Consider the following 141,715-nt stretch of genomic DNA (forward strand, 5'->3'; position numbering starts at 1 on the left):
AGGGGTGCAGGGAAGGAGGGAAAGAAATGTCCTTCCAGTTCTGAAAGTCAGATTGTTTGGGACTATATTTTGAAATCTCTTTTCAATGCTGTAGCACGCAGCATCATTCTGCCAGTTTCCAAGCTATTTGTGTGTGCTAACCTTTGTGATAGCATTTCTATCACATTTGGCTTTTGGAAGTAATCCCTAGCCCCCAAAATAATATTCTTTTCCATGTTTGGCATCTCTACCCAAAAGCCAAGCATCCATACATCTGAAAGGAAGGAAGGCTCTGTGCCAGGCTCACAGATGGGCATAAATGTTGACTGCTCAAGGACGCTGTGGGAGATCAGAGGGGGAAATGTGCAGACTAAACGTCCCTTGAGAATCACTGTGAGCCCATAGCTTGGGGGAACTCTGTCATCCGCAACCAGAGTAAGTTTTGGAAGAAAATAAAAGACCCCTACCATTTCACAGGGTATATGACTGGCCAGCTCATATAAAGCAGAAGGCAATCAAAATATGTTTAAAAATTTTATTCTTGCCACTTGCCTCTGAGGGGGAAAGAAGTATTTAAATATCTCATTTAGTGACTATATAGTCACACACAACTTATGATGTGTCACTATCATAGGCACAGTAAATATAAACAAGGAAACAAAGTAAAGCTCCTTTACTTGACAGTGGAGAAGACAAATAATAGGCTAACAAGTGGGTAGCTGTGTGCATACACGAATCCATATGTACATATGTATATGCATATGTGTACATGTATATGCATCTTCTTACTTGAGTGTGTGTGTGTCAGATGGTAAGGCTTTGATAACAGAGAAAGTAACATGAAGAGTGTGGGGAAGGGTTTCAAGTTGTTTTGTAAAAAGGGAGGTCAGAGTGGACTTCAGTGATTATGTGACATATAAAAACAGAACTGAAAGATGAGAAAGTGAAACATTTGGAGAAAGACCATTCTAAGCAGAAAGAATAATGTGTGCCAAGGTCTTGAGGTGAGAATACTTGCTTTGTATATGAGGAATAATGAGGAGACCAGCGTGGCCGACTCAGAGAAATCAAGGTGGAGAGCTGCAAGAGGTGTGTATCATGGGATGAGAGGAGGGTACAACATGCAGGACCTGGAGGACATTATAAGGACTTTGGCTTTTATTCTGAGCAACATGGGAATCCACTGAATGATTCTTAGCAAAAAAAGAGATATGATCTGACTTTGTTTTGAAACCATCCCTCAAGCTGCTAAAAATATACTGCAGAGGTGGTAGCAGGGACACCAATCAGGAGTTTATTGCAATTATCCTGACAAGAGGTGATGGGGGGCCGGGTGCCATGGCACAGACCTATAATCCCAGTAACTCGGGAGGATGGGGCAGGGAGATTGCTTGCATTTGAGGCCAGCCTCCGCAACTTGGCAAGGCCCTAAGCAACTTAGTGAGACCCTGTTTCAAAATAAAAAGTAAAAAGGACTGGGGATATGGCTCAGTGGTAAGTACCCTGCATTAAATCCCTAGTACAAAAAAAAAAAAAGTGATGGGGGCTTCAACAGGGGTAGCAACTGGGAAGGTAATTAGATGGAGCTGGAGTCTGGACAGATTCTGAAGGAAGGGCCCTAGAATGTGCTGATACTTGCAATGTGGGGGCAGAGATGAAGAAAATAGAGGAGTCAAGCATGACTACAAAGTTCTGGGGCTGACCAACTAGAAGGAAGGCTCTGGGAAGAGCAAATGGGAGGGCAGGAGGGTATGGTGAGTTAGGAATTCAATTTTGGGCATGTTGATTTTGCAGTGCATATTGGGCATCCAAGAGGAAATAGATATCTCTGGAATTCAGAGGGAAAGTCCTTTTTGGGGACATAAATTTAGTAGTTGATGGCATATGTATGGGATTTAAATCCATGAGACTAGGTAAGGACCTCTGGGAGTATGAAGAAGAGATATCTCAGTCTGGGGGCTCACCAGCGTTAAGATAACAGGAAGAAAAGGAGGAAGAATGGAAGAAGACTGAGAAAGGTAGCCAATGATTTAGAAGGAGCATAAAAGAGAGGATGCTCCAGATGAAGAAAGAAGTGGGATCACATCAGATCATGTCAAATGCTCCTCATTAGTAAAGTGAGGACTTGAGATTCAAACATATATTGTAAGATTCCATTTACCTAAATGTGCAGAAAAGGCAAATCCATAGAGATGGGAAGTAGGTTAGTGGCTATCAGGCACTGGGGGTAGGGAGTATTGGGGAGGAACTGCTTAGGGGTATGGGATTTCTTTGGGGGGTTATGAGAATTATGAGGATTAGAAAGTGATGATAACTGTAATTTTGTGAAAAAAACAAACACCAAACTTTATACTTTAGAAGTGTGAATATTATGGTATATGAATTATCTCAATTTTTAATTAAAAAAAAGTAAGGACTCAGACTTGACTATTGGATTTAGCAATATAGAGGCCAAAGATCAATTTGACAAGGATAGTGGGGAATACTGGAGTGAACTTAAGAAACAATGAGAATGTCGGCTAGGCATGGTGGCACACATCTGTAATCTCAGCTACCTGGGAGGCTGCGGCAGGAGGCTTGCCAGTTTGAGGCCACGTTGGGCAATTTAACAAGATTCCGTCCAAAAATAATAGTTTTTAACAAGGGGCTAAGGATGTGTATCAGTAGTAGAGAACTTACACACAAAGCTCTGGATCCAAACCTCAGTACTGATTAAAGAAGAAAGAAAGAAAGAGAATGGTAAAATTTGAGCATTAATATGGACAACTGTAATGGATTTAAACATACCTAATATGCTTAAATACATCATGACACTTGGAAAGAAATCAGAAAAAGAACCCCAAATCAAATTAGCAGATGCTAGGGAAATAACCAATTATTTTGAGACTAGTAAATAAAGGAAAAATTTGTATCCTGCCTTTCCTGTACAAACTGCACCACTGAAGACCAAAATAGTAGAAGAGAGTAAATTTCTCCCTTAAAAGATATTCCAGCCTGTCGTGGTGGTGCACACCCTGTAATGCCAGAGCTTGGGAGGCTGAGGCAGGCGGATCAAAAGTTCAAAGCCAACCTCAGCAAAATTGAAGCACTAAGCAATTCAGTGAGACTATCTCTAAATAAAATACAAATTAGAGCTGGGGATGTGGCTCAGCGGTTGAGTGCCCCTGTGTTCAATCCCCAGTATCAATGAAAAGGGAATGATAAAATTAGAACACTGCCCTTTTGTAACTTGTAATGAATTAAAGTATCTAAACGTTGATCATCAATACCCACTAGCACCTCAAAGACTTTATGAGCCTCCTGATGTAAGAGCGTGCCACCACCTCCGAGTAGTCCTGCCCCCACACCTCCCAAAACCACACCAATCAAGCCTCTAGATTTAGCTACCAATTTTTGGAAAATTTAGAGGACACAGAAAATTTTTAATCTTCACAGGTATGCAAAGCAACAAATTCCAGAATCTGAAAAACTCTAAAGGATTGAGTTTCCTTCAAAGTTTCTTCAACAAACAAATTACAAGTTAGGGAAAGAGAGGAGGCGGAAGAGAGGAAACAATTGCAATAAATGAACCATATTTGAATCCTGTCTTAAACAAACTGGAAAAAAAAGTTACAACATGTATGAGACAAATAGAAATTTCAACACTGACTGGATATTTAATGATACTAAGAAATCATTATTTTTACGGTATTGGTTACAGTCAAATGGCCCTTGTCTTTTTTTTCCCCAGTACTGGGGAGTGAACCCAAGATCTTCTGCATGCTAGGCAAGTGATGGAGCTACACATCCACCCTTTTTATTGATTTTATTTTGAGACAGATTCTCATTAAGTCGCCTAGGTTGGCCTCAAAATTATAATCCTCCTGCCTCAGGCTCCCAAGAAGCTGTGTTCCATTGCACCCAGCATAAAGGTCCTTATCTTTTAGTTATACACCCTGAAATATTTACAGATGAAAGAATGTGATATATGAAATTTGTTTCAATGTACGGGAAAGGAGAAGTGAACAATATATAGATGAAACAAAATTGGCCACAACTGACAATTGTTAAAGACAGGCAAGGATTATCTGGGAGTTCATTATGCTATTCCCTCTACTTTTACGAGTTTAAAACTCACCATTAAAAACATACTGAAGTATGGAGATTCCTCAGAAAACTTGGAATGGAATCACCATTTGACCCAGTTATCCCACTCCTAGGTTTATAACCAAAGGACTTAAAATCAGCATAATACAATGACACAGCCACATCAATGTTTATAGCAGCTCAATTCACAATAACTAAACTACAGAACAACCTAGGTGCCCTTCAACAGATGAAAGGATAAAGAAATTGTGGTACATATACAGAATGGAATATTACTCAACCTTAAAGAGGAATGAAATTATGGCATTTGCAGGTAAATGGATGGAACTAGAGAATATTATGCTAAGCAAAATAAGCCAATCGCAAAGAACGAAAGGCCAAATGTTTTCTCTGATATGCAGATGCTAACTCACAATAAGCGTTGAGGTGGGGGGAGAATAAAGGTATTTTGGATTAGACAGAGGGGAGTGAAGGGAGGAGAGAGGATATGGGGGTAGTAATGATAGTAGAATGAATCAGAAATTATTACCCTATATGCGTATATGATTACATGACCTATGTAACTCTACATCATGTACAACCAGAAGAATGATAAGTTACACTCCATTTTTGTATGATGTGTCAAAATATATTCTAGTGTCATGTATAACTAATTAGAACAATTTTAAGAAATTAAAAAAAAAAAAAAAAGCTGAAAGAGAGATAGAAGGAGAGGCCCTGACCAGACCAAGCACAGGTGAGGAACCAGTAAAAGGACGCCAAGAAATGAGGCAGTAGTTAGAAAAGAATGTGGGAAAAACACGATTTTCTGAAAAGTGGCAGAAATTAGAGGTTTATATCTGATGAGAGAAGGATCCAGTACAAAAGGGAACTACTAGAAGACAGACATCAGACATCTCCCTGCAAGCCAGGGACACAGGTTTTTTTAATATAAATTTTAGTGTGTGTGTGTGTGTGTGTGTGTGTGTGTGTGTGTGTGTGTGTTTGGTGCTGGGGATCAAACCTAGGGCCTGGCACATGCTGTGCAAGTGCTCTACCATGGAACTACACTCCAGGCCCAGAGACACAGACTTCATAAAACAGGAAAACTGCCCCTGACTTTGTTTCATTTAAGAGACCCACAGACAGGAATCTGGGATATTTCTCATTCCTGGGAAGCATTTTCCTGAAATCACTCTCCTTTCTATGGTCAGGCTTAAACCAGCCTTGATTATTCTTAATTAATAATAATTCTACCTAGTAGCTACCCAATACTCTTAGGATCTTTCACTGTAATTTTAAAAATATTTTTTAGTTTTTTTAAAGAGGAAATCACAGAGAAAACAGTCCATAATCCCACTGCCCTGCTATCTCATTAATATTTTTTTTAATATTTGTTAGATGTTGATAGACCTTTATTTTATTCATTTATTTATATGCGGTGCTGAGAATTGAACCCAGTGCTTCACACATGCTAGGCAAGTGCTCTGCCACGGAGCCACAGCCCCAGCCCTCATTAATATTTTTAATAGAAGTAATAAAATGAAAACTAGAAACCTCCTTCCCCACACTGAGTTCTATTCTCTAAAGATAACCACAGTTCTTTTTCTTTCTAGTAAAAAAATGTAAATATCACATAGTTGTTTAAATAAAAATCCATACATAAAACCCAGCATACTACAACTACAACACTGTACCTTACTGACCCTTTATACTTAATACTACCCGTAGGCAGTCTTATCAACACATTTATTCTGATGGCCACAGTGCATTTGTAAGTGTTTTGCTGTTTATCATATCCTAGTCTCGTCAAAATTCAATGAGAAAAGAATATCTCTATTTTGCAGATAAGAAAACTGACCCAGACTGAGGCTAAGTGACCTGTCCAAGGTCTCCAGAAGATGGAAGCTGAAGCAACAGGAGGCGCTGGTTTCCTCTTACTCCCTCTACCACTGCGCCTCCCAGTGGCACTCAGGTGTCATTTCCTGCCCACAGCAACCTGGTTGCCATCCAACATAGCCTCTTCCTTCTTACAGTACACCAATTCTTCAGAAATTTTCATTTAAAATTAACACCATTCTATACTCTAAAATAAGGTCTTTCTTTTTATTAAACTTTTCCTTATAAAAAATGTTTATAACCATTGCATTGGGATTTAAAATTCTAAATGGAATATTAAATTGTATCTCTTAGAATATCTCACATTCTAAGCCTTTTATTATGGAAAGAAAAGACATGAATGCCCAAGGAAATTACCAAATATATGTTTTTAAAGATTTAGTCCAAAGTACGGATCATTTTCAAATGTTATGGTTGTTAACCTTTCAGTGGGACAGGAACCCTTTTGAGTATCTGATCAAAGCTACCAATCCTCTCCTAGGAAAAGCACAAAACATGAAATCTTGCTTTCAATACTGGGGTGCTCACAGAATTTCTAAAGGTCATCTACAGGCCCCAGGTTAAGGCATGGAACTTTTGATTTCACCTTTTGCTACACTCAGGTATATCTACAACATTTCCAGCAGAGTCACAGCATGCTTTAAATTCACTCTCATTTTAAACATTTATGCCAAAACTTCTTGGCCTGGCTGGTTATTTAGGAATATCTCATCATAAGCTCAATCTTCATAGACAATGTGAAAATTCTGAAATATTTGGCTACAGATTTTTTAAAAAACAAATTTCCCACTGAAAATGTTATTCAACAAGAAAGATATTCAAGTTAGGATTTGACATAGATTATGCAATGATAACTTGATGCTCAATCTTTACCTACTCTTAAAACCAAACAAAACCAAACAAAAAGGCAGGCTTTAGATATGGTGGAGAGGGGTCAAAGCGATATGGGATTTATCAGTTAATCACTGCCTTCAGAAACATAATAAGCGTTAAGGGTAAATTTTAAAGTTTATTCTGTGGTTTTGGGGTAGGCAGAAAACATTCCCTAAAGAAAACCATCTTTTCTACCACCTTTTAGTTCCTCTACTCTAAGGGTATTCTTTTCTGAGGGGTCACAGGAAACCATCTGGGCTCAGGTCCCCATAGAAATGGAGTCTGCATATAGCACCATCATTAAGTAACAGTAAAGTACTATATCAATTTTTTTCTTTATATAGTTAAAACTACCTTTAACTTCCCTTTTTTCCAGGTGACTATCCCACTTCCCAATTCAAAGTTACAGGTATTTAGTCAGTTGCCCAAAACATTAAAGGTCTATGTTCAAACATTTCAGAATGATGACCCCTTTTTTCACTTTTAAATGACAAGGTAAGAAAAAGAGGGAGCAAGGGTAGTGATAAGAATGTCATTTTCTCAACTCTAAGACCTTCTCTTCCATGTCCCCAACACCAACCCTAAATGCATCCCTCCATGAATAAACAAATACCTTCTCCAGCATGAATCCTCCTCTCTACTGAGTCACTGAGTGTTAGAGTAAGAACTACAGCAGAAACCCCTTGAATTTGGAAGATGATGACGCTGCTGTGTAGGCTGCCCAGTTAAAGCAAATTCTCAGAGTCACAAAAGTTCCTTTCTTCCCTTCCAGTGTTCACAGCACTCATTAAAACAGGTGGTTTCATGGAGGTAGGGACGGTTGTTTTTTGCCTCTAATTTGTTTCTCTGACTAGAAATGTTTGTCATATGTTTTACTGTTCTTATTCAATAGAAACCCCAGAGCATAAGGTCACAGGACCTATAGGTATAGGTATGTACCTGATTCAGTCTGAAATTACATTTAACTTTCAAAGGGATGTTATTTACCTGGCAAGGGGGCCTCTGGTAATGCAACTTTTCTTTTTCTTTTTCTTTTTTTTTTTTTTTTTTTTTTTTTTTTTGTGGTGCTGGGTATCAGACCCAGGCCTTACACATGTCAGGCAAGTGCTCTAACACTGAGCCACATCCCCAGCCTCTTCCACCTTTCTTTGATTTCCATGCTTAAAACAATCTCCAAATTAGATTCAGATTCTCCCCCTCGTTGTGGCCATTTCCTTGGTAAATTGTTTTAAGGAATTAAATAGAGCATGTAAAACCAGTTCTCCCACTCATCTGCTAACAGAGAGCAGGTTTAACCGGCCTGTCTGCCAATCTATCTCACTTATACAGGTTTTTAGATGGCCACCCAGGAAAACATATGTACAAAAAAAAATTTCCCAGCTCACTGGGAAATTTCTGATTACCTAGCAATATGCACTTGTCCTTGGCTAACAAATGTTCTCACTTTTTAACATGTACGCCTGGACTCAGCACTTTTCAGTTCTAAACCCCACTGTCCTTTCATTCTCTTGACAGCTAGATGCGTTCAAGGGCTCTCAAAGGTTGTGAATGGCAATGTTCCGGGAAGTGTGAACTGTGGTGCCACCATCCATTTCCCAGACAGAGATGAGGGTCTTTGGGCAGTTAGCAAGAGGTCAGATTTGGGTTTCCAAGTGAGGTGACCCAAATTCTAGAAGCAAGCACTTCAGTAGAGTTGCCACATGCTTCATATGCTGCCTGCTAGGAGCTGTACTGATTGCCCCCTTCTCACAACACAAATCTATCATTTATAACCTATGAGTGGGGAGGAGGACTCATTATCGATTGATTCCTTAGCTAATTTGCCCACATTTTCTTTCTTTCCTGATTCTTTTCCTTTTTTTTTTTTTTTTTTTTTTTTTTTTGTCCTAGGAAGTGGACCCAGGGGTTCTCTACTACTGAGCTCTGTCCCAAGCCTTTTTTATTTTGAGATGGGGTCTCACTAAGTGCTAACACTATCCCCAAACTTACAACTCTCCTGCATCCGTCTCCCAAGTCACTGGGATGTTAGGCATGAGCCAGCTTGCCCACATTTTCTTAATATGGGCATATTTCTATAAACTTAGGAGAGAGGTATTATTAATCCTATTTTTTAACCATGACTTCTCTTTGATGGCTTCTCTGAGTGCTTGCTGTTCACCTGGATACCCATCCCCCTGAGGGTCAGTATCATTTGTTTGGACCTATCATAGACTGCTTTACTTGGCTAGTTTCCCCTCTTCTGACTTCCATTCCCAACTCTTAATTATCTGATGAAAACTTTAATGAGTAAAGAAATAGTCGGAAAGGAAAAAAATGGGAAATATTCCAGACAGTCACAGATTAGATCATCAATCTCTAAGATATTCAGAGTTGACTATTTCAGCAGAAGTATTGTGACCCCATAAAACCCCACCAGCAGGGACTGGAAAACCAGAAACAGATCTTCCAACATCCAATGCTGTGAGAGTCAATGTACTGAGCTGCTTAGCAGTGAAGGAGCAAGACAAGAAAGCCAATAGTCACTCCAAGGCAAGGCAAGCTTTAGCCACAAAATTGAGCGAGGTCAATCATGAGTATCTTCTAAAAATAATTCCCAAAGTTCTTTTCCACCTCATAAAATTTTATGGACAACAGAATCTTTTTTCATTTTTCCTCTCTTGTTTCACAACTCAGTTTCATTATATGGCTGGCACAAAACTTTCATACTTTGGTGAAACAACCATTATGAATGCTGCTAGTGGGGTGGCTCAGGTAAAATGCACATTCCTGGGAATGGTCCTCTGGAGAACCACGAGTATATATTAGCATTCGTTTATGGGTTTTGCTAAGTGATTCCTTGGAAGCCAAAGGGGTGAGATCCCAGATGAGTCCATGGATAGTGAGGCAAAATAGTCTTGTGGGATGGGCACTGTGATAGTAGAACTGGCTCTACCTCTATGAGGATAGGCTCTGTCATTTCGGGGTGCCCATTTTCCCCTAAAAAAAGAAATCAGTGATACACATCCTTGCCCTGCTCTGCATTGGGTATTAGGAGATAATACATATGGATATTCCACGTGCAGGATTACTATTCTGACAGCAGGGAGGATGGTAAAGTTCAAAGTACCAAAAGCATAATGTCTTGGCCATCATGGCAGAGCTCTGATGTAGTTTATCAATGTTCTTATCCTGGAACTGTAGGCCCAACATTGTTTCATCCATACAAAACTAAACTGCCAAACTTTTAATATTGTAAATTTTGACCTCCTAATTATTATCATACTTTTCTAAATACTTTTCAGAGAATCACAATGATTTCTAGTAAACCTGTCATGGAAAAAAATTAAACTGCCTAAATATTTACTGAGCAAAATACTACTGAATCCTCAAAAGTTTGTGGCTTATTGCTATGGTTTAAGTATATGCCCCCAAATCTCACATGTGGAACCTTAATTCTTCAATGTGGCAGTGTTAGGAGGTAGGCCCTAGTGAGAGGTGTTTGGGTTATAAAAGTTGAGACCTCGTGAATAGATTTCTTACAGGAACAAGTTATCAGAGGCTCAGGAGTTGGGCCCATTTTCTTTCCTTTGCATGTGTCCAATTTCCCTTTCATTTATCTATCATGAGGTAAAGCAGCATGAGGCCCTTACCACATGTGGCCACCCTATCTTGGACTTCCAGGCCCCAGAACCATGAGCCAAAATAAGTTTATTTTTGTTCATTTTGTTTTGGTGGTAGGGATTGAACCCACTGATGCTTTGCCACTAACCTACATCCCAGATCTTTTTATTTTTTATTTTGAGGCCAAGGTCTCACTAAGTTGCATAGGGTTTTACTAAGCTGCTGAAGCTGGTCTCAAACTTTGATCCTCTTGCCTCAGCCTCCTGAGTTGCTAGGATTACAGGCATGTGCCACAGCACCTAGCCAAGCCCCTTTTCTTTACAGATTTCCCAGTCTTTGGTATTCTAAGAACAGAAAATGCTCTAAGACGGAATGGTTTTGGTTTAAAGTTAGTAAAACATTTCAGTGCACCATATATCCAATGGTCATGGTTTTAAATAAAACTAGATTCAAAAACTGGGTAGAAGACAGACACAGTGGTACGTGCCTGTAATCCTAGTGACTCAGGAGGCTGAGGCAGGAACATCTCAAGTTCAAAGCCAGTCTCAGCAACTTAGCGAGGTCCTAAGCAATTTAATGAGACCCTGTCTCAAAATAAAAAATAAAAAGGGGTAGGAATGTGGTTCAGTGGTTAAGTGCCCCTGGATTCAATCCTCAGTTCCAAAAACAAAAACAAAAACTGGGTAGAAGATAAAAAGAAATTAGGTCTATTTTTCCCTCAACTTTCAAAACGCTAATTTTTCCTCTTCTGTGTCTTTGGTAATAGAGATGAAGAGGCCACTGTCATAGACATACCATGAGAACGCACAGTTGACAGTTTGCTTGGCCCACTCAGTACTTCAGAGTTGGTAGGTCTAGTGATGGGCCTGCTATGGTCTGAAAGTTTGTGTTCCTCCAAATTTATACGTTGAACCTTAACCCCCAGTGTAGAGGTATTTGGAGATGGAGCATCGGGAAGGTGAGAAGACCATGGAGACAGAATTCTCATGAATGGAATTAATGCCCTTATAAAGAGATTTGAGGGAGCCTGTTTGTTCCTCCTGCCATTTAAGGACCCAGTAAGAAGGCATCATTGATGAAGCAGAGAGCCCTTACCAGACACTGAATCTACTGGCACCATGATCTTGGTGTCATTCTCCGTAACTGTGAGCAATAAATGCTCTTTATAAATTGCCCAGTTTAAAGTATTTTGTTGTAGTATCACAAATGAATTAAGATAGAGCCTAACCCATATTTTCATAAAAGATCAGTTTTCTTTAGTTTTATTCTGTAATAGGTTGATCCTCCAATGGACTTAAGAAGAATGATGTCAACTCATCAGCTTTGCCTCTGAGAACTATTTTGCAAAACCAGTCTTCAGTTTGAGAGGACAAAACCCAAAGACTGCACATCTTTCATGGTCAAGTATTTTTTAAAGTCTTTTTAAAAGACTTTTCTGTAACTGGGCACAATGGTATGCACTTGTAGTCCCAGCACTCAGGGATGAGAAGAGAGAATCACTTGAACCCATAGTAAGATCCTGTCTCAAAAATAAATGAATAAATAAATTTTTAAAAATTAAAAGAACTTTCTACTTACAAAAGGAAAAGAGACTATTCAAACTTTAAGATAGTCAAACTTTAAGATGGAAAGAAGAAAAGACTCGTTGCTCATTCTGAGAAGGCATAGCAAAATACATTACCTGTCAGTTTGATTCAGTTGACATATTTCCAACAATTAGAAGCTACAAGGCTCTGCTTCCTTGGCGTGATGTGCCTTTCAACAGATCTCTCAGCTGCTTTTTATAGATGTTGTACTTCAATCCTCAGGGATTCCCTGACTAAAGAGTTTAAGAATTTTGTTCACATATATTCTACTAGTACAAACTGGATGGGCATTTTTTCCTCCCAAGCCTCAGTTCTGAGTAGGTTGGTTTAAATACAGGAATCTCTAGAAGGCAGAAAATGCCTGAACAGTAAGGTTTCACCTGAGTAATGGTTTTTCCATTACCTTTACTAAACGAGAAGACAATTTAGCTCAAAAACAGATAAGTGGAAAGTTTGAAACTATATGTTCTCATGTGTTTCATTATTGAACAATGAAAAGTCATCAATGGAAAAAAACAGGAAAGGCAGGGTTCACTGAATAAGAAAGCAAAAGCCTTTCTATATAAAAGCATTCATTTAAACCATCAATACTTAGGAAATATATGATTTCTAGATATTTACAAATAAGAAATCCCTATTTCCCCAACTATCCCTTAAAATTAGGTTGTATGTATAGCCAAACAGTTCACTAGATTATTTTCCAGCATTAAACATTACAGAAATACACGTTTTAAAATATCCTTTAGGTAAAAAAAGTGAAGACTTAGAAATATCTCAAAGGTCAAAAATTACTAATAAGTAACTTTTTCAATCCATATAGAGCCCTTCTAAGAAGTAATTTTAGCAATTTTTACTGATGGAAGATTTCAAATAAAAATAATCATTCCATATTTTTCATATAATTCCACCCAGAAATACATTAATATATTATATGATATTTTAATGTTTTTGTTTTCTATAGGCTAAGGATTGAACTCAGGGTCTCTCACACATGCTAAGTAAGCACTTTCCACTAAGCTAAAACCTCAGCCTATAATGCTCTTTTATTTCACTTTTTAAAGTTTTGCTTATACTTATCAGTGAACTAAATAAAACAAAATTATAAATATATAGAACATAAAAAATGAAATTCTATTTGATTCACATTTTAACATTACCTTTCTACACCATCTGCCTCTGGATTTTCAATAAAACACCTTTTGGTTTGTAAATCTTCATCTCTGCCAACAGACAATTTCCAGAGCTTCAGAAAGTTGTCATGCTAATACAATCACAAAATGAAATGGCACGGAACAGCTTAGGAAGACACAGGAGAATGGGTATTTTATTACATTTCTGTACCAGATCATTGTTTCTAGGAGGTAATTCATAAATTTTTAATCCTTCTACTGTTCTTAAGCAGTATAGAAAGGACCACTCCTGACCTAGTTCAACCTCTTTTATCACAGTAACAGCAATAATTTTATTGTACAAGAGAAATTGGTTATTTTATTATCTTTTAGGTTAATGTTTATTGAATGGCAAAGCATAATTTATGCCCTTCTCTTTAGATAATGAATATCGAGATCTCCTTTAAGGCTCAGAGCAGGTAATATTCCTTAAATTCAAGGCTGCAGGCAACATACAGATGAGCGAATGATTATTCATATTGTGACAGTTAATCTCCACTAAATTACAGCATTGCAGGAATTCAGAGTGATTTTTAATGTACCCTGTTTAACATTAATTTCTATAAGTGCAATTGAATGAGAAAAGACACGATTTTCTAATACTTGAGCCCTCAGGATAAGTGAATTCAAACATAACAAAGTAACATAAATGTAGCCCAGATACTGGACTATATTTATTATTCCACAAATCATATAATGAATGGTTTACAAGAAAGACTTCCAGTGAATCCTATGTCAATTTTGCCACAAGTAGACCCACGTTAGAGAACCAAATTAACCCATCAAAAAAAAAAAAATAGAAAGCAATTGAACCCTTTAAGTGTATAATACTGTAGTTTTGCCTCAAAGTAGAAGGGTACATTGAAGATAAATAATTCATCTTTATAGGTGTTTCTGTGCAAATTCAATTCACAGGTATTTAACAGCTTAATATGCGCTATTTACTGAACAAACAAATTTCAGATCCAAAGGAGGTAAAATTCATTAGATGAATTAATGCATATATAAGAATGATTATGATGTTAATTTTGCCAGAAAAATAAATATTAGTAAATAAGTGATGGTAATACAAGACTAGAAATATCCTAGAACTAAAACTGGGAAGTTGCAGAAAAGAATACTTGAACAGAGCCTATAGGTTCTGTTACTAGAACTTCTATAAAGTCAACAAAGAAGCTTGCAGTTTACAGAATTGACACAGCAGACAGATGTCTTTAATCAAATTCTTCCCATTGTGTTCACTTAAGAAATATTTGTATTTTAATATGTCTGAAGAGAAAAGAAGGACCAAATTAGAGGAACTCTGAGAGTAACTGTAGAACTCACATGAAAGAGTGAATTTTAAATGACAATCTCCCATTTTGGCTTAGCAGATTACTTCATGATGTAATTGCAAAATCAATTGCTTAATGGTATAGACAAAAACATTTTTTGGTCTTTAGCCACTTTGTGACTCTGCAAATTTGTGACTGTAACTGATTGTAAATGCAGAGCTATAACTGGAGTTCTTTTAAAATCTTGACTTATTGTCAAGCACTAAGCAGTGTGTTCTGGTAAATCATATACTTAAATTTATTCTACTTCAGGAGACAGGTTTTATTGCTGACTTTCTAAACCATGTGGAGCAGTACAATTCCTTGAGATAGGTTACACTAAAGTAACAAAGAGACCCTAAAAATACATAATCCCTCAAACTTAACAGGGTTTATTTTTCGTTCAATTAACAGTCTGAGAAGGACAACCCTATGCTCCAAGCAGGCAACTCTCCTCCAGGTGGTGATTCAGGGTCCATGTTCTTTCCTTCCCATGTTCTGCCATTTCTTTCAGCCTCACCATTACCTGCACACAGTCAATGGTAGGATAAGAAATTGTGAAGGGGAAAATGCGCTCCTTGTAGTCTGAGATTAGAGATGGTGCATAGTCACTTTCTCTAACATTCCACCGACCAAAATTTGATCATAGGACCATTCTTAACCTAAAAAAGCTTGGGTATTGAAGCCAATACCCAATTGGGTATGCCCAATATAGTGGGAAGGGATGAAAGATGTTGGTGAACTGAAAACAATCTCTGCCACAGTCAACCAATCTCAAGCCTCTGAGCTCCTTCATTTACAACTGTTAACCAATTAGGTAAACCCAATACCAATCTTGATAATTTGTTAATATGTATACCTATGAAGCAGTTTGAGTTCATGGATATTGTATCTGTTGACTGTATTGCTATTATTTAGGCCATTGCTGTACTACCACTATTTGAAATATTACACTGGGTTAAGTAACAGTGAAAAATATAATGTTCTTCTACCTAAGAACATTAGCAAAAACACCATGTTAAAGGTTATTTTATGTGATAATAAAAGAATGAACTAAATGATGTTCTACTGTTGTCCTATGTTTTTTTATTCTAGTTATATTACTCCCAAAGGAACAGCTTTTTTTTTTTTTTGAGTACTAGAGATTGAACCCAGGAGCAATTTACCACTGAGTTACATCCCAAGTCCTTTTTATTTTTTTGAGATAGGGGCTCACTAAATTATTTAGGGCCTTGCTAAATTGCCAAGGCTGGCCTTTAACTTGCCTTCCTCCTGTCTCGAGCCTTCCAAGCTGTAGGGATTACAGGCATGCACCACCAGGCCCAGTTGGAACAGATATTTCTTTATTCCTGGTTGAAATGTGTTTTTCTGCTTTAGAAAAGATAGGCTAGACTAGTTTAGATATCAGAAATGTAGTTTTAGATAACATCTAGCACCTTTAAAAATACTTTTATAGGGGCTGCAGCTGTAGTCAGTGGTAGAGCACTTGCCTAGCATGTGTGAGGCACTGGGTTCAATCCTCAGTATCACATAAAAATTTTAAAATAAAATAAAAATATTGTGTCCATCTGCAACTAAAAATTTTTTTAAAAATATTTTTATAAGCTAGATATGGTGGTACATGCCTGTAGTCCCAGCTACTTGAGAGGTTGAGGTGTGAGGATCACCTGAGACCCTGAGTTGGAGATTAGTGTGGACAACATAGTAAGACCCCATCTCAAAAAAAAAAAATTTATAAAGTATCATTTTAAAATACAAAGGTCTGAGGCTTTATGAAGAAATGAAAAGAAGGAATTACTATTCTAAGTATCTTCTAAGTCCCAGATAATGAATTTTATAGTAAGTCCACAACCTTTTGAATATCATGTGAAAGAAATATCAGTGGTGAAACAGCAGCACAGGGATAACGAGTTTCACTCACGTGTAGCCAGTGTAATTTAAGAGTGTGCCAGGCAGAGTGGTAGCAAGACACATGATCTACCTGGATGCCAAGGCTAGAAGATGCTAATCCCAACTCAGCAATGAATCATTATATGGCCTTGGGAAAATTAGTTAGCTTTAGTTTCTCTGCCTAATAAAGGCAAACAGTAATAAGCAGATACTTCTAAAATAAATCTTTAAAAGCCAAGCACGGGGAAGTGGAGAGGATAGGAAAATAAAAGGGGTTAGAGGAGAAGGAAGAGAGAAAAAAATGGGGAAAATTGTAAGACTGAAAAGGTGCTGAAGGATTATTCTGGAATACACTAAAAACAATGCGTCCATTTTAGGAAACAGAGTCAAAGACTCAAAATACATCAATACAACTAATCAGGTATCACTCTTAAAATAAACAAGTGCTTTGTTTAAGATAGAATTGAAACTATCATCCCTTCTCTCAGATTTATGCAACTGATAAATGCAGAACATCCATATTTAGAGGCAGGGTCTTTCTGAGTTGCTTAGGACCCTGCTAAATTGCTGAGGCTGTCTTTGAACTCACGATCCTCCTGCTTCAGCCTCCCAAACTGCTGGGATTATAGGCATGCACCACCACACCCAGTATTGTTGTGCAATTTATGGAAGGATGCTATTTTGGACTAGACTCCTACATTAGACCCCAGGAGACCAGACCAAATCAGAATGGAATCACTTGTCCTAAGTGACTTAAACTGAACTCTAAAATGGGTCAGTTTTCCAAAGATGGGAGATTCACAGTAACCAATCAGAAGGGTCTTGTTTACCTGGGCCAGCATGACAAGTGGATTCCACTGCTTTAGTCCTATAAGGAAAATAATTTCAAAACTACCACTCTGCATTTTTATTTCCTTTTTCTGTTTTATTTAACCCTTTTCTACCTATAAAACAATCTCCTCAGCTCAGCTCATCAGAACATTCATTCTACATAAACTTTAGTTTTGCTTTTGCACTTTTAAGAACCGCCCATCTCAGAAGAAGACAGATAACGTCTCATACCAGCTTCTGTATTATAGCAAGTGTTGTTGTTTGCTAGAGATGCAATAACATTCTATATATTCTTTAATTAAACAAGTGTTGCCTGATTCGAGAACCACAAATAAAAGTCAGATGTTTAAAGCAAAGTTAGATGTTTAAAGATTTTGCCTTTTGATAGCACTGTACAGGAATAGGAAGGTCAGTGGGCTGGGGTATAAAAAATGAGACAGGAATTTAAAGAAGATTGAGATGGAAAAGTAAGGGGACAGACCAAGCAGTGTCTCCCAGACTATGGCATGGCCTTTGGATTTTACACTGGAGAAATGGGAAGTTTGTAACTAATTGACAAAGTTATACAACTGGTAGAATTGTATTCCAGTGTCCTTTACCTCCAACTCCATAGTCGAATTGCATTTATTTATTTATTTATTTATTTATTTATTTATATTGGAGATGGGATTTCCCTACGTTACCCAGGTTGGTCTGGAACTCCTGGGCTCAAGTGATCCTCCCGTTTCAACTTCCTGACTAGCTAAGACTACCTGCACACCCCACCATGCCAATCGAGATCCTATTTTATTTTATTTTACTTTATTTATTTGCAGTGCTGGTCTTGAACCCAGGGTTGCACTACCACTAAGGTACATTCTCAACGCTTTTTATTTTTTATTTTGAGACAGGATCTCATGAAATTGCCTAAACTGGCCTTGAACTTACGACCCTTCTGCCTCAACTTCCTAAGTTGCTGGGATTACAGGCTTGTGTCACCACACACAGCTTGATCCCATAATCTTAAATGGCAAACTTTATTTTTACCACAAAGTTGCTCAGATTGCAGGAAAGGACTGATTGAGTTGCTACATTTTCATTTTTTAAATTATGTTTATTTTTTAAAAGATAATTGATACACCATATCAATGTTTACAGTAGCTCAATTCACAATATCTAAGCTATGGAACCAACCTATAAGCCCTTCAACAGATGAATGAATAAAGAAAATGTGGTATATATACACAATGTAATGTTACTCAGTCATTAAGAAGAATGAAATAATGGAATTTACTGGTAAATGGATAAAGCTGGAGGCTATCATGCTAAGTAAAATAAACCAATCTCAAAGAACAAAGGCTGAATGTTTTCCCTGATATGTGGATGCTAATTCACAATAGGGTGGGGGATTAGTGAAGAATAGAGGTACTTTGGATTAGAGAGAGAGGAGTGAAGGGAGGGGAGGCAAGGGGATCTGGGGGTAGAAAGGATAGTAGAATGAATCAGACATTATTACCCTAGATGCATATATGATTACAAGACCAGTGTAACTACACCATGTACAACCAGAAGAATGAGAAGTTATACTCCATTTATGTATGTGTCTAAATGCATTCTAGTGTCATGTGTAGGTAATTAGAACAAATAAAAAATTTTTGAATGTTAAAAAAATAATAATTGATACAACAGAAAAGTGCATGAAGGTTTCTCAGTATAGTATAAGCCTCCTTCCTAACTGAACCCAGTCGCACAGCTCCCTTCCCCTCACACTCATCCTCTGTGTGGGCTTCAAGGAGTTAGCTTTTGAGATGGCATGCATTCACAAACATTTATTGAAAAACCTAGAGACTGGGGATGTGGCTCATTGGTAGTGCACTTGCCTGGCATGCATAAGGCCCTAGGTTCACTCCACTACTGTTGAGAGAGAGAGGAGGATAGAAAAGGAGAGAGAGACAGTCTGCTCTATGCCAGGGCCTGTGCTAGGTACTGGGGACCTATTAGACCAGATGTCATCTCTCCCCATCTGTGTAAAGACACAAGAAAGATCTTGAGATTTAATTTACAAATATAAGAAAAACTAGATCTCAAGAAAAGAAGACTGACTTTCAATTCCAAACATTCACACTGTCTTTAATGTAACTTGAGCTGTATAGGGCAGGAGAGTCAATATTAACATATACAGGGGCACTGCAAAATGCATTTCGAAGGGATCTATCTTCCTATTATAAGTATGAAAAGTCTCTAGAATAGTTTGGTGTTCTTCACTAGTCTAGTCCTGCTCAATCAAAATGAAAGGAAATGATTTAGGTAGGTGTGGTGGAACATGCCTGTAATAACAGCAACTCAGGAGGCTGAGGCAGGAGGATTGCAAGTCCAAGGCAAGCCTCAGCAATTTAGATGAGGCTCTACAAAACCTAGCAAGACCCTATCTCAGATAAAAAAAAAAAAAAAAAGGCTTGGGGGTGTTGGGGTGTTGCTCAGTAGTTAAGTGCCCCTGGGTTCAATCGCTGGTACCAAAGAAAAGGAAAAGAAAAGAAATAAAAAGAAAACAAGAAAGAAAGAAAATGCCTTATTTTAGGAAATCTATGTAAGAAAAAAAATTAAATGTAGTTTAAGCTGTGCTTTTTGAATTTTGAAACAAGTAAATGTATTACCTTTAAAATAATACAAACACATATTTTTAAATTAGGGCACAAATTTTTAAAAATGGATTGAAAATAGGTGGGAGGAAATAGGGCTCCTGCCTCCATCCACTGGGAGAAAGAAAGGCAACCCAGTTGTGAAGGAAAGGATCTCAGGGTAGAAGCCAGGAGTCCTTGGATTCTAAAACTAGAATTCCCCTAACTAGCATGGAACTTTGAGAAACTGATTTCTTACCCCTTAGTCTGAATTAAATCCTCTATCAAATGAGGATGATTACATCTTCCCTAACTCTCTACTGGGCTGTAAAATAGCCAGAGCCCTTACCTTATTTTCCCGAGAAACACCTACTCATCCCAGGAGCACCATTCAAACACCACCACCTCCCTGAAACCTTCCTAGGCATTCCTGGCCTGAAGGAGTTAGTGGCTTCCTCTCTGGGTTTCAGAAAGAGATGTCTTTAGCATCTTCCTTGTTTGCTTGCATAATCCTACTTCTTTCAGTTTCTCCCAGAGCCAGGAAGATGTTTTAAAGAGTTGGAAGGGCTCAAGGGGTTACCAGTTACTAATCAGGAGTTCCACAAATATTTGTGTGATGAAGAGTAAATGAATGATGCATTTTTCTTTACCCGCATTTGTACTTGCTTCATACGTGATTCTGTAAATATGATTTCTTTTTCCAGTAACAAACAGTCCTGGGAATAAACTCACAAACAATACAAATATGTTGTGTTATTTTGATGAAAATGCTTTTTTTCTTTCAAAAACTTTCAATTCCGTTGAGGAGTCTTTTTCAAAAAAAGAAAATGTTATTTTTTAAGATGTCTGAGGAGACAGCCCTTACTATAGTCTCCACACCTTATTTTACTCTTTAGCTAAGTATCTGACTCTTTAAAAATGACTTAAGATACTCAACGGAGGTTTGCTATAAGAATGAACAGTGTCATACTTTAAATGATACAAAACAAGTTCAAGCTTTCATGGGCTCTTCCTAGGACTGGAAACGTTTATGTCAAATCCAGATGAGGAAAATGAGTAAAAGTGGATGGAGAAAGACTGCTGTTGTGGTTCCAGGCAGGTTAGTTTGGCTGTTTTGAAATTTTCTTTCAGATATCACCAAATTATTAACGGTGGTAATGCAGTAAGATCTGATATCAGGGCTTAGTTTTCAGAATTGCCCCTTTTCCACGCTCTTCTTGCTTTCTCAATGGTCCATGAAGCCCAGCATTTCCACAGCGGTGGTTTGATTCTGTGGCCCCCTGCCCTTGCCGCGAGACCCCTACGCAGACACCCGTTGGTGTCCAGCCTCTCCTGGCAGGAACTTGGAAACATGAAGACAGCCCTCAGCACCCAGATGTTTTAGCTCTAGAAGAGCAAGCACGGTGACTCCCGCCCACCCGCTCTGCCGCGCAGCCGTGGTCGCGGTTCCTGACTGTAGGGTTTCTGGAACCTAACGACACCGGAACTCGGAACTGGAGTTGTGCACGCGGCGGAAGAGAATAACTGACGTACCACCCGACCGCGAGGCACAGCTGAGAGGCGGAAGTTGAGAGTACTGACGCAGCTGGGGGAACTTTGACTGCGTGGCACTTTCCTGTTCGCTACTCCGCCCCCGCTAGAGGGGCTCAGCTCTGGGATTCAAGATGGAGTCGCTGAGTCGAGCTGGGCAGGAGATGAGCCTGGCGGCCCTGAAGCAGCACGACCCCTACATCACCAGCATAGCAGACCTCACGGGCCAGGTCGCTCTGTACACGTTCTGCCCCAAGGCCAACCAGTGGGTGAGTGAGGCTCGTACATAGAGGACGCCAGACCGACCGCTGCCGCCTCTTAAAGGGACAGCGCAAGCTGCTTGGGGTGGAGGGGTGGGCAAAGCAGGAGGCCAGGGCGTCGGAGGCGAGGCCAGAAACTGGCCAAGAGCGGGACCAAGGCCTCAGGGGTGTCGGCAGCGCGCGGGGTGGGCGATAAGAGCGAGAAAAGTAGGCCCGAGACATCTCAGGGAAAAAAATGATGGAGGGGGGATTGGAGCAGGATCAGTCCCTTGGGGTCAGGTTTGAGGACGTGGGCGACATGCCTTCTTTACAGATGCATTAGGGGATATGAGACCGGTAGGACAGGAAGGTGCCTGAAGGCTTATGTTTGAAGCTTCAAGGATTATTAGATAAAGTCCATACTCATAATCTGAAAGAACACCCCCTTCCCTCCCCCCTCCCAACTGACATAAACGAGAGCCCCCTTCGCAGAGGTCATTAGGATTTGAAACTTGAAATCCAATTAGAGTGAATGAGTTCGGCTTTGATTGAACTACAGTATATTTCCAGAATTTTGGAAAAGATTTCAAACAACTTAGAAGCCCCTTGGCTTCTGTGTTAATTGGATTCCCTGGAGGCCTTTTACAGGGAAAGGAGACCGGTGATGTCACCTCTGAATAATACCTTCAGACTAAGTACTTACTGGCTTTTTGTGCACCGGAGAAGGTCCGAAAAGTTGTATTAAATCTCTTCACTGACTTTTGTTAACTCCTGTTTGAAGCCTCATTAGTTGTTTACATAACATAATTTTTTCCGTTTTCTTGTAATTGACCCTTCCTAATTAATTAATTCTTACAGCTATAGGCTTTACACTTATAACTCATAAATGTTGGTTGGATTGAATTCATCAGTGGCATTCACATTTGAAGATTCTCTTGATACATTTTTTACAATATACAGATGCATTAGAATTTCAAACTGGAGTTTTAAATATGAAATACAAGCTGTAATGGTCTGAATTGAAAATTAAGCTCTTTGCTTATTTGCATCATGGCACATAGTGGATAACCAAAATTTTTTCTCTATTTTTTTATAGTGAGTTGTAACTTTGCACAATGTTTTTGGGGACAGTTTTTCTTTTACTGTGAGACAATTATCAGGGGATTTTTTTCTTAATTTTTTTTTTTTTTTTAAGTTGTAGGTGGACACAATTCCTTTATTTATTTATTTTTATTAGTACTGAGGATCAAACCCAGTGCCTCACATGTGCTAGGCGTGTGCTCTACCACTGAGCCACAACCCCAGCCCAATTTTCAGTTTCTTATACTAACTTTTTAACTTTTTTTTTCTTTTCCTTGTACTAGGGATTGAACCCAGGGGCACTTAACCACTGAGCCAAATCCCTGGTCCTTTTTATTTTTAATTTTGAGACAGGGTCTAGCTAAGTTGCTGAGACTGACTGAACTTGTGATCCTCCTGCCTGGGTATCCCAGGTCACTGGGTTTATAGGTGACCACCATCACACCCAGCTACTAAAAACATCTTTAAAGGCAAGAAAAAGCCTCAATGCTTAGGAAGGAAAAGTTTCACTATGATATTTAACCTAAGGCAATACTCCTGGAAAAAAAATCAAGACAATAATTTAATTTTGTATTCTAACAAATTCAGTTTGATAGCACTGACATTAAAGTTTTAAAAGTTTGTTGGTTACATTAAAATTCTTATATCCAATCTAGGCTATGAATTGCAGGCCAGTAGGATTATTTATTTTTGAAAAAGAAACAGTGTAACTGTTTAAAAAATGTAAATATGTTCTGTTGCAGCAAAAGATGGTAATCAGTTGCTTTCTTAATCAGTTTTCACTTGTTTAAATTCTTTGTAAGAACTACAATAAGTACTTAATGCAGAGTAGTTTCAATATTCATATTCTTCAACAAAGTTCTAAAAATAACAAACTGTTTGATAGTGATTCTTAACTAACCACAAAATTTGTTACTCTTAAAAATATACCAAAAATCCCTCAGTGATGAAACAAAGTATCCTGTAAGAAAAATTTCTTTTCTGTTAATTTTAATAAACTTTAAAATAAAAGTTAAAAGTTAATTCTACAATTTTCTCTTTTACTAGTTAAAAAGGAAAAATGTTGGAAGTACAAACATGTTCCTGGTTTAAACACTGCATATACTTATCAGTAACATTGAATAGATACATGAGAAACTGGTAATAGCAATTTGTAGAGTGAGAAGGAGTCTTTGCCTGGTCAAAAGTACAGTAAATAAAACATGTTGATATTAAACATAAAGCATTTCTTCTCCATTGGGACTATTTGGGGTTGGATTTTGAGAAACTAATCAACTCATTGTCTATTACAGGAGAAGACTGATATAGAAGGGACCTTATTTGTATATCGAAGGTAAGCTTTTTTCAAAAAATCTTAACAATGAGGGACTAGGAAGATAGCTCAGTGGTAGAGTACTTGCCCGGTATGCATGAAGCCCTGGGTCCAGTTCTCATTACTGCAAATAAGTAAATAAAATATAGTAGTGAGCAGTGTCATGTGAAATGGTTTGTTTCTGTTTGTCTTTGGAACTCTTCTGCTTATTCCCTTCAATTTTTCATCCACTCCTAGCTGTGAAATCCTTACCTAGCTATTTCCTCTCATCCTTCCTGTGATTCAGAATAAAAAGAACTAGAATTTATTTAGAAGCCTAGCATAATCATTACAAAATAGAAAGCATTTTTCAGTGATGAATGAATCTGAAACATGCTTGCTTTCATCTCATAAAAAGGACATATAATATGCCCAAATACACACACACACACACACACACACACACACACAGGGAGGGAAGGAGAAAGGGGTGGGGGAGGGAGGGAGGAAAGGAGAGAGAGAAAGAGATATGATATATAAATTAGTTCTATAAAGTAATATACTTGAGAGGTTGATCTCTGTTGCGTAGTTTTTTTGTTTTGTTTTGTTTTACCAAAGATTGAACCCAGGGATGCTTTTTTAACACATTTTGTGTACTTTGGACAAAATTGTATCAGATATCATTTTACAGGAATCACCTAGTATAGAAGAAACCTGCATTTAAAGTCCAAAAAACTAAAATCCCATTTACATTACTTGTGTGACTGGGCATAGATGTTATTCACACTAAGCTTGTTTCCTAATGTGTAGAATAGAGTTCTGTTATTACCCCATGTATGTCACAGAGATATAAATGAGAAACAGTTGAAATATTAAATACATGTGAGGAGGGTCCAAAGGATTGTGTACTAAATCACCCATTATGGGAACTAAGACATTTCTTATTGTAGGATTCGGGTCATTTCCATCTAACTCAGAAAAACTATGTAAAGACCTATTTGGTGTTAAGAAAAATTATTATTGTAGTGGTGGATAGTCAGTATAGCCAATTCTGTACCATATTTAATATAAGCGATACTTTTTCCAGCAAATATTTATCAAACTTATTATGTGTCTATCTTTGGGAAACATCTGCGAAAAAAATAATAAAACAGAAATCCCCATTTGCATGGATTACATTCTGGTTGGAGGAGGAAACCTATAAAAAATAAGTAGTATGGATGAAGAGGGAAGAGTAAGAGATATTGGGATTGGTAGCACTGAAAATGGTAGTGCAGGTAAGCTTCATTGAGAAGGTAATATTTGAGCAAATGCTTTCTAGAGATGAGATAGCTGTGATTTGGTGGCAGTGGTCCAGACAAAGGTAGAAGCACACCTGCAAAGAAAGGAGCATGGAGCGCCTAGTGAGAGTGGAGCAAGGGAATCAAGGAAAGAGAACAGGAGATTGAAATGGGGTGGGGAGTTGGGGGCATCAGGTAGGGCCTTGTTGACCTTAGTAGGGACTTTAGCCTATATTCTGAGAAACTAAATCCTAAAACTGAGCAGAGGTGGGATATAAAATGACTTAAATTTTTTGTTAATGGTTATAAGTGCTGATATTATCTAATGTCCTAAGGTATTCATCTTTTTTTGAAATGAAAATAAAGAGTAGATAACATTTCTGCAATTTAAAAGGTAACTATGGATTTTCTTCTATTAAATCTCAGATCAGCTTCACCTTACCATGGTTTTACCATTGTAAATCGACTGAATATGCATAATCTAGTTGAACCAGTGAATAAAGATTTGGAATTTCAGCTTCATGAACCATTTCTTCTGTATAGAAATGCAAGCTGTGAGTACATCTGTTTTTATTTAATTCAGTGACTTTAATTTTGAGTATATTATTTTGGGAGTTTGAAATTATAATATAAAATGTGGACTACACTGTTTTATGACTATAAATGAGTCTCTAGCCGTCATGTATAACTTATTAGAACAAATAAAACTAAAATAAATGAGTCTTTTGGTAAGATCAGATCTTTTACACTTGACTCTGAAATTGTAAACACTTTTTTTGTATATAATAGCACGTTATTTTAGTTAGCTATACTATTATTAACCTTCTGTTTTGTTTGTCTTTTGAAAATAAGTTTAAGTCCTTTGTTTTTGTTAGCACTGAACTCTTAGCTGCCCATGCTCCTGAGCAACAACAGAACTCAGTTGGGGAAGACAAGATGGGAATAGATACTAACACTTCTTTCCACAAAGAAAGTATGGGCTTCATGGGGCTGGGGTTGTAGCTCATTGGTAGAGTGCTTGCCTAGCACATGTGAAGCACTGGGTTTGATCCTCATAAGCACATAAAAATAAATAAATAAAATAAAGGTATTGTGTCCTTCTGCAACTTAAAAAAAAAAAACAGTAAAAAACAGTAATCTGTGTAGGGTAGGCAGGTCAACTGAAACTCATAAATGCATGAGAGATATTCAGCTGGAGAATGAAAATTATCACCCTTTTTCTGGTTCCTATTCCATGGTCTTCAGGCATTTTACAGACTCTAATAATGATTAATGTGGTCAGCAAAGTTAGAGTGGCCTTTTCCTTTTCAAGAAAGAAAAGCGTGGGGGATGGGGATATAGCTCAGTTGGTAGATGCTTGCCTCGCATGCACAAGGCCCTGGGTTCAATCCCCAGCACCATAAAAAAAGAAAGAAAGAAAAGTGCAGAAATCTAGACTGTAATCTAGGATCAACAAAAATGTCAATATTCTATACTAACCCTATTATGATATCAGAGGTCAATGTGCTGTAATGAGACTTTAAATCATTAGAAGTATTTATTATTATGTTAATTAGAATAATCTTGGGGTGAAAATTGAACTGATTTATTTTATTTTTTTATGTGGTGCTGAGGATTGAACCCAGGGCCTCATGTGTGCTAGGTGAGCACTTTACCACTGAGCCACAACCCCAGCCCCCTGATATATTTTATGTTAGAAATATTTTTAACAAGGGATAGGAACAAAGGGCTGCTTAGTTAACCAAGTGCAGTGGTGCACGCCAGTAATCCCAGCAACTCAGAAGCCTGAGGCAGGCAGATTGCAAGTTTGAGGCCAGCCTCAGCAACTTAGTGAGACCCTAAGCAATTTGGCAAGACCTTGTCTAAATATAAAAAGGACTGGACATGATGGCTTACACCTGCAATCCCAGCAGCTCAGGAGACTGAGGCAGGAGGATCACGAGTTCAAAGTCAACCTCAGCAGTGTAGCAAGTCCCTAGTAACTTAAGCAAGACCGTGTCTCAAAATTAAAAATTTTTAAAACGGGCTGGGGATGCCACTGGACTGCTGGGTTCAATCCCTGGTACCAAAAAATAGAAATGAAAATAAAAAGGACCGGGGGTATAGCTCAGTGGTAAAACACTTCAGGGTTCACTCCCAGTAACAGGGGGGAAAAAAAAATTTTTTTTTAGTTGAATGAAAACCACTTAACCAGGTCATTCGATTAGGGAAAGTATTTAAAGGAATAGCCACATTCAGGAAATGCGACAAGACAGCAAGCAATGATTTGGAGAGTTGTAAGGCCTCTCTTAAGTGTGTGTTTTGTCTACCTCATCTTTAAAGTGGAAAATAGACTTATGTCAGCTAGCTGTTGAGTTGTTTAGGGATTTGTTCTTTAAATAAAAAGTTAGTTAATATCTGGTTGTGTATATGGGTAATTATACCTGATTCTGTAGCTATTCTTTTGTCATTCTCCTATGGGAAATACCACCAAGACACCTGACCCATTTAATTCAAATTACACTTTCATATCCAGCTTTTTTTCATTCCAGTTTTAGAGTCAATGGAATAGAACAAAGAACTATAACTTTTTCTAGTTCTAATTGTTAGTCCTCCTTTGTTTAATTTAGTTTTTCTTTATTTATAAAAAAAATAACCTACCCACTCCACTCCCAAGAAAAAGGTAAAATCTTACAGAGAGAATGCTTTCATTAACCAAGGGTTTAGGTTTGGTGATGTCTCTCAAATCTTTCAGGAACACTATATTCTCATTATTTAACAAGGGCCTTTTGACAGCCACAAAAGGCTTCATTGGGACTTCAGTGAATAATGGGGAGGTTGGAGATTCTCTAGGACAGAGCAATGTTCTCATCTCTTTCTTTCTGATTCCCAGCTTACAGACAGAGGAAACAGAGAACTTAGAGACATTTAGAAACTTGCTCTAGAGTTAGAGGTAATAAATGAGAGATACAGAACTCAAATCTAGGACTGTTTGTCTTCAAAGTCAGTGTTCTTTCTACTCTACTGCAGCAGTGAAATTACATCATCAGTACACCTTCTACAGCAGTCCTGTCCTGCAGTGATAGAAAATTTCTATATCAGCACTGTTCAATGTAGTAATCACCAGCCACATGTGTCAGAGCACTAAGTGCCTGAAATGTGGCTACTAATATAAATGAGAGAAGATCTTTTTTAGTTTATTTAATCCACTTGAATTTATACAATTTACATGCACTAGCAGCTACCACATTGGACAGTGGAAGTCTAAAGCATGAATCTGTTCTCTAACATACCCTTTGTTGTGAATTGAACAACCATTTGGAAAGCTTTTGGTTAGTTTTTGTTGTTGTTATTTTGGTTTGGGCGGTTGTTTTGGTTTTTTCTTTTTTTTTTTTCTTTTTTTTTTTTTTTGTAGTTGTTCTTGTTTTTTGTGCCAGAGATCAAACCCAGGGGCACTTTATCACTGAACTACATCCCCAGCCATTTTTTATTTTGAGACAAAGTCTCGCTAAGTTGCTGAGGCTGGCTTTGAACTTGGGATCCTCCTGCCTCAGTCTCCCACGTTACTGGGATTACAGGTATGTGCTACTGTGCCCAGCTTAGGATTAGTTCTTATGCCTCTCATTTAAGTCATTCCTTTTTGAAATTTATAAATGATTTCTAAATAGAAAAGCTGCAGAATGTATTCCTGAGGGTGGTTTTTCCATGGTAACACTTCTTTGGCATGGATTAGTTTGCAGACAAGAATTCTATTCTAGGCTTTGCCATTTTGCTGGCTGTAACCTAGAATAAATCACTTAAGCCAGTGCTCTGACCTGCTTATCCTAAAAGGGCATCATGAATATAAAATATTCTTTCAGCCAAATAACTTATAAATGCAGAATATCAAAGTCTGTCTCCATCCTAAACTCAAGCCAGATGATCTTATTAGTGAAATAGTCATAATCATACAAACTTAATATTATCAAGGTTGTCTTATAACCCAGGCCTCTAGTATGCTTCTGACTAGTACCGTGGACAAGCTAGGGACTCTTTATGTATCTCTCTCTCTCTCTCTCTCTCTCTCTCTCTCTCTCTCTCTTTCTCTTTCTCTCTCACTTTCTGTCTCTTTCCAGTGCCGAGAATCAAATGTAGGACCTCATACGTGGTCAGGAAGTGTTCTACAACTGAGCTACCTCCCTAGCCCACTCTCTTTAGAAATATTTCAAATGTCTTAGGGTTTACTACCAGGCAGCCTGAAGAATGCATGATAAGTTGAAAAAGTTTGTTAAACATGAAAAATCTTTCAGAAGACTTTTTTTGTGGGTGGGGCTTACTGGAAATCCAACCCAGGCCTTCTTGCATGCTAGGCAAGAGTTCTACCACAGAGCTACATCTCTAGCCCCCAATATGTTTTTTTTTTTGTTGTTGTTGTTTTAAAAAAAAAAAAAAAAAAAAAAAACCAAGTTGGTCTCAGGAGCACACATTTGTATTAGCAGTCATTTGTGAGTTTGTAGCCAGCCTGGGGCAACATAGTGAGAACCTGTCTCAACAACAACAAAACAGAACAGAAGCAGTTCTGCCTAATGGGTCGTGGTGCTACAAAGTTCTTTTGATGTGCAAATCTGCATACTTCCACCAATCTACTGATCTTCTGTTTTCACTTGCAGTTACAATCCATCTTACTAACTAACTGGATTATAAAACCACTCCACAGAGTGTAGGAGTTCTGTGACAGGCACATCAAAAAAAATACTCAGTCCTTATCCAGCAATATCTTCCCCCTACAGACATTTAGAAAGGCAATCTAGAATATTAAATGCATAGCATAGTTGAAAAGAGTAGGGGCCGGCATGAAAGTGAAAATGTGAAACTAAAATCATAGACATAAAAGCTGACAATAGTTGCCCCCTATTATGGGCTTCTTGGGGATGAAAGCACTCTGTAACATAAGGACACCATTGTGCAATAAGGTAGAGAGAGAACTAAGACCTACAAACCAGCATATAGCCAAATCTCCCAATGAGCTACTTAGCAATTAATTGGGAAGTATCCGTCCCACAATCTAGGGAGATGGCAGCCAAGTTTATCTCAGTCTGAATTATGGGTAAGAAGGAAAATGTCTTCCCTGAAAATTGTAACCGTGAGTTTTTTCTCATACAAATTAGAGATTCAAGTTATACTGTTCACTTGGTATAATTTCTTACTTAGGGCAAGAAATTAATATATAAAATTAATCATAAGTTGATAAGTACTGTAGGATACCCAAAGAAGCAAAGTAAAACCTTTTTAAAAGACACAGTTCTTAACCCAGGTTTTTCAGGAATCACAAGATATACTTGATGATTCTGAATTACTAAATGTACAAGGAAATAATTCCCAGTGAATGAAAGGCAGTATATTAAAAAACACCAGGATTAGACAACCCTTTACAAAAATGTTAGTTAATGGAATGATCAGCTACAGACTTTAGTGAATGTAACTCAAATATAGATTATAAAAACAAGCACAAGGAAATAAAAAATACAAGGATCAAATGCTACTTTAAAATAACATATGAGAAATGGCTAAGTAGAACTTATAGAAATTACAAAATTTTTTTTTTTTTTTTGGGTGCTGGGAATCAAACCCAGGGCCTTGTGCTTGCAAGGCAAGCACTCTACTGACTGAGCTATCTCCCCAGCCCCTAGAAATTAAAATTTTAATTACTGAAATAAACTCTACTTGAAGTCAACAGTTAATTAGTAACAGCTAAAGAAAACTGGTAAACTAGAAGAAAAATCTCGAAATACACAGTATATCCCCAAGGGTGGCAAGGGAGAGAATGGAAGTAAGACAGAGAGGATAAAATTAAAATCTAACATATAATGGCTATGAATTTTTTTTTTTAAATTGTAGTTTTAGATGGACAGAATGCCTTTATTTTTATGTGGTGCTGAGGACCTAGTGCCTCACACATGCCAGGTAAGTGCTCTGTCACTGAGCTACAGCCCCAGCCCTAATGGCTATGAATTTTAAAATGATAAAGTAGAATTGAAAGAGGCAGTATTTGAAGAGCTAATGACTTAATTTTTCATAATCCGTAAAAATAATAAACCTCAGATTTAGGCAGTGGAATACCCAAAGCATGGTAATACACACCTTGTCACATTATGGTGAACAATATTAAAGGCAAAGAGACAGAATCAACCAAAGTCTACTTGAGATAGTGTATTTATAAAGGAGCACCAGTCAGACTAACAGCATACTCCTAGAGGACTGAGGAGAAAACAACCAACAAATCAAAAATTTGAGAAAATATAGACATTTTTCAACAGAACAGAGCATTTGTTTCCAGCTGATCTGGCTATAAGAGCTTCTAAAGCAACACTGTCTGCAGCAGTGGGCACTAGCCATGTGTGACTATTGAGCTCTTGGAATAGTGCTAGTGCAGCAGTAGCTCAGTTTTAAATTGCATTTCCTTTTGTGCATCTATTTAGCTTCAATTAATTTAATCTTAATAGTGTAGTACCAAGGGTTATAGTCCAGAAAGAAAATGGAACACAGAAGGAATGAGATATAAGAAACAATAATAAGCAAACGTGGCAAATAAATATAAGTATTGACTATAAAACAATAAAATGACTAGTTTTGGTAGAGGTATTAAAAAACAATGTGCAACTGGATTGGGGGTGTAGTTCAGTGATGGAATACGTGCTTATCATCTGCAAGAACCTGGGTTTGATCCTCAGTACCCCCAAATATAATAAAATTAAAATATTGCTGTTAACGACTACAGAACAAAGGTAGGATATCTGAACTTTTACCCCGTATGCCAGAAAAATGAATTCCAAATTACTACATTCACTCTGGGAAGTGTCCAGAGAAGTAGCAATCAAATGACACCTGACATTGGTCTTGGGGAAAAGCGCCTTCTAGGAGAAACATAGTGAAGCCCCAAAATAAAATGGCAGAAATAAGAAAATCAGCACTTAGAATAGACGTAAAGTGAACTGAATTTGCCAACTGAAAGAACGAGATTGGATAAACATAGAATTTGCCTATGTGCGGTTTGTTTTAAGTATCAGGTAGAATGAGATATATCAGGCAAATGTTAACCAAAAAAGGCTGATGTAATCATTACTGACAAAAAGCATCAATAGAGATAAATATTAAACACATGAAGATGAAAAGAATAAATAATCTAGAAGATAAAAAAATTTTTTTGAACTTGTACATATCACAATTATAAATTGAATGTTGACAATCCCTAATTAGAGCGGGAAATTTTAGCAGACCACCTTAGTAATTGACAGATAAAGGAGAGAATTTAATGTTATGGAATGGTATACTTAAGCCATCCAACCCAAGAATTTAAGAAGTTAAAAAAAAATCTGAGTAGAGATAAAGAAAATAAATATGAGTAGAAATTAATCGCAGAAAGTAGAAATTACAAAAGAACAATAGAGCAGGTTGACAAAAACTCATGTATAGTATGATTGACACATCAACAGTATAAAGCTAAAGGAAAAGCCAGGTGCAGCTTGTAATTCCAGCTACTCAGGAGACTGTGACCAGAGGATCAGAAGTTTGAGGTCAGCCTCAGCATTTTAGAGAGATCCTGTCCCAAAATTAAAAGATAAAAAGGACTGGGGATGTATCTCAGAGATAAAGTACATTCCTAGCATGAACTCATGAGCTTGATCCCTAATACTGTAACAAAACAAAGGCAAAAGGAGGCACGATAGGCAATATTTGGGAATAAAAAATTTACTTATATTGCAATTAAAGATAAAATGTATGCATTTTTTAAAAAACAAGAAACCAGTAGGGAGCACTTTTTGTTTATACATTTAAAACTCAAATGATAAGAAGTTTCGTAGAAAAGCACAATTTAACAAAAACATCCTCAGGCATAAATACATCTGGATGGGCTCATAAACAATAAAATAATTGGTTTTTGATAGTTTAAAATCTCTCTCATCACATCTAAAGAAAATGCTGAGAGGCATATTCTATTCAATAAATAGTACTAGGACAGTTCTTTATATAGAGAATGGCCTCTAAAAAGGCAGATGCAGCATCTATATATTTCTCATCCTGTCTTCACAGGAAACTAGTCTTTTGGGCATTCTTTGGTGAGAGAATTATGTTTGTATTTACTGTTTCTTCAGCAAGGTGGTGAGCACCTGCTATAGGCAACATTCCTCACTAAGTTTCTCCTAGAAGGTGCTTTTCCCCAAGACCAGTATCAGGCGTCCTTTGATTGCTACATCTTTGGACACCTCTCAGAGTAAAAGTGGTGACCTGGAATTCACTTTTTTTGGTATATGACTTACTTCTCAATTATGAAAAGCCCCCAAGAATATTCTGTAAGGTAAATTTTGAGCAATTTTTTAAAAATCTAAAACTTAGTATGTGAAACAAAAAATAAAAGCAAACACAACTGGGTTTTTTTGTTGTTTTGTTTTTCGTTCTCACAGTTAGACAATCTATAGTATAACCTGTTTAACTGAAAATGTTAAGGTACGGGTTTGTGGTACCATCAAGCTCTGTAATAATAGCTATATTGTAATTTTCTTAGAAAACCATAAATAGAAGTCATTAAAGTGTATTGGAGCTCTCAGTGTTAGAACTCTGCTCACAACTCTTTATTGAAATATGCTACTACATTAAGCACAGACCTATACATTCTTAACCACCATGGATTAACTGTGAAATTTAATAATTAAAGATCTGCGTTTTGAGTGTTATCAGTTGTTCATCAGAACAATTAGCCTGGTAATAGTGAAAATCAGATCTGCCTTAGAGATGTAAATATATTAATATTTTTTTCTTTTGTCATTTTTAGCAGCAAAGCTTACTCGTAAGTTAGAAAAAATATAAAGTCTAGATTTTTCTCTTCTCAGTCCTAGGTTTATTCTGTCCATAGGAAAGTGTGTGATGGTAATTTTAGCCAAGAGAAAAGCAATTATTTTATTTTATGTACGTTAGACTTGGTGTCTTTTTACCAGAAGGTAATAATTTTAACACACTTTTCAGGTTTCCTCTACCCAGCACTTGAAGACAGGTTATCTCCCACCAAATGCCTCTTTTCTCACTTTAAAATGTTTTATATAATCCCAAAGTACTTTGGGAAAATTTAACAAAGTTCTTTTCGGTTTTCCAAAAGAACGCAAATATTTCCTGAATTTTACTTCACCTTGACACTTATAAACTGTAACAGATTTTTAGTTTGTATAAAACACTTTGAAAATAATCATTTATAGGTAAAACAATCTGAAATTTCTTAAAGAAAGAATTAACATATAGCAACTAGTCTAGTATGTTACTTTTTAGTCTGCTTAACAAAATAAAATTTTTAAAGTTACCTAACAAGTAAAATTGAAAATAAAATTCTGTTGCTCTTCAATATTTTAAAAACTTACCTGCAAAAGCCTGGGAGAAGTACCCCTTTGTTTGCACTTCACTTATAACTTTTCCTTTATATTGGGCACCAGTCTCTTGATGGAGAGCATTTTTAATTAAAATTAGATCACTAGAAAAAGTAGGGAAGTTCATTTCCATAGTGTTGAAAACACAGCTGCCAAATGGAAAGTTTTAGTAGAAGAAATGCTGTAGTGTGTGCTTTTCCGTCTCTCTGCTTGTCCTTTCTCAGTTCAAGGGCAAGACTCAGAACAGTAGAGATGGTAGGTGGTTGTTGGCATTTGGAACAAATCTTCAGACTTAAAGCACAGAGCAAGAAATTTCCTTGCAAGATTAGTTTATAATTTGTCAAGTCAAAAAATGTGAGTTCTACCTCCAAACTGAAAGAGGAATTTATAAACACTAAGAAAAGTTCTGGGGTTCATCCTTTGTGATCTTTCAGTTCAGCACAGTGCTGTTTTTGTAGCCTAAAGAAAGGCAGTCTTCTACCATCAGCTGCAACACTGCTGTCATTGGTATGGTCCTGTAATCAGTAAAGGAGAAAGGATCTGTGGCAGCTGGGTTAGTGCAGCCTCCTGGACCAAGATAAGAAAAAAGCCTTGATATTGCCACATGTGTAGTTTGAAGGGGTAAAAACACCATGAGAACATACAGTGACTTATATTGAAAGTGTTGACTCTATGATGCTCTGATGTCAGACATTTAAAAAATAAGTATTACTTTCTGTCTCTTTGTAGTCCACTACTTAATATTCTCGCAGAGCCTCTACCAAGTACCTTCTTGGTATCTTTTTGAATCCATGTGTATTTCAAAATTTCCAAAGTAGCTCCTTTTCTTTATGTTCACTAATCTCTAGCTTCTTCCCCTTAGGCAGTGTTATCAGATAAAAGCAATTTTTATCTTTTATTTTATTTACTATCTTAATTGTAAATATTTTATAAGCTAATCATACATGCATATTTAATCCCTTTTAGATAATTATCATTTTAAATATTTAATACTTGGTACTGGGATTGTGGCTCAGTGGTAGAGTGCTTACCTTGCATTCGTGGGGCACTGGTTTCAATCCTCAGCACCACATAAATAAGCAAAATAAATAAATAAAGGTATTGTGACCATCTACAGCTAAAAATTAAAAAATGATTTAATATATATACATATTTAATACTTTTAATTTTTTTTTGGAGAATTCACAAAGGAAACCACATATGTATATGTGACAGAAATGTGTTAACATGTATATAATTTTTCACTTTGATTTTATACTGTGAAGTTCACTGTGAGTGGAAAAATTGAAATACAAAATAACCACTAATTCTGGAGTGGACAGAATAAACTTCAACCCTTCAGGTTCTGAGAAATCCACATAGATCCAAATTACTCATAAAGTCAGTATGTCCAGGCATCCAGCTTTTTAAGTAGAAAGAAAATGTAAGCATTTGCTCCCAACATTTAAAAATTAGGGGAGATATCTCTCGCTCGCTCTCTCTCTCCCCACCCTCCCACCCTCCCACCCTCCCACACACACACACCGCCACACACACCCCTGGGTTTTTGACCACACAGCACTTGTTTTCTGCAAATAATAGTAGAGCCAGGATTCTGGAGAGTACAGACTTTTCTCTAGTCCTACCACAGCCCAAGATCTTTTATACCCTTGTAGGCATTCGTGCTTACAACTCTGATTTAGATGATCTCTTAGTAAATTGGTGGGAAAATGTGTAGGATGGTAGAAGTTAGGGAACGAAGCCCCCCCCATACACACACACATATATACACACACAACTTTTCATATTCCATATGCCAGTCTCATTTCCCAAAGCTTAAGAAACTGGAATTCAACTCCATGGAGGCCAAAAGTCATGATTTTTACCCTTTATCGCTCCCTTTTGATATATAAAATGTGGTGGTTGATGTTTCCAGCATTATGTCACACCTACAATCATTTATAGCATATGCTTCTGAAGCCCTGCCTGAAGGAGCAGTGAGTACCTGTAATGATTGTGACTATAAATCCTAACAGTTGGGGCAAAACCATAGTGTTATTTACAGTTCTATTTGGGGTTATCCATTATTTAAGAATAAAATTTGATAAGTAGGAATGATCAACCATAATGTTGTTGGATTTACTTCCCTAATACTCAAGACATTTTTGGTGGTCATTCCTATTACTGAGATTATAATGTTGAAAAAAAAAAAAAAAAACTGTGAAAGTATTTCTGGTAAATATCTTCTGACTTGATTTGATTTAGAGAGGGGTTACCAAATTTTAATATAAACTAAAGAACTTGCAGAACAGCATATTAAAATTATCCAACTCTCTTAACTATTGTTAAATAAATAAGATACTACCATTTAAATTTTAGAAATTGAGCTCTCTCCACCACATTAGTGTTCAGTGGTGTTCTAAGATGAGGGGTTTTTTGTTTTTTTTTTTTTTTTTTGGCTAAAAAGGGTAAGCTGCTAAGGTAACAGAACTGTGTTTACAACCTTATTTGTAGATCCATAGCATCTCCTTGCCCAAGTGTTTGCATTGTACCAAAATCTGCTGTTGGGATTGTAAGACTGTAGGTCTTTGGCTCCATATCCTTTCTTCTGGGTGTGGGTATGGGTATATGTTTGTTCTACCCCCTACCCCAGATCCTCTCTCCCTTTCTTGCTTTTTTTCCAGCCTTTTGGTGTTCATGGGGGTGCCACCAGGCTTATTGTTGTCTTAAAGAAAACAATCTATCAAGGTAGAAGCATTTGCTTTGTAATTGATCTGATAAGCTATGTTTATATAGCTGTAGCATTCCGATTTTAATTAGAAGGAAAGGCCCTTCTGATTATAAAAGTAATATAAAAGTGTATTTGACTATATTCAAAGCCAGTTCTCTTGTTTTTTGTTTTCTGGTGAAGATCTTTTTCAGTATCTTTAGAAGTATTATAACTTTTATCACCACCACCAAAAGGCTTTATTAGACCCCCTTTTCTGTTTGGCACCATACTGAGAAAATCTTCAGCCTCCCCAAATCCTTTTAGAAAGTAGGTCAGATCTAAATAATAAGTGAATCAAAAGACAACATATGCATGAGAATGATTCCCAGCTCTGTTTTGTGACATTTCACTGCATCTCTGGAAGTCTACAGGGATTTGACAAAGTCTTCAAATGAATTTGAATTCTCTTGATCTTGTATGTGCCTTACACCACTCAAGATGAAAAACTAAGTATAACATTCAATCATAATAAATTGCTGGTTCTTCAAACGTGACTCTGTAGGAAATAGAAAATTCTTCCCTCAGCTTTAACTTTGTCGATATCAAGTAATCTGAGTACTATAACTCTTGTCATTATTATTTATCACATTTTCCAAAGGGAAGAACCTTTGTTTGAAAAGCATAGGAAACATTTGATTTTGGATATTATTATCTGCAACTTGATCTTAGTTCAACCTAAAGACAATCAAATGTTCTGTCACACTACCCCCAACTTCTCAATAACTTGCCTATACACATAACTGCTTTAGAACTAATGGTTACTGGGTATCCATTAACTAAATAGTTCACTTTCATCTTAAGAAAAGCCATTTGTATAACAGGGTGCCATCATTATTTGCTGTAGCAAAATAATACTTTATTGCCAGAGCCTAAATCTTCTGTGGTATAATTAGGGGAAACAGTTTGAGAATGTCTCAGCAAGTAAATTGTTGGTAGATTATGTTGGGCCTTTGAGTGTAAGTTCTCTTAAGGTAAGAATTGTTAGCTTTGGTTTAGAAACAGTCTCTGCAGTTTTAGCTATCTGGTGAACTTATCTGTCTTTCCTCACTAGTGGCAGTGACAGGCTTAGTGGCAGCTCCCTGGGCTTTCTTGCCAGTTGCATGCATTGAGCATTTGATATGTTGGCAGACAGAGCTGATTCTTGGATGCGTGTCTGAACCTCTACAGGTCTGCTTCTGGCAGAATTGAGTGTGACTCTTATCCTTTCCTTTACCCATTAAGCTATCGTTATGGCTTCCTTATCTGTATTTCTTCTGCAGACATGCCTTTGAAAGTGTTTGGCTCTCTTTTGGCAGTTTATTTGATAATGTATAAGTGTAGAAGCATTTCTAAATTATATTGGATTTCTTTGAGGGAAAAAGAGAGAAAATAAGTGAAGATTTGTCTTAATTTGACAGCTCCAATGGATTTGTTTTGATTTTCAATATGGGAATTATTTCCTAAGAGTTCAATTTAATATGTGAAAACGTACTTAATTGCCTCTGTTTTACCCAGAAAAAGTTGTATGTTCGTCTCTGAGCCTGATATATTATATAACCTAAACTTTTTCTTACCACTATAAATCTCATGGATATGTTCAGATATATATGTGTGTTAGGGGAAAATGAATCTCTCATATTTGGAGTTGGTGTTTTGGGTATTCCTTAGCTGAGGTTGGAAGGGGCACATTTAAAGAAAGGTGATTGCATGGAATTGCCATATATGGAGTCTTTTCAAAGCGTTGCTGTGTTTTATTCTGTGTTGGAGTAAGCTTTAACTGCTAAGAGCATAACAAAGACCCTGCAGTAGATAATGCTTAATAATTAACTCCAAATAGCAATGCTATTTCTGTGCTCTTTCCATTGAGATGTCAAAGTTGAGTCAGTTTGTTGATTTATATACGTAAAATGCTCCAAAATGACTTGTTACTCATTTGTGTTTTTATTCTGTTTGAAACACTTGTAGTACTTTGAAAGTCTGTAAACAGGAGAGTCAATGTAAAAATAAGAAGTCACAGTAGTCTGAAGTCTGAGGCTGATCATCCTAGGCTGCCTTCAGGTAGTGCTGTCACCTGCCGAACCCATAACCAGACATAGGTCCCTAAGGTTTAGGACAGATATAGTGTGATTGGAGGTTTTCTCTCCAACCCCCTTTGTAAACAAGGTAGGGTAAAAGTCCCATTTATGATTTTCATCCATTAAAGTAAAGCCATTTGCTCACTCTCTATATTAGTGTTTTAATTCACTCTGCAATAACAATAGAAAAATCCAATTAAACTTTTATGTCTATTTAGGAAGGGAATTTTTAAAGTTGTAATTTGCCATGAAGTCTTTTGTGAAATAATGGCCTTAATTCAGGATGAAACAAATAATTTGCCATTAAACAACCTTTATTAACAGTTATTTTCTAAATTGATGTGCATTAATAATATCTTTATAGAGTTCAATTGATAGTTGAGATTTTAATTTATTTAAAATTTCTTGTGCTCACATTTATATGTTCTATATCCTATGCTATCCTTTTAATGTGCAATTTTTAACTCAGTTATTCATAGACTTTCATCTTTTATGTTTTGCTTTATTCTTCAAGCATAATTGAAGCCCACTGTCTCTTTATTTCTGTAAAATAATTTTAATGCTACTGAACCTGGGTGCAGCAGCACCTGCCTGTAATCCCAGCTGCTCATAGGGCATTAAAAAATTTTTAAATGCTTATGTAAAGTGTAATGTATTAAGATTTAGGCAAAGAGTGTGTACTGGCAAGATAATCCACAAATGAGGAGATCTGAATTCCAGTTATGGTTCTAGGACTAAATTTTCCTTTTGCTATATTAATAAGTCAATTAGTCTCTCCATTAGACTCTTTTTTCCAACCATAAAAATGCAAAGCGAGACTTATAATCAAACAAAATCACATAGATTTGTCTGTTCCTACTTCTCCCTGCTAAGTACATCTATAGAATCTGGAAATGACACAAAAGATAATGAGGAGAACTCTAAAAGGTGGAAAGAGGAAAATGCTCTGGTGAGGGACACAGAAGTGACAGAACAACATAGCAGAGAAGGTCTTGCAACCTTCAGAACAAAAGAGAACCTGGTGTTTCTTGACTCTCAACCTACAAATTCAGGTAGACTCATTTTTCCCCTCATTTGAGTGGAACTCCTGCCAGTATTAGGTGAGCCAGTCAAAACTGACAGGAAGGATTAGAAGCCCTGCCAAAAATGAGTGGGCACCAGGGAAGTGTTCTTCCCTTTCATGAAGGGGACAGAGTGGGACTGACAAAGGGGATCATGTCACAACCAGCCTGATCTGGGAAATGATCTTCATCTATGAAGACTAGAGACTCCCTTCCACTCCTAGAGGCCTTAGGCAGCCTGACCATGAGAAACTTCTCTCACCCCTTCAAGTAGCACTGGCTAAGGACCTCCTGAATTCCCACTTCAAGAAATAAGAAAAGAAGAGCAAAATTAACTCAGAGCAAATGGAAGGAAGGAATTAACAGGGTTGGGTGTAAATCAGGTAAAATAAGAGAACAGAGAAAAAAGACAATGAAATTAACAAACCTTTAGCAAAACTAAAGAGAAAACACAGATTGCCAGAATCAGGAATGAAACAGGAGATATTATAGGTCCTTCAAGTATCATAAGGCTAATAAGGAAATGTTACAAACTGTGCTCTCATAAAATTGGTGACTTAGAAGAAATAGAACAATTCCTCAAAAACCACAAACTATGTAATTCAAACAAGATAAAATAGATAATGGGATTAGTGCTGGAAACATTAAAGAAATTGAATTTTTAAATGTATTAAAAGCTCCTGAAAAAGAAATTCCCAGACTTAGGTGGTTTTATCAGAGAATTAAAAAGAAAAATTAACATAAATTTTACAGTCTCTACTAGAAAATAGAAAAGGAATGAACACTTGTCAACTGTTTTTATTACCCTGATACCAAAACAAGGCAAAGATGGTACAAGAAAAGAAAACTACAGATCATTTCTTTTATGAACTTAGACATAAGAAATCTTTGCCAAATATTCATGTCAAATTCAGCAATACATAAAAAATAAGCATATATGATGCCCAAAGGGTCTTTATTCTAGATGTAGTCCAGTGTTGAAAACCAACTAATGTAATCTACCACATCAATAAGTTAAGAAATAAAATAAATATCATTTTTATGCAAAAAAAATTATTTGACAAAATATAATGCACACTTATGATTAAAACTTTTTTTTTTAAAGTATAGGGGATTGAACCCAGGGTGCACTTTACCACTAAGCCACATCCCCAGCCCTTTTTATATTTTATTTTGAGATAGGGTCTTGCTAAGTTGCTTAAGACCTCAGTAAGTTGCTGAGACTGGCCTTGAATTTGTGATCCTCCTGTCTCGGTCTTCTGAGTTGCTGGGATTACAAGTGTATGCCACCACACCCAGCATGATAAAATCTCTTGAGTTAGGAGAACTGAATGGTCTCATCTTGATAAAGAGCACCTACAAAAATGTAGAGCTAACATCCTAAACCATGAGCTTTTCCTTTAAGATCAAGAATAAGACCAAGACCCATTCTTAGCACTACTGTTCAGCACATTACTGGGCGTTTCAGCCACTGCCATGATCTAAGAAAGAAAATGCCTTCTGATTTGTGAAGAAGTCATTCAGATGACATAACTATATGTGTACACACTCATAGAGCTAATAATTGAGTTTGTAAGGCCTCAGGATATGAGATAAACACAGAAAAACCAATTGCGTATCTATATACTAATAAATGTAGAAAAAAGTTAAAAATCAGTATCTATAATCACTCCAAAGCAAAGTAAATTTAGATATCAGCTTAACATATACAGGATTGACCTGTGTGCTGAAAATTGCAAACTGCCAACAAAAAACATCACAGCATATGTAAATGCAATACTGCATTTGTGTTTTGAAGGACTCAGCATAGTAAAAATGTTAATTGTCCCTAAATTGACCTGTAGATTTTATACATTTCTTATCAAAACTCATGCAGCTTTTTTTGTTGACATAGAAAAGGTTGTTCTAAATTTTATGAAGCATAATGTGGAAGGAATTGGTCTAAGCAATTTTAGTGGGAATTGGGGGGTATTAAGGATTGAATCCAGGTATGCTTTGCCACTGAACTACGTCCCCAGCCCTTTTTATTTTTATTTTGAGACAGGATCTCACTAAGTTGCTTAGGGCCTTGTTAAGTTGCTGAGGCTGACCTCAAACTTGCAATCCTGCTTCAACCTCCCAAGTTCTGGGGATTATAGGCACGTGCCACGGCACCCAGCTGCTCTACCCAGTTTTAAGGTCTTCTTATATAACTACAGTAACCAGAACAGTGTGGTAATAGCAGAGAAACAGACAAATAAATGGTACTGAATAAAAATTCCAGAAACAGACCCACACAAATATGCCCACTTGATACTTGAAAAAATGTGAGATCCCTCAACAGAGGAAAGTTATCATTTTCAACAAATAATGCTGGTGTATTAGACCAAAAGAAAAATTAACCTAAGTTTCTGAGGTAATGCTAAGCAAAGAGTTCATGGACTTGACCCCAAAAGCATGGATGACTAAAAAGAAAAACCGATGTATTAGAACTGGTGAAAATTTAAAGCTCTTGCCTTGAGTGGACATTACTAAGAGGATAAAAGAACAAGCTGCAGACTGGGAGAAAATATTTTCAAACCCTATTTCCAACGAAGTTCTAGTATCTCAAATATGTAGAGAACTCTCAAAGCCCAACAGTTTAAAAAAAAATCTAATTAGAAGAGGCAAAAGACCTGACGGGGCATTTCACTAAAGAAGATATAAAGATGGCAAAATTGCACATGAAAATATATTCAACATTATAAGCTATTAGGGAAATGTAAATTCCAACCACAGTGAACCAGATGCAGTGACACACAACTGTAATTCCAGCAATTCAGGAGGCAGAGGCAGGAGGATTGCACATTCCAGACCAGTCTCAACAACTTAGCAAGTCCTTAAGCAACTTAGATCCTGTCTGAAAGTAAAAAATAAAACAGGCTAGGGATGTAACCCACTGGCAAAGTACCCCTGGGTTCAATCCCCAGTATCCCCACCAACAACAAAAACACACAATAAAATGTCACCAAACACCTATCGGAATAGCTAAAATTAAAAGTAGTGGTAGCAACAAATGCAAGAATGTGGAGAAACTAGATCACCTCTTGCAATGCTTATAGGAATGTAAAGTCGCACCGTCACTCTGGGAAACAGTTTGCCAGTTTCTTATTAAACTAAACGTGGGACGGGGTGGGGGTGTGACTCAGGGGTAGAGTACTTGCCTTGCATGTTGGAGGCCCTGGGTTTGATCCCCAGTATCACACACAAAAAATAAATAAATAAACTAAACTTGCGGCTATCATAATGACCCAATAACTACTCCTGGGCATTTAACCCAGAGAAATGAATGCTATGTTAACACAAAAACTTGTACACAAATATTCATAGCAGCTTTATTGTAATAAACAAAAACTGGTTTCTTAGACATGTGAATAAATACAATAGAACATTCATACCATGGAATCTTACTGGGGGTGGGGGCTGCTATTGAGACAGGCAACAACTTGGATGACTCTAGGGAATTACACTGAGTCAGAAAAGTCAACCTCATACATATTGTATGATTCCATCTATATACACTCTTGAAATGATAACACTATAGAAATGGAGAACATATTAACTTGGTGCTATTCCCAGCACTTGCAGAGACTTACGCAGTGGGATCACAAGTTCAAGGCCAGACTCGGCACTTCATGAGACCCTTTCTCAAAATAAAAAGGCTTGGGGATGTAGCTCTGTGGTAGAGCACCCCTGGGTTCAATCCACAGTACCAGGAAGCAAGGAAATGGAAAACAGATTAGTGATTGACAGGGGTCAGAATTGGGAGGGGACCAAGGGAGCTGGATTTGGCTATAAAAGGACACCAGTGATGCTTGTGGCAATGGGGTGTTCCGTATCTTCATTGATCAATGTCAGTATCTTAGTTGTAATTTTATACTATAGTTTGGTAAAATGTTACAAAAAATTGGCAGAAACCACTTAAAGGGGACCTAGATGTTTTTTATAATTGTATGTTAAAGTACAGTTATTTCAAAATGTTTGTTTAAAAAAGAAAGCATAATGATACCCACCCTTCCTGTGCCAGAGAATCATTTTAAGCATCGTAGGAGGAGTAAGCTAGGGCAAACGTGTCATGATGGATGCACATGGTAGCCGTAAGCCCTACCCATCTGCATGTTTATTTTGACTTGACTCTTTAATATTTCTACCTACCATATCCAGAAACTACTTACAGCTAATTTTATACATTGTCATCTTTAATAATAAGGGTCATTTATCTTTCAGCTAATTCTTTTGAAGACTCTTTGTGCTGGTCACCACACCAGGAATAATAAAAGTTATTGAACTCAGTCCATGTTAGGTGCAACAGTTGATCTGAGTTTGGATGTAAAGCTGTTATTTTTTATTAAAGCTTCATTTTTACTGTAACATAGTTTTTATTCTGTACTTTAGGATTTAAGAGACTCATAAAGATTCTGAGCCAGGCATGGTGGTGCATACCTATAATCCCAGAGGCTCAGGAGGCTGAGGCAGGGGGATCACAGGTTCAAAGCCAGCCTCAGCAACTTAGTGAGGCTGTAAGCAATCTAGTGAGACTGTATTTCAAAATAAAAAATAAAAAGGGCTGGAAATGTGGGGATGTGGCTCAGTGGTTAAGCACCCTTGGATTTATTTAATCCCTGATTTAAAAAAAAAAAAAAAAAGATTTTGGTCTTTGGTTAGCCACAGAACTTCATTTTTATTAAGACTTGTTTTCATATTTTACTGTCAATTTGGAATACATCTTATAGTCAATATTGATCTGGTATTAGTTTCATTGGCAGTCTTCTTTCTTGATAATACATAAATAATCTCAAACTTAGTGTCCTTTCTAGGTTTAATGATATCTGATAATAATGTCTAAAACCAACTACTCTTTACAGTTTTTATCTAAATATTTTACCTATCCTTAATTGTTAAACAGAGTTTAGGAGGGAGGAGTTTGGGGTTTTTTGTTTCTTTTGTTTTTTTTCTTTAGAGGGATTGCTAATGATTTGAGGGTATGATGATAAATTCAGTGATATTCTTTGGTGATAATATATTATTTTTGTATATACAAATGTTAAAACCTCATTTCCCCTTACCACTTTTTCTCCTTTGTTTTTCAAGTGTCAATATACAGTATCTGGTTTTATGATAAGAATGACTGTCACCGCATAGCAAAACTCATGGCCGAGTAAGTATATTAATTTCCTTTTTATTGCCAAAAATTTGTAAAAGGCAGAAAAACCTAACCCTGGAATTGTCTATAATCCTGCTTCTTCCAATGTTTACAGACATCTGTTTCCTTCCAGTCTTTTTCTTCATGAATACATCAGGTTGTTATGTGGATTGTTTTTTTACAATAGCTTTATGCTGTATATTCTACTTTTAATGTCAAGGCATTAAATTTTCCTCAGTAGTGTTTATAATGACTGCATCGTATCCAGTCCTACAGTTCATAGTTTGACCAAAACCTTACTGTAGATTAGGGCCACCAAATTGCCCAGCTCCCAGGGCTGTCAGCTAATCCAGTGCACAACCTGCCGGCCATATGCAGTAGCTATCCAAATTACCACTGTAACAGATGGTCCTGTATTCAGTGGCCTGAGAGAGAACTCCTGCACACATCCATGTTGAACTCCTTTAAGCAAACTTGCTTTTAACACAGATTAGGTTTAGCAGTCCCCAGTCCACTAACAGATTATCTTCCAGAAAATTTCTTTGTAACCCAGAATCTTAAAATTTGGAAAATTATTTTCATTGAATTAATGTTCTGAAGGGTGACTTGTGTCCTTTCTCATGAAAGGACATAGAAAATACCCCATATGGCCTATCCATATTACTGGACTGCCAGTCTGGATTCAGGGAGCCCAAGACACTGGTTATGAAGCTTTAAGGGCTACAGATCTTGGACACAGTGCTGCAAGTGTGTTCTGGTGTACCTCTGCCTCCTCCTCAGTTTTTGCTTAAATCTCAAAAATGTAGATCTGTCTTCCCTGTCTGTTAAATCAAACTTCCCTTTGCTCTCCTACAAGGTTTATGTCTGCATGTTTGAAAGAAAACAGTCTTAATTTTTTTTTTTTTTTAACAGTCTAATTTTTAGCTAAGTCTCCTAAAAGTTTAGATAAGTAGTTAAACTACCCGAAAACCTCAGTTCTCAGTTTACATTTTACCTTTTTAGGAATGGGACACATATATAAAACCAAATTATTATCAGGAATGTCCTGGCATGTCCTGATTGGATGCATATCAGCCTTCTACTCTGTCATCTGCTCTGGCTATAAGCTCAGAAAGCAGACCCATGTTTATTATTACTAGGTGCACCCTGGAGAGCATCGCTCCCTGTAAACTTGTTATTTATTAGAAAAAGGGCTGGCTCTCTAGAACCTCTTTAGAACACCTCACCTCTAAAAAAGATAAAACTTTTTAAGAAAAAAATTAATTTCTTTCTTTAATTTATAAAATAGAGGGTTGTGATTCTTAATAGTCCTGGAGCATGAAGCCAATATCTGGGGTAGGATCTCCTTCTTGCATCATAACATGAAGGAGGGCATCATGAGAGATAAGACATGTTAGTGCACGTCTGTCTTTGTTTCTTATAAAGCAAACTGATGCCATTGTGAGGGCTTCATCTCATGACCTTAACAAAGGCATTGCTTTGATGATCACTTTTCTGTAAGCTGGGAATTGCACGCAGGGTCTTAAGACTACTAAGTAAACACTGTACCACTGAGCTGCGTACGTGGCCTTTGATCGCTTTTTTTTTGTTTTTTTCCTCCAGGGCCTTGAACATGCCAGACAAGCACTGTGTCACTGAGCTACATCCCCAGCCCTTTTCATTTTAAATTTGAATCAGGGTCTTGGAAAGTTTCAACCTTTTGATCCTGAAACTTCAGATCCTCCTGCCTCAGCCTCCCCAGTAGCTAGGATTACAGGTGTGCATCACCACATGCAACTTGGTTTTTAGTTTTGAAAGTAACAGTGAAGGCAGCTGACAGTTCTGGTTATTTAGAACACACATGTCATTTGTTGATTCACCCAGAATATTTGTCTTAAATACCTAAACTTCGGAGTTTACTAACATATTCACATATTCCCCTGCAACATGAAAGCATTTGGACCCTAAATTAGAGAATCTGGTTCCTTGAGCCCTAGCAAGTACAGAGGAAATCATTTTCAACTTTTTTCTCTTTAAAGGCAAGTTGTACCCCCTAATGCCAGACTTCAGATGGCAAATGAAGCTGAAAACTGAGACCAATTGAAAATACTGTATTGAACTCTAACATAAAATGAAGAAGTAGAAACAGGAAGCAGGGAGGGAAAAGAACATCTGAGGTTCTTTCATATTGTCAGCTTGTTTGACTGGAAACAAAATTAAAGTTTTGTTTTATTTTTTCTAAGTGTCGGCCTGTTTGTGGAGGAAGATAATACCTTACAAAGTTTACCATTTTTTTGGAATAAATGACTTTATAATCACCAAAGATAAAAAGGACTTTTTTATTGTTCTTCAACTGCCAGCAACTGGGCACAGTGGCACACACCTGTAATCCCAGCACCTCAGGAAGCTGAGACAGGAGTATCTCAAGTTCAAGGTCAGCTTTAACAACCTAGCAAGACCCTAAGCAACTTCTGAGACCCTGTCACAAATTAAAAATAAATAAATAAATAAATAAAAGACTGGGAATGTAGCTCAGTAGAGTGCCTCTGAGTTAAAACTCCAGAGCCCCCCAAAATAAAATAAAAATGCCTCCATATGCCTCTATGCTCTACATAATTCAGAATGTTGCCTTTGATAACCAAAATTACTGGTACAATTTTTTGGCATATTGTGCATCTAAATAAGTGTACTCTAGACTGGGGATGTCACTTAGTGGTAGAGCACTTGTATAGCATGTTCAAGGCCCTGGGTTTGATCTTCAGCACCACAGTAAATAAACATGTCTTTCAGTGCTCATTCTTTTAATGCAGTTCTTCTCATGATAGCCACATGATAGCCACAATATAATAAACATTCTCTAAGGAAAAAATTGATTTATTCTGAAAGATGCTTATACAAACTGAGGGACTAGGGGCATAGTTCAGTGGTAAAGTGCTTGCCTAACATGCACAAGGCCCTGAGTTCAACTCCTAACACTGCAAAAATAAATAAAAAAATAAACTCAGGTAGGAAAAAAGTCAAATAAAATTTTTAAAACTGAGAAACTATGTAGGAAATTGAATGAACTTTTAGGTCTATTTGGATATTCTCTTTGATTGCAAAGTCGAAAACCCACTACATTTAGAAAATGATGACTCTCCTGAAGAGGGAATCTAGTCTGTCAGAAACTTTTTTTTTTTTTTTTGCTCGTTTTTTTGTTTTGTTTTGTTTTTAACTTATTTTTATTGTAAACAAATGGGATACATGTTGTTTCTGTTTGTACACGGAGTAACAGCATACCATTTGCGTAATTATACATTTACATAGGGTAATGATATTTGATTCATTCTGTTATTTTTTCCTCCCCCCCCCACCCCTCCACCCCTCTTTTCTCTCTATACAGTCCCTCCTTCCTCCATTCTTGCCCCTCTCAGAAACTTTTTTTAATAATAAAAACTTTATAGAATGTTTGCTCAGATAAATGGTATAAAATTTGGCAAACTCGGGCTGGGATTGTAGCTCAGTGGTGGAATGCTTACCTCATATGTGTGAGGCACTGGTTCAATCCTCAGCAGCACATAAAAATAAGTAAAATAAAGGTATTGTGTCCATCTACAACTAAATAAATATAATATTTTTGGAGAATTCATGAAAGTGAGTTTTATTCCTGGTCGTAGAGTCCTAAGGGTATGTTTTGATGTTTGAAAAGAATGGAGAGATGCAAGGGCATTTCTTGTTAAGTTTGAACTGAAAGAGGCTTGTAGAGTCCAAGCATCACTCATATAAGAGTCCTGCCACACCAACCCTGGCAGCTTCTGCTTTTAGCAATAGTGAACTTCCTGAGATGGTCTGTTCACAGGTGAAAAGAGGTGATTATTAGAAATGTTCTTTTGAACCAAAATAATGTTGCTCAGCGGTAGAGTGCTTTCCTGGCATGTGAGAGGATCTGGGTTTGATCCCCAGCAACACAAAAAAAATTTTTTTTATTGTTTAACCTACTGCTTTTAAATAAAAGAGACATCATTGTCCCTCCCCACCACATAGTATCAATTGGGAGTTCCTCAATAGGCTGTTTTGAAGCCATAAACTGACAGTGAGTAGCCTATTCTTGTCCTTATCCTAGTCCATTAAAACAAACCTTTCATTACTGAATTGATTTATTGCCTGTCATCATTGTCTGTCAAGTTTTCAGTTAATATAATTACCAAGTCATAGCTATTCCCATAAAATCCCATGGCAGGCAGGGTTTATTCATTCAAGTTGAGACTGAAACCTGAATGAGTTTTTAAAAAAAAAGATTATTTGCCTTATTAAAATTTATTATTCTGCCTTCAAGGAAAATATAGGAAATAAACTACCTCATGTGCTTGTCACCAACCTATAGTTGCTAGCATTTTTCTATAATTTCTTCAGTTATAGGGAAGAAAGAATGTTCTTTAAAAATGAAAGTCTTTGCAGATAGAATTGAAGTCCTTACCTCTATCAATGTCATTCTTTTTTTTTCTCATTTGTGAATTATTTTATTATCTATTTTTATGGTATGCATTTATTTTCTTGATTGAAATAATTTTTACTTTAAATGGCATGTGACATTTGCAAGGGTTTTTTTTATTGTAAACAAATGGGATACATGTTTTTTTCTGTTTGTACATGGAGTAACAGCATACCATTTGTGTAATCATACATTTACATAGGGTAATGATGTTTGATTCATTCTGTTATTTTTTCCTTCCCCCCCACCCCTCCCACCCCTCTTTTCCCTCTATACAGTCCCTTCTTCCTCCATTCTTGCCCCCCTTCTACCCCCCTTTATGTATCATCATCCACTTATCAGTGAGATCATTCACCCTTTGGATTTTTGAGATTGGCTTATCTCACTTAGCATAATATTCTCCAATTTCATCCATTTGCCTGCAAATGCCATAATTTTATCATTCTTCATGGTGGAGTAATATTCCATTGTGTATATATACCACAGTTTCTTTATCCATTCATCAATTGAAGGACATCTAGGTTGGTTCCATAGTCTGGCTACTGTGAATTGAGCAGTTATGAACATTGATGTGGCTGTATCTGTAGTATGCTGATTTTAAGTCCTTTGGGTATAGGCCGAGGAGTGGGATAGCTGGGTCAAATGGTGGACCCATTCCAAGCTTTCTGAGGAATCTTCACACTGCTTTGCATGCACTAATTTGCATCCCCACCAGCAATGTATGAGTGTTCCTTTTTCCCCACATCCTCGCCAACACCTGTTGTTGCTTGTATTCTTGATAATCGCCATTCTAATTGGGGTGAGATGGAATCTTAGGGTAGTTTTGATTTGCATTTCTCTTATTACTAAAGATGGTGAACATTTTTTCATATGTTTGTTGATTGCTTGTAGACGCTTCTGTGAAGCGTCTGTTCATATCCTTATCCCATTTGTTGATTGGGTTATTTGTATTCTTCGTGTAGAGTTTTTTGAGTTCTTTATATATTCTGGAAATTAGTGCTCTATCTGAAGTATGAGTGGCAAAGATATTCTCCCACTCTGTAGGCTGTCTCTTCGCATTGCTGATAGTTTCCTTTGCTGAGAGAAAGCTATTTAGTTTGAATCTATCCCAGTTGTTGATTCTTGCTTTTTTTTCTTGTGCTATGGGAGTCCTGTTAAGGAAGTCTGATCCTAAGCCAACAAGTTTAAGATTTGGACCTACTTTTTCTTCTATAAGATGCAGAGTCTCTGGTCTGATTTCAAGGTCCTTGATCCACTGTGAGTTGATTTTTGTGCAGGGTGAGAGATAGGGGTTTAGTTTCATTCTCTTGCATATGGATTTCCAGTTTTCCCAGCACCATTTGTTGAAGAGGCTATCTTTTCTCCATTGCATATTTTTGGCCCCTTTGTCTAGTATGAGAAAATTGTATTTATTTGGGTTTATGTCCGTGTCCTCTATTCTGTACCATTGATCTACCTGTCTATTTTGGTGCAAATACCATGCCGTTTTTGTTACTATTGCTTTGTAGTATAGTTGAAGTTCTGGTATTGTGATACCCCCTGTTTCATTCTTCCTGCTGAGGATTGCTTTAGCTATTCTGGGTTTCTTATTCTTCCAGATGAATTTCATGATTGCTTGCTCTATTTCTGTAAGGTACATCAATGGGATTTTAATTGGAATTCCATTGAATCTGTATAGCACTTTTGGTAGTATGGCCATTTTGACAATATTAATTCTTCCTATCCAAGAACATGGGAGATCTTTCCATCTTCTAAGGTCTTCCTCAATTTCTTTCTTCAGTGTTTTGTAGTTTTCATTGTAGAGATCTTTTACCTCTTTGGTTAGATTGATTCCCAAGTTTTGTTTTTTTTTTGTTTTTGTTTTTGTTTTTGTTTTTGTTTTTGAGGCTATTGCAAATGGAGTTGTTTTCCTCATTTCCCTTTCAGCTGTTTCGTCACTTGCGTATAAAAATGCTTTAGTTTTATGCGTGTTGATTTTATAGCCTGCTATTTTGCTGAATTCATTGATGAGGTCTAGAAGTTTTCTGGAGGAGGTTTTTGGATCCTCTAAATATAGCATCATGTCATCCGCAAATAGTGACAGCTTAAGTTCCTCTTTTCCTATTTGTATCCCTTTAATGTCTTTGGTCTGCCTAATTGCTCTGGCTAGAGTTTCGAGGACAATGTTGAATAGAAGTGGTGAAAGAGGACATCCCTGTCTTGTTCCCATTTTTAAAGAGAATGGTTTTAGTTTTTCTCCATTAAGAATGATGTTGGCCATGGGCTTACCATAAATAGCCTTTACAATGTTCAGGTATGTTTCTACTATCCCTATTTTTTCTAGTGTTTTGAGCATGAAGGGGTGTTGTATTTTATCGAATGCTTTTTCTGCGTCAGTTGAAATAACCATATGATTGTTATCCTTAAGTCTATTGACATGATGGTTTACGTTTATTGATTTACGGATGTTAAACCATCCTTGCATTTCAGGGATGAACCCCACTTGATCATGGTGCATGATTTTCTGAATATGTTTTTGGATATGGTTTACCAATATTTTGTTAAGGATCTATGCATCATTATTCATCAAGGATATTGGTCTAAAATTTTCTTTCCTTGATGTGTCTTTTCCTGGTTTGGGTATGAGGGTGATATTAGCTTCATAGAATGAGTTTGGTAGGGTACCCTCTTTTTCTATTTCCTGGAATACTTTGAGAAGTATTGGAATGAGTTCTTTGACGGTCTTGTAGAACTCAGCTGAGTATCCGTCTGGTCCTGGGCTTTTCTTGGATGGTAGGTTTTTAATGGCTTCTTCTATTTCATTGCTTGATGTTGATCTGCTTAAATTGTGTATGTCCTCCTGGTTCAGTTTGGGAGGAGCATATGTCTCTAGAAATTTGTCAACGTCTTCAGTAGATTCTATTTTGTTGGAATACAGATTTTCAAAGTAGCTTCTCATTATGTTATGTATCAGTGGTGAGTGGTGTCTGTCGTGATATTTCCTGTTTCATCACGAATTTTAGTAATTTGAGTTTTCTCTCTCCTCTTTGTTAGTGTGGCTAAGGGTTTGTCTATTTTGTTTACTTTCTCAAAGAACCAACTTTTAGTTTTGTCAATTTTTTGAATTGTTTTTGTTTCAATTTCATTGATTTCAGCTCTGATTTTAATTATTTCCTGTCTTCTACTACTTTTGCTGTTATTCTGTTCTTCTTTTTCTAGGGCTTTGAGCTGTAATGTTAGGTCATTTAGTTGTTGACTTTTCATGCTTTTCTGGAATGCGCTCCATGCAATGAATTTTCCTCTTAGTACCGCTTTCATAGTGTCCCAGAGATTTTGATATGTTGTATCGTCATTCTCATTGACCTCTAAGAATTTTTTTATCTCCTCCCTGATGTTTTTTGTTATCCGTGTTTCATTCAGTAACATATTATTTAGTCTCCAGGTGTTGGAGTAATTTCTGTTTTTTATTGTGTCATTGATTTCTATTCTCAGTCCATTATGATCTGACAGAACACAAGGCAGTATCTTTAATTTTTTGCATTTCCTAAGGGCTGCTTTGTGGCATAACATATGATCTGTTTTCGAGAAGGTTCCGTGTGCTGCTGAGAAGAAAGTGAATCTGCTTGTTGATGGATGGAATATTCTATATATGTCTATTAAGTCCAGGTTATTGATTGTGTTATTGAGTTCTATGGTTCCTTTGGTTGGTTTTTGTTTGGAAGATCTATCTAGTGGTGAAAGTGGTGCATTAAAGTCACCCAGAATTATTGTGTTGTGGTCTATGTGATTCTTGAAATTGAGAAGGATTTGTTTGATGTACAGGGATGCACCATTGTTTGGGGCATAAATATTTATTATCATTGTGTCTTCCTGATTTATGGTTCCCTTAAGCAGTATGAAATGTCCTTCTTTATCCCTTCTGACTAACTTTGGCTTGAAGTCCACTTTATCTGATATAAGGATGGAAACACCCGCTTTTTTACTGAGTCCATGTGCGTGGTAGGTTTTTCCCCATCCTTTCACCTTTAGTCTGTGGATGTCTTTTTCTATGAGATGAGTCTCTTGCAGGCAGCATATTGTTGCGTCTTTCTTTTTAATCCATTCTGCCAGTCTGTGTCTTTTGATTGATGAATTTAGGCCATTAACGTTCAGGGTTATTATTGAGTTATGATTTGTATTCTCAGTCATTTGACTTATTTTTGGTTTTTATTTGGCTTGGTTTCTCCTTTGAGTGGTTTTTCTCTAAGGTAGTTCCTCCTTTGCTGACCTCCATTGTTGTTTTTCATTTCCTCCTCATGGAATATTTTGTTGAGAACATTCTGTAGTGCAGGCTTTCTATTTGTAAATTCTTTTAACTTTTGTTTATCATGGAAGGATTTTATTTCATCTTCAAATCTGAAGGTTAGTTTTGCTGGGTATAGGATTCTTGGTTGGCAACCATGTTCTTTCAGAGCTTGAAATATGTTGTTCCAGGCCCTTCTAGCTTTTAGAGTCTGAGTTGAGAAGTTGCCTGCTATCCATATTGGTCTCCCCCAATATGTAATCTGATGCTTTTCCCTCGCAGCCTTCAAAATTCTATCTTTATTTTGAATGTTAGGCATTTTCATTATAATGTGCCTTGGTGTGGATCTGTTGTGATTTTGTGCATTTGGTGTTCTGTAAGCCTCTTGTATTTGATTTTCCATTTCATTCTTCAGGTTTGGGAAATTTTCTGATATTATTTCATTGACTAGGTTGTTCATTCCTTTGGTTTGTATCTCTGTGCCTTCCTCAATCCCAATAATTCTTAAATTTGGTCTTTTCATGATGTCCCATAGTTCTTAGAGATTCTGTTCATGATTTCTTACCATCTTCTCTGTTTGGGCAACTTTATTTTCAAGATTAAATATTTTGTCTTCATTGTCTGAGGTTCTGTCTTCCAAGTGGTCTAGTCTTTTGGTGATGCTTTCCATTGAGATTTTTATTTGGTTTATTGTTTCCTTCATTTCAAGGATTTCCATTTGGTTTTTTTGTTTTTTTTTTTTTTTTTTTTTTTTTTGAGAATCTCTATCTCTCTGTTGAAATGATCTTTTGCTTCCTGCAGGTGCTCTTTCAGCTTATTGGTATTATCATTCATTGCCTGCATTTACTCTCTTATCTCATCCTTTGCTTCGCGAATCATCTTAATCATGTATAATCTGAAGTCCTTTTCTGACATTTCTTCTAACATACTGTCATTGGATTCTATTAATGTAGAATCTAGATTTGTTTGGATCATTTTCTTCCCTTGTTTTTTCATGTTGTTCATGTATCTTCCCCTCTAGCAGTGCAGATCTGGGGTATTGCAGATTCCCCCCTATAGGCTTATAGTGGCCCTATAGGTTTCCAAAACCCTTTCTTTAAGGGGAGATCAATATTAGCAGTGCCCAATTCAGACACTATGCAGTCCTAGACCAAATAGCCCCTATGAGGACGATAACAAAATTGTCATAATAAACAGAATGAGTTAAAATATTATCTTCAGTAAAACAAACAGATTTGCAATAAGGTCTGCAGTTTCTAATGGAGGACAAAGAGGATGCAGAGGGATGTAGAATGTGGCTGTTAATGGGATAAAAGAATATACAGAAGTTCTAGATAATAGAAAGGGTGAGAGTGTAATCAAAAGAAATTGGATGTTAGCATGCAAAAATGGAAGAAAGAGACTCTGAGGGAACAGGTAAACAAAGGAAAAGAGAGCAAGAAAAGTAAAGAAATAAAAACTTAAACTTTTCAATAAGGAGAAAAAAGAAAATCTACAGTATAACAGTCATATAGTAATGAAACCTCCCAGAGTTCAGTAGCCTGATGCATGAGAGGTACCTGACAATGAGCTTCAAGCCTCCAGCAGGCGTCTCAAGATGGGATTTGCCTCACCTAAAGATCGGAGCTCTGGCTTCCAGGATTATCCGGGATGGCCGCTCTGGCTTCCAAATGTGTTGGCAAATGGGGAGCTGCAGCTCAGGGTGTGGACGTGGTCAGTTGGAGGTCCTGGAGGCGGGATGTGGTTGGTCAGGCAGGGGTCCTGGAGGTTGGGTGTGTTTGGTGTGGTTGTGGGATCCTGGAGGCCGGGTGCAATCAGTTGGTCTGGGGTCCTGGTGATAGGACGCAGTCAGTTGGTCTGAGGGTCCTGGTGGCAGGGAGCAGTCAGTCGATGTGAGGGCCCTAGAGGCAGGGAGTGATGGGTCAGGCTGAAGGATTCTGGAGACGGGGCTCAGTCAGTCCAGCCAGGGGTCCTACGTGGCCTGGCTGTTGTCTCAAAATGGCGGCAGCCACGTGTAATCAAACCTGCAGGTACTGTAACAGTCAACTTCCAGGCAGCAGCAGGCAGCTGGTGCTCCGCTGGCGGTCAGCGATCAGTTTGCTGACTGTTGTCCGACGATTGGGAGGTGAACCTTGTGTGTTGGGTGATGGATAGGTGTAAGGCAGGCGATGGACAGGTGAGAGGCAGGCAAATGGCGGATGATAGATGCCTGACAGTGAGCAATGTGCACTCAAAAAAGGCATCGATATGCTGGCAGACTGCAGGTCATCACAGCAGACAAATGGGGTAACACCAGGGGATTGATAAGCAGCAAAAACTGCCTCACCAAGAAACAGATATCCTCTGCTTGAAACCGGAGTTACAGAACGACAAGGAATGCAGCCTCCCTCTAGTCCACCATCTTGTGAGGCAATGTCATTCTTTTTTTATACTGAGGATTGAATGCAGGGACACTTTACCAGCAAGCTACATCCCCAGTCCTTTTATTTTTTTATTTTGAGACAGGGTCTTGCTAAATTGCTAAGTCTGGACTCAAACTTGTAATCCTCCTGCCTTTGCCTCCCAAGTGACTGGAATTACAGGTGTGTTATCAGTGGCATTCTTAAAACCTAAGGCTTTACTTGCTTTATGGATTTTCAGGTGAAAAATTAGCTTAAATAGTACCAGTCAAAATAAAGAGCATTCCCAGAACTGCACTAATCTTAGTCACCCACTTAGTGATTTTGAAGAGAGAAAATGAGGGAATTCTTTTGTTTGTTTGTAGTGCTATCATTAACTTCAGAAGACTTGCCACAATCCTTTTTCAAGACTAGCCTAGTGTCAGTACAAGCTTTTCACAGTGTTATTCAACTGTGCAGTCTTCCTGTGTCTTGATAAAGTGGTTATTTTCACGTTTACCATTTAGTTTGTCTGCTTTTGAGTTGCTTAAAAAAGAGATCCTTCAGTGGAGTTTTTAATGTACCTACTTCCACCAAATTCTGGGTTTTTTTTGATTTTTGTTTTTTGGGGGTTTTTTTTGGTCTTTCTAAAGGTGAAGTGTATTGGTTGGCACTATCATTAATGAGGTGATGAAACTGTAAATTATTTCTGAAATGAGGTAACCAGAGCTCAATGTTATATATTACAAAGACAGTATCATCATGTGACACTGTTAGTGTGTACTTTGAAGATGAACTTCAAATTTTCTCTCTAAAACCTGGTTTTTCTTTAGTGTGGTCGAAGAAGAGACCCGTCGATCCCAGCAAGCTGCTCGAGATAAACAGAGTCCCAGCCAGGCCAATGGCTGCAGTGACCACAGGCCCATCGACATCCTAGAGATGCTGAGCAGAGCCAAGGATGAGTATGAGAGGGTGAGATGCTCTGGTTGCTGACCAGGGAAGACCAGAAGAGGTTGGGGGGGAAAGGCCTGCAGAAGGCTTTATGGACTGAAGAAGTCATCTCCAGGGCCAGCAATAATACATCTCCAGGGCCAGCAATAATAATTGGTTCAAAAAGAAAGCATGTCTATAATTTCAACCTAAAGGGTAAGAAATCTATTACCTGAGAGTACTTGTTTGGACAGGAAATTTTAGAATGCTCTTTTTCTATGCTTATAATCAGCAAAATTAGGGCTATAACTCAGTGGCAAAGCACTTGCCTAGCATGTATGAGGCCACTGGGTTCAATCCTTAGCACCACATAAAAGTAAAGAAATAAATAAAGGCATTCTGTCTATCTACAACTACAAAAAAAATTTGTTTAAATAATAATCATAGCAAAATTGCCATGGAATAAAATGGCAATGAAGGCTGGAAGTTGGCCCACATCATGTAATTCTGGAAAAATTTCATGTTTCTTCTTCATACCTGCAACCTCTGTTAGGATGCTGTATGGCCTTAGGGATTTACTCAGGTTTTGAGAAGTACTCAATATTTCATTTGCACTCCATATTACTAACATGTACATTCATGATCTATAATTGGTAGTAGGTAGACAACTTCATGAATAAATTTAAAATTTGGAATTTTACTTGAATGTGAGACTTTTCTCAAAAGCATCATTGTCTTTCTCTTCTGTTTTACATTTTGCTTATAAGTTAACTGTTAAAATTTTCCAAAAGTTAAATAATATGGCAGTTATGGTACATTAGTTAATTTATTCAGTTCATGCTTATGAATTTACTGTGGACACTTCCTGACAGTGTATCAAGCCTTATGTCTGAGGAACTGTCCTGACTTTTCATTTCACATCAGCACCTCAGTGCCCCACGCTTCATTGGAGTGAGACTGAATCCTTCTATGGCTGCTGTTCATTTCAACAGAATTAAAATTGTCACCTTAGTTTCATCTTCACCTTACCAAAACCTCAAGAAACAAAGTGTAGAAAAACACCATGGAAAAGCACCATCTAGGTCTGGAGATATAGCTCAGTTGGTAGAATGCTTGCCTTGCAAGCACGAGACCCTGGGTTCAATCCCCAGCACCACAAAAAAAAAAAAAAAAAAAGGCACCATCTAAGCCCTAACAGTTTTGCTGCAGCACTAGCTTCTATGTTAGTAACAGGTGATCTTTGAAAAAAAAAGGTTCAAATTGGTGAAGAGTTGGGGAAATATTGTCAGTGAGTCTCTTCCTTGAATCCCCTTGGCTTTGTAGTACTCAGGACTGAGCAGTACCATTACCAGGACCATTTCTCACTACCCTTTAATATTTCAAGAATCTGGAATTTAGGGAACAAAGCTTTTTTGTGTTCTGGAAGATAGTTTTCTTTAGAAAGGAAGAGTCATATTCACTATAAACTAAGATAAACTTTCTGTATTCAACCACCAAAGGCAGTCTCTTTTCCTGAATAGAGCTCTTTTCCTGTACATGAGAGCCCATGAAGTCTCTGCGTGTCCCAAATTTGTCAGTGTCTAAAAGAGAAGTTTAAACATTGGAAAAGCTCTCATCTTTAATAAATTCATTGAGAATATATTTTAAGAGTTTTTTTTTTTTTTTTTTTAATTTACAGATTACCATAGGGCTGCAGGTATAGTTCAGTGGTGGAGTGCTTGCCAAGCATGCATGAAGCCCTGGGTTCAATCCCCAGTACCACCATAAAAAGAAAGGAGAGAAAAAAGCTTACCTTATATTTTAAAAAAGAGAGGGAGTTCCTCCCTTCCATTTCTATTTCATCTTTTTTTTTTTTTTTTTTCTTTTTTCATGCCGGGGATAGAACCCAGGACCTTGCACATCTTGAGCAGCACCCCCAGCCCCAAAGCAATATTTTTTTTTTACACAAATCTTTTAAAGAAGTCTAGTATTAAGTAGGCAATCTAAATATCTGGCCTGATTTCTAGTTATGTAAATATTACAAAAGTAAAGGATTTGAAAAGTATAGGGAATCATTTTTTTGTTTTGTTTGGATTTAATTTTTTTTATTAAAATCTTTATTTTTACAGACACATTTTGATTCATTGTACACAAATGGGGTACAGCTTTTCATTTCTATGGTTGTACACAATGTAGATTCACACCATAATAATCTGTTTTTAAGAAAAATTCTTCCACAGTATGGAATGAATGTTGTCCAAGGTTAGATTAAAACAGAACTTTTGAAAGTTTAGTTGACTCTGACATTTCCTTTAATGGGTTCTGTTTTTAAAAAATTGTAGATAGGTAGAATCCTTAAGAGTTTTTGTTCTTTGTCTGTATTTGCCTATCATCTAACCAAATGGAGCTAATATTAGCAGTGACCCGTGGATCCGTGTCTTAGTTTTGGATGAACTCTCCCCAGCTGCGCCTGGTTCCAGATGGCCTCTGTTTATCTTTGGTAGAGACTCGGGGGATTGGCAGAGTAGAGGTGGGGGCTGGGATTGTGACTCACTGGCAGAGCACTTGCCTAGCATGTGTGAGACACTGGGTTCGATCCTTAGCACCACATAAAAATAAACAAATAAAATAAAGACATGCTGTCCATCTACAAATAAAAAAATAAAAGAGTAAGCAAGGCCTTAGTGATAGGATTTAATCCCAGCTTTGTACAATGTATATAATATAATGGACTGAAATCCAGACTTTTGAGTGGGGCATTTATAATAGATTGTTTTAAAATTAAAACTCTATAAGAACTTTATCTATAAGTCTTACAGTTTCTTTTAGCCAACTTCCCTATTTTTAATGTAGTAAAAGATAGTTGAAACCACAGTCCTTTACAATTGGCCCATTTGAGTTGTTTCTAGCCTTAGGATATACTGAATGGATGGATGGATGGATTGATCGATTGGTTGATTGGTTGGTTGGTTTTGGTCCTGGAGCCTAGAATCTTGCATGTGCCAGGCAAGTACTCTACCACTGTGCTACATCCCCAGCCCCTAATCCGGGATTTTGTTCAGGTTTTTGTTTGTTTGGCTGTAGTTTCACTGCCAAAAAAACAAAAAACAAAATTTAAGGCCAGCAGTTTTATTCTTCTTTTTATTCTTTGTTCTTTAAAGAACACCATTATTTTTCTTATTATGTAAATTCTGCATATTACTAAAGAAATTTTCATACTTAAAAATTATAGTAGACAAAAAGAAAATACTGTAATTCCACCACCTAGAAATAATCACTGCTAATACTTCATTATGTATCCTTCCAAAAGTATGTCCAAGTATTTGTGGTATGTTTGTATACATTAGTTTTATTAAATATTCTTTTGTAATGTTTTTTTTTTCTCCAAAGAACTACCTTTTTATTGACAATAACTATTCTTCTCATACAGAGTCCCAGTTAGATTTTGTTAGATAGGATGAAAAGTTCTTTTTAAAAAGAACTATGATGATAATAGCCTTTATTTTCCCTTCTGTGTATTCTATAAACAGTGCCCTAGATCTAATTCTGTTAAGATTTCAGTGAGTCGAGCACAATGGCGCATGCCTGTAATGCCGGCAACTCAGGAGGTCGAGGCAGGGGGAGCACAAAGCCAACCTCAGCAACTGAACAAGGCCCTAAGCAACTTAGTGAGACCTTATCACTAAATAAAACAAAAGGGCTGGGGGATGTGGCTCAGTGGTTACATGCCCCTGAGTTCAATCCCCAGTACCCAAAAAAAAAAAAAAAAAACCAGAAAGAAAAACTGAGCAATATGACTTTGGAGCTAAGTCTAGAATGTAGAATTAATTTTTTACCAAATATTGTAAAATTATCCTCTCTCAAGTTTGTCTGTGAGTATGCATTTCCCCTAAGTCTTTTAAACCCTGAATGCCATCATTAACACGCATAAAATAAACCATCCACAAAGGCCCTACACAAGTATCAAAAATACATAAAATCCATAAGAACTTTTATTAGAATACAACATAACAAGTATTGGAAAAGCAAATGCCTCAAGAGGCAGGTTAGCCATGGTAGGGAATAAAGTGGCCCAGACCAGAGTGGAACTGAGGCAGACTGAGAGCCTGTTCCTGGGTGAAGGTTCAGTTGGAGCTCAGCGCCAACCAGTGATTATACATGACCTATCATGCAGCCTCTCTGAAAATGACAAAACCTGGGTTTTTATACGGTAATTCCCAACTCTTTTTCATGTTTCTGAACATTGCACCCTCTTTTGTAAGAACTTGTTATGTGAGCTGGGAGTGTTGTTTATTGGTAGAGATCTTGCTTAGACCCTGGGTTTGATCCCTAGCAAACACGGAACATTAAAACATTAAAAAAAAAAAAAAAGAAAGAAAGAAAAAAAAAAAGAACTTGTAATGAACCATTTTTGGGCGAAGGTGGGATACCAGGGATGGAACCCAGCGGCACTCCATAACTGAACTACATCCCCACCCACTTGACCAATTCCTAAGCGAAGTATCATGTATCTTTGTAGTATGGTATCAGGAAAATTAATCATTCTCAGAACTGAAGTTTTGACAGCTGCCGTTTTTTTTTTTTTTTTCTCAATCATGTGTTGTTTTTGTTTTTTTTTTTTTTCACATAAGGGAATTTATTAAGTAAACAGTGCCTCCCTGCAAGGTAAGAGAGAAAATGAGAGGAAAAGAGAAAGGAAAAGAAAGGGCATGCACTAGAAAGAGTGGAAAGCCAGGAGGATAAAGAAAAGTGTGTAGGACAGACAAAAGAATGGGAAAAGATCTCAGTCATGTGTTTTGACATGGATAGTTCTGGATCATATAACTCAAATATGACTTAAGTTTCCAAAAATTCATAATTTTATGTGTATCTAATCATTAGTTTTTGGGGTTTTTTTGGGAGGGTTTTGCTTTTTTGTTTTTGTTTGGGAGGGTACTGGCAATTGAACCCAGCGGTACTTTGCCATTACACCACATCCCCAGTTCTTTTTATTTTTTTATTTTGAGGCAGGGTCTCACCAAGTTGCTGAGGCTAGCCTCAAACTTTCGATCTTCCCATCCTGGCCTCCTGAGTCACTGGGATTACAAGCATGTGCCACCATACCCAGCTTGTTGAGAATTCTATGAACAAATATTCTCACTTTTATTGTTACATGCAAGTTAGAATTTAAATTTGAAACAGTTGGATGTCCATATATGTGCACACACACACACACACACAAATGAACCCCAGCTTAAATGTATATCTTATTCAAAAATCAACTCTAACTGGATCATAGATCTAAGTGTAAAATACAAAACTTTCGGAAGAAAAATTTATTTCCCATTGACCCAGCATTACCATTCCTAAGTTTTTGCCCTAGAGAAATGAAACTTTTGGGTGAGGGTATTAGGGATTGATTCCAGGGCGTTGGACATACTAGGTAAGTGGTCTACCAGTGAGGTATATCTACAGCCTTTTTATTTTATTTTGAGATAGGATCTGGCTAAGTTGCCAAGGCTGTCCTCAAATTTGCAATCCTTCTGCCTCAGCACATGCCACTTTGTGAAATGTAACTTTTGTTCATATAAAACTTATTGAAGCTATATTCATAATCAAAAAATGGAAACAACCTGAATATTCTTCTGTGACCAAATGGTTAAATCATAATATATTCATATAATAGAATACTGTTCAGCAATAAAAAGGGAATTAATCATTAATACCATACAACATTTTGGCTGAATCTAAGAAGCATTATGTTGAGTGAAAGAAGCAAGCATTCTGCTTATCTTCCATTTATATAACATTTTATGAAAAGACAAAACTGTAGGACACTGGTTGCCAAGAGTGGTTGACAGGGCATAACTACAGTGGGACACATCACAGGGAGTTTTTTGGAGTCATACACTTGTTTTCTATCCTGACTGGAGATAGGTGCACAAATAGGACTATACAACCCCAAAAGAGTTAATTTTTTCTTGTTAACTTATAACACACTACAAGAGAATAAATGTTTGAATGATGCCATTGGCTTTTCCTTAAAGGGTGATAAAATAATAATTGTGGCTAACACTCTTGTCTAAAATTAGGTGCTCAGCTTTTTTTTTTTTAAGTTGTAGATGGACACAATACCTTTACTTTACTTTATTTATTTTTATGTGGTGCTGAGGTTTAAACCCAGTACTTCACAGTGCTAGGCAAGAGCTCTACCACTGAGCTACAACTCCAGCCCCGGTACTCAGCTTTATAGAAATTTTATTATATAAATTACTTACATGAGAGTTCAGAGCAAACGTTTTGGGGGATCTTTTGCTTGTTTTCAAAGTAACATTTCTGTTCACCTATTTTGTGAGCCAAATAATAGATGGCAAACTTTTTTCACAAGATATACTTTCTTAATTCTTTTTTAAGAATCAGATGGGCGACTCAAATATCTCCAGCCCTGGGTTACAGCCAAGCACCCAGCTCTCCAATCTGGGAAGCACTGAGACTCTAGAGGAGACACTCTCCGGGTCACAAGATAAGGTTTGTACAGTTAAAGCCCTAGCTTTGTTCAGGATAACAAAACAAAGAGTAACATTTTATAAGGGTTGTATTGCAGTGCAAGTTTGAGTTGTCACTTATCTGTCCAAGTCTTATGCGTAACAACATGACAACCATCTAGGTCATTTTCTTAGTTCATATAACACTCTTTGATCTGGATTTTGCAGTAGCCTCCTATATGGTCTCCCAGCTTCTCTTCTTTTAATACCTTCCCTATTCTCAACCCAGCAACCAGAGTAATCCTGGGGAAACATAAGTTTTATTCCTCTACTTAAAACCTTCCAGTGATGTCCTGCCTCACTCAGTTAAAAGCAGCCAAGGGGATGGCCAGTGGCCCACAAGACCCTACATGATCTGACATCTTTTTTTTTTTTTTTCTTTTTTTTCTTTTTTTTAGTTGTGGATGGACGTTTATATTATTTATTTATATGTGGTGCTGAGGATTGAACCCAGTGCCTCACACATGCAAGGCAAGAGCTCTACCACTGAGCCACACCCCAGCCCACTGACATCTTTACCTGTAGTGTCATCTGCCACTCCACCTTGCTCACTTGGCCCCAGTGTCATTGACTCTCTGGCCTTTTCTCAAGTGCTAGATACGCTCCTGCCTCAATACAGGCCTTTGCTCTTGTCCCCTTGGCCTGGGTTACTTTCCTCCCAGGTCTGTCTTGCTCTCTTCCTCCTTTTGGTCTCAGATGTCCTCATGTGAGTGAGGTCTTCTTTAACTACCCTATTAAGAACACCAGTCTTTCCCATTCCACCTCCTCCTGTTTGCTTTCCTTTCTCATTAAGACTTCTAATTAGGGCTGGGGGTTGTGGCTCAGTGGCAAAGCATCTGCCTTGCATTCGCAAAGCCCTGGGTTCAACCCCCAGTTCCAAGAAAATAAAAATAAAATAAAAAGACTTCTAATTAGCTAACACGATATTTCTTTATTTACGGTTTTTCTCATACTCACCAAAATAGAAGCTCTATGAGGGCAGGCAGATTTATCTGCCTTTTTCATTGTTGTATGTATCCTTAACATCTGCATTGTAACAGTTGAATTAATTCTCTTTATAATTGATGGTCTAATAAAAAAACATGTCAAGTAAAACCCATTTGGGTTCATAAAGCCTCCTTTATCCACCCCGTCTCCCAAAACCTCCATTTACATATTTTTGTGTGAATATAAATTTCCATTTCCCTGAGTTAAAAACACTTCAGAGTCCAAACTTTCAGATCATTTGGTGTTATGGTTTAGATCTGGAATGTCCCCCAAAGAGCTCAAGTGTTGAAAGCATGATCCTTAGTGCAGCAAGGTTGAGAGGTGGGACTTTTAGGAAATGTTTGGATCGTAAGGGCTGTCACCTCATCAGTGGATTAATTCATTTGATATTAATAATTTGGACTACTGGGTGATAACTATAGGCATTTGGCATGGCTGTTGGAAGTAGGTCACTGGGGATGTGGGTTAGAGGACTACTACCCTTCTTCAGCCCCTTCCTGTCTCTCTTTCTGCTTCCCAGCTGCCACGAGATGAGTAACTTTCCTCCACTGTGCCCTACTGCTATGATGTTTATGCTTTTCAGTCATCTGAACATGATAGTTTTTTATTAGAAACAGTCTCACTAAGTTGCTTAGGGCCTTACTAAATTGCTGAGACTGGTCTTGAACTTGCAGTCCTGCCTCAGTCTCCCGAGTTGCTGCAATTACAGGCATACACCACTGCACCTGGCTTGTTTAACCACTTTTCAACCAGGAATATTTGTGTGCAGGGTTTTTTTATTAACATGTGTTATTATACATACTAATGGGGCTCAGTATATTTCAGTATGTTCATACATTGTTCAGTGATGAATCCAGCCCCCCTTTATCCACCCTTCCTCCCCACCATTGTGTTTACAACTTTTTTCATGGATATAAATATCAGTTTCTATGGGATAAATACCTAAGAATTCAAACATGGGATGATTTGGTAATTATGTGTTTTTCCATAAAACTGCCTAACTAAGCCAGGCATGGTGGCACATCCCTGTAACCCAGCAACTTGCAAGACTGAGGCAGGAGGATTACAAGTTCGAGGCCAGCCTCAGCAATTTGGTGAGGACCTAAGCAAGTTAGTGAGACCCTGTCTCAAAATAAAAAAAAGACTGGGAGCTTTGGTTCAGTGGTAAAGTGCTCCTGGGTTCAATCCCCAGTACCCACCCCCACCCAACCCCCTGCAAAAAAAAAACCTGGCAAACTGTTTTCCAGAGGCTACACCATTTTACATTCCCATCACCAATTTATCCATAATATTTTTAGGTAGTAAATAATTAATTTAAAGCAGATTTTGTATACTGTGTTCCCACACTACACAGGATTTAGGATGCTGACAGTGAAACTTACATTAAGAGCCAGGTTTATAGATTCCTCCCCTTGTATTTTGTCAGCCAACAGTATTCAGTGGATCTGTCACTTCCCCTTTCCTTTTTGAAAACGATTCTTACATTATCTAACTCAAAGAGTTACTGTGAAACCAAAAGGAAGAAATGGACCAGAAAAATGCTTTAAGAACTGTAAAGCACTGTCCACTAAAAGATGAAAAATGAGTGTGACAGACCATAAGATGTTCAGTCTTTCAATAATAGCAATAGTGATAGATCTGCAGACATTCAGAATTCAAGTGGCTACTCAGGGAAGTGTACTCTCTAATGTAAATAGTGCTGATGTTATTATTCCTTCAGTTCTTAACATACTTTAAAAATTCCATTTTTGCTGGGCGCGGTGGTACATGCCTATAATTCCAAAGGCTTAGGAGGCTGAGGCAGAAGGATTGCAAGTTCAAGACCTGCCTCAGCAATTTGGCAAAACCCTGTCCCAAAATAAAAAGGGCTAGGAGTGTAGCTCAGTCATTTGTAGGCCAAAAAAAAATTATAAAATGATGAGATCTGTATTTACCAGAAACTATGTTTGTCTAAAATTAACCCAAATCCATATCAGCCCCTTACACACAGGTATTATATTTGTTTAGTAACAGTGCCATCTAGTGCTGAGAAATTATACTGTCAAATTTAACAGTATCTTCCATTTCATTTTCACAGTTCACTTATTAAAATTCCCTTGGGACTACTTTTGCTTAGTTTGTTTTGTTTTTTGCTTTGTGGTCAAGCCTGAGATCTATTTCACCAACAGGTTCCTCTATGTCCTATAAGGTTTTTTTTTGGTACTGGGGATTGAACCCAGAGGCACTTAATCACTGAATCATCACCCCAGCCCCTTTATATATTTTATTTTGAGACAGGGTCTCACTAAGTTGCCTGGGCTTCACTGAGTTGCTGAGGCTGGTCTCAAACTTGCAATCCTCCTGCTTCAGCCTCCCAAGTCACTGGGAGGTGTGCACCACATGCCTGGTAGTTTCTGTTTTTTAATGGTTTTATTAGTATGTTACAGTTAAACTATTAATGGGGTTCATTTTGACATGATCATTACAGTTTGCTCTGTTTCAGTCCCCAGTTCTTCCTTTTTCCTGCAGTTCCTCCCCGCCCAACTCCACTTCCTCTATTCTACTAATCTACTGTCTACTTATTGTTTTTTTTTTTAATTGAGGTGCTTTATAGATATACTTAAAAGTAGACTTTGGTGTGATAAATTCATATATGTATATAGCATAATTTTGTCAGTTTAATTCCATAGTTCCTCCCTTTTCCCAATCCTCCTTCCCCCTCAACTCCCTTCCTTCACTCCAGTGACCTCCCCTCTGCTTTCGTGGGGATCTGCCCAGCCTCCATTTTTATCCTTCCTTTTCTCTAGGTTTTCCATATGAAGAGAAAAATATTTGACCCTTAATTTCCTGGGTCTGGCTTGTTTCACTTAGCATGATGTTCTCCATGAATAATTTCATTCTTCTTTATGGCCAAGTAAAACTTCATTGTTTATATATACCACATTTTCTTTTTCCATTCATCTGTTGACAGGTACCTGGACTGGTTCCATAACTGACTATTGTGAATTCACTGCTATAAAATTGATGTGCCTGTATCACTGTATAGTATACTGATTTTAGTTCTTTTGGATAAATATTGAGAAGTAGGAGAGCTGGGTCATCTAGTGGTTCTATTCCTAGTCTTTGAAGAGATCATACTGCTTTTCAAAGTGGTTATGCTAATTTGCTGTCCCACCAACAGTTTATGAGCCTACCTCTTCCCCTGCATCCTTGCCAGTATTTATTATTATTATTATTTGCGTTCTTGATGATTGCCATTCTAACTGCAATAAGATGAAATCTCAGTATAGTTTTGATTTGCATTTCCCTGATTGCCAGGGATGTCAGACATTTTTCATATATTTCTTGGCCATCTGTATTTCTTCTATTGAGAAATGTCTATTTAGTTCTTCTGCCCATTTATTGATTGGGTTATTTGGTGTTTTGGTGTTTAATTTTTTTACTTCTTTTTATGTTCTGAATATTAATCCCCTATAGGAGGAGTAGCTGGCAAAGAGTTTCTCCCATTCTGTATGCTTTCTTCACGCTCTTATTTCTTTGCTTTGTAGAAAGAAGCTATTTAATTTGATGCCATCCCACTTATTGATTCTTGGTTTTATTTCTTGAGCTTTAGGAATCTTATTAAGGAAGTTGGTGCCTGTGCCAGTATGTTGTAGTGTTGACTTTATGTTTTCTTCTAGAAGTTGAAACAGTTCTGGTCTAATTCCTAGATCTACTTTGATCCACTTGGATTTGACTTTGTGCAGAGTGAGAGATAGTAATCTAGTTTCATTCTTCTACATACGAATATCCAGTTTCCCCAGCACCATTTGTTGAAAAGGCCATCTTTTCTCCAATATATTTTTGACACCTTTTGTCAAGTATCAGATGCATGTCCTGTTGTTTGATCCTGAAAAAGATCCTGAAGTCCCTGCAGAATAGCCCCATTGTGCTGTTTTTCAAAGTAGGTTTATCCAAATGTTGGTTTGTGTATATAATAACAGAATGTGATTGTTATGATCCACATAATTTGCATTAATAAAAAAGAATTAGTATTGTTTTTCAGTGCTTTCTTTGTCAAGTAATGTTGGTCCATTTTTTCTTTTTGTGAGCATGTGTGGTTCTAGGGATTGAACTCAGGGACCCCATACCATTGAGCTACCCCAGCCCTTTTTTTATTTTTATTTTGAGATAGGGTCTTGCTAAGTTGCCCCGGCCAGCCTCAAACTTGCAGTCTTCCTGCCTCAGCCTCCAAAATCACTGGGATTACTAGTTTAAGGCAAAAATCGTAGAAACAGAAAGTAGAACAGAGGTTGCCAGGGTCTAAGGAGCTTGAGGAGGAGAGATGGTTACAAAACAATTGCATTGTATGGTTACAACAACTGTGTCCACCTGTAATCGCAGCTACTGGAAAGACTGTGGCAGGAGGATCGCAAATTCAAGTCTACCTCAGACAATTTAGTGAAACCTTATCTAAGATAAAATAAAAGGTGCTTGGAAATCTAGCTCAGCAGTAGAGCACTTGTTTAGTGTGTACACGGCCCTGGATTCAGTTCCCAGCACCACAATAAAAAGCAGGGGTAGAATTTTGGGAGGAGATGATAGAAAAGTTCTAGCAGTAGTGGTTTACACAATATTATAAATGTACTAAATGCCACTTTTATCTTTCACCACTTATTTTTTTCCCTTTGAGTTGGGATCTCACTGTAATGCCCAGGCTTTTGTTAGACCCTTAGGCTCAAGTGGTCCTCCTGCCTCATAGTCCCCAGTAGCTTGGATTACAGGCATGTGCCACGATTTTTTTTTTTTTTTTTTTTTTTTCTTAAACTGGAGCACAATTTTTGTTTTTAAAGGTTGGAGGTGGGGGACAGGGAGATTATCTCTGTGCTGCTGGTTGACATTTATGATGCTAGGATGCAAAAGTGAATAAGTCGCAGTGCTCAGCATGAGAAATGGAACCTGTGCACTGGACTACAATTATATGGCCTGGATAGAAGTCTGTTCAAGCGGAGAAATTATTGTCTATTTTGACTTACCTTGAGTGTGTTTGAAATGTTGCCAGGGAATTTTAAACAGCTGTGTCCTTGATTCTTTGCATCAGGGAATAACAGGGTGATTTACAATAGCATAGTGTTGGTATCCTATTGGGTGATTGTGTTTTTTTGCATTACAGGATTATTATATTCCAGAAGGATATGAAGAATTTTTAATATACCAGAATATTATTAAGTGTCCCTTAAAAAGTATATAAACAGATTTTTCATGATTACTCTTAGGACTGTATTGACCTAGGGATGTAGCTCAGTGATAGGGCACTTGCCTAGGATGATTGAGACCCTGGATTTAATCCCCAACACCACACACATATACAAAAAAAGACTGTATGATATTTATGATAATAATATGCTTATTTCAATTTATATATTTGTGGGCATCAGACATATGAGAATTTAATTTTCCCAACAACTCTATGAGATAATTGCCGTAGTTATTCTCACTTTGCAGATGAAGAACTAAATAGAAAGATTATATAATTTTCCAGTTAGTGCCTGAGAAGTGAACCTACATATCTTTGATTTGATATCCTAAGTTCTGCACTTTTTTGAGAAGTAAAAATATGAGCCATGTGTGATGGCACATGCCTGTAATCCCAGTGGCTCGGGAGGCTGAGGCAGGAGGATCTCAAGTTCAAAGCCAGCCTCAGCAACTTAGACCCTAAGCACTCAGTGAGACCCTGTCTCAAAATAAAAAGGACTAAGGGAATGGATCGATGGTTAAGCACCCCTGGTTCAATCCCTGGTTTAAAAAAATTAAAAAGTAGTAGTAAAAATATGAGGGAATTGAACCATATAAAATCATTAGCATTTTTTAATATCCAGTTTATAATTACAGTTGGTGCCGCCATATATTTGAAGTGAGATTCTGGATCTGGAAAAATCCTTTAAAGTGCTAGAAAGTGTTGTAACAGATAATCTTACTATAGCATTATTAGTGGGGTCCTGAATTTGCCATTTAAGAATTTCTTCACTTCAACAAAAGTCTCTTATCACATCAACTTGCCAAAACATATTGTTACCTTTTTAATATTAACAGAGCTATCTTTATTAAATATTTGCTAAAGTAGAGTGGTTTGTATGAAGCTATAGTTTTTACAACCAGAGAAGTTTCTGCCTCTTGCTCCACAACAATGATTTCACATCCTACTCCACCTACCCTGCCAACTCTCACCCAACAAATGACACTGTCCTCACATCAAGGAGAAAATACAAAGTGACATTCCCTTAACTTTTTGTCTCATATGCAAACTCCTCTTCATCCTCAGTCCCATATACTGGTTCTCTTGCCCTTGTCAGAGGGGATCTCACCCTCACCTCATCCCACACCAGGAGAAGGTAGTGAGAGAGCATTTTTAAGCTTCTGTTGTGTCCTTTTTGGATCTGTGGTATGGGTGGTGCTGCCATTGTGTGGTAAGTAAGCCCAAGAGGAAGGAAAGCAAGGATCAGGGAATAAATGATCCTCTTCCTTGAAGGAACTTTCTCTCTACTTTTGTTATGAGTGCAAACACTAATTGAGCACTTCCTATATGCTGGGTTCCTTACATTTCCACCTCCCACCATCCCTCGCTACTTTATAGGGGAGTTGAAACTCAGAAAGATGAGTGAGTGACTCCCCAGGCTACACAACTAGGAGGATAGAGAGCCTGGCAGTGGCCGTGCTGCTTGGCTGCCCCTTTGTGGTTGACAGGGCCCTGAGGTTTTGTCCCTGAAGTCTCCTGGGGGAATGCTTATGATTTCTGGACTTGGATGGCCATTTTTGTTTTTTAATAACTTCCAAATCAGTACCTCCAATTCCAGATGTTGCATAAAGTCCTCATATATATTCAGAATTCACCTTAGCTTTCCTTCCCTCTCTTCTTCCCTCCAGCTGGTGGCCTTTTCTGGACTTTCCTGCCCATGCAGTGGTACCACCACCCAGTACCCAGATACCAGGGTGTCTTCTTGCCTCCTCTTCACTGGCTGATCAGCCACTGGTTCCTTCCATTCAACTCCTCGGTCCTTATCATCATCTCTGCCAGGACCTTAGTCCAGGCTCTCCTCAGTCTCACTCTTCCAGTTTCTCCTTTACGTGGCTATCATAGTGTACATCCTAAAATATAGCTGAGTGGCTCATCCCCTGAACTTGTCTCCATGGCCCTGTGGATGAAGTCCAAATCCCATTGAGGCTCACAGTGTGCAGTCCAAGCAGTGCTTCTCTCCCCTCCCCATGATGCCAGTTGTGCTTGCCTATTTTCCCTACCTTACAGTCACAGCACAGTGCCCGGCACCTGCTAAACCCATTCAGTATCAGATGGATGAAACAAACATTTGCCTGGAAAAAAATTTGTTTCCTGTAGAAAAAAGATCATACCACAGTACTATGATACTTCAGATATCATACTGTGTACTAAGTACTATATATTCTGTGTGTAAGAGAGAGAGAGAGAATGTGTGTGTGTGTGTGTACTAAGTACTATGATACTTCAAATGCATTATGTTTCAGGGCCTTCCAGGCTTTCTGAAACCCTGAAAATCATGTGTATTTGTGGATTAATTTTTTTTAATTATGTTTTTTTTATTTATTTTTATTGTAAACAAATGGGATACATGTTGTTTCTGTTTGTACATGGAGTAACAGCATACCATTTGCATATTCATACATTTACATAGAGCAATGATGTTTGATTCATTCCGTTATTTTTTTCCTTCCCCCCCAACCTCTGTTTTCCCTCTATACAGTCCCTCCTTCCATTCTTGCCCCCCTCCCACCCCCCATTACATGTCATCATCCGCTTATCAGTGAGATCATTCGTCTTTTGGATTTTTGAGATTGGCTTATCTCATTTAACATGATATTCTCCAATTTCATCCATTTGCCTGCAAATGCCATAATTTTATTATTTTTATAGCTGAGTAATATTCCATTGTATATATATACCACAGTTTCTTTATCCATTCATCAATTGAAGGGCATCTAGGTTGGTTCCACAGTCTGGGTATTGTGAATTGAGCAGCTATAAACATTGATGTGGCTGTATCTCTGTAGTATGCTGATTTTAAGTCCTTTGGGTATAGACCGAGGAGTGGGATAGCTGGGTCAAATGGTAGGTCCATTCTAAGTTTTCTAAGGAATCTCCACACTGCTTTCCAGAGTGGCTGCACTAATTTGCAGTCCCACCGGATTAATTTTTCAATATAAAACAAATAAATACCTCACATATATTAGGAGTAAAACCGTAAGTTGAAGCTGCTTGTGTTTTTGAAGTATTTAGGTGTGTCTTCCGCTGGAATGTAAGTTCTATGGGGATTCCCTGTTTATGTCCCTTTGTTCCTCATGCTCAAATCAGATGAAGACCTGGCACTCCATGAGTACTTAGGAAACAAAAGTTAAAGAACAAATATGGCAATTCTGCTTAAAGATACAAGAAAGCTCACAAATGGAAAGCATAAAAAATATTCCTTTGAATTAGTTGCAGTTATATTAGTTAATCCAGTTTACTGACATATATATAAATGTTAAACTTTCAAGATTTAAGTGCTTTGCTTTTTCTTAAGGATTCTGTGATTTGGGAATAGGTAGGAGGAAAGACCTACAATTAAATAGTTAAGTTTACTTTCTAGTATTTGTCCCTGAGAAGTACCTGAGTGTTGTAGTACTTGATCAGTATTTGTTCACTCTGTCCTCTCTGATATAATTTCCCTGTGTTACTTATGTGGAGCAGTTAGGTACAGTTAGCACAGTTAGCTTTATAGTGGCGTGACTGGGGTAGTTACCCTTTCAAGCCTTATGTCCATTTGCCAAAAACCAAAGGTAAATTCTAACACTATTTCCTAGAGTCGCTAAATTTTTTTTTTTTCAATTGTACCAGTGATATTAAACCCAAGGGTGTTTTACCATTGAGCTACAGTCCTTTCTATTTTTAATTTTGAGACAGTCTTGGTAAATTGCCCAGGCTAGCCTCGAACTTGTGAAACACCTTCAGTCTATTCCAGTCCTTATTTTCAGAATCCATCTGTCCTTGTTTCTGCAAATTGTTTTGGTAGATGGAAAAGAAGTTCAGTTAACACTGATTTCTAGCAGTTTCTTTCATTGGTTTGATTTGTTTTTCAGTCTGCTCCATCGGGACACAAACATCTGACGGTGGAAGAGTTATTTGGAACGTCTTTGCCAAAAGAACAGCCTGCCGTTGTGGGTCTGGATTCAGAAGAAGTGGAGAAGCTGCCAGGAGATGCCTCCCAGAAAGAGCCCAGCTCGTTCCTACCATTTCCCTTTGAGCAGTCAGGAGGAACCCCTCAGTCAGAAAACCTGGGTGTCCATGCAACCACCCACCACACAGTCCAACCTGAAGTCACCACTCCGGTGCTAATTACTCCCGCCTCCATCACACAGTCCAGTGAAAAGCATGCCCCAAGCTACACAATCCCGTTAAGCCCTGTTCTCAGTCCTACTCTGCCAGCTGAAGCTCCTACTGCACAGGTTCCCCCCAGCTTACCTCGAAACAGCACCATGATGCAAGCAGTGAAGACCACGCCTAGACAGAGGTCTCCACTCCTAAACCAGCCAGTCCCTGAGCTAAGCCACACCAGTCTGATTGCCAGCCAGAGCCCCTTTAGGGCCCCACTAAGCATAACCAACACAACTGGCACGGCCCTCCCAAGTGTTGATCTTCTCCAGAAACTCAGGTTGACTCCACAGCATGACCAAATACAGACACAGTCACTTGGGAAAGGTGCAATGGCACCCAGCTTTTCTGCAGCATCTGGCCAGCTAGCCACACCTGAGAGCTTCATAGAGCCTCCCTCCAAAACAGCAGCAGCAAGAGCAGCAGCCTCAACCTCCCTGAGCAGCATGGTGCTTGCTCCCCTTCAGGTAGTTGCAGGAGCACTGGGGCATGGGGGTACTCATTGGATGGGATGAAACGACAAAGACTTTGGTTCTGACTGACATGGGATGGGATTGTTTTAAAGAGTTGTCTCTTTAAAGTATATCAGGCTAAGGGAAAGGGATGATAAAAGCCCTATCTGAACTAGTCATAACTGGTAAATGACTGTTATAACCAAATTCAACTTCCCAGAATTATTTGAGTTGATAAAAGCTAAAAAATACTATTTGTATTTTCATATCCAAGTATGCATATTAGGGGTTTTTGTTTTTCCCTGGAAGTTCTAGAGTCTAGAGACCATAGATCCAAATAATCCAAAGCTTAGGTGCATTCCCTCCTCCCTCATTATTTTCATTGAGTTCCAGCCTTGTGCCAGGCACTCCAGACATGCCATAAGAGCATCCCAAACTGGAGGTCTGAGGTAAAAGAAAGCTTCCTAGTAGAACTGATGTTTCAGCTTCAATCTAAAGGCTCAGAAATTAGCTAGAACTTAACTAGAGTTGGAAACATTTCAGGCAAGTATTATAGCTATAAGCAGAGGCCTGGAGATGAGAGAACCATCAGTAAACTTAGGAAACTATAGTCTGGGACTGGCAACGTAGCTTAGTGGTAGACCGCCTGCCTGGCATGTATGAGGCCCCAGGTTTGATCCCCATTGCACCCCTTAGAAAAGGAACTAATGTGACTGAATTTTCTGTGGAAACAAAGTTGGATGAGCCAGTGTTCAGAGATGAGAAAGGCTATAAACTGTGTTAAGGAGTTCAAGTTTTGTTCTCAGAGCCCTGGGAAGTCTGAAAGGTTCTGAGCAAGAAGTGGCTTGCTGGGAAAGGAAAAGACAGGAGGGGAGAGGCTGTGGCATGTCACCCAAGCTTGAGCTGCAGGGGGCCTGACTTGGGGAATATAGACAGGTGAACTTGTTACAACATCTGATCAGTGGGACTTCATGTTAGACTGGTTGTAGAGGGTAAAGAAGAGATTTGTGCCTTAAAATAATTCATAAGGTTGATGAGTTTACAAATGAGAAAATCGATGAGAGTTCAGGTTGTGCAAGATCACATAACTGAAAAGGAGGTAGAAACTACTGCTGTAAAATAGTAATGATTACCTTTCAGGATTTTAGTCTCAAGTCCTTTAATGATAATAATCCCCAGTCTTTTTTATTTATGTACTCTGTATGTGTGTGTGCACACGTGTGCACAGTACTGGGGATTAAACTGAGTGCACTCTACCACTGAGCCCTTTTTATCTTTTATTTTGATGCAGAGTCTCACTGAGTTACCCAAGCTGGCCTCAAATCTCATCCTCCTACTTGCTGGAAGTTTGCTGGGATTACAGGCACAATGCTGGCTACTGTGCCCAGCTTAATCCCCAATCTTAACATTTTACCAGTTATTAAGTAGAAGAGCTCAATTATTGCATATTATTTTTATATATCTTTATTTCATTTATTTTTTTATGTGGTGCTGAGGATCGAACCCAGTGCCTCACACATGCTAGACAAGTGCTCTACCGCTGAGCTACAGCCCCAGCCCCTGCCCCTGTGTATTATATCTTAATGGAATATTTTGTTCCATTCCTTCGAAATCTCATTTAGCATGAGAGGAAACAGAATTCTGGTTTAATTATATTGTCATCGTTCCACAATTTCTGCTGAAGTTTTTTGCTAGTAAAATATTCTGTTGAACATATAGGTGTCACACCCCTAAAGTGCGCCATCTGCCACTATCCCTGTTGCACTAGAAGTACAACCAGCAATCTTGAACTCTGCCTTCTCCAGGTTCTAGCCTCAAGAATAGCACCCCACTCTCACATGCCTCCTGCTAGGGGGTCATTCACATATGTGTAAATTTTCATTTTCATGGCAATAGCTTATTTTAGGGGCTGGGGCTTTGTTGATTTTCATGTATTTGCTCTACAAGACTTTTTCTTCTCCAATGAGTGAGGATAAAATTTAACATGTGACTTTGGATGAAGGCTATTTAGTGCCACCTGTCCTAATTATTTATTTTTGCTGCCAGGGTTTGAACCCAGAACCTCACATGGGCTGGGCAAGAGCTCTAACACTGAACCACTCCCTCAGCCCCCACATGTTCAAATTTAAATAAACCTCATTAAGAAGCATCAGTGGTGATACATGCCTGTAATCCTACCTACTAGAGAGGCTGAGTCAGGAGGGTCACAAGTTCGATGCCAGCCTCTTCAGCTCACTGGGACCATCTCAATATAAAAGGGCTAGGGATGTTGTCTCAGTGGTAGACCGCTTGCCTAGCACATGTGAGACCCTGGGTTTGATCCCCAGCACCAAGTGGGGGCAAAAAAGAGGCATCAGACTGCCAGGATCTCATCTCTGCCTACTTAACAGTAAAAATAGACCTGGACTGTCCTCAGCTCTTTTAAGATATAGATTGCAGCTTTTCTTGAGAGTCACCTCAAAGGCTCTTTCTGCATCCCCCTTTTCTCAGGGAAACTGAAGAGGGCAGTACATCCGAAGTTCTTGTTGTGAAGTCTGGTCACGACTTGCATTGTCACAGATGCTGTCAGCCTCTTCCCATAGTAGTTTGGGAGCTGGTTAATGTCTCAACTGTTCTTATTGCTAACGTAGATTTTCTACCAGTACCTAGGAAATCTTCATTGAAACTTACTACATCTGTTCTTCTTTTCTTATTAAACATTTCAGTCTATGCAGCAAAACCAGGATCCTGAAATATTTGCCCAGCCTAAGGTGTTATCCAGTGCCATCCCGGTAAGGATTCCCTTTTCACCTTAGTCTTAGCTTTAAGCCCAGACCTATCTTAGATGCCTCCTCCCAGGCTGGACTGCCCTGCCCCTCCAGGCAGAGTCCATTGCTGCAGCTTCTGCGGGCCTCACATCCTCACATTATCACCATGCTTGTCTCCCCTGACTGTCCAGGGGCAGGCTCAGCCACAGTGTTTGTGAGTGGGTGACTGCTCAGAATTTGCCAGCCTGGTTTCTTTCTTTCTTTTTCTCCTCTTTCTTTTTTTCCTTCCTTCCTTCCTTTCCTCCCTCCCTCCCTTTGTTTGTTTCTTTCTTTCTCTTTCTTTCCTTCTTTCCTCTCCTTCTTTCCCTCCCTTCCTTCCTTCTTTCTTCTTTCCTTTCTTTCCTTTCCTTCCTTCCCTCCCTCCCTTTCTTCTTCCTTCCTTCCTTCCTTCCTTCCTTTTCTTCCTTTCTTTCTTTCCTCCTTCCTTTCCTTCTTTTCCCCTCTCTTCCTTCCTTCCTTTCTTCCTTCCTTCCTTCTCTCTCTGTCTCCAGGACTTGAACCCAGGGGCACTTAACCACTGAGCCACATCCCAGCCCTTGTTTATTTTTTATTTTGAGATAGGGCCTCCCTCCCTAAGTTACTTAGGCTGCCTGTGAACTTGGCAGTCCTCCTGCCTCAGCCTCCTGAGTCGTTGGGATTGCAGGAGTGGGCCACCATGCCCAGTTGTCAGCCTAGTTTCTATAAGTAGGGAATATTCATTGCCCTGGAAGAACTGTGATGTCCCACAGGATAGATCCAGTATCCTGCCAGTCTTCTATCCCATTGCTCTGATGATGAAGCCTCCCAGACGTGCCTGCTCTGTCTCATGTTTATTGTCCCTGGCCTCCTTTTTTACATGTCGTCCTCACTTTTATCACCCACCAACTTTAGAAATCTAAATTTCTTCTTTTGTGTCACATTTCCATTTGCCTCTATGCTTACATACCTCTCCTTGAGTCTCACAATGTAAACCAGCTTCTGCTTTACATGCTGGGTAACTCGTCCTGCTCTGTGGTGACCAGCAGGAGCTCTCAGCTTGGTTTTAAACCAGATAAAAGGCTCCATGGCTCAGATACCAGAAACTGCAGCCTGAAAACTCTGGCAGGCTCTTGGCTATTTGTAGATGAGGTGGATAAAAGAATAAGAGAAGAGCTGTGAGTGTAGCTCATAGCTTAACATGTGCTCCTTGGGTTTAGTTCCCAGCACCCAGAAAGAAGGGTATTGGGCAAAAGAAGTGAAGATCGCTCTTGCTAGTATCAACTGTGAGAATTATTTTAAATACTCATCACTGGTTTAGTGTATTCTGATTGTTAGCTGTAATTAGAAGCACATCTAAATGGAGGAAGAGGATAGACATTAGGTATAGTTCTAAAAAATCTTGCCTAAGTTGGGATTTTTATGTTTTGGTTTTTATTATTATTATCTCTTTATTATAATTACTGAAATAGGTAATATTTTCATTACCCTAGAAAGTTCACTTGCCTTTGTCCAGTTGTTTTTTCAGCTCCACTCCCAAAGAAATTTTATGCTTTTATCATAGGATTGTTCTTACTGTATATGACATACAGTTATTTGTAATAATCACCTTTTGTAATGGTTGAACTTAGCTTCCCTTCATGACCCCAGGACATTCCTGTATATACAGACTTATCATCCTTTAACTAACAAAAATTACATAAACAGATATAAAATGTTCAGATACTTTTACTGAATGTTTACCTGAAACCAAAACAGTGTTTGGGGGCTAGAGATATAATTCAGTGGTCGAGCACTTGCATAACCTGTACAAGGCTCCTGAGTTCAATGTCCAGCACCACAAAAAAAAAGAAAGAGAGAGAGAAGAAAGAAAAAGAGGGTGTTTGATTCTGCTCTGTGCTTCAGATCATATTCATATTATGCTAATGGCTGTTATCAGATGTCCCCCGCCCTGAGCCTGGCTGCTGACTTCTGCACTTTGGTGTAAAATGACCATTGTTCCCCTGCAGGTTGCAGGCCCTCCACTGACTACTGCAACAACCACAGCAGTGTCTTCAGTCCTGTTGTCTCCAAGTGTTTTCCAACAGACAGTTCCAAGGTCCACAGACCTAGAGAGGAAAGCAAGTTCCCCTTCACCTCTCACTGTTAGAACACCAGAAAATCAGAGAAAGCCTTCCATCATCCTTAGCAAGTCTCAGCTCCAGGATACGTTGATACATCTCATAAAGGTACGTAGTAAGATATCAGTTGAGTCTTAGATTATTTATTCTTTAATAATAAAACATAAAAGCAATAAAACAAATTTTATAAGTTTTTGTAAGTACAAAACACTAGGTGGGAGTAAGTTTCTCTTCCTAAGCATGTACTCCTGGCAGAATAGTAACTGAGTAAATGCTAAGATATTCGTCTTGATTATCTCTGGATGAGATTATTTGGGTAATTAATAATTAGTTATAGCAATCACTGCTACAATTTTTTCCTAAGCTGTTTTCAGAGAAATAAGCTTTATGATAAGGTAAATATGACATGCCACGTTCTTTCCTTTACTGTCTCTTCCAGAATGATTCCAGCTTCCTCAGTACACTTCATGAAGTTTACTTGCAGGTTCTGACCAAGAACAAAGATAACCACAACCTATGACTGGAGTGGAATAAATCCGAAGGTAGAGGGTCAACCTCAAAAACAATTAGGCTTCATCATGGAAACTTCTTTCTGGGCAGAACATTGAGTTTTGAGGATCCTGAAAATGAGCCTATGAGAAAGAGACTCATTCCTTAAGAATGTTTTCCAAGTGACATTCTCAGTGATAATGGAGGTTTCACTGTGAAGCATCACCAGCAGACCTTTGACAAAAACAAACAAAAAAAAACATTGTGTGAGTTATGTGGGTATTTTCATCAGCTGTAAGCAAGTATGTGAAGAGAGGGGTCTGATTTTCAGCTTGCTTTCCCTTTCAAGGACTTAGGGAGGAGAAGCCACCAGCCTTGCCGCAGAACTCAGCCTAGCCCACACCCTTGCCGCCTAGAAACTTGGGCATTAAGCTGATAGTCGAGTTCTGAACAGAGTAGGTCAACTCACAAAGTAGCTTCAAGTTTTAAGGATCGGAGTTTAAGTTGATAAATTAGGAATTATTTGTTCAAGTGAGGTATATTTTATACGCGTGCCCCATTTGGGCCTTAAAAGTTCTGAGATTTCTTTGTGTTTTGTTTTTAAGTGTCCCCAGTCCTGCCTGCAGCAGGCGCCAATGCAGCATTGCCTTTTGAATAGGGCCCTACTGGGCTCTGTGGTGATGTGGGAGGGAGCATGTCACACCTTCCAAGCAGGCTCAAGAGCTGGGAATGCCCATCCTACCAGAAATCTTCATTTTAAGTTAAACTCCCTAGTGGTTCTGAAAATGTTAAGTTCATGTGTGAAACACAGCCTTATTCTCCTTTTCTGTCAAAACACAGAAGTCATTGTTGATTATTTTCCTTAACACTTTGACAAAAGGACCAGTGGACCAATCTGACAAAGCCATTCTGGTTCCATTCCTCAAGTGTACTGAGAACAGTTTTAAAGCTATGCAGAAAAGGGAGCTGTTATCCACATGGCCCTTACTTTGTTGTAGAATATGGAGTTAAAAAGAAAGTGTGAGATTCAGAACTTTACTAATGTATTCCTTGGCTGTGAGAACTTTTCCAGCCCAAAGTGAAAATATGTAAAGATGCTTTGTTATGCTGCTATTGATCTGCCATGATTTATATTTATTCTTTTATGGCATGTAATGGTGTTTAGTAATATTTTAATGTAGATTTTGATTTATTTCAGCAATAGTAATTTTAAGATATTTTTTGAATGAAAGTGTCTTTGTTTCTATGATACAGGTCATTTTGTAGTATTTAACCAATTAAGATGCACTGCTTACTTTTCTGAGCACTATTTAATGATGGGGTAAAAACCCAGATGGCTCAACCAGCTAGCATAAGGATTAGCTGTCAATAATGCTGACAGATGTGATGGTTCCTCGGGAACAATCATTTAAGCTTTAATGGTAACTCAATCATAAGTCCATAGATTTTTTTTCTAGCAGAAATTTTAGAAAATTACTTGTGAATTACATACTTGTTTTAGTTTGGTCGTAGTTTTTTTAGCATAAAGAATACTTTGTTTGATTGGCTTATGTTAATCTAAACATGCTTCCTTGAAGGTGTTTCTTCTTCTCGATTTAGTGTCTTCTGTTGCTGTCTACCTACTTATGTGTGAATTGTGCAGAAATCAGGGAAGCTTATAAATTTTCTTACTCAATTAGGAATAGTTTGTTTTCAAAGATAGTGTGTAAATTCAGCAACCAAAAATGAATTGCTCGTGTGTCATCTAGGAAAGAGAAAGTTCTAGTAAGATCAAAATTATAGTAAGGAATGTTGCTGACATCAGGAGATGGTGTCCAAGGAACCACATGATTGTTCTTATAAAATGAGTGCACCAGGAGATTTGATCACACCCTAAGTGTAGTCTCAGTGGGCTTTAGTAGACAGACGAATCAAGGGATTCTCATTATAGTAGACATTTGAATTTAATGATGCTTTCGAGTATGTATAATATTATGAGAGAGTAAAAAGAGAATATCCTAAAGAGGATCTATAATCAAATCTGTTAATTTTCATCCTTTAATCATAGGAGTGAATATGATCAACAGTGAAAGAGAATCTATGATAATGCTTCCTTAGTGTGAAAGTGAACTTTTTAAGTGCCCAAGTCATGGAGACTTGAAAAGGGTAAACCTGTTTCAACTCCCAAATTTATATCTTCAAAGCATTTACTTAAAATTCAGAAGCCAGAAGTTCATGGTTACCAGGAGGTTCAGGCCAGATGAGTCCCTGGAGAGCCAGGCCAAGCCTGGATAGTTGCAGTTGGATTACCCTGACCTGAAAATTACAGTTCAGTTGCCTTATTCCCTCTTCAGGCTTACTGTCCAAAACCTCATGCTTCGGTTGCATGTTTACATTGCTGCCATGTCTTTACTGGAACCTTAGTTGGATAGAAATGGACAGCAAGATAGAAATCCTTCTAACTGGATTTTGCAAAACCCCAGGAGGCCTGCACTTGGACCACTCTGTCCACCTGTCACCCACCCTGCCCGTTACCCCTGCAGTCCAAGTGTAGGCTCTGGGAGGAGCCACCCAGAACTTTAAGTGTGGTGTGTCTAGGATGCCACCAGTGGGTGGCACTGCTCACGTGTTTGCTGCAGTTAAAGTGATGTCGTTGAATGGTCACACCACACCTCCCAGATCACCTTATTCCTCTTTGTTGTGCATCTTTCCCAGGATTTGTGAATTGTGAAAGTTGTCCTACTTGCTGGGCATGTTGGCACACACCTTATTCCCACCTACTCAGAAGACTGAGGCAGGAAGATTGAAAAATCGAGGCCATCCTGGGCAATTTAGCAAGACCATGTCTATAAATTAATTAACTAGTTAATTAATTTTTAAACAAGGACTGGGGGTGTAGCTCAGTGGTAGAACACCCTGGGTTCAATCCCCAGTACTGGGGGCAGGGTTGGGTGGGGGATAGCTTTGTGTTTTTTTGTGGGTTTTTTGTTGTTGTTGTTCTTGTTGTCTTTGTTTTTAAGTGACCATCAGTGTCATGAGAAGCATTTCCTGCAGTCGCCTACGGAATGTTTACAGCTTACCTTGAACAGAGTAGTGTTTTGTTCAGAATCTAAGTCAACCTGGGCACTTCTCTACAAGAAGGATGCACAAACTTAGTTTAGAATATGTCTAACCAGATTTTGCATGTTCAAGCATTTATTCTATTTCTGGCCTATATTTTCTTGTTGAAATTATAGACACCATCAAATCTGCTACTAGGTAAATATTTTTAAACCATGCAGCTTTATTATTCTCCTCCCCCAAAGAATGTAGTTTGAAATTTTCTTGTTTGGTGGTAGAGGCCATGACTGCCATTATATTATTAATAATGCAACATGAAATTGAAGGTGCCTAACTGCTTAAAAAACAAAATCAGCCATCATACTGTAACTCGGAGAGGAATGTGAGGTGACAGAGGCACAAGTGAGCTCAGCCTAAGTAGTAAGGACTGAGAGTCGTGGGCCCGTGTCCTGTGTCCTTGCTGCACATTTGCTGCAGGGCCTGTGGGGTGTTTTGTTTTGTTTTGTTTTGTTTTTTTCACGCCTACCTTTGGTTTTCTTCGGTTGTGTTCAGAGTATCTTCAGGAATCAATAGTGCTCTGTGTTTTCAAGTGTCTAAAAAGTTAATATCTGAACAGAGCAAAGCAACTTACACTGAGCTTTTTAAAAGCTATGCTTGAGACTATTTCTATGAGCAGGCCAGGGCCCCCAAGGAGCCTGTTTTTCAGCAAATATCAGCAGGAGAGATGTGTGCAATCTTTCACTCAGATTTGGATTTTACACCTTTCTTTAAAATGCTAAGATGCAATATTGATCACTTTGAAGTGGCAAAAATGCAAGATTGTGTTTCCCTTGTATCCATGTTGTGAATTCTTAGGAAACATGTTTTTAAAATGTGTGTTCTAAATGATCTTTTATTCTGTATTACTGCTTTGGCGGTTTGGCTCACAACTTTCATTGTATTAGATTCTTAGCTCCCTGAAATGTGGGGACAAGAAGCTCTGGAATGACAGCAAGGTTTTTGTTCCATGAGCGCAATACAGCATCATTAACATTTTTAATGGTATGGATTTTATACCATCTGTGTATGTTTGCAAATATTAAGTTATTACATGTTTTAAAATGAGCATTTTTCATCCTAAATTTTATATGTTTGCAAATATATTTTTTTAATAAAATTTGAAAACCAAGTTTTAGCACCTACTAAGTTTTATCTGCGTTTTTATTTAATTTTTGAATGAATTGCTGCACCTGGCCAGAGCCCTGTGCTGGTGAGATGGGGAGGGAGAGGGAACAAAACCAACAAAGAAAACCTCATCCTCCTGTCTCCAGCCTTTATAGTCAGGGTTCTCCAAAGAAATAGAACCACTTAAACTCAGTTTAAGGGTCTTTACTGGCTTTATTTTCAAATCCAAAATCCAGCAATATCACATTCAGTATAATTTGTGTGTGTGCACACCAGGGATTGAACCCAGGGCTTCTCCATGCTAAGCACTTGCTCTAGCACTGAGCCAAACCCTCATTCCCCTAGAGATTTACAATAGAAATGGGCTGCAGAAACAGAAAGAAAAAAAAAGCGAATTAGTCATTTCCCAGTTACTTTTCTTATAAGGTTAAAATATGATAAGGTTTAGCCTTATCTGCTGGCTAACTGGCCTGTTGAGGGATTTGACTGTTCTCTCTCCTGATTTCTCTAAAGGTCGGATAACCAACTTAGTTTTAGCTTTCTGATGTGGAATTTGAGCATGAATGAGTACATTTTGGTTTGGCCTGATGGGCCTTGTGTAGGAGCTCACTCCAAACCAATGACTTCCTGTACCTTTTCTTTAATAATTACCACATATTAGTCCACATGATTATGGAGGCTGAGAAGTTCCATAATCTGCCATCTGCAAGCTAAAGGACCAGGATATCCAGTGTTACAGATTCCAAACAGGTCAGAAGGGCTGAGAACAGACAGCTTTGAAAGCAAGAGAATGATGTATCAGGTCAGATAGAATTAATTCAACCTTCCTCCTCCTTTTTGTCCTGTTGAAGCCCTCTGGGTATTGGAAAAAACACCCACCCACATAGGTGAGGGCAGATCCGTTTTACTTCCAACACAAATGCTAATCTTTCCCAGAAACCCCTATAGACACACCCAGAAACAACGCCTGGCCAGCTCTCTAGGTAGCCCTCCACTCAGTGAAGTTATTCATAAGATTAACACAATTTCCACATCAGAACATTCAACCTTTGGTTTTGGGGGATTGGCTTATTTCACTTAGCATGATATTCTCCAGTTCTATCCATTTACTGGCAAATGCTATTATTTCATTCTTCTTTATGGCTGAGTAATATTCCATTATATATATATATATATATACACCACATTATCCATTCATCCTTTGAAGGACACCTAGGTTATTTCCATAGCTTGGCTATTGTGAGTTGAGCTGCTATAAACATTGATGTCCTGCATCACTATAATATGCTGTTTTTAAATCCATTTGATTAGACAAGAGAAGTGAAGGGAAGGGACAGGAGGGGAATAGGAAAGACAGTAGAATTCATCAGACATAACTTTCCTAGCTTTGTATTTGGATACATGACCAGAGTAAGTCCTCATCATGTACAACCATAAGAGTGGGATCCTAAATAGAATAAGTTATATTCCATGTATGTATAATTTGCCAAAATATATTCTACTAGCATATATAACTAAAAAGAACAAATTTTTTAAAAATCAAAAAGCAGCATAAAATACAAAAACAAAGTTTGAATGATAGGAAAACCCTTATCATACCAACATTAAGTGGCAAAAAAATCAAAATAAATGTAAATGAGCTAAATTTTAAAAAGATTAACACAAGCAGCAGGCAGTCAAGCAGAAGGATCACAGCCACGGGGACCCTTAGGTCTGGAGTCTCCAAGTCCTGTGATTATTAAATACTCCCGCCCTAGTGGCTAAACGCGTGTAATTCACATCAGTTGACATCTCAAGAGCTTCGTTTACTCCTCTAAGGTTCCCTCAAATAAAGGATACAGATGTGCAAAAACACTGTTCCGTAGAAGATGTCTTCTGAATCATTTCTCAAATTTTATTTGATTCATGTGTATTGAGCTCTCATATACAGGCATCTAGGAAGATTAAAAAAAAGAAGAAGAAGTAAAACAGGATCATTATGAAAACAGAAAAGTTTAAAGAAAAAAGGTATAAGCCAGATGCAGTGGCACACTACCGGGATCCCAGCTACTCGGGAGGCTGAGGCACAAGAATTGCAAGTTGGAGGCCAGCCTCAGCAATTTAGCAAGACCCTGCCTGAAAGTCAAAGTTTTTTAAAAGGACTGGGGATGTGCGTGGTGGTAGAGCACTCCTGGGTCAAGTCCCCAGTACCACAGAAAAGAGGTTTAATCATGCATATCCCTAATAAGTATTACTAATACTTAAGCAAATTTCCAAATGCAGTTCCAAAATGTTTTGCTGTACCTGTCTGCCTTACAGCTAACATGCTTTATAATCAATTAGATACAAATATACGGATTAGTCATCATTAATGCTGCATACTCATTCAACAACTAAGAATTGTGGCCCCATTATTTTCCTGATCTTCACAATAACCCATTTTAGGGAGGAGGAAGGTTGAAGTTGTAAGGAATCCCACGGAAACCACGCCGGACACAGGAAATCACATAAGGGAGTTTATTAAGCAAACAGAGTGTCTCCCTGCAGGGTAAGAGAGAAAATGAGAGGAAAAGGAAGGGAAAGAGAAAGGGTGCACACAAGAAAGAGTGGAAAAACGAGGAGGAGAAAGTAAGCAAGTGTGTAGGAGAGAAAAGCAAGAGAAAAGATGGCGGGGTAGCAACCCTGAAGCAGTTGAATTCTGCTGGGCTAACAGGGGACCAATAACAGAGAAGGATACTTGCAAGCTGACTGATGAACCAATAGCTAGCTAGCATGTTCACAGACTGACAGTAGTTGGGAGGTGGGGAAATGGCTACAATGGAAAGAGCGGGGAAGCAGTTTTATACATTACATACATTACAGAAGTTGAGATTGGTTAAGCATAAGCCAAAGGCTGTGTATTAAACAAATGGTGGATCAAGGTACTGAAGCCTAGCAGACTGAAGAGCTGATCTAGAATTCCTTTCTACTCAGTTGCCTCCATTGCTTTTTGATCATTCTTAGGTCATTCATGTTGCCACTATTTATTAAAACCTAGAGTGGCCTGCTTGTCATCTGTTGCTTTTCATCTGTCAAGACCCAGGAATTCAATCTGGGTATGCTGGCACACGCCTATAATCCCAGCAATTTGGGACTGAGGCAGGAGGATCTCAAGTTCAAGGTCAGCCTCAGCAATTTAGTGAAGCCCTAAGCAACTCAGCGAGACCCCGTCCCAAAATTTAAAAAAAGGACTGGGGATGTAGATCAGTGGTAAAGTGCCCCTGAGTTAAATTGCCAGTACCAAAATATGAAAGCAAATAAATGTATGATCATTATACATGTATGTGTGTTTCTATATAATTTTTTTAAAGAAATTTAAAAATAAAAGAAGATCCCTGCTCTTTACTCTGAGACCTGGCTAGGACCCAACACCCCTGGGAGTCATCCTGTCCCGCCCCACATTGTCCCCAGCCATCTACCCAGCCCTGACTCACCTGGGCTTCTGCCCAAAAGGAGATTGAAGAACTGTTTGGGCTCCAGCACAAGATGGTGAGGTCATTAATTAACAATGCTCGGAAGGACTTTGGAGTCCTTAAGTGATGGGCCTGTGCTGAGACGGCTGCTGTGGCTCAACGCTGTGATCACTCAGCACTTCCCCAGGCTGTGGGCTCAGGGAGCGGGCCGTGCAACCGGTGGTAGGGGAGAGACAGACAGAACCACTTGTCAGTACCCTCGTCTGACCATCAGACTGGGAGTGGCAGCTATTCTATGCCACATACATTGGACCACACCCTCCACAGGGAACCAGGGCTGCTTGGGTCCCTTTGCCCTTGCCAGTGGCACATGGTAAAGCTGCATGCCACTATTTGTTGAAGAGAATGAAATTCAACCTCACGACCACCTGCCAGACACATGTTGTGACCCATTTTGGGGATGAGGAAACACATACTCGAGTAAATTGCCTGAGGCAATCAGCCCCAATTCACCCAGTGAGAGGGGTAGAAGCTCTTCCTTCACAGCACCTTCCTGTGGGTTTGCAAAACACGAAGGCTTCTAGGTCCCTGGAAAATTGTGAGGGATATTTTGAAACGACAGAGGCATTGCGCCCTGATTGAGCAATGGATGGGTTCAAGAGATTGCTTCACCTGCTTGGATTATTAAATCAAATTTAAAAAACATTGAGTTTGCGGGGTGCCAAGGAACCTGGGATTGGGGCTTGACATATGTCCTCATTAATCAACCCCCTCAAACCTATAGTGAATGACTTCCGAGTTTCCTAGGAGAGGCAATGGCTCAGAGCTGTTAGCAGCTCCCCAGCCTGACCTCAGAGCTCTTTGGTTCTACCCAAACTGGTCATTCACTTTCAGCTATTCATAGTCAGCCCTTGAGGAAATCCTCCCACAAAACAAAACTTTAACCTTTAGTATCCATGGGTACAGCATCACCACCTCCATCACCCCTGCCTTGCTCAGAGAAACCTAAGAGTACCGGAAAAGGGGCAAGGCTGAACCTCTCTCCCTACTGTATCCTGCAGACTATGCCAGTTGAGGCCCAACCTCCCTAAAAGTGACCCGTCTCGGCCCCGGTGCAGTGGTGCATACCTGTAATCATAGCTGCTCAGGAGGCTGAGGCAGCAGGATTGTAAGTTTAAAGCCAGCCTCAGCAATTTAGTGAGGCCCTGTCTCAAAATAAAATATAAAAAGGGCTAGGGATTTGGCTCAGTGGTTAAGCAACCATGGGTTCAATCCCTGGTACCAAAAAAAAAAAAAAAAATTCCCTGTTTGTAGTGTCCCTCCCTAGCCCAGCCCATCACCCTGGAAGGCGTTGGCAAAGGCTGCAGGGCACTGCCATGAGATGGCTCCTTGCTCTCCACCCAGGAAGGTACCCAGGCCTGCAGCAGAGCCAGACAGGAGCTGGCCTTACATTCAAATTGCAAGTTACAATGACTAAGCACCTTTTCTTCCTGCTCAAGGAAAGTGGGCCTGCAAGGTTTAGCTGGGCTCTAATAACTGGCACAAACGTCTGAGAAGTGCCCTGCCTTCTTCCTCAGGCCTTCTGGGATGACTCAGAGTGTCAACAACGCAATCTGGTTTGGGATTGGACAAGGACACACAGGGTCTGGTCTGCAGTAGCCACCGGAAAACACACAACAATTTTTTTTTTTTTTTCCGGAAGCTCAGTGCTATCTGGAATGAGCACAAGTGTTATTCCTTGCATTATAAAAGCAGAAGCAAAAGGAATGTTCTATGAAGGGGGGATGATGGTTGACCTCCCTCTGCACCAACAGTGATACTAAGAGCAGCAAAGGACAGGAACTCAAAAGTGAGGTAAACCAGCAAGATGGGCAGAGTGTTCATGTAAAGTATTTACATAGATGAGTAGAAAAAATAAGACTAAGGAAATAATTGAAATGTCAGCGGCAACTTGGTGACTTCCGGATGGCATGGCAGGAAAATGGTTTCTATTTTTTTATATTTTTATTTTTGGTACCAAGGATTGAGCCCAGGGATGCTTAACCACTGAGCCACATCCCGAGTCCTTTTTGTTTTTTATTTTGAGACAGGGTCTTGCTAACTTGCTTAGAGCCTGGCCAAAATTGCTGGGACTGGCTTTGAACTTGCAGTTCTCCTGCCTCAGCCTCCCAAGCCCAGCCTCCCAAACCACTGGGATTACAGGCGTGCATCATCACCCCTGGCCAGGATAATAGATTATTTTCCTTGTGTTCACAGGAGATGGACATTAACAGATTTGTTGCAAGATACAGGCTACTCCATTTGGGGGCTCGTGGGGCAAGTTGGAAACTTCAGAGCATACTGGACTCTCGGCCCTAGGGAAGCCATAATCCACAAAGGAATTTTTTCCTTTACAAAATTTTTCAAGGGAGTGAATCAAGTTCATCCAGATTATTTTGGATAATGTCCTTTACTTAAAATGAACTGATTATGGACTTTAATCACATCTACAAAATTCTTCCCCCCCACCTCACTTGGTACTGGGGATTGAACCCAGGGGCATTTTACTACTGAGGTACATCCCCAGCCTTTTTTATTTTTTATTTTGAGACAGGGTCTCTCTAAATTGCTCAGGATCTCTGAATTGCTGAGGCTGGCCTCAAACTAGCAATCCTCCTACCTCAGCCTCCAGAGTTACTGGGATTATAGGGATGTGCCACTGCATCCAGCACATCTATAAAATTCTATCACAGCAACACATTAGTGTTCTATTGAATAACTGGGAACACAGACTAGACAAACTAATTCTTAAGATTGACCACAAACTGGGCACTGTGGCACTCATCTGTAATCCCAGTGACAGGGGAGGCTGAGACAGGATGATCACAAATTCAAAGCCAGCCTCAGCAACTTAGGCCCTAAGCAACTCAGTGAGACCCTGTCTCTGAATAAAACACAAAAAAGGGCTGGGGATGTGGCTCAGTGGTTAAGCACCCTTGGGTTCAATTCCTAGTACGGGGGGGGGGGGGGGGGGGGAAGCACCCTGTCTTTTAGTGCCCCTCCCTAGCCCAGCCCATCACCCTGGAAGGCGTTGGCAAAGACTGCAGGGCACTGCCATGAGATGGCTCCTTGCTCTCCACCCAGGAAGGTACCCGGCCTGCAGCAGAACCAAACAGGACCTGGCCCTACATTCAAATTGCAAGTTACAATGACTAAGCACCTTTATATTCTGCTCAAGGAAAGCAGGCCTGCGAGACTTAGCTGAGCTCCAATACTGGCAGTAACCTGGGTAAGCCAGAGAGAAAGAAAGAGAAAGAAAGAGAGAGAGACTTAGAAACTAAGTTCATGCACATCGATGTTCAAAGCAGCATTATTCATAATATCAAAACAACCCAGGGTTGTAGCTCAGTGGTAGAGCGCTTGCCTAGCACATATGAAGTACTGAGTTGGATCCTCAGCACCACCTAAATATAAATAAATAAAATAAAGGTATTGTGGTCATCTACAGCTAAAAAAAAAAAAAAAAAAAAAAAAAAATTTAAGTTAAAAAAAACCCCAATGTCCATCAGTTGATAAACAACTGTTAGTATACCCATACAAAGGAATGGTATTCATCAATAAAAAGAAATAAAATACTAATACATTCTGCAACGTGGATGAACATCACAAACATCCTATTCCACTGAATGAAAGAAGCCAGATACACAAAGACCAATTATTGTATGACACCATTTATATAAAATGACCAGAATAGGCAAATCTATAGAGAACAAAGGAAATGACTGTAGTAGTTTTCTGGGGTGCGGGGAGAGAGAAAAATTGTGAATAACTGGTAATGGGTCTAGGTCCTTTTGGGATAATGAAAATGTTCTAAAGCTACAGAGTGGCGGTGATTGCGCAATTCCGTGAGCATTCCTGTGGTATATGAAATAATGTGGTCTTTGTCCTTCCCCTCCACCTGTCTTGGAACTAAAGACCCCTTGAAATTTCTATAGGAGTGTCTATTGTTATATATATAAATTTTTTTTTTGGGGGGGGGTGCTGGGGATTGAACCCAGGGCCTTATGCATGCGAGGCAAGCACTCCACCAACTGAGCTTTTTCCCTGCCCTATTGTTATTCTTAAAAAAAACCCTGATAACACCTGAGTTTATGCTAAACAGGTAAAGTAGGTGGGGCCCCAGTTTGACCTCAGTTTGGGAAGGTCAAGTGATTAGAGGATTTGGAACTTTCTATGCCATCAGCCAGTATTCTAGGGAGTAAGAAGGCTGAAGATCAAGTTCTATATAAACTTGGGGACTGCATGTAGCTCAGTGTGGAGTCCTTGCCTAGCATTCTTGGAAACCCTGGGTTCGATCCCCAGCACCAGAACCGCATGAAAACAAGAAATAAAGGGAAAAAAAAAAAAAAAAAAAAAAAACTCTAGTGAATTGACTTGTGGGAATCTCAATTTATAGCCCGTTAGTCAGACGTTCTGGAGGCCCAGATGTGTGGCTGGTTTGAAGTGAGGAACAGCCTTCCGGGACTGAGTCATCAACCTGTGAGACCTGACCAATGTTACCTCAGGTAGATGCTGTCAGAATTGAATTGCATTAGAAGACCCCAGCTAGTGTCTGCTGCAGAATTGCTGGATGAGGGGATAGTGCCACACATTTTGGTGACCCGGAGTCACAAAGGTATAGTGTTGTACTGAGAGTATAAGAATAGGAAAAATTGCTGGGCACAGTGGTGCCCACCTGTAATCCCAGCAGCTCGGGAGGCTGAGGCAGGAGGATCACAAGTTCAAAGCCAGCCGCAGCAATTCAGCGAGACCCTAGGCAACTCAGAGAGACCCTGTCTCTAAAAAAAATAAAAAGGGCTGGGGATGCGACTCAGTGGTTAAGCAATTCTGGGTTCAATCACAGCTACAACAAAAAAAGTGGGGGGAAATGTCACTTTTTTTTTTCTTCTCCATGTTAGAAATACAGGGGTGCTGCAAGGAATCAAACATGTGCTTGAGGTAGCTCAGCAACACAGACTACATGTTACAGAACAGCCTGGCAAGCAAGCACAGTGGGGCCAGCAGTTCACCTGAGTTTATCCCTAAAGCAGCACTGCCCCTTGCTTTGATAGGAGCTCAGGGTTACAATCTATGTAACATTGGTTAGCTAATTATTATTTTTTATTTATTTATTTTTGCAGTGCTGGGGATCGAACCCAGGGCCATTGTGCTTCCAAGGCGAGTACTCTACCGACTGAGCTATCTCCCCAGCCCCTTGGTTAGCTAATTTTAAACTTGGGGAGAGCAAAGGGAAGGACTGCAGTTAAAATGGCCATGATCAGATACAGGTTAGGGAGCTCAAAATGGCTACCATTGGCTCTTACCTTCCAATTAGAGCTAAGCATTATATCCTGAAAATGGACCAATGAACTTTCTATTTCTCCTATATATCCCCTAACCCCCAAAATCACTGAATTGTACACTTTAAAGGGGTAAATTCCACCAGGTATAGCAGTGCATACCTGTAATCCCAGCAACTTGGGAGGCTGAGGCAGGAGGATCACGAGTTCGAAACCAGCCTCAGCAACTTCTAGAAACCCTGTTTCAGAAGTAAAAAGGACTGGACCAGGGTTGTGGCTCAGTGGTAGAGCACTCACCTAGCATGTGTGAGGCACTGGGTTCAATCCTCAGCACCACATAAAAAAAAAAAAAAAAAAAAAAAAAAGAAATATATATATATGAATAAAACAAAGGTATTGTGTTTATCTACAAGTAAAAAATATATATTAAGAAGTAAAAAGGACTGAAGATGCAGCTCAGTTGTAGAACCCCTCTGAGTTCAATCCCTAATGGTGGTGGGGGTGGGGAGAGAACCCATTTCATGGTGTGTTACCATATCTCAATGTCTAAAAAATAAAGTCAGTCTAAGAAGTAAAGAGACAAGAAAGCCTTGTGCACTTGGTTGACCTGGCTCCCAAGAAAGGTCAAAGGGCCAGAGATTCTCTCCTACCTCTGGGTTCCCTTTCCCATCCTTTTACTCCCTCAAATGAGGCTCCTGTCAGTCAAGTGCACAGGGCTCCAGAGTCTACAGATGTCCTTAGAAAGGGATCTTCAAAACTCTGCCATTTCTCTCCTCTCACAGTTTTTGTTTTTTGTTTTTTGGGTTTTGTTTTGTTTTTTGTTTTGTACCAGGGAATGAACCCAGGGTGCTTAACCACTGAGCCTCATCCCCAGTCCTTTTTATATTTTATTTAGAGACAGGGTCTCGCTAAGTTGCTGAGGCTGACTTTGAACTTGTGATCCTCCTGCCTCAGCCTCCCAAGCCACTGGAATTACAGGTGTGTACCACCACATCCAGCCCACTGAGCCCTTGTTATTTTTTATTTTGAGACAGGATCTAAGTTGCTCTGGCTGACCTCAAACTTGTGATTCTCGTGCCTCAGCCAAGAGGCATCGGCCATCGTGCCTGGCCCTTCCACTTACCTTTGCTTCCTGGTCACCAGGGTTCCATATCCTCCCCACCCCTACACATCCCCGCCCAAAGAAGGCATTACTTGAACAGGTTCATAGGTTTTTAACCTTCTGCACAGTTGGATTCGCTTCTCCCAGACACAGCACCCAAGGAAGAACTCAACCTCTGCGTGTTGCACGAATAAGCCCATTTTACAGACATGGGGAAACTGAGGCCCAGGGAAGGACAAAGATCCAGCCATGGCCACGTAGGCTTTCCATCCCCTCTCTCTTTTCCCTCTCCCAAGCCCATGATGAGACCTTACCAGTTAGTGGCATAAGGCGACTGAGCCAGCAGAACCAGACTTTCTGGAGAGCTCTTTGCCAAATATGTATCCAGAGCTCTGGAAGGGTTGCCAACCTCTGACCCAGTAGTTTCTTGTTTAGAGCTCTGGTTCACCAGGTAGCCCCACAGAAGGATAAGACATAGACAACAAAATTCAGGGTAACATATAGTGATGAAATACTGAAAATAGTCCACTCATCTGTAGGAATGGTTATTAAATGAGGAAATAGTCATATGGCTGGACAATACGCAGCTAGTAAAAATGATGTCTTTATCCAGGCACGGTGGTGCACGCCTGTAATCCCAGCAATTTGGGAGACTGAAGCAGGAGGAGCTCAAGTTCAAGGCTAGCCTCAGCAATTTAGTGAGGCCCTAGGCCACTTGGTGGAACCCTGTCTCAAAATGAAAACTAAAAAGGGCTGAGAATATGGGTTCAATCCCCAATTACCCACACCTCAAAAATGATGTCTTAAAGAATTTCAAAATGCTAATGGAAAATCTAAGAGAAATGGTATATTTCATATGATCCTGACTTTTTTTTTTTTTTTTTAATGGTACTGGGGATTGAATCCAGGGGCACTTTACCACTGAGTCACATCACCAGTCCTTCAATTTTTATTTTCAGATAGGATCTCCCTAAGTTGCTGAGGCTGGCTTTGAACTTGCGATCCTCCTGCCTCAGCCTCCTGAGCAGCTGGGATTACAGGCGTGTACCACTGCACCCAGTTGACTGCATTCTCTCTTGAATGTGTATCTACTTTTTAAATAAACCTGAGTCTGTGACTTTGTCTGGCTTATGCTGAAATTCTTTTTTGTCACCTATGCCAAGAATCAAGAAACCAAGGGGCTGGGGTTGTACCTCCAAGGTAGAGCGCTTGTCCAGAATGTGTGAGGCATTGGATTTGATCCTCAGCACCACATATTAATAAATATAAAAAGGTCCATCGACAACTAAAAAAAAGTTTTAAATCAAGAAACCAGCTGGTCCTGAGTCAAATTCTCCCTCCACTCTGGGTACTCCTTGAACCCTTCTCCTGAGACAATAACAATCATAATAAACCAATATTTGCCAAATAAACAAATGAGTTTTTTTTCCTTGAGATCTGAGGATTGAACCCAGGGCTTTGCACATGCTAGGCAAGCACCCTGCCATCAAACCACATCCCCAGCCCTGAACAAATGGCTTTGGGTGGAATTTTGCATGGTTTTACTTTACTTTGAAATTTTCTGTGTTTTCCAGGTTTTTACATTGAGTATGTTTTACTTTTTTGTTTTGTCTGTTAGTAGGGATTGAACCCAGGGGCGCTTCACCACTGCAATACATCCCCAGTTTCTTTTTCATTTTGAGATAGGATCTTGCTAAGTTGCAGAGACTGGCCTTGAATTTGTGATCCTCCTGCCTCAGCCTCCCAAGTTGCCAAATTGCAGGCATGCACCACTGCACCTGGTAGTATGTTTTATTTTTATAATCAGAAATTGAAATTGCTTTAAAAAAATAGAAACAAACACAAGAGAAATCAGAGGTTCTAATGAGTGAGTTGAACAATTTGCGTTCTTACCTCAAAAAAGCTTGTAGTATCTAAAAAAAATTTCTACAAGAAAATTTCAGGCATTGAGGAGAGATATAAATTTACTAAAGTTCAATTAATCAACCTACAAGCCTCTGTCAGGTGTGCATGAGCAGGCCCTTCATGAGGCATGAGTGGAGGCAAACCTGGACAGTCACCCCTCAAGGACTCATCTCAGGCCACTGCTGGCGGAGAGCCCTGGACCTGAGTCAAAGGAAGTGTCCCAAGGATATAAAGGTGGATGCTGGCTCCGCTGCAAGTCCTGTGCTGGCTTGGGGCTCACAGCTCCTGGCCCAGGCGTGCCCCAGGAGCGCACACACAGGGACACAGCCCTGCCAAAGCAATGCCCAGCACTGTCACTCAGGAACACAGCTGCTTGGGGCCATTCACGCCTCATCGATGCCCACTCAGTGTTCAGCGGACAGCAGACGTGCCGGAGCACATCAGAGTAGCTTTGTCCTGAGTTGCATGCGGATAGCCGAGCAAGGGCAAGAGCACCCACAGCCTGGGGCTTTGCTCTCAACCCAAAAACATCCCAGGCAGCAACCCGGCTTATGAAACACAGGCACAGCTTTACATAATCATGGGAAATGAAAAGAAAAAGTACATTCATCCAAATGCACCCCCAACCTCAACAATGTTTTCAAGATGGAATTTTATTTTCCTTTCTTCTGATTATAAAAGCCAACTATGTTCATGACCATTAACCACCCCCAAAAAAGAAATGGGTAAAGAAACTGTAAAGACCACTCAATCCAACCCTCCCAAGTCCCTCATAGCTTAGAGACTCTTTGCAGACATTTTGCTTTGACTGTACAAACCACATCCAAGTGCATAAATGTACACACAGGCTTTTATTTATTTTATTTTATCTTTATCTTTAGTGATTGAACCCAGGGTTACTCTACCACTGAGCTACACACCCAACCCTATTTCTTTTACTTTTATTTTTTGTATAGAGACAGGGTCTCGCCAGGTTGCCAAGGTGACCTCAGATTTGCAATCCTCCTGCCTCAGCCTCCTGTGTCACTGGGATTATAGGTGTGTGCCACCATGCTGGGCTTTTATTTATTTTTGATTGAAAGGCTCTACCTCCTGTTCCATCCCTCACTTTCACTCCCTTAACAATGTATCACAAACTGGGTGTGGTGGTGGCTCACGCCTGTAATCCCAGCAGCTGGAGAGTCTGAGGATAACAAATTTAAAGCCAGCCTCCAGCAATTTAGCCAGGCCCTGTCTCTAAATAAAATATTTTAAAAAGGGCTAGGGATGTGACTGAATGGTTAGTGCCCCTGGGTTCAATCCCTGGTACCAAAAAATACATATATGTAAAAAAATTAAAAACAATGCTTCAGTCATCCCAGAATTGTATGGTACAGTCTTTAATTCTTTCTCAGTCCTATGGGAAGGCACTGAATCCAAGGCTGTCCCGCTCCAAAAACCAAAGTCGTAGCAGTCTGGCCTGCATTTTTCCCCAGAGAGTTCCCAGAACCCCAACACAATTGAGGGTCTTATCAGCAATGCTGAGTCCTAGACCCCACTATAGAGGCTGATTCAGAAAGCTAGATGTGATACCCAGAGATCTGCATGGATTTTGTTGTTGTTGTTTTGTTTGGTACCAGGGATTGAACCCAGGGGCACTCAACCACTGAGCCACATCCATAGGATCACACTGAGTTGCTTAGGGCCTCCCTAAATTGCTGAGGCTGGTTTTGAACCTGCAATCCTCCTGCTTCAGCCTCCTGAGCTGCTGGAATTGCAGGCATTCACCACCACATCCAGCTGAGATCTGAGTGTTTACTTCTGTTGATTAAGACCTCATAAGCTGGAGGACTGTCATATCTGTTGGGACCACTAAGGAACACATTCCCTCTTCAGTCCTTTCAGTTTCTGTCCCCAAGTCAATTTACTTTAGAGAAACATTGTTTCTTAGGAGGTTTGGTCTTCACGGAGTTGGTGAAATGACTCTCCAGCGGGCTGCTCTGCCCCACTAACTCCTTCCTGCCACCATCATATACCTATTTGCAGGGGGAATATCCCTCTGGGTCACCTCCCAGGCACAGAGTTCTCAATAGAAGGGTAAGAGCATTGTGTGTGTTGTGGGGGGGGGGGGTTTGGGGGGGTTCTTTTTATTTTTTTAGTACCAGGGATTGAACCCAAGGCCGCTTAACCACTGAGCCACATCCCCAGCCCTTTTTTTGTATTTTATTTGGAGACAGGGTCTCACTGAGTTGCTTAGGGCCTTGCTAAGTTGCTGAGGCTGGCTTTGAACTCGCCATCCTCCTGCCTCAGCCTCTCGAGCCAGTGGGATTACAGCATGGTAGGGGCTTTTGCTGCAAGAGCCTGGGCCTTCGGGTCTGAGGGTCTGCCAGCCACTGGTCTGACGGCAGAAAGAGCTGGGTATTGACTCTTCCCTGAGCCTTAGCCAAGGTCTATGGACTCTGAGGAGGGCTGAAAAGGTGCTGTGGTGATGCCACCACCACTGTCCAGGGCAGGGCAAGACAGGGGGCAACAGGAGAGGGAGCTGGGTGTGCGTGAGCAAGTGTGAAAGAGGGTGTGTGCCTATGGGTGTGCACATGACAGCACAAGAGCATGTGATTATGTGAGGATGTGTGAGGAAGTGTGCGTGTTGGTGAGCGTCTGAGTCTGTGAGTGTGTGTGCACGTGTGTGTGTGACAATCCCGGAAACCTGGGCTTCCTCACACCTGGCCCACGTGCAGCCCTTTCAGGTCTCTGTAGGTTCCCCCAGAAGCGGCAAGGTGCACCTGCATGGCCCTTCTCCCATGCTACTCGCCCCTGCCAGCCCCGCTAAATGGTCCTGGAATGTCCTGCGGAGGCGAGCTCAGAATCCTCCCGGTCCACATTCCACCCCCGGCAGCCTTTACACCATCAGCACTGTCTGAGTGCCCAAAGCCAATCTCCTGCCAGTAACCAACTGGACAGCAACACTAGGCTACACGCCACCCCTCGACACTCCTATTTCCCTCTCAAGTGTGTGTGTGTGTGTTTGTGTAATATTTTATTTAGAGACAGTGTCTCACTGAGTTCCTTAGGGCCTCGATACATGCTGGGACTGGCTTCGAACTTAAGATCCTCCTGCCTCAGCCTCCTGAGCTGCTGGGATTACACGCCGGTGCCACCACACCCAGCTCAAGTATGTTTTGATGACCTGGGGAGGTCTGGGAGACTCTCAGAGAGGGTCTCGCACCTTCCTGGCTCCTAGAGGGTGTCCTTTGCCCCAGACGTTTCATGGGTCCTGTGGGACAGCTCAGTCTTCAGCATGCATCTCTGCTTTTGAGTTGCTGAGGCTTTTTGTTGTCACCTGATGCTGGCAGCAAGACATCTTGCCACTTCCTACCCTCCAAAAGACCACCTTTGTGTTTCAACTTTTTAAAAGGCCAGAATGGAGGGCACCAGTTAGAGCACACAGGTTCTTTCCCTTGAGGTCGCTCTGATGCCTTCTCTCCCTGGATACAGGTCTGACACTTGCTGGCTGTGTGACTTCAGGATTATCATTTTACAGTCATGTTTTCATTTTACAGGCATTTATTGAGTGCCTGCTGTGTATGAGTGACATTATGGTCCCTAGGGATAAAGCCAGGAACAAGAGGCCTCATCCCCGATCTCCAGGTGCTGCATTAAGATAATGCCTGCGGAGCTGGGATCCGTGGTGCATGCCTGTAATCCCAGGATTTGGGAGGCAGAGATAGGAGGATCACAAGTTCAAGGACAGCCTCAGCAACTTATCAAGGCCCTAAGCAACTTAGTGAGACTCAGCTTCAAAATAAAACAAATAAGCCAGGCAAGGCAGCACATGCCTGTAATCTCAGTGGCTAGAGAGGTTGAGGCAGGAGGATGACCAGTTCAAAGCCAGCCTCAGCAACAGTAAGGCCCTAAGCACCTCAGTATGACCCTGTTTCTAAATAAAATACAAAAAAGGACTGGGGATGTGGCTCAGTGGTTTAGTGCCCCTGAGTTCAATCCCTGGTACTCCACCCCTGTCACAAATAAATAAATAAATAAAGTGCTGGGGATGTAGCTCAGTGGTTAAGTGTCCTGATCCCCAGTATCAATAAAAATAATGCAGGTTGAAGGTGGTGTGAAGAGGAGTGACTGCTCTAGACCCTGGCAAGGTACAAGCTGAGAGAAGAACTTTACTGGTTTAAGGAACAACAGATGTGAAACTTCTAGGAAGAGTGAGTTTGGTGGGTTTTTTTGTTTTGTTTTTTGGTACTGGAGATTGAACCCAGAAGCGCTTTAACCAGTGAGCCACACCCCCAGCCCTTTTAAAAAACGATTTTATTTTGATTCAGGGTCTCACTAAGTTGCTGAGGTTGGCTTTGAACTCGCAATCCTCCTGCCTCAGCCCCCTGAGCCTCTGGATTTACTGAAGTATGCCACTGTGGCCAGCAAGCTTGGTGTTTTTTGAATCCAGGGATGCTTTACCGCTCAGCTGTGTCCTCGGTCCTTTCTCTTCCTTTTTTTTTTTTTTTTTTTTTTTTTTTTTTTTTTTTTTTTAATTTTGAGACAGGTTCTCACTAAATTGCTGAGTCTGGCCTCGAATTTGTGATCCTCCTGCTTCAGCCTTCTAAATTGCTGGGATTACAGGTGTGCATCACTGCAGTCAAAGTGAACTTTTTTGTTTTTTAGGGAAAGGAAGAAGGCTACTGAATAGGAATGAATGGGGTGGAGGGCATAAGAACAGGAAAATAGGAGAGGTTGCGGGGCAGGGGCTGAATTTTTTCCAAAAGTGGAGGAGAACTAATGGGAGCATAAGCTGGGGAAAACCAGGAGTTTTCTCTGAGAGTCATAGGGAAAGTGAAAGGGAGGCTGAAAAAGGCTGAGAGTGTGAGTGGAGCAGAACAAGATGGCAGCTGGAAGCCAGGCAGGATCCTAGGCCTGCCTTCCAAGCATCCTGTGATTTAGGAGGCATGCAGGTCTAGTAAAGACCCAGGAAGCAGGCACAGTGAACCACCATGGGCCACACCGTCAGCCACATGTGGCAACACCTTCAGCTACACCAGGATTCTGGTTCCAAAGCTGACCTTAGGGAGGACTAAGGTCAATGAAACATGACTGAGATCCATGATGAAGTGGATGGGCCCCATTTTGTAGAACCCCAGGATGAAAGGAAGTCTCCCCCAGATTCCAGGGTCCCATGATGGGGTAGGATTATTTTTCTTTCCATCATTACCGCATCCCCAGAGCCACAAAGAGTCCTGTACCATCATCCAAGACTAGGGTGGGTGCAGAGAGGCCAGGAATAGTCCCATTGGGCAAAGGGGGAAATTGAGGTTTGGAATAGGGAGCTATTGCCCTAAGGGCCACAGAGTTGGAAGCACAGAGCTTTCACAGGGTTTCAGAATTAGCCTCTTTTACCAGACATAAGCTAAGGGTAGACGTAGCACCTGTCAGGACTGTGAGGGTGGCACGCCCTGAGGCCACATCACTTCAATCCAAGCCCACAGCCCTTGCTAGCCAGATGTCATGGGGCCAGCCTCTTTGGGCTGGTCCAGCAGGAGCCAGGTGCTATGGGATACCACACTTGGGGTCCAGTTGGGCATCTGGGAGGGAGGCCAGCTGAGGAGCTTCTAGGTGAGGGCTGGAGTACTCATTGAATTAGCCCTTATCTCAAGACCAGGGCTTTGAGTGTGGGCTCTGCAGAGAACAGTGGAGTCCCCAGGCTAGGCTGGCACTAATGCCTCTCTTGTCTCTCTTAGAGTTTCAGCCCTCTGCTCAGTCACCCATTTGAGGGGCTTGCCCTTATCTTTTCTCTGTAAAATGGAGTGTGTGGTGGGTGGTTTCAATGAGACAGCATCTGTGATGACAGTTTCCTCCCTCACCCCAGCTCTGGGGAACCTCATCTCTCTGGGGACCATAAGGTCTGGTAAGAGCAAAGGTGGGTGCTTCTGTCCCTACAGCCCTGAAAGCAAACCTAGTAATCTCCTTAAGAGTCAGCAGTGTTTCTAGACCCTGATAATCTGTGAAGGACCTATCCCTACTAATTTCTCAGTTACCATTAGCTGGTATTTTCAATACTACTACTAGTGTCTGCTCATGCTCTGCATAAGGCCCGGGTCTTTCTTAGAGCTGAGGCTGATCTGAGGGGGCAGAGCCTGGCACACCCCTGCCCCAGCCCTGTGACCTTGACTGACCTTATCAAGTCTCAATTAGCTCATCTGTAAAGTGTGATTGTCAAAGATTACCTCCCCTCTTAGCTCCACTCAAGACTGTGTGGAGGAAAGAAAACGCTTTGCGAGTCAACAGCCAAACTCTAAGCCAAACCTAGGACCTGGAGTTGGTGGTGGTGGTGGTATTAACGTGCGAGCGGCTAAGTCTAGCAGATCAGCTCAGCCTGACTTGCATGGCCCTGCCGGCCTGTAGGCGCCAGCAAGGGTGGGGGAGGGCCGGGGGCGGGGCCGGCGTCGCTCGTCCGCCTGGGGTGATCCGCGCTCCGCCCCGCCCCATGGGCGGGTCCTGGGGAGTCTTAACGCGCCCTCGCTCGGCGCCGGGCCTCGGCCGCCGCCAGTCACTGCTGCCTTAGGGGCTCTCTGTCTCTATCCTCGGCTCCCTCTCCCGGCCACGACATGGAAGGCTACCACAAACCCGACCAGCAGAAGCTGCAGGCCCTGAAGGACACAGCCAACCGCCTGCGCATCAGTTCCATCCAGGCCACCACGGCGGCGGGCTCCGGGTGAGCGCAGAGCGCTGGGCGCGGGCCCGGGGAGGGGCGCCCGGTGCGGCGGGGCTCAGACAGGGCGGGGGAGCTGTTCCCGCGGCCTCGCCGGCTCCGTGTCGCGCTGCACTCTGCCACCTCAAGGGAGCCGGCGGGGGCGCGGTCGGATGGCGGAGGCGTGCGCCTCACTGGCCTCTGGTCGCCGGCACCTTCCGCTGCTCCGCGCACTTGTGGCCCGGCTACCCGACTCGGCCGCGTGGGCCTTGGTCCCTGAAGCGCCGCAGGCCGGGTGTGCAACCTTAAACTCCTTTTCCCTCGCTGCACGGTGGCGCGGGGTGGGGACGCGTGATTGGCGAGGCCTCCCACTGCGGCCATACCGGCAAGGCCACCATTGTTGCTCTCTCCGTCCTTTGCCGCGGCTCGCGCGGTCTTCTTAACCCGTCCACAAATGAATGGGCGCCTCTGGTAACATCCTGCCTTGCGGATGGAGAAACTGAGGGTCCAAGTTGTCCAGTGTCGCACCCAGGGAGAGCTGGGATTTGAGTCCAAGCAGTACAATTCGGGAACTGCGTTTTTAACCTCCCATCTTGCAGGAGACTCTCGTCCGGTCCTTCTCATCACCTCAAACTACACTTTCCCCACTCTCCTTGTCATTGCCTCACGCTCCTGTCAGCCACGATTGGATCAGGGACTTCTGGGAAGGCTATGGTGAGGGCGGCGAGGTGGCACGTGGTCGCAGGTCACAGAACCCTGGCCTCATTGGAAAGGGGAGCATTTGGAAGACTAAATGAATGAGTTCCAGGGCCCCGGCAGGGGGAATGAAGTCCTGGGGTACTAATGCCCCCACACTGGGTGGTTTCAGGATTCTGGTGCTCCTCTTGGGGCCAGATGTAAGACTACTGAAATAACAGTAGTAATGAAATGAGCTGGGTAATGAAATGATTTGGGGGACTGGGTAGGGAGTGATTTCTAAGGATTTTCCAGCCAAACCTGTGTTTAGAACAAACAGATTTGGATTTCTGCTCAGTTTCATATAGGATATATTACTAAGTAGATGTCTTGAACTGGGGATGTAGCTCAGTGGTAGAGTGCTTACCTAGCATGCATGAAACCCTGGGTTCAATACGCATACTTTGGACCTGTTATCTCTCCTAGGTTTATATCAGTTCTGCCCTTATATTGGGGTATCTTCTGTGCAGGCAGGGATCCTGCTTACTTTTAGTGCCGCCCAGCACTTTCCAGTGCGTGGTGTGTTTGCACACCTTTTATCACTTGTTCTGTAGTACTGAATCTGCTTCCCTTGGCCATTTCATAAGGTCTGAGGTCTAGCTGGGGAGACACTGTGGTGATCAACTAACTTGTGTTGCACATATGAGCATCTTATAGGACTAGATCAGACATGCCAACCTAGGATGTCTAGCATCCTTTATTGCATTCTGAGAAAAACTCAGATAGATTGTAATATGTTCACATTTTATAGACTAGGACACTGAGGCTAGTGTGCTAAGTGACCTGCCTGCCTGGTGGCTGTTGAGTACTATCTGATGTGGAGCTCACATCATAGGAAGTCCTTTTGGGCCTGTGGGCAGCAACAATCTGGAGAATGGAGGGAAAACATAAAGGGGGAAGTCAGGTGCAGTCGTGACAATATTAGTTTGAAAAGTATTTGGAGAGAAATGAAGTAGTACAACTGTAGGGGGCTCCCAAAGCAGAGTTGTCAGTGGGATTTTGTCCTTGTCAGATAGTTTCCACTGGAAAAAAGATACTTTATGTGGCTACTAAGAATTTACTCATGTTTACATTGTAGCCTTCAGGAGGAACTCAACTGAACTGAAAAAGTATCCATTTGAAAAAAAAAAAATTAACCTGTGATTGCTGTGTGTGTGTAGTAAAAGATGCAAGAAAGAAAGATTTGGCAACTAGCGAGGCTGAGGCAGGAGGATCACAAGTGTGAGGTCAGCCCCAACAATTTAGTGAGACCCTAAGCACTTTAGGGAGACCCTACCCTGTAGCTCAATCCCCAGAACCAAAAAAAAGAGAAAGGAATACTTAGAGAAAGCTTATTTTTCAGAAGGAAGTAACATTGCTATGCAACCCCTGTCACAAGAGAGATTTTGAAAGGTGTGTGCAGAGGGGGTGGGGAGTGTTCAAAAATATTCAAGGAAGTCTTGAGACATGGACAGTGTTCTGGTTTCCCAGTGCTTATTTTGTGGTCCACTGTTTCCTCACTGCAGTGGGTAAGTTCCATCAAGTAAAGGTTCAGTTCTGAGGTCCTGGCCCAGTCTGGGCTACAGTCTCAACTTAAGTAACCACTCTCTCAGGGTGCTCCCTTTTTTCTGGGGAAACTTGTAAGTAGAACAGGACTTTGGTCCAATCTTTGCTGGTTACCCAGTGAGGCTGGATTCAGATGTTGTTACTGAGGACCCCATCTCTTGGTTTGGGGAGTCCTGATTTCTCGAGTTTTCCCATTCCTGTGCCATCGCCAACCCCATGTGCTGAGGACCTCGCCACACCTCAAGAAGTGAGGACACTAGCTTCTGTGTTGGGAGCCAGGCTTGGAGATGAAGGGACCGAGCCTTCACAGAGGACTTTTTGTTGAGGCAGTGCTCACAGTGGCTAGTGGCCATCTCTGGAGTCATCTCTCTCTGCAAGCTTTTAAATAAGGAAACCCCAAGCCAGGCATGGTGGCACTCTCTTTGAATTCTAGCTAATTGGAAGGAGGCAGCACTTCTGACCCCAGCTTTGGGGAGAGTAACAAATGACCAGGCTAGCTGGTGGGCACCAGGAAAAGAGGAATCTAACCTGACTCTGTTCCAAGCAACTTTGCCCTTGTCAGAAAGACCCTGCCCATCCCAGAGCCTCAGTTCCTCCATCTTTAATGGAAAGTTTCATAGGTAGGTGGTACATTAATCAAAATTCCTGACGCAGGCTAACTTTATAAAGAAAAGAGGTTTATTTAGCTGAAATTTTCAGTTTTAGATGCTGAGAGTCCAAACAGCATGGTTCAGGTTCTAGCAAGGGCCCCCTACCTCATGGTGAAGGGCAGTGATAGGAAAAGATAGCACGTTTTTTTGTTTTCTGGGTTTTTTTTTTTTTTTTTTTTTTTTTTAAGGCATGATCTCACTATGTTGCCCAGGCTGACTTTGAAACAATCCTCCTGCCTCAGCCTCCCAAATCACTGGGATCACAGGGTTGTGCTACCTGCATCCAGTGAGAGATCACATCTTGAAATAGGAAGCCCAGAGGGCAAATGGTCCCCTTCTAATGCATGCCCCCAATTTACCTAGGGACCTCCCCCTAGGCTCCACCTCTTAAAGCTTCCATACCACCCCTCCACTGCCATTCTGGGACCAAGTCTCTAACATGTGAACCTTTGAGGGACAAATAGCATCTAAACCGTAGCAGGTGGTTTTCAAACCTAGTTCCTTAGGAACAGGGCTAGGGCAGCTGAGTGAACAGGCCCTGGGATCCTACCACCTGCTCTTAATAATTTTTTGCATCTTGGTGGTCATGTGACCTTGAAGTGGCCCAGGATGGTATTCCTGCTACCCAGCTCTGGCATTTGGGTGTGTGTTAGCTGAGTGCTCAGAGTTCTGCTCAGAACTGTGGCCTCATGTGGGTGCAGCCTCTCTGGGCACAAAGGGCTGTCTAGGTTCACTTCTCTATTCAGACTGCCTTGGGTCCTCCTTCAGCCTGGCATTGGCTGAGGCAAGAACAAAGTCATTGAAATTGCCCCAGCAGTAGCAGCAACATTACTCAACTCAGTGTGAAGACACCCAAATACCCTAGAATGACTGGGTTCCCTGCTCCAGTAACCTCTGAACTCAGCAGGGCTAGTGGTCAATGTTTCTTGAAGCTGGGAACAAGGTGCAACCCCCTGGTTATGGTCTGGCTGAAACAGCCTGGTGGCTGCCTGTGAACTCTTAACTGTGGCCCTTGGACTTGGCCTGTTTCAACAGAACCTGGTCCCACAAAATCAGGAACTTTCTTGTTGCCATAGGCTGCAGTTTTCTGTGCCAGATGACCAGAGCACTTTCTGAGGTCAGGCTGCAGAGGCAGGGCCTTAGGCACACTCTGCTCTGTCCCTGCATGAAGCAAGCTTGCTGGGAGCTGGGATACTTCTCCTGGCAGGTGAATCTATCTGACCAGGGCTCACACTGGGGGCATCTTGCTCAGAAGTGTCTTGTGTTCGTGGGCTGAATGTGATCTCTGAAGGTTGCACAACTGGTCAGGGAAGTGCAGACACCTGAGAACTTCCTCCCCTGGGTTCTGAGCACCCTTTTTTCCTTCTTTTAAAAACAAGTCATTAGCAGCTTTATTGAGGTACAATTTAGATATGATAATATTGAAAGTGTACAGTTCTGAGATTTCAAATAAATTTACGGTGACTTATGATAAATTTTTGTGACTTTACCACATCCAATTTTAGTACATTTCATTGCCTCCAAAGATCCTTCCTGCCTCTCCCCTTCCCCGACCCAATCCCAGGCAACCACCAGTCTATTTTTCTCTCTTCTGGACATTGCACAGAAATAGAATCACACAGAGATCTTTTCGATCTGGCTTCTTTCACTCTGCATAATTTTTGGAAGTTGTCCATGAATTAGTACTTTTTTATCTTTCGTGGCCAAATATTCCATTGTATGTGTATTTCACACTTTGCTTATCCATTCACCAGTTTCTCTTACTTAGCATTTTGCTTTTGTCCTATCTTATTCCTGGCAGGCACCAAGTCCTTGGGCAAGTCACTTGCCTTCTATGGATCTTAGCAATCCTGTTCTCAAGATGAGAAGGAAGTTAGACATACTAATGAGAGCTAATATTAACTGAGCAATTGCCAGTGTCTCTACATTTAGCTGTTTTTTTGTTTGTTTGTTTGTTTGTTTGTTTGTTTTTGATTTTGTATTTTTGGATGCTCAACCACTGAGCAACATCCCTAGCCCTTTTTATTTTATTTTTTTGAGACAGGGTCTCACTAAAATTACCTAGGAACTCGCTAAGTGTCTGAGGCTGGCTTTGAACTTGGAATCCTTCTGCCTCAACCCGCTGAGTAGCTGGGATTTACAGCATGCACCTCCACAGTTGGCATTAACTGTGTTCTTTATACATATACTACCTCATTCAGTCATGTTCCAGTGCCTCCATTTTACAGAAAGAAAACTGAGGCTCCCAGAGGTCATAGCCCCAAGGCCAGAGTCAGGACCCATCATTGTTCACTTATGCACTCAGTTTGTGGAAGGTGCTTGGAGACACAATAGCAAAAGGACTCAAAGTCCCTGTCCTCATAGAACTTGTGTTCGGGAGGATGGCCAGCCATAAGCAAGCATATTGTGCCAGGTGGTAATGAGTGTGAATGAGGGGAAGAAGGGGGCTTTCATTAATTTTTAAAAATTTTGTTCTTGTGGTACTGGGGAATGAACCAGGCAGCTCTACCACTGAGCTAAGCCCCCAACCGTTTTTATTTTTTATTTTGAGACACGATCTCCCTAGGTTGGTGAGGCCAACCTTGAATTTGAAATCCTCCTGCTTCAGCCTCCTGAGTCACTGTAATTACAGATGTGTGCCACCAGGCCTGATAAGATATCTAGTTATTAGATAGCTTTTAGATATTGTGGTCAGGGAGAGTTTCTGGGAGGCAGTGACATAGGCAGATATCAGAAGAAACAATCTGAGGTCTGGAGTCAGTTGTTCATTTAAGGTAGGAGCTAACTCTGTAGGACCCTGGCATCCCCTATTCCTTCCCAGATATTTAAAAAGATAGATTTGTGCATAAGGAATATAAGATATATATATTATAAACAGTGAATCTGCATATAACTACCATAGGCTAAAGAACTAGGACTTTACTTTTTTTTTTTTTTGGCAGTGCTGGGAATCAAACCCAGGGCCTTACACATACTAGGCAAGTGCTCTACTACTAAGCCACATCCCAGCCCAGGAACTAGGACTTTGTAGTACTTTCAAACTTCCTTTGTGTTCCCATGTCCCCTCCCTTCAGAAAGAACACTCTGAAATTTTCATTTTAATTCCATTGTTTTCTTTAAACATATAACATTTTTCTTTAAGCATATAACATTTATGTATGTTTACGAATAGTATGGTCTTTGTCATCTCTGCGGGTCTGTACTTTTTTCACACATTTTGTTGATTGAGATAACATTAATGTTGGTTCTGAAGTGGAGATCATTCATTTTTACAGTTTCATGGTATTCCCTTATATAGGAATATTTTGAAACAGTTTGAGTAAAGTTTTTCTCCCTAGGAATTTTCCTATTTTCAAATTTATTTCCATTAGGTAGTTCAGAGTACTTTGTCATCTATGTTCATGCCCTGACTGACTACCTATCTTTCTTTCTTTTCAGTACTGGGCATTGAACCCAGGGGTGCTGTACCACTGAGCTGCAGCTCCAGCCCTTTTTATTTTTTTCTTTGAGGCAGGCATTCCTAGGTTGCCCAGGCTTGCCTTGAACTTGTGATCTTCCTGACTCAGCCTCCAAGTAGCTTGGATTACGGGTGTGTACCTCCAAGCCAGGCCTCTTGTTTTCTTGATTCTGCTCTGTCAGAAGTTTGCTAAATTTTCAGTCCTAGAACTACTTAAAAGAAAAAAAATTAAACTAGCTCTTGGCTCAGATTTTTTAAATTGAATATTTACTTCCTATTTCATGAATTTCTGCTTTTTATCATCTTTTTTCTACTGCTTTTGAGCTTACTTTTTTTGGGGGGGGGGGGTACCAGGAATTGAACCCAGGGGTGCTTAACCACTGAGCCATATCCCCATCCCTTTTTTGAATATTTTAATTTGAGACAGGGCCTCACTGAGTTGCTGAAGCTGGCTTTGAATTCGTGATCCTCCTGCATCAGCCTCCCAAGCTCCTGGGAGTACAGGCATGCACTGCCAGGCCTGGTATTTTTTTTTTCCAGGGCCGAGGACCGAACTCAGGGCCTTGTGTGTGCTAGGCAAGTGCTCTGCTGCTGAGCTAAATCCCCAACCCCTAAAATTGATCTTTGTTATTGGTTTTCAACTCTTCTTACTTTCTTCTTTGGAGGCTTATTTCTTTTCTATAACAGTTTTTTGTTTGTTTGTTTTTCTCTTCTTTTATATTTGTAAAGTATTGGGGGTTACCTTGGTGAGGCCTTAATAGGTGCTTAGCTTCCTTGGTCTGCTCATTCATTGAGAAGCCCTGTGGCCTCTTGGAATTCAGGCCCAGCCTGTGTACAAGGAGGGGCCATTTTGGGAATGGAGGCTGGCATCCCTATTTCTTGAAGGAGCCCAGCCAGATTGGGAGGGGTCTTCTCTGGCTTTTTCCTTCAGGGAAAACTGAATGCCAAAGGATAAGAGAGACTTCTGTGGAAGAATGTGTTCTGAAGGAGGGCAGGCAGGAGGGGTGGGTCTTTGAGAAACTTCTTTTGGGTCTGGCTCTAAGCTGTCCAAATCGCTGTTAGAGATTAAACTAATTGAGATTAGAAATACACCTTTCAGGCCAAGACAGAGTTTTTCTGTTTTTGGTACTGGGGATTGAGCTCAGCAGCACTCAACCACTGAGCCACATCCCCAGCCCTATTGTATTTTATTTAGAGACAGGGTCTCACTGAGTTGCTTAGCACCTCACTTTTGCTGAGGCTGGCTTTGAACTCTTGATCCTCCTGCCTCAGCCTCTGAAGCCTCTGGGATTACAGGCATGTGCTACCGCGCCCGGCCCAAGACAGGACTTTTGAACAGGCAAGTCTGCTGGTAGTCCCCATATAGCACAGAAAGATGGATAGTAGGGTAAGACCCTGTAGCCCCTCCATCTCACTAGTTCTAGCCCGTTTGTGTGCTCAGGTGCGACACACACGGCCCCAAGAGGTGAAACTTCTACCTGCAGTTGTCTGGTCCAGGCAGGCTGAAGCTGCAAGGAAAGCTTCATCTTTGAGGCCTCTGATTCCTATGCTTTTGACCTTTCAAGGCCCTTTAGTCATTGGAGTTTAAAAGTAGCCACATCTCATGTGTATTCAGCGTTTCACAGTTTACAAAACCCTATCTCAGTTTTTTACTTTTTCCTTCCTTGTTGCCTCTGGTGGCTGTGGGTAGATCACGCTCTCAGCCTGCAGATGAGGAACTGGAGGTTCAAACCTGGTCCCCTAGGCCATGATGGTAGCTAGTGGTGACCTGGGCACTTTGCATGTATTTTCTCACTTTGTCTCCTAGGCACCCCTTCACAGCATCCACATTTGCAAGTGAAGAAACTGAGGCCTGGGGAGGTGACATGAGCAAGTCATGCAACTCAAGTGACACAGACCATATCCCTTACCCCATGATGCTTTGCAGAGGGAGAACCTTGAAAACTCTCAGAGGAACAGAGAGGATACCTCTTTTCTAGGGATCTTTTCTTCTGTGGATGTGTTTACTTGGTAGATGCAAAGACTCCCAGTGATTGACTGGATGTGGGTTTGGAGGGAACTTGAAATCTTGTAGCTTGCCTCTCTCAGGCCTTAGCAAAGAGGATTTAAAATCAACTGCACATTCTGCTTACTTAACGGTATCTGTTCGTGGGCAACTACATGCGTTGGTTAGTTTTCTGTCACTGTGACAAAATACGAGATGAACAATTTAAAAGATGGAAGGTTTATTTTGATGTAGTTTCAGAGGTATCAGTTCATGGTCCCTTGCCCCCATCATTTTGAACCTGTGGCAGAATATCATGGCAGCCAGGAAACAGGGTGGGAAGGATGAGGAAGGGAAAAAGCCAAGGTTCCAGTATCCCCTTTCAGGCATATTCTCCGTGATCTACTTCCTCCAACTCTATAGGCTCCACTTCTGAAAGTTTCTACCACCTCCCAGTAGTGCCGTCATCTGGGGGCCAAGCCTTCAACATGTGAGCCTTTGGGGAACATTTAAGAGCCAAACCATAATCCCAACTTCCTCCTTCCACATCCCCTCTGTCTGGGCTTGGGCATTCCTCCGCCACATGCCAAAAGTGCTTGTGTTCTGCCAGTTCTCCTTGGAGCCATGTGGAATGTCACCCAGGGGTCAAGAAGAGGACAGGTGGGTGGAGCCCCTCCCTGCTCCTGGCCTCCTTCCTTCTTTGGTCCTTGCCCACTGTGGCTTCATCATAAGGGGGCCCTGGCTTTTCCAACAGGGCTCTCTGGGATGGAGGTGGGAAGTGGGTGGGAGGGCTGCCAGAGCCTGTGTTGACTGGGCAGTGAGTCTTCCAGCTGAAACTGGCACTGGGAGCAAGGGATTAGGGTCCCTGCCGGGCAGAAAAGGCTTCCTTATTTACATACCCTCACCTCCCTCTTTCAGGTAGTGTCTTTTCCCCCTGACCAGGAGTTCATAGACATGGTTAAGTATAAGATGACTGACTGTGTGCCGAGATGTGGGTACTAAACCAGCATGGATAATTGTCCGGATTCCTCTACTAACGTGTCTGTGCTGGGAGTGACTCACCCCTAACCTGGTGGGGGCCCACTGCAGGGGAGGAGGGAGGCTGAGGTGAACCCCAGATGTCGCATGTGCTCTTGTGTTTGGCATTAGGCATGTTTTAGTTGTGAAGAGCCCCAGAGAGCAGCATATCAGAGGCTCAGCTGAGCTGCATGTGTGGGAGGCCAGGAGACACGTGCCCTGAGTCTGACCTCTTAAGAGAACTGGACCAGAGGGCTCCAGGGATGGCCAGGAATTGCAGCATATCCCAGCAGGAACCCCAGCCGGCTCCATCAAGTGGGCCCCCCGCCAGACCTGAACAAGTCTCATCTCTAGGCTTATAATCCTTCTTGTACTTTCTAGTGTTAATTCCTTAGTTCAGGAGTCTCTCAGTTCTTAAAAAACAAGAGTCTAAGAAAGAGGGGCCAGGGTAGATTCTTGCTTTTGATGGTTCCACCTCAGTTCTTGTCCACAGGCAGAAGGGGTTATTACTTATTAAAAATGTAGCCTTTGCAGGAGATGAGATTGTGTGTTTTGCTTTTAAAATCCTGCATGAAAATATAGTTGCAAATGTTATGCCAGTTCTCAAAAATGCCCATTTAAAAAGCTGCCAAGAAGCCCAGCGATGCGATCGGAAAGCCCAAAGCCTGATTTCTCAGGCTCCCAAACGTGTGTTGAGGCTGCCAGAGGTTTGTGGTAACTTGGTGAGCTTTCCTAACCCCTGCCTTGTGGCCCCAGGGAACCAGTACCCCGAGCAGATCAGGGTTCCCCTCACAAGTGGGCAGAACCTGATAGTTCCATCAGGACGTGGCTCTTTGATAAGTAATAGAGGTGCTGTCACTCCTCAGCTGAGTCTTGGATTCCTGGGAGCCGAGGGGAGGGAACTGACCCTACCCAATGCTAGCTGCTACCAGCCCCTGTCCTGCCCCCTCAAGTACTGTGCTGGCTTTGGGTCAGGTCCGTTCTGCTTGATCTCTCTTGGGCCCCTTCTTCCTTCTGATGTGAGTCCAGCCTCAGAATTTTTCAGGTGCCATGACTGAGGGCCTGGCCCTTGGGAAAGGATGGCCATACCTGGCATCCAACTGGCTGGCTCCACTCCCAAGCAACCAGCGGTGGCAGGCTTGCATCCTGTGCCACCCTTCCAGGCAATGGGAGCTTGTGGATGTCTGATAAGTGAAACCTATGTGACTCCTTGGGATAGGCATCCCCAGGTCCCTGTGTACATGCCTGGTCAGTGCTATGGATCAGGGGGCTAGGGCCATGATGTACATGTCTGTCTTCTCTCTTGGGCCACAGCCACCCCACATCATGTTGCAGTGCTGCTGAGATAATGGCTGTCCTCTTCTTCCATACCATGCGCTACAAGGCCCAGGACCCCCGGAACCCTCACAATGATCGCTTTGTGCTTTCTAAGGTAAGAGTCCAGCTGGCTAGGCACAGTGGTGCATGCCGGTGATCCCAGTGACTTGGGAGGCTGAGGCAGGAGGATTACACGTTTAAAGTCAGTCTCAGCAACTTAGTGAACCCTAAGCAACTCAGCGAGACCCTGTCTCTAAATAAAATCTCTTTAAAAAAGAGCTGTGAATATGACTCAGTGGTTAAGCACCCCTGGGTTTATCCCCAGTACACCCCCCACACACACACACAAAAAAAAGTCAAGCTGCCCTCTGCCAGCCACCCCCACCTGGAGCTATGTCATGAGGGCCCTGGAATGGTGCCTGTTCTCTGCAGAGTTACCTGCTGCCCATTCTAAGCCCAGTCCAGGTCCCTCTCTCAATGTCTTGCTCTGTGTTGACCCAGCTGATAAACTTCCTGAGCTAAGGAATATGTGACTGAATTAACAGGTTACTCTTCCAGGAGACCCAGGAACATTAACAAGGCTCTAACTCAAAGGAACCCTGTGGGCAACAATAGTAACGGTGTTCTGCTGAGTGTCTCAATCTGGGTGTAACAGGCAGGACTCGAATCCAGGTTTGGGGTTATTTGGTGACTTTCTGCATGTGCCAGCTCTCTGAAGGCCCTACTTGCTCCCCCGCAGGAGTGCTACTGTACAGTAGCAGGGTTTTGAATGGGGCACCCTGCCTTGCCTCTTCTGGGTGAGGGTCATAGCCATGAACCATGCCACAATTGCTCAAAATCCACCCGTCCTCAGGCCTGGCTCAGCAGCCTCTGGCCTCTCGGGGCAGGCTTTAGGGCTTAGAAGTCTGTCCAAGTCTGTTACATGCCAGAAACCAGGGATTAGGGCAGCCGGCTGCCTACTGGAGTTTTGGCCTCATCCGGCTGCACAGCTGTGCCCCCCTGCACCTGTCTTAATGCCTGCCCGGCCTTGGCTGGCTGTGGGAACTTTGGGCTGGAAACCAAGAGGCTGGAGAGGGATGAAAGGGGAGAAGTGGCCTTCACTCGCTTCCTCCCCTGAAACAGATACCCTGGCCGGCCGGCTCAGCCAGGCCCTGGGTTCACGTGCAGGGGGAATAGCCCCATGTACCAGCTCTCCATCCACCCTCCTCTGCTGCCCCTCTTCTGGCAGGGCCATGCAGCTCCCATCCTGTATGCAGTCTGGGCTGAAGCTGGTTTCCTGCCTGAGGCGGAGCTGCTGAACCTGAGGAAGATCAGCTCTGACTTGGACGGGCATCCTGTCCCGGTAAGTGCACCTGCCAGGAGTGTCCCAGGTCTCTGCCTCCACTTCCCCTTTCCTAGGCACAAGGTTGCAGGGCAGGGGCCCACTGAGACACTGAAGGTATTAGGCAAAGGATAGGGATGAGATGAGGAAGGAAAGATGTGGACTTTGTGGGGCACGTTGTATTCACCCCATGCTGTGCAAAAGGGCAGATTTTTTTTTTTTTTTTAATTTGTTCTTTTTTAGTTGTACATGACAGTAGGATGTATTTTGACATATAAATACGTGAAGTATAACTTGGGCAAGTCCTTTTGAGGCCCAGCCAGCAATATTATGGTCAGCTTCAAAGAGGGCCCTTCTTGGGGCTGGGGAGATAGCTCAGTTGGTAAAGTGCTTGCCTTGCAAGCACAGGGCCCTGGGTTCGATTTCCAGCACCGCAAAAAAACAAAAAAAGAGGGCCCTTCTCCAAGCTTCTCTTCCCTACTACCCGCCCACTTCCCAACTGCAGACCAGATAGATAACAGCTTGGGAAGAGAGGTTCACCAGTGAGTCAGTAAGGAGGTAGCAGCAGGATACTAGTAACACCCCAGGGAAGGAACCCAGATTACTCCTCAGTGTGCCAATTGGTATCCCTACAAATACTGAAGTTTGCCAGTTATCACAGGAACTGTTACCACGGCCTGGGAACTCACTCAGGCCAAACGGTTCTACCTATTTTGCCACAAATATCCTAGCTGCTTTCTAAGGTGAACTCTGTTTATAGCTGAGACAACTGAGGCTCAGAGAAGGTTAGTCCCCAGCCTGAAGTCACACAGCTCATTAGAGGACAGGACTCTAATGGTGTGAACCTATACCCAGGAAATGAGTATGAGAAGTCACATCATGGGGAAGGGCTTCCTGCTGGAGAGGAACTCACAGCTCTGGGTGGGGGTGTGGCTGCCTTGGCTCGGATGGCTAGAGACTGGGGTCCTGGAGGGTTGGTTGAAAACGTGCTGCTCTCTGGTCTCCCTGAGTAACTGTGGCTCTGTTATGGCAGAAACAAGCTTTCACCGATGTGGCCACTGGCTCCCTGGGCCAAGGCCTCGGCGCTGCTTGTGGAATGGCCTACACAGGCAAATACTTCGACAAAGCCAGGTAACACCCCTACTCACCACCCTGTCCTCAATTGTTGTGAGAGGGATCTTTAGGGGACCAGCAAAACCCCATCTTGAAATAAAAAGTAAGAAGGGATATAGCTCAGTGGTAGAGCGCTTGCCTAGCTTGACTGAGGGCCTGAGTTCAGTCCTTATCACGCCAAATAAATAAGCATGTAAGTACATACACACTGTTTGAGTCAGCTTTTTCACTGCTCCATTTATTTGAGGGCTTACAGTTTCAGAGGTCTTAGTCCATAGAAGGCGGGCTCCATTCCTTGGGGCTCAGGGTGAGGCAGAACACCATGGCAGAAGAGCGTGGCAGAGGGAAGCAGCTCACAGAATGATCAGGAAGCTGAGGGAGTCCCCACTCTCCGTGCCTCAATTCCAGTCTCCTCCAGCTACACCCTACCTCTTCAGTTACCACTCCCTTAATCCCTATCAGGGGATTAAAACATTGACTGGGTTAAGAGTTTTACAACCCAATCATTTCTCCTCTGAACCTTCTTGCATTTATCTCACATGTGAGTTTTCGGGGGACACCTCACATCCGAACCATAACACAGACATAGCATACATCTTGCCAGAGAGGCTTTTTCATTCCCTTACGACGTTGGAGCCGGGTCCTGTGCTTAGTGCCCATGTGCTTTATCAGGTTTCACCCTGATAAGCCCCTTGTGAGATGGGAGTGGTGTGAGTAGTTGACCTCTCTTTACGGATGAGGAAACCAGGAAAGATTCTTGCCTAGGCCCTCTGGTCAGTGTTGGAAATACCCAGGGTGCACATTTGGAGTCCCCCAGCTACTTTGTAAAGGGCCCCAGGGAAGCACAGGAAATGAGTATGGGGAGCTGAGTGGATAGGGAGCAGCCCTGCTGCCCTCCACCCTGTAGCCAGGCTATGGTGGGGCTGGCAGGCTAGTGGGCCCTCCAAGGGCAGGTAGTCACAGGGAGCCTGGCCCTACACTATATTGTGGGAAGCACCTGCTGTTTGCAGGCTGTTCCTCAGGGGCAGGGGCTCCAGGAGACTCCTCACCCCTCCCCGATCCCCTCAGGCTAGGGTCACCTGGCAGCACAGTCTTTCTTTGCAGTCCTGGCTGAGCTTTGGGGCTGCTTAGCTACACCCAGAAGTGATTCACCGTGAAGTAAAGAGAGAGTCACAAAGAATGGGATGTATGTTTAAGAGCATTTTATTTGGCCTAGAATCAGACATGTGAGTTAATTATTCCCTACAGTTGCTTGAAATAATTCCCTATGAAGGATCATTTCCTGACCCTAACATAATGGAGCAAACCAGTGTAGGGAGAAGGGGTTTAGCTGGGTTCCCAGAGGCCAGGGTGGCTTGGGGCCAAGTTTGGCTGAAGCCTAGTCCCTCAGACTACCTGGGGAAAGGGGCCAGGTCATCAAGAGATGATCAGCCTGGGCCGGGCGTCCAGAGGTAACATCCTGATAGAGCAGATCAGCTGCAGACACTGTTCCTCCCTGCCATCTCATGTGAAAGGTGGAGAAATGAACATTTTCCTTTTTCTGAACCCCCTTCCCCAATTTAAATCTAACAATATATTGCTAGATTTCCTCTGTGTTATTGTAAAAAAAAAAAAAAGAAAAGGAAAAAACTTAGAAACTAGCAATCCTTGTATATATGTATATATATTTAATTATATTCTGCTTTTAAGACTGAACCTTTGCCCGGTACGGTGGCACACACTTATAATCAATCCTAGCTACTTGGGAGGCTGAAGCAGGAGGATCACAAGTTCAAGGCCAGCCTGGGCAACTTAGTGAGACCCTGTTTCAGAATAAAAAAAGGGCTGAGGCTGTAGCTCAGTGGTAGAGCATCCCTGGGTTCAGTCTCAGAGAGAGAGAGAGAGGGACTGAGAGAAGCACCAGACAGGGAGAATGCAGGGAGCTCTGCTCCACCTGGCAGACTAGAGAAGCGGAGTCATGCCGACCGCCCTGGCTGGCTGCCCCAGCCTCGCCCTGCTTTCTTTGCCTTTGCCCTGCAGTGAGGAGACTGGAGGCCTGGACGGCTGAGCTTGCAGCCAGGTCAGTGGCCTTTCACTGAAGCAGCGGGAGTGCAGTTCTGTCCCTCTGATCCCAGCCGGCACCAGCTTCTTTCCCTGGGGCGGGTAAGGGAGATCCCCAAGCCCTGCTGCCCCTGTCCAATGTGTGTACCTAACACAGCAAGGAGGAGACAGTCTAGGCTGCAGACAGATGGGGATCCCGACTCGGCTACTTATCACAGTGTGGTCGTCAGACAAGTCCCTTGACTATTCTGAGCCTGTTTTCTTGTCCACGTGTTGTGGGAGTGACAATTGAACTTACCTGGAGAGGGTTACTCAGCTCAGGGCCTGTCAGCAGCCCTGCTGCTGAGCGCCATGGGCCACTCTCTGAAGGGAGGTAGTTAATCTTTCTATGCCTCTTGCTGCTACCCCTCTATCACCCCAGTCCCCTCACATCTCAGGGCTGCGGTTAGAGTCCCTAAGCTGATGTCCCTGCCGTTAGCCTCACCCCCTTCATTCCACCCTCCCCTGGGATCTGAGAAAGTTCTAGTTTCTGGGTATTCATCCTGAGTTCAGTGCTCCTTACTATGTCACACTGCCTTGAAAAGAGCACGCTTGCCTGTGTTGAGGGAGAAGCTCCTGAGGTGGAGGAAGGGCCAGGCCCAGCTCCGGACTTGGGTCTTGGGAGAGCCCACTCCATAGCACATGGTCCCCAGGCTGATGCTGTCTTCAAGGGCCCTCGGCTTTGCTCATTCTTGCACAAGGCCTCTAGCTACAGGTGCTCCCTGGCCTGTATCATGGCCTCTCCAGCCCATCTGCTCCTAGCAGGAGCAGAGCCTATTCCCAAGGTTCCCCTTTCTTGCTGGTCCACCCAGCAGGTCCTTGAGACACTTTCAACACCCATTGCCATGAATAGCCTAGCCTTCCTGCCCAATTCAGGTCATTTACCCACTCACCCGCTCTTCCTCATTTACTTCTTGCTCTGACAGTCCCATTGTTCTGGTTTTGTTTTGTTTTGCACTGGGGATTGAACCCAGGGGCGCTTAACCACTGAGCCACATCCTCAGCCCTCTTTTATATCTTATTTAGAGACAGGATCTTGCTGAATTGCTCAAGGCCTCGCTATTTGAACTTTGCGATCCTCCTGCCTCAGCCTCCCAAGGCACTGGAATTATAGGCATGTGCCACCATGCCCAGCTCTTTTGGTTCTTATTGGCCAAATCCCTGTCATTCTTTTTTTTTTTTTTTTTTTTTTAATTGTTTTTGGGATTTGAACCCAGGTTCTTGCACACACTCTACCACTGAGCTGCATCCCCATCCCCTCTGTCATCTTAAAGCAGCTAGACCTCTCTGGGTCTCCAGACAGCTTCCCGCATAGCCATTCTTCCATGGCGTGCACCTGGTGACACCATTGCTCCACCCTTGCTATGTGTTCTGCGTGTCCTTGTGTGACTGTACTTCCACCCAGCGAGCAGGCTTCTTGGGTGGATGGGGCTAGAAACCTGACAGGCCCAGAGGAGAGGAACCAGACTCCCACCTGCCTGTCCTCTGTCCACAGCTACCGAGTCTATTGCATGCTGGGTGATGGGGAGCTGTCTGAGGGCTCCGTGTGGGAGGCCATGGCCTTCGCCAGCATTTACAAGTTGGACAACCTTGTCGCCATCCTTGACATCAACCGCCTGGGCCAGAGCGACCCTGCCCCGCTGCAGCACCAGGTGGACATCTACCAGAAGCGTTGTGAGGCCTTTGGGTACGTACGAGGCTGTGGCCTGAGAGTCAGCACAGCATGGAGTGCTGTCTAGGATAGAAGATTTGCAGAGAGAGGAGCTAAAGCTGAGAGGTTAAGCCCTACCTGAAGGTCTCCCTTCTCTAGCATCTTTTGGCTTACAATTCCAACCTCTGGACATTTGAACTCGGCAACTCAGGTTACCCCCGTGGATTTGTGGGCTGAGGCCCAGTCTTAAACAGATTTCTTTGTTTGTGGAGTCAAGTGGCATGACAGTTCTCAGAGCTGCTTATGTAGCCTCACTTTCTTGGGTGAAATGGGAGAAGGGTCCTAGGTGTGAGTCAGGGTCACTCAGTGAGGCTAAAGGACATGTGGCTACAGAGGGAATGTACATCAGTTCAGTGGCCACCTTCTGTGCTCTGCCCTAAGCAACCCAGGGAGGAGGAACAGGTTCCCTGTCCTAGTGAAACCAGACAGAGGGTTGGTTTCTAGACTTCCCATTTGGGCCTTGAATGACCATGAATTCAAGAGTCAGGTGTTACAAAGCAGGGAGGTCCATCTGGGTAGCCAGAGGGAGCTTCACCTCGATGCCTCTCCCAGCTCCAAATATAAACCGCTCTGCAATTGGAATCTAAAAGACCCAGAGGGGCTGGGGATATAGCTCAGTTGGAAGAGTGCTTGCCTCACAAGCACAAGGCCCTGGGTTCAATCCCCAGTACTGCAAAAAATAAAAAAAATTAAAAATAAATAAAAGTAAAAGACCCAGACCCCCAGGCTTCTCCTTGGCAAGGAGGCTGTGAAGGGAAGGATTCGGAGAAGGGAGTGAGTGGGCAGTTGAGCCGTGTAGGGCTTTTAGGGCCTCAGGTTAGGCCTCCAGGGGTGCCCTTTGTATTCAGGTCCCTGCCTGTGATTGCACCAAACTGACAAGAACATGGATCTGGCCTTGTAATAACTGCTAGCAGACTCACCGATGACTGACCTTATAAAAGGAGAGGATGAAGGGAGGGAAGATTCCGTTGACGGATTCAGAAACCAAGCTCCAAGGTCCCTCCAGGGCCTCCCCAAGGTCACATCAGTCTGGGATTTGAAGTATAATAACCCTGGTAGTGCTCCCCGGGGCCTGTGTCTATAACCTTGTGACTTTGAAGCCAGATTACTTAAGTCCTGGCTTCATTACGGACTTGCTTTGTGACCTTGGGCAAGTTACTCCATCTTCAGTCCACCTTCAGTGTCCCTGCTTACTTGTTTGTGAAATGAGGGTAACAGCAGCCCCTGGCCTGTGGTGGTATGAGCTTGAATGGGTTCATGTGCAAAGTGCTCAGAAGAGTGCCTGCACAGTGAGCCCTCGGCACGAACTCACCACTATCATTATTAACAGGCCCAAAAGAATCCCAGAAAAGGTGACATAAAGAAGCCAGGCACAGTGGTGCACATGGCAATCACAGTGATTTGGGAGGTGAAGTTGGGAGGATTGCAAGTTTGAGGCTGGCCTCAGCAACTTACTGAGACCCTGTCTCAAAATAAAAAGGACTGAGAATGAAGCTCAGTGGTAGTGGTAGATCACCCCTCTGTTAAATCCCCAGTACAACAAAAGAAAGGGAAAAGATGGCTTAAAGTGGAAGATCAAGCCCGGCGTGATGGTGCGCACTTTTGATCCCAGCAAGCGGCTCAGGAGGCTGAGGCAAGAGAATCACAAGTTCAAAGCCAGCCTCAGCAACTTTGTAAGGCCCTGAGCAGCTTAGTGAGATCCTGTCTTAAAATAAAATATTTTTTAAGCACCCCTGGTACAAAAAAAAAAAAAAGGTGCAAGATTAAACATTTTAGGGGCTGGAGTTGTGGTTCAGTGGTAGAGCACTTGCCTCACATGTGTCAGGCACTGGGTTTGATGATTCTCAGCACCACATATGAATAAATGAATAAAATAAAGATCTATCAACATCTAAAAAAATTTAAAAAACAAAAAATTAAACATTTTAAATGTTCAGCACCTGTGGAGTGATAAATATGTCCTCCAAATAAAAACTGGGCCCCCAAATGCATCAGAAATCTAGTAGCAGGCAGTTTCCTCTCTGAGAGGCAGTCAGCTCCACACATTGTGGAGTGTTGCTTCCATTTCACCAAATAAACCCTTTTCTTTAAGAATATAAATAAACAAATAAATAAAGGAAGGGAGTGGGAGAATCTAGTAAACAGATTCGAAACCCAGTGCACTGTCCCCAGAACAGCCCTTGGTAGGAAATGAGCAGGTCGGGAATGAGATAATACATGACCCAAGCTTTGAATTACTTAGGAAGAGGAGGGAAATCTGTTCAAAGGCAAACAGAAGGAAGTAAAATCATGTGAAGAAAATGACGGAAAAGAAAGAAAACCCTAATTGGAAACAGGAGCTTTCCAGCTCAGGTTGCAGCTGTGGGTGGGGTGCAGGCCAGCCGTGGGAGGCAGGCCACCCCTTTCCCTGGGGGTTCTTCAGGGCACTCTGGCACCTGGCTGTCCCTCACCTTCTGCCACCTCTGTCCTCAGTTGGCACGCCATCATCGTGGATGGACACAGCGTGGAAGAACTCTGCAAGGCCTTTGGCCAAGCCAAGCACCAGCCCACAGCCATCATTGCCAAGACCTTCAAGGGCCGCGGGATCACAGGTCTGTGTGGGAGCCCATGGGCACGCTTATCTGCACGTGGTCCCATGGTTGACTGATGGTGGGCATTGAAAAATACAGTTCTAGGCCTGGGGTAGCTCAGTGGTAGAACATCTTGCCTAGCACTCACTAGGTCTTGGGTTTGATCCCCAGAACCACAAAAAAAAAAAAAAAAAAAAAAAAAAAATATATATATATGTATGGATTTTTTTAAAAAGCTGGTTACAGTGACACACATCTGTAATCCTAACTACTCTGGAGCCTAAGGCAGGAGGATTACAAGTTCAAGGCCAGCCTCAACAATTTACTGAGACCCTATCTCAAAACAAAAATTAGCCAGTCACCATGGTGCACACCTGTCATTCCAGCAGCTCAGAAGGCTGAGGCAGGAAGATCCTGAGTTCAAAGCCAGCCTCAGCAACTTAGCGAGGCCCTAAGCAACTCAGTGAGATCCCATTTATAAATAAAATACAAAATAGGGCTGGGGATGTGACTCAGTGGTTGAGTGCCCCTGAGTTCAATCCCCAGTACCCCCCCAAAAGAAAAGGAAAATAAAAATTGCTGGGGTGCAGCTCAGTGCTAGACTGATTACTTAGCATGTGCATGACCCTGGGTTTGGTGCTGGGAAGCACCACTAAACAACAAAAAAGGGTGGTCAGGAACAGAGGAAATCTGATTCTAAGCCCTGAGTTGGTATTTCTGCCAAATGCTCCTGGTTACCCCCTAGGTAGCCAGGATCACACCTCCCCTTACCTGCCTTACATGGATTACAGGTGTATAGGACACTCTAAGAGATGGTACAGTGGCCCTGGGAAATCTCTAGGAGGGTGTGGACATCCAGGCGAGGACTCTGGCCTCAGTGCTGCTGCCCGGCATTGAGCCCGCAGGTGTTAAAACCAGGTAGCATCTGAAATCCTCAAAGCTGCTTCTAGGCTCCTGATAGTCTGTGGAGCTGCTAGGTACTGCCTGGAAAGATCGAACTGCCCTCGGCCCTGCCCAGGCTCTGGTAACATTTGAGGTGACCTCAAGAGAGGACTGTTAAGCCTGACTGGTCCCCACACAAGACTCTGAGGGATGGGGCACACCTGGCTGCTTGCAGACCCCACTTAGCTACTTATAGCTGCATGGGATGACCTTGGCAGAACTCACTCTGTTCTGGCCTTCAGCTTCCCCATCTCATGGCCAGGGTCCTTCCTAGCCCACCAGCTGAGTGTGAGTTCCATAGCAGAACCATCTCTGTGCATGCTTGTGGGAGAAGCGGGGGAGGGGTGGGTCAGGGGACACCGTGGCACAGGGTATGGGCTGCATGCTGGGCCACACACATTCCCTCTCCTTCCTGCTCAGCTGAGCTCCTGGAGGGCCAGGCAGTATTCACTGAATGGGCAAACAGGAGTCCTCCAAAGGAGGGTTCTCCAAGACCCTCCCTTCTTGACCCCCATGATGCCCTGTGCTGCTCTTTGCTTATCTGTGATGACACTTCTTTTCTTCCAGGGAGGCTTCCTGCTGCCCCCTAGAGTATCTTCCTGGCCCTCGGGGGCTTCTGTCTTACCTGTCCCTCTGTCCTCCTGTGTCGTGCCTGTAGGGGTAGAAGATAAGGAGTCATGGCATGGAAAGCCCCTCCCCAAAAACATGGCTGATCAGATCATCCAGGAAATCTACAACCAGATCCAGAGCAAAAAGAAGATCCTGGCAACTCCCCCTCAGGAGGATGCCCCCTCAGTGGACATCGCCAACATCCGCATGCCCACCCCACCCAGCTACAAAGTTGGGGACAAGGTACATAGTTGGATCTTGCCTTTCTGGACTGACTGGGTGTGGGACAGTTCTGGTTCTTTGTCTTCCCAAGAAAGACTGAGACCAACATGTACCTTCTGGAGGACTGGGAAAGTGAGGAGAGGGATTATCTATGGTGAGGAGGACATCCTGACAAATCCTCATGCTCCTGTCATGTGTCCCTCATGGGGACAGTCAGCTCTGGAACTATTTACCTGCAGAGGCACAGAGAGGGCAAGAGGCTTGCCACAGTCACACAGTAAGCTATGGGTAGAAATGAGATCATAGCCCAGTACTCGCAAGTCCTTGCATCTCCAGCCGGTGAGGACTCCTGAGCTGAGGACTTCTGCATGGCTTGGCAAAGGTTAGACCGGGTTTTCCTGGTCCAGGGCCCTCCCCTGAGTGAACTTTTTGAATCCCAAGTCCTCTGTATGAAAAGCGGAGTGAGTCACATGGAATGGGGAAGTGGGCTTGTCTGGACATTTATTGCTACTCCTATGGCTCAACCACGGGCTGGGAACAAGGGGCTCCGGGAACTCCAAGAACACTTCATCTACTTCATCTTACTTGTCAGCCACCTCACAGGAGTTCAAAATTTCCAGGTGAACTTGTGTTGTTGGGTTTCCTTTTTCTCTCCCTATTTATATCCTTTCCCCTAAAAGGTTTGGAAGCCCCTGGAGGCAGGCAGGGCTTCAGCCTGCCAGTCAGCACAAGAATCTTCCCGCTCTCTGACCCACAGATAGCCACCCGCAAGGCGTATGGGCAGGCTCTGGCCAAGCTGGGCCACGCGAGCGACCGCATCATTGCCCTGGACGGGGACACCAAGAATTCTACCTTCTCGGAGTTCTTCAAAAAGGAGCACCCGGACCGCTTCATCGAGTGCTACATTGCTGAGCAGAACATGGTGGGTGCTGCAGGGGCTGAGGGGGCAGAGGCAGGGCCACAGCCCTGCTCCTCTCATAGGCAGCCATATGGTTAGTGCCAGGTGTCTGTTGCAGGCCAGCCCAAGGACAGGTAGGACCCCACATTGACCTTTGATTCGCTGCAGTTTGGGGTAGTGAAACCTATTAAAGAGGTATGCAGCCAGGTGCCGTGGTGCACGCCTGTCATCCCAGCAGCTCGGGAGACTGAGGCAGGAGGATCGCAATTTCAAAACCAGCCTCAGCAACTTAGCAAGGCCCTGAGCAACTCAGTGAGACCCTGTGTCTAAATGAAATACAAAACTGGGCTGGGGATGGGGCTCAGTGGTTGAGTGTCCCTGGGTTCAATGCCCAATATAAAAAAAAAAAAAAAGTGTGCAAATGCAGGCATGCACGCGTAGGCCAGGCGTGGTGGTGAGGGGGACCTCTCGGGGTAAAGGGGCTTCTAGGAGAGGGCAGCACAGCCAGGAGTCTGGCCTGTGATGGGCTCAACAGCAGAGGGCGCCAAACCCCTGTTACACCCTGAGAGGTGCAGACACATGCTCCCTTGCAAAGCAGCCCCTTGTCAAGGACTGAGATCGGGAAATAAGGAGCACTGTTCTGTCCTGTTTTTCAAAATCACCCTCCTCCTGGCTCAGGAGCCTGGCCTGCCTTGCAGACTCCTAGGGACAGGGAACTTCCTCTCTCTGGAAGCCACTTACCTCTCCAAAGGGCACTAAAGTTGTCTGTGTGGCCTCCAGAGAGTCCAGGCTATGCTGGCAGGATACAGGGCTGGGGTAGCTCCCAGAGCTGGGAAGAGTGTTCGTATCAGCTGGCAGGTTTCAGAGCCCCAGGGGAAGCGGCTGGTTTGGAACTGGTGACTCCACTCTATGCTTCTGGGTGAGGGTTGAGGGGCCTGGAGCCTCAGCGGGCAGGAGGAGCAGCAAGGACTGGCCTCTGGCCTCTGCAGAGGCCTGTGGGCCAGCCAGGGAGGTGGGAGCACTGACCTTCAGAAGCCTGGGAAAGAGGAATGATTTGTGTAAGAGCTTTAGCCTTCATGGCGAGAGGGTTTGCTTATTGCTAGGAAAAAAAGTTCCAGAGGACAATCACCTTGAGAGGACTTTCAAAATGATTATTGTAAGTGGAAAGAGTTTGGTATGGGTGTACAGAAATCACTTGCATGGAATAACAGATACTAGGATTACAGAATCCTCTACTCCCCAAAAGGTGGCCTCAAGAGGGGTCCTGGACTCCCTGGCTACCCTCTGTCTGCCTCTTCAGGGCTGACCTGCCCTACCTGCCCCCAGGTGAGCATTGCAGTGGGCTGTGCCACGCGCAACAGGACAGTGCCCTTCTGCAGCACTTTTGCGGCCTTCTTCACACGGGCTTTCGACCAGATTCGCATGGCAGCCATCTCCGAGAGCAACATCAACCTCTGCGGCTCCCACTGTGGAGTGTCCATTGGTGAGTTTAGCTGAGATGCTTACACCTGTAACTTCCCTTGACTTTGGGCCTGGAGGTATGGGAGGGATTAGTTGGACCAGGATTCCAGGGTAGGGGAATCCACGGATGGGGAATCTTACTTCAGCTTACTCTTTCCCACATCCCAGGGGAAGACGGGCCCTCTCAGATGGCCCTGGAAGATCTGGCCATGTTTCGGTCCATCCCCACATCAACTGTCTTTTACCCAAGTGATGGGGTTGCAACGGAGAAGGCAGTGGAATTAGCTGCTAATACAAAGGTTGGTCACATGGCTATTCTTCTTAATTACTGGCAGCTAGCTCTTCCCTAGGACAGAAGAGGAGGCCAGCACAGAGGTACACAGCTGATTACTTGCTGCCCCAGAGCAGTGCTTCTGGCCCCTGGTGGTTACGTAACTTACGGTAGAGCAGGAAAAATATAACAGACACCACTATTACTGCCCCGTGGGGTATTCAACCACCACACTCTCCCAGAGTGAGGGATCCTGGTAGCCTCTGCCAGTTTGGCAGTGAGCACCCATTTGCCTTCCTTGTGTTGGATTCTGCAAGACAGGAAAAGAATAAGCTGAGTCCCATGGTCAAGATCAAGAGCTGCCCTGCTGTACTGGGGTGCTGAGTGGTGCCTGTTCTGCCTTAGGACAGGAGGCCTCCCCAATGCACTCTAGGGAAGTAGTCCTACCCGAGGCCGGTCCCCCTGGTAGAAAGTTGCTACCAGGGCTGGCAACATTGTGGCTGGCTCTTCGGAGTGTCTAGGGAGGTGCTGGCTGCAGAGGGCGCGCAAGGCCCTTTTTCTTGCTACGGTAGCCAGGATGCAGAGGCTGACCGGCACCCCTGTGGGGACAGCGGGCCGAAAGGGTTGCACATGGGAAAGGTCATTCTCTCTAGAGAGACAACACTCTCTGAGGTCAGAGGTGCTCCATCCTATATTCCTCATTTTATCTGTTCTGATCCCAGGGCATCTGCTTCATCCGGACCAGCCGCCCGGAAAATGCCATCATCTATAACAACAGCGAGGATTTCCAAGTTGGACAAGCCAAGGTCAATGCCCCAGGAGACCCCACAGAGTGAGCCCAACCCTCCCTGCTGCCACTCCCACCTCTCAGCCCCGAGCCTCACCAGCCCCCTATGTCGCCCCCAGGTGGTCCTGAAGAGCAAGGACGACCATGTGACGGTGATTGGGGCTGGGGTGACCCTGCATGAGTCCTTGGCTGCTGCTGAGCTGCTGAAGAAAGGTGAGGAGAAAGGGACCTGAGGAGTGACAGATCTAGCACGATTGCAGAACGGGTCTTGATGGGCGAGAAGCTCATCTATTAAATAATACTAATTACTAATAATGATAATGATACTAATTAAAGCCACCCTTCCAGCACTTTCTCCGTCCATGCCCAGCATGATACTCAATCCCAGGGTTGCAGTGGTCCCTGGAGTCTGCCCAGGGGGCTGCAAATCACAACTAGTAAGTTCCTCACCTTTGCTGTGCCTCAGGTTCCCCATCTGTAAAATGGAGATGCTAGTACTTTCCTCATAGGACTGTCCTGAGGATTAAGTGGGTGTGGCTTGGTGTTACCATTATTATTAGCATGCAGTTGTTAGCTAGTGATGTTCTAGGGGGAGAGGCATGAGCCTCCCCTGCAGTAGAATCCCAATACAGATGTTATGTTTCAACCATGCTGAGCTCCATGGGGAGCGGGGTGGCCATGGCATCCTTAGTAAGGTGCCCTAGAATGAATAGGACTTGATTAGCAAAGAGGGGAGCAAGCAAGGTGCAGGCAGGAATGGCATGTGCAGAGCTCAGAGGAGCTGGAGGAAGATGGGGCAGGGGTCCAGGTGGCAGGCTTTCAGCAGGGCATAGCAGGTTTGGACTTGTCTTCTAAGAAGGTCCTTCTGCTGGGTTCTCATCTGACCCTTTGAAACTCTCCTGATTATGACTTCAGCCCTGCCCTCCCTTCCCCCATCCCATCCTCACCCCATAAACCTTTGCCTTAGATCAGATACCTGGTGCCTTCCCTCTGGCTCCCCTTTCTTTATTTTCCTTTCTCTTTCCTTTTTTTATTTTTATTTTTTCCCCTTTTCTTTTTTTCTTTTTGGTACTGAGGATTGAACCCAGGGATGCTTTAACACTGAACTATATCGCCAGTGCTTTTTTGTTTTTTGTTTTGAGACAGGGTCTCACTAAGTCCAAGGCTGGCCTTGGACTTGCAATCCTGCCTCAGCCTCCCAAGTCACCAGGATTACAGACATGTGCCACTGCACCTGGTTCCCCTTTTATTTTCAAAGACATCATGGGGCTGGGTGCAGTGGCACATGCCTGTAATCCCAGTGGCTCAGGAGGGTGAGGTAAGAAGATCATGGGTTCAAAGCCAGCCTTAGCAACTTAGCAGGGCCCTAAGCAACTCAGTGAGACCTTGTCTCTAAATAAAATATAAAAAGAGGACTGGGGATGTGACTCAGTGGGGTTAAGCACCCCTGGGTTCAATCCCTGGTACCAAAAAAAAAAAAGACATCATGGGAGGTACCAGGAAGGCCATTTGGGCCCACACATTCTACTGTGTTCAGAGGTAGTCCCCACACCACACAGCTGGCTGAGATCCCCCAGAAGGTTTGCAAGCATGAACTTGGGAACAAGGGGACAATTGATTCTTCCCAGGGTAGAGACAAGCCTAGGGGCTGAGCTCATAGCTATGTGACAGCCCCCAGGATGTCCCCATCCAGGGTGTCATCCAAGGCCCACTGTGGGGCAGAACCACAGTGCCTACTCCTTCCCTCAGCCACACCTCTGGATCTTCTTTCCTCACAGAGAAAATCAACATCCGGGTGCTGGACCCCTTCACCATCAAGCCCTTGGACAGAAAACTCATCCTTGACAGTGCCCGAGCTACCAAGGGCAGGATCCTCACGGTGGAGGACCACTACTATGAAGGTAACTGGGGCTGCACCAGATGGGCCAGAGGAGGCTGGGGAAGGGCCAGGAGCCAGAGCATCCAAGAACTGGACATGACCTTGAAGTTCTTCAGGAACTCAATCCACCTTTTCCACTCTTAGCAGTGGGTTGGAATCCTTGCCAGCTTCCTGAGTGGCAGGGACTCATGGAGCTGTGCCAGCAACTGTGAGGTAGCTGGGTTCCCAAACCAAGCCTGAGGCCTATTAGAAGGCTGACTCCCAACTGCTCTGAGGGACAGCTCTGGGTTTTCTGGGGCACAGCTGCCTTCCTGGGGCTCAGATAAAGAAGGTAAGGTTGTTGTACAGAATGAAACAGGGAAAGCAATGCTGAATTTGTCTTTTATGAAGAGTCCTTCACAAAACAACCTCTCCAAGTACACAACACTCCCTCCTCTGAGAGGCTCCAGGCCTTAGACTCAGAATAAGTGCTGAGGTTAGTTTACTGCCAATGGCTGCCTGGAGGGTGGTGTTAAATAAACAATTCAGAGGCCACTCTTGGGCTTATTAAAAAATCATGCTGTGATTGATTAGTGATGTCTGCTCTCGTGAGGGGAGTAGAACCTTCTCTGCTATCCTTGGCTTAGGGGATAAACTCAGATTGGTGAAGGGCTGAGGCCCACCCTCTGCTCACCCTGAGGAACCATCATCTGATTCACCCCCTTTCCCCCCCCTCCCCCTCCAGGTGGCATAGGCGAGGCAGTGTCCACTGCAGTAGTGGGAGAGCCTGGAGTCACTGTCACCCGCCTGGCTGTTGCCCGAGTACCAAGAAGTGGGAAACCAGCTGAGCTGCTAAAAATGTTTGGTATTGACAAGGATGCCATTGCACAAGCTGTGAGGGGCCTTGTCGCGAAGGCCTAGGGAGGGTATGGAGTGCAGGGTGGGGGTTCTATACATTCCTGAAAGATTCTGGCAAAGGTGCTCAAAAAAAATGTACTGAAAGGAGAGGTAAATATATGTTTTGAGAAAAATGATTCAGCCTGGAATTTATTATTTGTTTATTTTTTCTGTTGTGGATGCAGACAGTGTGGGTTCTGGGAAGGAGGGTGGAGGGATAGATGGGGAAGCAGGCACCCTTGGCCCTGGGCTGGGATCTGAATGTTCCAAGGAATGACCTCTCCTGGGTGCAGCCTCTGTCTTCAACTACTAGAACTGCTGCTACCTCCCCAAGCACAGCCAGCTGCCACTCAGCTGCAGCCTGTCTGTAGCCAGGCTGGAACCCAATTTCCTGTCATCCCCAGCCAGCTGGCCCTCCGGGAGGCTGGGCAGCTGCTTCGCAGTCTGGAAGGTGTCTAGGAGCCCTCAGTATCCAGGAACTCTTGTTGACGTCTCCTGGAGTAGAAAGTTCATTTGCTCATTGTTCCCACTCCTTATATCCTCCTAACCAGTCTGAAGCAGAGGGGGAAATAGGGCAGACCATCCTGGGGAAGAGAGGAACCCTCAGGCTGGCATGAACTGTGGGGGCAGGAGAAGCAGGAAGGTTCAGCTTCTGCCCAGTGCCTAGACCAGAGGTCCTCAATCCCAAGTGTGTGTACCTCCCCACTCAACTTTTTAAAATGCAGTCACTAGGACTGTAGTCCCTGAGGGCTGTCAGCTGACCCTGGAGCTTCTGATGGCACTCTTGGAGAGGTGTATGGTCCCAAATTCCAGCCTTACCTGCTCTGCTACTCTAGGTGGGTGGCCTCACTGGTGACCACAGCTCATTCTTCCACCTGCCACTTGGGATCAGCCCCACTGGTGAGACCAACTGCACATGTAGAACTTTGTACTGTCTGAGGACAAATTATGCTTCAGAAGGTGGGCTGGGCACTACCAGTGGGTTCCACAGAAACTCCTCAGAGCTCTGGGGCAAGTGGGGCACATTTGTAGATGTATTCTCTTGTCCGCCTGAGAGCCTACACAGAATGAACCCGGCAAATCCACGGTCAGCGACTGCCACCCATTGATTCCTGGGCCAGATTTGGCTGTACCCAGGGGCTGTGTGGCTGCATTTGTCTCAGTACCAACTCCAGAGAGAACAAGGAAGATGATAATACTGGTGGGTCACAGAGAGGTAGCTGGGTTGACGAGTCTGTTCTCCACTTCTGGGCCAGGGTTTCAAAGCCTGAGAGCACTAGCCGGAGGTACTTCAGCACTAGCAGCCTAGGTTAGGGTGGACAGCCAGGGTCAGGGCAGGTTGTGGCACTAGGCTCTGCAGGAAGCCTTCCTCAGGGAAGAGAGTGGACAACCCCTGTCTTCCTGTGTGGAACAAGTAAGGGTTGGGGGAGGGAGTGTATGAACACTTCTTAACCAGGAACTTTGAATCCTGACACAATTACGATGCCTTTTTCTTGTGTAATTCACAATAAAAACAGTAAACTGCTGGGCATGGTGATTATTGGGAAGGATAAGGCAGAAGGTTTGCAAGTTTGAGGCCAGCCTCCATAACTTAGCAAGACCCTGTCAAAATAAAAAAGGATTGATATTGTAGCTCAGTGGTAAAGCATTCCTGAGTTCAACTCCTAGTACCAACACAAAACAAACAACTATAAACCATAATAGAATAAAATCCAAAAGGCAGGTAGCAACCCTGGGAGGAGGAACTGGGTGAGCACCACCTAATGGCTATCTCTGGTACTGCAGAGCTTCTGAGCCTCTGGGTAGAGTTTGGAGGGGACTGTTTGCCTAGTAGAGAGTAGTTCCTCCCAGCAGGAGAGGGAGGCAAAAGTGACATTACTGAGCACCTCCTGCAAGCTGGTACTTTATACACATTCAGTTCTCAGCACAGTAGGATATCCCCATTTTACAATGGGCTAACAGTGAGGCTCAGAAGAGACACCACTTGACCCAGCACAGTGAGTAAGGGGTGAAACTGGAATTGGAACACAGATCTCTGTGACTTTAGAGATATCAACCTCTGCACCTCTCTGCCCCTATAGCCCCCCTAAAGAAGAAGTCATGCTGTTGGTCCCTCAGAGAAGCCACTTGGGTCCTGCAGGATGAGAGCAACCTACAACTTCTATCCTGTGTATCTTTCAGCAAAGTTGCTATGGTCTCCAGAGCCCACAGGCCCATGCAGAAAAGTTTCTAGAAGCAAATGGGGTAAGGGCACCCAGGCCTGCAGGTTGGCCACGTGGATCTGCTGAATTTGTCTCTACTAATTATCTGGAGTCCCAAGGACTTGGGTAGCACTGACCAATCCAAAGCAGAGGGACAAGGCCTGAGGATATAGTACAGTGGTAGAACTTGCCTAGCTTGCATAAGGCCCCGAGTTCAATCCCTAGCCACACACACACAAAGTTCACTTCCAAAGGAAAGGAAGGAGAAGGGTAATTGCCCTTGCCCCCTGATCCCCTAGCTTCTCCAAGACCCACATAAATTGTGGAGGAGAGGATAAGGGCCTGGGCAGAAAAGCGCCTAAGCCATGGGCAAGATAAGAGGGGATGAGCAAGACTCCAAGGACCCAAAGCCAGTCCTAGAACATTAAAGACTCAGGAAACTGGGACATTTAGCTATCTAGGGGCCACAATGAGCCCCTGAAAGTCTGCTACTTTTCTGCTGAGCAGACTTGAAGTAGAATGTGCTTAGTGCAGAATGTGCTGGAAGCCCTATCAACTAGGCCCTCTTGGGAGCCCAAGGAACTTGTCATTCCTCCTTTAGCCCCTGGTCAGGGAGGGTGAAAAGTCAGGACCAAGCACCCAAGCCATTGTGTCTTTTTGGCCTAACTAGAGGTAGATGTCACTCGATGTGACAGTCAGAAAGCCTGACCAGTTCTGCAGCAGAGCAGATCAGCGTGGCCTGAGCAGGGTCAAGGCTGCTATGTCCACAACAGCAACAGAACAGACTTTCCTGCTGCTAGGGGAGAACCCCGCCCAGCCCAGCTGGCAGAGGAGAGGTCGAGGCCACTGTTCCTCACCACCACACATACAGGCAGTGTGACGTGGCAACAGACAAAGCTACACTGCTGATTTCTCAGTCTCCAGCTGCAGCCAGCTGAGCCTGACAGAGGGCCATGCAGGGGGCCAGCAGGGCTGGAGTCCCCTTACAAAGCTTCCAGGCCAAAACTGCAGGAGCAGGTCTGGGTCTGACCCCACCTCCACCGCTCTCCACTCAGTATGGAGAGTTGCCTTCCCATACCTTGGTTTGCACATCTATTAAATGGGAACAATGACCGTGCCCTAATACCATGGTGAGAATGAACAAGACATATTAAATAATATATTAGTACATTACCAGGTAGATAAGACTCAGAAGATACCACAATTCATAACAACTCCTAGGCAGGGTGAGTGGCCTTTAGCACCATCCTTGGTGTGACTACAGACATTCAGGAAGTTCAGGGTTCAATGTGCAGCAGCCCAGGCTAGCGTGGGAGTCAGGGCCTGGCACTCAGGTCCAGTGCACTTGGCTGTTACACTTTTTTCTTTCTTTCTTTTTTTTTTTTTTTTTTTTTTTTTGGTGCTGGGGATTGAACCCAGGGTGCTTAACCACTGAGTCACATCCCCACCCAGTCCTTTTTTATTTTTTAATATTTTTTTTAGTTGTTGATAGACCTTTCTTTTTTATTTATTTATATGTGGTGCTGAGAATCAAACCTAGACCCCCAGTCCTTTTTAAATATTTATTTAGAGACAGCATCTTGCTAAGTTGCTTAGGGACTTGCTAAATTGCTGAGGCTGGCTCTGAACTTGCAATCCTCCTGCCTCGGTCTCCCGAGCTGCTGGGATCACAGGTGTGCACCACGGCACCCCATCCCTTTTCCATGACTGTCGTTAACATGGTACTGTGGTGTTATCAGCAACACTGAGATGATTACAGGCCATACAGTTCAACTACTCTGTCAAATTCAGTGGTTTTTAGTATATTCACCAAGTTGTACAAACATCCCCATGATCAGTTTGAGAACACTTCTATCATCCCCAAAAGGGAATCCTGTTTCCTTTATCCACTATGCCCGTGGCTGAGATCCACAATACCACTTACTGCAGAGTTGGGGTCACATCCGTTCTACCCCAGCCAACCAAAGATGCCCTCCCTATGTGGGTGCATATAGTAGGTATCTGGGTCCTGCTTTGAAGAAAAACACCTCAAAACAGCCTGTTCTGTTCCTCAGCCTTCAGGAAGTCACTCTGGGAGCAGGGAATAAGTAAGAGGAGAGTGAAGGGACGCTGGGATTCTGGGTGGGCTTCCAGACATCACTGACCCTGGGATATCCAGGTGTTTGAGATGTGTGGATTTGAAGTGTGAACAATAGAAAATCGGCCAGTGCCTATTTGAAGTTGGGGAGAGGACCAAAGCCATTGAATGGTCCTACCCCATACTTCTTCCCTGGCGTTCTGGGGCGCTCTAATCCACTGCAGAGAAAGGGAGTCTCTCAGACATCACCCTAAGGGCAAGACAGGAAGCCTTCTCCCTTGAGTTTGGTCCTGAATGGAGCTGCTGGTGACCCATGTATTGTGTTGGTTTGGGTGCTGACTTAGGAAGGTCACACGTGGCCTTGGGAGAAATAAGCCCTTTGGTCCAGCTGGCAGGCAGGAAAGGGCTGTGCTTGAGGCCAGAGGTCCTTCTGCTGTCCCCACAGCCTGAGCCTCGGACAGGAAGGGTCCTGCTCCCAGCTCCTGTGGGAATTGGGAGGGACGATGTCAGGAGTAGGGAGGAGCCTGAAATCCCAGTCTTAATCTGCTGGGACTGTCATAATCAAACAGTACAGTCTGGAAGGCTCAAAAAACATTACTTCTGCTGGGCACAGTGGTGCGCATCTGTAATCCCAGCATCTGGGGAGGTTGAGGCAAGAGGTTCAAAAAAAAGGGCTGGGGATGTGGCTCAGTGGTTAAGTACCCCTGGATTCAATCCCCAGTACAAAATCAAAAGCAAAAACAAAAACAAACTTTTTAAAAATTGCTGTGCCAGGGATTGAACCCAGGACTTCACACATGCTAGGCAAGCACTCTACCATTGAGCTGCACCCCTAGTCTTTGGTGTCTCTTATAAAAGTCCTATCAGATCACAGCCCCACCCTAATGACTTCATTCAACCTTAATTCCTTATGGGTTTTACTTCCAAATACAGTCACTCTGTGAGGGATAGGACTTCAACATATGAATTTGAGGGGAAATAATTCAGTCCATAGTAGACCCCAAATCTGCCAACTACACAGTTCGCCCAATCCTCCCCACCAGGGAACATCATTCTGGATGTTAGAAATTGAAGTTTAAAAGAAAAAAGAAACATGGTGATGCATGTCTGTAATCCCAGAAACTCAGAAGGCTGAGGCAGGAGGATTCCAAGTTTGAGGCTGGGATGTGACTCAGTGGTTAAGCATTACTGGGTTCAATTGCCAATACCAAAAAAAGGGGGGGGTGGGCTGGGGTTGTGGCTCAGGGGTAGAGCACTTGCCTAGCATGTGAGGCACTGGGTTCGATTCTCAGCACCACATATAAATAAATGAATAAAATAAACATTCATCACGCCTAAAAAAATATTAAAAAAAAAAGGAAGCGGGAAAGGGAGAATTCTTCAAAAAGGGTGCAGAAATTCATCAACAGGCCACTGACCACCCCAACACATGCCCAGGCCTAAGACAAGAGAAAGCCCAGAGCATCCATTCTTCATCCAGGACTTGCCTCCCAAAGAGTGACAGTTTCCAACACCAGCAAATGTTCTCTCCCAAAATGTGTCAATTTCTGCCACTGATTCCATCAAAGTATCAAAGGTGAGTTTATTAGTATATCAAGTTTCACACGATACATTTTTATGTTCCCTTCACTCACTTCAGACCCGAATACTCAACAAATACATTTTCCACATATTTTCATAAGCAGTGAATCAAAGTTTAAAACTTCCCATCCATACAACATACCTTCAATTCTAGAAGTTTCTATCTCTATTCTGCATGTCCAAAGACTGAAAACACCACCTGATTCGGAAATGAATGAGAAGCTGATCCCTTCAAGAGGTTCTTTGGAGATAAGCTGGAACCACTGCACATGCTGGGGCCCAGGTCTAGTGAGTAGGGGTGAGGGGCTTTGTAGTTAAGACTTAACCAAAAATTTTATTTTCTTGTCCTCAGGGACACAGACCTTAGCAACTTGCCTGGTCTCTCCATCCATCCGCAGAGGCCCATGTTACATCCCTTTACAGGTGAAAATGGTCACCTATAGGACCAGGAAGGACTGATTTCTGGGCTGCATCATTACCTCCCACAGGCACACAGCACCGAAATTGCAACATGTGTGCAGAGCCAGGCATGATGACACACGTCTGTAACCCCAGTGACTCAGGAGGCTGAAGAAGGAGGATTGCAAGTTTGAGGCCAGCCTCAGCAACTTAGTGAGCCCTAAGCAACTTAGGGAGACCCTGTCTCAAAACATTAATAGATCTATGCATGTAGCTCAGTGGTTAAGTGCCCTGGGTTCAATCTCCAGTACCAAAGAAAAAATGTGCTGCGACTTAGAGGGAACTTCAGGTCATGATTCACACACCGTGAAACTGAACAAAATTTTTTCCTAATAAGAGCAGGGCCCATTCCTTTGTGTGTGTGTGTGGCATTGGGGATTGAAGCCAGGGCCTCACACATGCTCTGAGTAATATCCACAGTCCTTTTTATTTTACTTTGAGACAGGTTCTCATTCAGCTGCCAAGGCTGATCTTGAACCTGGATCCCCCTGCCTCAGTCTCCCAAGTTACTGGGATTACAGGCATATATCTCCACACCCAGCTTTTTACTTCCTAAGTGATTCTGCAAACTGCAGTTCATATCTATATTAAAGATCTTGCAGACTGCTTGATCTTGATCAACTAGAATCTCATGGGTGGAAAGTTGTAGGTCACAAGCCAAAATTATCTTGGGCTGTCTTAAGCCCTTAATAGACAGTTACCTTAACTATTGTATCTGACCTAACTATTCTTGTGACTAATAGATATACTTCTCAGAAAGCAACATCATAAGCTGGGCACTGTGGTGCAGCCTATAAACCCAGCGGCTTAGGAGCCTGAGGCAGGAGGATCGCAAGTTCAAAGTCAGCCTCAGCAACTTAGTGAGACCCTAAACAACTCAGTGAGACCCTGTCTCTAAATAAAATACAAAAAGGGCTGGAGATGTGGTTCAGTAGTTAAGCGCCCCTGGGTTCAATCCTTAGTATCAAAAAAGAAAATAACACTAAGCTTAGTCGACTCTAGCTTCCACCAACCAAAGGCTAAGAATGCTCTAAGATAATATGGGAAAACTGTAGGTTTCCTGACTTGTCTGTAGCCTGCCAACCTGAGGTCCCAGTTGTATAACTGGTAAATGTATTGATTTATAACTTTATCTTGTTTTGTGAATACAAAAGTTCCTATAACCTCTTCCATGATGGAACATGTCATCAGGTTAACTTGAATCTGTGTTCCTGGGTCATGTCACGCATATTTGGTTCAGGACAAACTATCTTATTTCCTTTAAAGCAGAGTCATTACTAAATTAACTATCTCAAATGTGCCATCTTCTGCCTTCCCCTGGTCCCAACCTCCTTCATCTGTCCTCCGATGGCCTCCCAGCTGCCTCTTGACCTCTGTTCTTCCCCCTAATTCATTCTCTACACAGAAGTCCAAGGGAAACTTCTAGAAGCTAACACAATTACTCTTCTGCTCCAACATCTCCCCCTATGTGGCTACCATGTAATTAAACCCAGCTTACATTTGCTGGTAAATGGATGGAACTGGAAACTATCATGCTAAGCGAAATAAGCCAATCCCAAAACACCAAAGGTCAAAGGTTCTCTCTGATATGTCGATACGAACACACAATAAGGGAGGGGAGAGAAGACTAGAAGTTCACTGGATTAGACAAAGGGGATTGAAGGGAAGGGAGAGGGGATGGGAATAGGAAAGACGGAAGAATGAATGGGACATCACTTTCCTAGGTTTATATTTGAATATACGACCAGTGAAACTCCACATCATGTACAACCACAAGAATGGGATCCTAATGAGAATAAGTTATACTCCATGTGTGTAGAATATGTCAAAATACATTCTACTGACATATGTATCTAAAAAGACAAATAAAATTTTTTAAAAAAAATTAAGCCCAGGCTTTTAAGCAGAGCCCTGCATGGCCTCCTCCTGCCCCTTCCAGTCTCACTTTGAACCATCTCTCCCTGGCTCTCCAGGCCCAGCCCCAGCCCCACTACTCTTAGTTCCTCAATAGTCTCTCTCACTTCCTCCTCTGCCTCCTACCCACTCCCCAGTTAAAGTCTAAACACTTAGAGATGGGGAAAGCAAAAGTCAGTTTGGCAACAGGAAGGAAATGGGGACCAAGAAGAGGTAGAGGGAGCTCAATGGTGGGGCAGGGGGCTCTGCAAAGAATTCTGGGAGGAGAGGGCATTTAAACTAAGCCCTCGGGTATAGACTGGGTTTTGACTGAGTCTGAGCAGGAATACTGGGGAGTGGTGGAAGTGCCATTTCAGTAAGTGTCCTATTTAGACAAAAGGGAACATCTAGTTTGATTAGCGGGCTTATGTAGGGAGAGGCAGAATGAGGCTAAGAAATGGGGCCCTGAATGCCAAGGGAACAGAACCCCACTGATTACGGGGGAATGTGGAGTCCAATCTTATGTGACCACAGGGAATTCCCTCACCCCTCAGAAGGGCCTCTGCTTCCTTATTGATAAAATAGGATGTTGTCATAGCCTTTGTATCTCAAGTAGTATTCAGGAGTTTGGCACATGCCTGTAATTTCAGCTTCTCAAGAGACTGAGGCAGGAAGATCGCAAGTTCAAGGCCAGCCTTAGCAACTTAGCAAGGCCCTAAGCAACTTAGTAAGATCCTGTCTCAAAATAAAAAATAAAAAAGGCTAGGGATGTGGCTCCTGGTTGAGTACCCTGGCATTAATCGGTGGTGTGAAAAAAAGAAAAAGAAAAAAGAAAAGACAAGAAAAAAATTACTTATTTGTAGAATTTGCATTCCTTCCTTAAATGTTTGCTAGAACTCTGTAGCAAAGTCATCTAAGCCTGGAGAGAGAAAGGAGAGAGAGAGAGAGAGAGAGAGAGAGAGAGAGAGAGAGAGAGAGAGAGAGAGGAGAGAGAGAGAGAGGTGTGTGTGGTGAAGCTTGGTTTTTGGTTGATTGGTTTGCAGATTGAAACCAGGGCCTAGAACATCCTAGGCAAGGACTCTACCTCTGACCTACATCCCCAGCCCTGTATAAAGGTTTTTAACTTCAAATTCAATCTCTTTGATGGATATAGGACTATCCAGTTTATCTGTTTCTTCTTGAGTGAGTTTTCATAGTTTGTATCTTTAAGGGAATTTATTAATTTCATCTAAGGGGTATGGCTTTAGAAGCATCTCACAAATTCTAATAGGTAGTATTTTTCTTTTGTTCAAAACTTTCTTTTGTTTTTAATTTTTTGATTTTTTTTTTAAATTTGGTACCAGGGGTGCTTTACCTTTGAGCCACATCCCCAGCCCTTTTTATTTTTTATTTTGTGACAGGGCTTCACTAAGTTGCTTAGGGCCTTACTAAATTGCTGAGGCTGGCCTCAAACTTGCAATCCTCCTGCATCAGCCTCTGGAGTTGCTGGGATTACAGGCATGCACCACTGAGCTAGGCTATGAATTTTATTTTTTATCATTTTTTTTGTCATTTTGCTACATATGTTGCAAACATATGTTATAAACCCAACCTACATTGTTATAAAGTCAACATATGTTATAAACCCAACAATATGTTGTGGGATTTTGTTGAACCATCTGTTTGCATAATAAAACACTTTTAGACCAACAGTGATGGTTGGCAAAGACTCCAATAAAAATGTGTTGAACTCATGTTTCATCTTATTTTCAGCTTCAACAAATTCTGCCCCAGTGTTACACAATTTGTGTGTGCGTGTGCGTGTGCACATATGCGCACGTGCATCTGTACACTGATGTACTCCCCAGCTCTTTGGTTTTGTTTTGAGACACAATCTTGATAAGTTGCTCGGGCTGTCCTCAACTTCGTGATCCTTCTGCCTCCATCTTCTGAGACAGCACACCTGACTTCCAGGCAGGCACACTTCTACTGAATTACATCCCCAGCTCACACAGAAAATATTTTTTAAAACCCCCAATTATAAATATCAAATTTATCTCATTTATAAATTCAGACTGTTTGATTTGCTAATTTCAATCAACATAAAGCACTTTTTTTTTTTTTTTTTTTGCGGTGCTGGGGATTGAACCCAGGGCCTTGTGCTTGCAAGGCAAGCACTCTACCAACTGAGCTATATCCCCAGCCCCATAAAGCACTTCTTTAAGTTTAAAAATTATATTTACTCACGCTTATAATCCCAGCAACTTGGGAGGCTGAGGCAGGAGGATCGCAAGTTCGAGGCCGGCCTCAGTAATTTAGCAAGATCTGACCTCAAAATAAAATAAATAAATAAATAAATAAAAAGGGCTGGGGATGTAGCACAGTGGTAAAGTGATCATGGGTTTAATTAATTTAGTGCAATTTATTTTTCCAAATAAATGATGTGGAATTTTTCTTTCAGCCAAAATGGAATAAAAGGGACTATACTTATCTTCCTACCAAGCAAACAAAAAAATCCCTAGCAAACCTGACAAAATGGATAGATAAAACAGCAGTTCTTGTCATTGGAGGGGATTCAAGGAGGTCCTGGAGGGGGGAACCTCAACTCAGGATGACTGGGTCTTGGTATAATGCCATCGACTTGTGAGTCTGAGGCAGGAGAACCACAAACTCAAAGCCAGTCTGGACAACCAGGGATTGGTACCAGGGCTTGAACTCAGGGGCACTAAACCACTGAGCCACATCCCTAGTCCTTTTTTTCTCTCTTATTTAGAGACAGTATCTCACTGAGTTGCTTAGCACCTCATTAAGTTGCTGCAGCTGGCTTTGAGATCCCAGGAGGATCTCTTGAGCTCAGGATTCTAAGCTGGCCTGAGCAACAAAGTAAGACCCCATCTCAAAAACAAACAAACAACAAAACAAAACAAAACAAACATGGGCTGGGATGAAGCTCAGTGCTATGCCTAGCATGCATAAGGCTCTGGGTTCAATCCCCAGTACCACAAAAACAGCACCCCCCCCCCCCCCGTCCCAAAGGAAACAACAACAACAACAAAACCCAAATCTACAAAAAGTAACAGAAAGACCAGAGAGGAACTACATGGATGA

The 141,715-nt window shown here is 42.0% G+C and overlaps 2 protein-coding genes across 5 annotated transcripts; both read left to right on the top strand.

Moving 5' to 3' along the window:
• The first annotated feature begins 21,432 nt into the window (after positions 1-21,432).
• On the top strand, positions 21,433-84,567 carry Dcp1a (decapping mRNA 1A). 3 transcript variants are annotated; one of them, XM_047530665.1, is made up of 10 exons: positions 21,433-21,601; positions 23,944-23,984; positions 25,649-25,776; positions 45,567-45,633; positions 57,541-57,679; positions 64,010-64,123; positions 74,233-74,991; positions 77,682-77,747; positions 79,748-79,966; positions 80,298-84,567. In XM_047530665.1, exons 1-10 carry the CDS (start codon positions 21,467-21,469, stop codon positions 80,376-80,378), a joined length of 1,749 nt encoding a protein of 582 aa, XP_047386621.1. In that variant the 5' UTR covers positions 21,433-21,466; the 3' UTR covers positions 80,379-84,567. The 3 variants fall into 3 exon arrangements, with proteins under 3 accessions (XP_047386621.1, XP_047386622.1, XP_047386623.1); XM_047530666.1 differs by lacking the exon at positions 77,682-77,747; XM_047530667.1 differs by lacking the exon at positions 64,010-64,123.
• Positions 84,568-102,789: 18,222 nt separating this feature from the next.
• Positions 102,790-130,521, top strand: Tkt (transketolase). Of its 2 annotated transcripts, XM_047532103.1 has the most exons (15): positions 102,983-102,997; positions 112,263-112,301; positions 113,676-113,793; positions 114,907-115,020; positions 116,033-116,130; positions 119,687-119,878; positions 122,375-122,493; positions 124,073-124,266; positions 125,003-125,167; positions 126,470-126,626; positions 126,773-126,903; positions 127,598-127,681; positions 127,782-127,875; positions 129,441-129,563; positions 130,266-130,521. In XM_047532103.1, the coding sequence occupies exons 3-15, from the start codon at positions 113,710-113,712 to the stop codon at positions 130,439-130,441; spliced, it is 1,731 nt and encodes a 576-aa protein (XP_047388059.1). In that variant the 5' UTR covers positions 102,983-102,997; positions 112,263-112,301; positions 113,676-113,709; the 3' UTR covers positions 130,442-130,521. The 2 variants fall into 2 exon arrangements, with proteins under 2 accessions (XP_047388058.1, XP_047388059.1); XM_047532102.1 differs by lacking the exon at positions 112,263-112,301 and having other exon boundaries at positions 102,790-102,997.
• The last annotated feature ends 11,194 nt before the right edge of the window (positions 130,522-141,715 follow it).

This window comes from Sciurus carolinensis, chromosome 17 (genome assembly GCF_902686445.1).
Source record: "Sciurus carolinensis chromosome 17, mSciCar1.2, whole genome shotgun sequence".
In the NCBI taxonomy this organism is placed as follows: domain Eukaryota; kingdom Metazoa; phylum Chordata; class Mammalia; order Rodentia; family Sciuridae; genus Sciurus; species Sciurus carolinensis.

What these genes read in the sequence shown, in the direction of transcription:
- Tkt (XM_047532102.1), top strand. Translation starts at nt 102,891, where the DNA reads ATGGAAGGCTACCACAAACCCGACCAGCAGAAGCTGCAGGCCCTGAAG. An exon ending in GCTACAAAGTTGGGGACAAG is followed by an intron (nt 124,267 to 125,002) that starts GTACATAGTTGG and finishes TCTGACCCACAG; the next exon opens with ATAGCCACCCGCAAGGCGTA. An exon ending in ACATTGCTGAGCAGAACATG is followed by an intron (nt 125,168 to 126,469) that starts GTGGGTGCTGCA and finishes ACCTGCCCCCAG; the next exon opens with GTGAGCATTGCAGTGGGCTG.
- Dcp1a (XM_047530665.1), top strand. Translation starts at nt 21,467, where the DNA reads ATGGAGTCGCTGAGTCGAGCTGGGCAGGAGATGAGCCTGGCGGCCCTG. An exon ending in ATAGCAAAACTCATGGCCGA is followed by an intron (nt 45,634 to 57,540) that starts GTAAGTATATTA and finishes GTTTTTCTTTAG; the next exon opens with TGTGGTCGAAGAAGAGACCC. An exon ending in TCTCCGGGTCACAAGATAAG is followed by an intron (nt 64,124 to 74,232) that starts GTTTGTACAGTT and finishes TTTGTTTTTCAG; the next exon opens with TCTGCTCCATCGGGACACAA.